This window comes from Arachis hypogaea, chromosome 16 (genome assembly GCF_003086295.3).
Source record: "Arachis hypogaea cultivar Tifrunner chromosome 16, arahy.Tifrunner.gnm2.J5K5, whole genome shotgun sequence".
Taxonomy (NCBI): domain Eukaryota; kingdom Viridiplantae; phylum Streptophyta; class Magnoliopsida; order Fabales; family Fabaceae; genus Arachis; species Arachis hypogaea.
Window position 1 is genome coordinate 130,561,877 of NC_092051.1, and position 119,542 is coordinate 130,681,418.

A 119,542-nucleotide genomic window follows, 5' to 3' on the forward strand; every position below is an offset into this window, starting at 1 on the left:
ACAAGGACGCCTAGTCGCAGCAGAGCCTCACGAGTGCCAGAGCACTGTGGGTGTGGAAAACGCCCTGTGCTCCGATGGTCTGGAACGGACACCCACCCAAACAAACCGTTCTTCGGATGTCCGAATTACAACATGAATTTGTGTGTAAGAGATGTTGTTTCTGTTTTTTAATGTCAACCCCTAAATCCCTAAATTTACTACTGCTCACAGTGTAGTGAAAAACGGTGATGTGGATTTTTCCGATGGGCAGACGTTGTAGAAGATGACAATGGCAATTTTGAAGAAGCTGTAGCATATAAGAATGAAGAAATGAGCGTGAGTCTTGCATTGAGAATTGGCAATTTGGAGGCTGAATTAAGGAGTCAGAAATATGTAATACAAATATTAGGATTGTTGGTTTTTTTTTTTTTTTTTGTTAGTTGTTGTACTAGTTGTGGTTGTAAAAATGTAACAACTGTGTTATGTTTATGAATGAATTGGAACTCTTTGGATTATTGGTGTGGTCTATGTTGTGTATATAGTTTACAAAGAGGTTAACCAAATTGAATAAATAGAACATAACAAGTAAGTTGATAAAATCATATTTTGATTATAATTAACATATTGTCAAACACTGTCAATGGAGTAGCTCCTGATAAACACCATAATATAGCACCAACAAGGAATACAATAAGAGCTCCAATTATAAAGGTTTATAACTACCAAAAGTAAAAGTTAACCATATAGTCTGGTTATGTGCTACTCCTGAATGAAATTAACAAAAACAAAGAAACAAATGGTGCCCAAATTCCATATGTAATCAATCAGACTTCAGTAGCCAGAACATCCAATTACTTAGTGTTTTTCTTCCTTGGTGGTTTGAACCCTGGAGTTGGAACAAACTTCAAAAAGTTGGCCAATCTAAAAGATGTTGCTGCACTTGCTCCTTGCATTGGATCAACAGAAGCAGTTACTGGTAGTGGTGAGTTCCTCCTTTTAGTTGGTAACTTATCTGGCCTTTTTGTTGGTGGTGGTGGTGGTGGGGCCAGAGGAAAGTTAGGAAACTAGTGTGAAAAAGGAGAAACTAAAACAATGTCAAAAAACATTATATACCAAATATTTACCTCATCTTGTGTTCCACCATAATTTGGTTGGGATAAGTCAATCTCGGTAGCAATTGCTAGTGGTGGAAGGTTGTCTGTAACCTCCACTTGAGCATGATTCTAGACAGCTACACCAGGAGGAGCTTCAACTACTTGTGGTGCCACATTGGTGGTGTTGCTTGCTTTGGCTGCAGGTGTACTCCCAGTTGGAGTAGATTTGGACCTGGCCGCTGCCACAGCAGCTGCTGCAGCTGCAAGCGCAGCAGCAAGCTCATCAGCTCTTTTCTTTTTACATCCTCTCTTGGTGTGGCCCTTTACTCCACAGTAGTTGTATGTGAACGGCTTCAGCTGTTTCTTTAGTGTAACGGTTTGCTTAGGTTTCTTGTTTCCACTAGTACCCTCATCAAAATCCTTTCGTCTTTTGGTTGCCAGTTTTTCAGGTTTACGTTTAATGTTAGGAGCTTGGGACTGATTGTAGACTGACTTTTCCCATAGGGATTGGCCTGGGAGAGGATTGATGTGATGTTCATATGTCTTCTTGTATGAGTCCATGGTGACCAAGGGATGACAGAAATCCTCGGGTCTCTTGTTCACCCGTGCAAGAGCAGCACAAGCATGAACACAAGGAATGCCTATGACAAATAAACCAGGAAATATTCAACTCCACAGCAGCCAATATAATTAATGAAGTAAAGCCATTTACAATGAAGAAGAGAATACATTTGATGTAAAGGCTAATAATATCACCTGTTAACATCCAGAACTGGCAGGTGCAAAGTCTCTTGCCTAAGTCAACAACCATGTTAGTTGGGTGTCCATGGACCTCAAATTTTTCATATTCTTCATCTCCAGTTCATATAGGAACCCAATTCTTTGATTCTTTACGAACCTTTTCCAATCGGCTCTGAATAACAGGAGGTAGTTTCCCCACATAGTTGTTCAACTTTACTTTATTCTTTGCAATCGATCGCATAACAAACATCCTTACCTCTTCAAGCAATGTGATGATTGGCTTGCTCCTAGCCTCTTTGATGCGTGCATTGAAGACCTCACATGCATTGTTGCAGATATTATCCAGCTTTGGCTGATGGCTAAATTGAGACTTTGTCCATGAATGCCTTGGCCACTTGTTCAGGTATGTCCATGCCTCCTCACTGACCTTCTTTATTTTGTCCATGTTATCAATAAAGTCTTGAAATGTGGTTGACCTAGCAGCATCCCAGAGAAGTCTCCTCAGCTCAAGATCCTTCCACTGTTTGTTGAAATTTTGCCACAGGTGCCATACACAGAAACGATGATGGACCTGTGGCATGACCTCTTCTATAGCGGAAATCAATCCCTGCTTATGACAAACACATGTAGCAGAAACCAAATAGGATCAACCAGCATGAATTACTGGAGCATATTTAACCAAATTTCAAGCAATCTATGTTAAATAGAGAATCATATAGTTTATAAAGTCCAAATAGGATAATATCATATAGTCCAGAAATTTCAGCCAACTACTTATAGTTTATAGAGAATCATATAGTTTATAAATTTCAACCAACTACTTATAACAGAATGAACCAAGCTCAAACAATATCATATAGTCCAGAAAATGAACCAACTTTAACAAATGTGTAACTACTTGAATAACACAATAATGTTATAGGTAGGAGTTGGTTACCTTCTGCATGTCAGAAATGAAACACCATCCGTTAGCCTTATAGTCTCCTAAATCATCATGGAGTAGCTCAAGAAACCACTTCCAATTCTCCTTATTTTCAACATTAACTATAGCCCAAGCAATCACATATATGTGATGGTTTGTATCTTGGGCTATAGCTGATAATATCTGGCCTGCAATCTGTGTCTTCAGAAATGCACCATCGAGTCCAATTAATGGCCGGCAACCTGATCTGAACCCATTCTTGCAATCACTTAAGCAAACATACATTTTCTCGAACATGACTTGTCCATCAGGCAATGGAATCACCCCAATCTTCACAGTGAATCCGGGATTTATTTTCAGAAGCGTTTCAGCATAATCCCTTGTTAAGGCATACTGTGCCTTCTCATCGCTCTAAACAACATTCCTTGCATCAGCCAAGGCTCTAGCTATTGAGTTTCTATGCAGAATCAGATCACATTTTGACCTAAAATACACTGCAGCTTCACATTGCTTGAAAGGATACTTTCTAACCTTTTTAACCAACTTACCAGCCAACCATGTTCTGTTTGTAGCCCTATTAGAATTTTCTCTTGGACATGTATAATCATCATAAAATGTCTTGATTTGCCAGCAACAGTCCTCATGATCTCTTGAAGCATACACAATCCATGAGCACTCTTCCACTTGGCAAACTGCCCTACACCTGGTATTGTCATTCTTTACAAACTTAATCCCCCTACCCACCTGTATGGTAAACTCTCGCACAGCATCCTTGAATTCTTGTTTGGTGTTGAACTTCATGCCCACTTGAAGTCTCAACTCACCAAACCTTTGACCCCCTTGGAAAATAGGAAATTCATCTGAATCTCCATCAGATTCTAGCTCATCCTCAGAATTAGGAGGAGTTTTCATCTCCTCCGAGTGCCACGAGTTGGCTCCATCAGATTCTGCACCAGGGTCCAGAGCTTCATACAAAATTCCTTCCCCTGGAGTTCCTACAAAACCTAGGTCCACCTCTACATCTGATAGATCCTCAACAATTGCATCATCAGCTTGCATAATATTATCTTTTCCTATCTTTTCCTTCCCTTTAGCCATGCCTGAATTCTTTTGAACCTTTTTTGCCTCTTTTCTATTTGGTTTCAAATTTCTTACAACCAATTCTTCATCAATACTAGAGCTGCCCTCTTGCACTGGGACATAAGATGTATCCTCTGAGCTGCCATCATCACTTGTTGATTCATTTATAGTTAAATCCACATGAAGAGGTTGCTTGCCTTTTGCTAGTACTCCATCCATTCCCCTGAGATCTTGTAATTCTTTTAGGTGGGTTAAATTTGGGTTTGGGTTTGGAAGTGAATTTGGACTTGGGCTTTGATTGACTTTTGTTGGGCTTCAGATGGTGCTTGGGCTTTGCAGTTGGCTTCTGATTATGTTTCACAATGGGAGCTGGGTTGGGTTTCTACTGAATTTTGGATTAGGTTTTCTACTGGATTTTGGGTTGAGGTTATAAGGTTCATCCATGGAGTTGAGCTCTTCATTGGTAGGATTTGTAGTGAGGGAGTCAGCAGCAGGATGGTTTGGGATGGGAGTTGCAGTAGAAGAAATTGGGTTTGCAGTTAATTGGTTTGGAATTGGGTAGGTAGTTGATTTGTCATCTAGGGTTTGATTTGAACTATCTACAGGTGTTTTCTTGTTAGTCTGTAAGTCACCATGGCAAACCTCTTATTCTTCATAATCAAGTAACATCACAGCCCATTTCCCTTCCATCAGTTCAGGTGTGAAAACTCCATGTTCAAAGTAAACATCAACTACTCCATCATTCCTCTCTGCATGGAAGCACATCTCCCTTAGTTCATCATCACTGGTCAGAGCTCTCAATCCCACCTCCAAGCTCCTGCTGGGAACCAGCCACCAGCACTCTACTACCTTGTCATACCCCAACTCTTTGAAATAGTTTCTCACAAAAAAATATCAAGGGTATCTTCATCTAAATCTCCTAAGCAACTTCGGTTGTCAGGTGAGTAAACCAATTTTCTATCATCATTCTTCTTAAACGTCCCACCATGGTGGAACATGATATCCAGCAATTTTTCCATCTACAGTGAAAAACAGGTAGAAGAATTTATCTAATGTATGCTATTGATAACATAATCAACAAATCACAGTAGAAAATAATCCAATATTGTTTAAAAACAGATACTTCATCACATTACCATTATAGAAACACCCTCATTCCCTGTGTAAAAATAGAGCATTCACAAAATCCAAACCCACACGATCCAGTGCAAGAAACCCTACCTAATAGTATAGCATTCAATGATTTTTGATCAACCAACACAAAATTTCCAACTCAAACTCACAACAATGGATACCTTAACACTATAAAAAATATATAAAAATATTTTGTTCACTGCATGCCTACCTCTGTGTCAGGAGGCTCCACAAGAAAACTTTGCTCCTTCCTTCCCCGATTTTGAACGACCGATGAGCAGCTTTTGACCCTCTCCAATTTTCGTTACCACAAAAAACCTCAGCAGGACAAGCGAACCCCAGGGTATGGAGTTTTCAGTTTGAACAGGATAAAGAAGATGAAGTGATGAGGTGAACTCTTTGAATATGGGGGTTTTGTCTTTTCTTAACTCCTTCCTTATTCAAGCGGCATCGTTTTCATTTTTTAGCGCCAAATCTTAATACAACGCCGTTTTCCATACTCCAGCATGGAAAAAAAATTGCCACATCACTGCCGCTGAGAAGGAATTTCGACGGAAAAGAGGGAAGAAACTAACTAGGTACATTTTTTCCAAAGTCGAGGACCTAAATAGTTCAATTGGAAAGTCAAGGACCAAATCGATGCATTTTGTGAATCTCAAAGATTACTTTGGTGTTTAACTCAATAAACATATAATTATAGATATTAGATACATAAAATTATCAATGTTAAATAAGATAATTTTATATTATTTTCTCCCTAAATTACTCGTTACTACATATACTTTAAACTTATCTCACGCTAAAAACTAGATAATCATTCACTACAACTTAGCTTGTTCGGTAGTTATGTGCGCGATAGAGATTCTAATTCGAAAATGTACAAGCAATTTTGGCTTAAATATGTTTTAGTTCTTAAAACTATTGTGGCTTATTTATGTTTTTTTGGATACCAAAAGTTTAAGTCCCATTCACTGTGTATCCTTTTATAAAGACTTGGGTTTAGATTTATCTTGTAACAACATATCAGGATGCAAGCTAGGGCTGAAAGTCTGGAAGTGAGTCAAGTCAGTTCATGAGTCAGTTCGAATTCGACTCGTTAATAGTTTGATAAGTTAAACTCGTGAGCTGGTGAGCCAAGTTTGAGCCTAGAATTGAGCTCATAATTTAAATGAGTCGAACTTGAGTTTGGATAAGTTTAGCTCATTAACTCGTGAGCTGACTCAATTATATATATATATATATATATATATATATATATATATATATATATATGATCTTAATTATTTAAAATTTTATATTTATTTTTTACATATAATTTTAATGTAGGACATAAATAAAAAATTATAATTTATTAATAGATAAATAATATATAAAATTGATCTTTTTAAATATTTTTTAAAATATATAAGTTATAATTTATTGATATAGAATTATAGGTTATGTTTTTATTATTCGAGCCAGCTCGTGAGCTTTCGGTGAGTCGAGTTTGAGCTTAAGAAATAGGCTCAATTGTTAATGAGTCGAGTCGTGAGCCAAGCTTAATTTTTGTGAGTCGAACTTGAGTTTGGTCTAACTCGGTTCAACTCGACTCACTTCCAACCCTAATGCAATCCCCTAGTAGAGTTAAAAATATAGGAAGAGTTTCAGGTATAGAATGGCATTCCAAAATGTCAAGTAGAGACCGGTAACAGGTGAAGCTGAAATTAGGTGTAAAAAGTCTAAGGGCTTGGATGTCATTCTCATAAAATATCTTTTTTCTAATGATTTTTTTAAAAAGATCTTTTGTAAAAGTAAAAGTGATTTTATGTTTGGATATTTCATGTAAAAAGATTTTTTTTTATTTATCAATTATGTTGGAATAAAGATAAAAGTACTTTTTTTATTCATTTATTATATAAAAAACTTCTTTTTTTTTAAGAAAAAATATCTTTTAAAAAAAGATGTAAATTGTAACTTCTCAAAAAAGATATTTTTTTATTTTTATAGTACTTTTATTTTTATTATTAAAAATTTGCTAAACTTACTAAAAATAAAAAAATATTTTTTATTAATTTTTTTTTTATTAATTTAATAGCGTCCAAACAAATTCTAAGAAAATAAGTTCTTTGTGTAACCGTGAGCAGTTGGTGTAAGTTTCAGCTATTTTTTTTTTGGACGTGAAGTTTCAGCTGGTTAGTTGAATTAAGGGATAAGTACTTTTTTCGTCCCCAAAGTCTGTGGTCAAAATCAAAATCGTCCCCAACCTTTTTGTTATTAAAATCATCCACAACGTTACAGAACGTTATAAAATCGTCATTTTCTACTTCATTTTTATTTTTTTTATCAAATTATACTCTTCATTATTAAAAAATTATAAAATAAAATAAATAAAAAAAAAAAGAAAAGGGGGTGGGGACTGGGAAGAGAAAGAAAGGGGGGGAGGCCGCGAGGAAAAAGGGGGAAGGGGGAGAGAAGGGGGGCCGCCGCCCTGTCCTGCTGCTTTGCTGTCCTGCCGCACCGCACCACCGCACGACCATCTTCTTCTTCTTCTTCTTCTTCTTCTCCATACCGCCGCACCACCACATCGCCGCCCTGCCGTCTTGTCGCACCGCACCGCACCACCCCACCACCGCTTCTTCTTCTTTTTCTTCTTCTTTTTTTGTAAACTGAATTTTTTGTGAAATTTTTAGATTTTTGGTGAAATTTGTTATAGAATATTGTTGTTGCTGAAATTTGAATTTGGAATATTGTTGTTACTTAATTTGTTGATTATTGTTCAAAGTGCATGTTGCTTGAATTTTCTGTTGATGATAATGATGATGATGACCATGAAGAGAGGGGCATGAGAAAGGCATGAGAAAGGGGGGTGGAGGGTTACGGTGAGGGGGTGAGGGGGTGAGGGGTGAGGGGGTGAGGGAGTGGGGTGAGGGGTGGGGGGTTACGGTGAGAGACTTGATGGTGGTGGTGGTGATGGTATTGGTGTTGATAGTGGTTGTGGTGGTATGGTGTTGTTGCTGTTGTTTGGTGTTTTTGGTGTTGGTGTTGGTTGGTGTTGGTGGTGGTGTTTGTGTTGGTGTTAGTGGTGATGGTGGTGATGGTGGTGGTGGTGGTGTTGATGGTGATTGTGGTGGTAATGTTGGTGGCAGTGGAGGTGGTGGGTGAGGAAGGTGAAGAGGAGAATGATGATGATGAGGGTATTTCAGTCCAAAAATTTGGGAAAGGATGATTTTAAAGCGTTTTTGAACGTTGAGGATGATATTAATAAAAAAAAAAGGTCGAGGACGATTTTAATTTTAACCTCAGACCTTGGGGAAGAAAAAAGTACTTGTCCTTTGAATTAAGCATTGGCTTTGGCAGCTTATTTGGCAGGCTTTTATTGAATAGTTAATGGACTGGGTTGTGCGTGAAGTGTGTTTTGTTAGTGATTCTTTTGTTTGTTTGAATTTTAAAACCAGGTAATGGTAGCCCAAAATAATTGTTTCATAGTAATGCAGTTAATGGTTAGAGGAAGATTCACACCAATGTGACTATAGTCATTGTATTATATTTTTAAACCAATGCAACTAGGTATCTATTATCAATTCATCATTCATCTTTTTAATTAATCATTAGTCGTTACAATTTAATAAAATAATTATAATAATTATTTTTAAATATTATGTCTCAAAACTTCTTTTTCATATATTTGAAATTCAAAATCATATCTCCTTAAAATTAAAATTAAAATATTTAAATTTAAATTTAAATTTAAACCTAACAAAATAAAAATAACAAACCAAAATTAAACTCTAAAAAAATTAAAATTGAAATAATACTATCAAAATCAATTTCTTTAGTTCTAAATCTAGTATATATAGCTTTTTTTCGTTTTAATTTTCTTTGTTGATGTGATTGTTAGGTAATTTTTATACGTAGATGAGTTTTTATGAGTTTTGAATGTGTTTAAAAATATTTTATGCACTATCTTATTATTTTAGATGTGTAAAAATAAAGATTTGATGATAGAAACTATAACTATGAGTTTGTATGAGTTTTTGTTGTGTTTAAAAAGTATTTTATATATTATGATGCTATTTTAGATGAGATATTAAGGTTTGATGTATTATAATTATATCGAATCTTAATTGTTAGGTAATGATAAATTTTGGATAAATTGAGACGAGTTTTAAATGTGTTCAAAAATATTTGATGTGCTATTATATTATTTTGAATGTGTTATAATAGTTAGTATAGTATTTTTAAATATTTTTTTATAACTATTGATTTGTTGGCTATAATTCGGCTCAGGTAGTGGCGGAACTTGAAACAAAATTTTGGGGGGGCCAAATAGAAAATAATTGTCAAAATATTTTTTTATATGAATTTCATTTAAGATAAGCTCGTTTAATCTCATCTCTCTGGTTTGGGTAATACTGCCAAATTTAAATCCCTTTTTCAAGATCTCGTTCCAAAAAATTAAAGTTAAAGTCATCAGATATAACTTTTTGAACTTTTGAAGGTTATATCTCAATTTCTTCGTGATTCATTAAAGTAAAAGAATTATCTACATGTGTTGATATTGTAAAAGTTATATGTTCTCCTTCTTGAATATTAGCCTTCCTCTTAAAAAATGTATCAATTCTTTGATTTTTTATTATTTTATATAAAAATTTGAATATATATCCTTTAAAATATATAAAGAAGAAGTTAAAAGGACAAATATTAAAATTTATAATATTTATTGAATTTTTTTTATCAATTTATATAAATACAATAATATTAATACTTATTGAATATTCTATTATTTTTTATCATATAAAAAATTAAATTAAATAAATAGTAAAATATAAAATAATATTAAATTAAATAAATAAAAGATATCTAATTTTTTATATTTGAACCTAAAGATAGAGAGAGTGTTGTTTATTGAACTTATTAGACACTTTAAGTCATAGTAAAGTATTTAAGTCAATTGAACTATTTTTTATCTTTTGAAAAAGTACTACTAAGTTTTTTATAAAAAGTTTGGGGGGGCCATGGCCACCCCTTGTCTGAACTAAGCTCCACCACTGGGCTCAGGTAAACCTATAAATCGGAATCTGTTTAAAACTAAATAAACATATTCTACATCAAGAGTATATAGAGTATTGAGGAGGACGAACTATATCTTAGAGTCGGCTACCCACACAAGAACAACTATCATTTACATAATTAAAAGAAAAAACTTTGTATGGTCTAAGTAATATATAGTGTGCTAAATTTCTCACATTATTTTTGTTGATTTATTACGGTAACTCCCAGCGATCAAGGATTAATCTATCACGGATCTGAGTTTCATTTAAGGAATTATCGTTGATCAATGAGTTACTGTATGTACAAAAAGAAATTCGAACCCTGATACTTACTTAAGCGAATTAAGGAACTAACCACTAGACAACCCAATTTGATTGAATTTCTCACATTATATTAAAAAAAATTAATACAAACAACAGTTTAAACGAATGTTAAATATGTCAAGAATTTATAATGTATGTTTTTAGCATAAATATTAAATAAAATTAAATTATTAACATATCTAATCTACCTTAAATAATCAAAAGTAAAAAAAATATTAAAACAATAAATGAATAATTGTTTATCTTGTTAAAAGAATAAAAAATTACAATTACAAACCATATAATAATGAAAAAACTAACACACAGTGAAAAACACTAGTAGTCACACATGCATATAAAGTAACGTAATTGAGTAAAGTGAAATGTAGAGAGCTAGTTACACATCTCAACGGTATTAAGTATTTGTATATATGAAAAATTTAAATTAATAAAAGTGTTAGTGGTTTCTAAAACATAGAAAAAATGATTAATTAAAAAATTAATATAATAGAATAACTAATTTTAAAGGTTGATTTAAAAATAAATAACATTTTTTACTTTAAATATACTATAATATTATATTTATATTGATAATGCTATTATTTCTATAAATATTTGGACTTTGTTCAGCCTTTAAATTTAATTAATTAATTTAATTATTTTTAAAAATTTAAACTCTTATTTTAATGGAAGGTAGCTCTTATTCAAATTTAGTTTTAGTTTATTCTTAAAATCTATTGATTTAAAATTGTTTTGTCGATTTTTTGTAAATCAAAAGTGGTTGATATTTAGTGGTCTGGGAGCGAAACCTTTTCTTCTTTGCAGGTATCAGTTTTTTAAAAGTGCATCAAAGTGTCTTCGATTAGACGAAAAATGAGATAAAAGATAAATTAAAATTTAAAAATGAATAAAAGAAACGAATGAATAAAGTTTTCGAAAAGAACTAGAATTGAAAAGTTGCGTTTAAAGTTTAAAGAAAGCAATAAAATGCCTTTGACTGGGTCAAAGGGCTTTGACAAAGAATTCAAAAGTGCTGAAATGTAAATTAGACAAGGAAAATTAAAGGAATGCTTGAAAGATGAAATTACTTGAAAAAGTAAAGTTTACAGAAATATAAATTGAAAAGATAAAACATGGAAGGAACCCTACAGAAAAGTAACTCGATCGCAGACTCAGAAATTCGCAGGGGATATGAGTGTGCTTGAGTATTTTCTGAATTGAAGTTCCAACCCTTATTTCCTAAAATTTTATAGTATTTATAATCTACTTTCGTAATTGACAATTAATTACAAAAACACAACTTTAAATGTGCACTCCTCGGTAACCGTTTCCACCCTTTGGGAATACCTTGTCTATCGGGGAATACCTTGTCTCGATAGCAATTAAAACTCGACTTAGGTAATAAACTGTCCGTTCATGCCCATTCTCATCATCTTGGGCCAACATACACCCAATTGTATTTATAGATACTGCAATGTACAACATCAAAGGCTCATGTGGACGAACATTCGGCATAACTGGAGCCTTAGATAAATAAGCCTTGAACGAATCGAATGCTAAATGATGCTCATTCGTCCATTCAAACTGTGAGTCATTCTTTAGTTTCACTAAAGGAGCAAATACTCGAGTACGATCAGAGAGATTCGAAATGAACCTCCTGAGGTAATTCACCTTTTCTAGGAAGGATTGCATTTCTTTTTTCGATTTAGGTGCAAATAATGCCAATATTGCATCTGTCTTATTTTTATTGATTACAATTCCCTTTTTATGAACAACAAAACCTAAGAAGTTTCCAACCGATACTCCAAAAGCACATTTTAAAGGATTCATTTTCAATCCCTTTTTCCTCATGGTGACAAATGCTTTTCTTAGGTGATCAATATGTTGATTTACCGAAATCGACTTAACCAAAACGTCATCAATGTATACTTCCATAAAGTTTCCAATATACTCATGGAATATAGCATTCATTGCTCGCTGATAAGTAGCACCAGCATTTTTCAAACCAAAAGGCATAACTACCCATTTATAAGTCCCTAACGCCCCAGGACAACGAAAAGCAGTTTTGGACACATCATCTTCCGCAATGAAGATTTGGTTATATCCTGAATAACCGTCCATAAAACTTAAAATTTTGTTTCCTGCTGCAGAATCGATCAACATATCTGCAATTGGCATAAAGTATTCATCCTTCGGAGTAGCATTATTTAAATCTTGAAAATCAATGCATACTCTTAACTTCCCATTCTTCTTCATCACAAGAACAATATTCGAAACCCATTCCACATATCGCGCGATTCGAATAAATTTTGCTTTAATCAAGCGTTCTATCTCTTCTTTAATCTTTTGATTAATTTCTGTAGCAAAACGACGAGGGGTTTGCTTCACAGGTCGAGCATTTGGTTTCAATGCTAATCAATGTTCTACCAAAGAACGACCGAGACCAGGCATCTCATGATAATCCCAAGCAAAACAATCTTTAAACTCATGTAAAAGATGGAACAGTTCAGTTCGAAATGGATCGACAAGATCTTTACAAATATATGTAATTCGAACATCATCAAGAGTCCATACTTTGATTTCTTATAAGGGATCTTGAGATTCAAACCCTTTGAAACGGTCATCATCTTTTACTGAATATCTCTCGAAACCCAAAGGTTCTAGATCATAGATGCAATCAAAAGAAAAATCAATAGATTCATTGGGAGTAGGATGAACTTGATCATTTATTAAACTGAAATTACTTCGATTTTCAATACAATGCGCCTTTGCCACTAAATCAGCAGTTCGGCCAGCAACAACATTTCCATTACATAAAGAAGGAACAAGTAAACTATGACTAAACTCGACTGAAGATATCGAGTTAATACAATTATCATTAAAAGAACTTCGAACCCTATGTGATTCTACTTCATCAGATGAATCATCTTTATTTCCTACAGAAAGATAATTATTTAAATAATTATGCAAAGTTACCAGGTAATCGGAAACTTCCTCAACCTGGTCCATAGAGCAACCCTCATAAAAATCTTCAAGGGAGACAATCCCAACCAGTTGGAGCAAAACCCAACTCTGGATAACGCAGCTTCACATATAACCCTTCCGAAGACAAATAGCAACCTTCACAGTTATAAGAGTTTAGTGACCTATCAACATTCAATGACTTCAACTTAAGATTATACATCCTGAAATCAATATGCAGCTGTTCGACATAGAGGTTCGAATCTGCCTTAATGATTTCAGGCTTGCCACCCTTCGTCCAAAGAAGAACACTTTGGTGTACAGTAGAAGGTACGGCTTCCACACCATGGATCTAGTCTCGCCCCAGCAAAGCATTATAACTTGCCTTTGATGGAACCACCACAAACAATGTGTTTTGCTCAGATGAGCCAACTTTTACATTTAAAGTGACCAGCCCTTTTGCTGAAGACGAAGCCCCACTAAAGTCCATCACAACAATATTTGTGGGGACCAAATCATCAGGATGTTTTCCTACCTTCATTAACATCCTTTCAGGTAAAAGACTGATTGCTACCCCACTATCGATCAAGACTTTGTTTACCTTGATTCCACCAAAGATGGTGGTTATATGAAGCGGGCGAAGATGAGACATTTGTTTTTTAGTGGGCCGAAGAAAATACCCCAGCTCGTCTTCAATTCGGATGAAAGAAAAAGCTTCTTCATCCTCCATATCATAATCTTCATCTGGGTCACCTTTATATTCCCACAGATATTCAGTTGGAATGATCGAAATCGTTCCAATCATGTCATCATCACCTTCATCAAAATATTCTTCATCGACATCAACTTCTTTGTTTTTGTCGACCCTTGAGGATTGAACCACTAATTTTCCTTTTTCCATCTTTGCAGGAGATGGAATTCCCTTTGGACAAGTCTCTCCATCAGAAGGAAAGATAATTCAGGAATGCACAGAAGGGGTTGCCCCCTTGCTTACTTCCGCCTGAGGTTTTTTATTTTGATTGAAGTTTCTCCTACCTCCTCTGCCTCTTGGATACCCTCTGGCTCGACCACGATAGTAGGGATATCGATTTCGAGGAGGTCCCTGATGACCCCACTGAGGGTTGCGACGATATAGAGCATCTCGCTTCTGAAACTCTTGACAGTTCCGAATCCACTTGACACCTATAGCCTGAGATCGGCTCAAGGGTGTAGTCACACTTTGTTGAGGAGTTTTAGAACTCTGACCCTCTATGCATCGAATTGGCTGTCTCTGACGCGTCAACTCTTCTCTATGAGATAATTCTTTCTTCATTCTCTCCTTTTCGAAAATTTTCGTTGCTTCAGCATCAAAAACGACGTTGCACCGTGGACACAGAGATACGTCCCGGTCTTTATTCTTTTGCGGAACTAAAAAGTCCAATAAACCGTCTCTCGCTCGGGGATACACCGATCTAACATGAATCAAAATCATCAAGAGCCATGTGAAAATCATAGGACATGCCAACCATGTTTATTCCAAAAGACGGCTCAACAAAGTTGGCATCAACATCGAAGGGATCGACATCAACCTTCATTTCCTTCTTCCCATCGTCGAATTTCAACCGTGCCTCCATTATTGCTTCCTGAATTAAGTCCCTGAAACGAACACAACTGTTAGTCTAATGACTTGTTGCTTGGTGAATTTACAATAAGGTTTTCCTTTCAAATCTTTCACCAAAAGTAAAGTTCTACCCTCAGGCAGAATTAACTATTTATCTTTAAGCAATACATTGAAAATCTGATCAGATTTCGAAATATCAAAATTGTATTTCTTTCCACTTTTTAGTTTTGAATCATTCGAATTTTCATTACTAGGAAGCTTTTTAAGTAAGGAACAGACATATGGAGGTCCCTTCTTAAGTTCAGCCAAATCGACCTCTGTTTCAAAATCAAGTTCCTCTTCTGAGGACTCCATTGTCACATAAGCAACTTTTTCTTTTCGAGTAAAAGGTTTACTCTTTGATCATTGCTCACTCTTATATTTCTCCTTCTCCTTTCTCATGAGTTCGGTCTGACGAACCTTTTCAACCAAATGGGCTAAATTAGGGATATGCACATTAAGCAGCTTCCTGCGAATATAAAATCCTAGTCCCATAGTGGCTATTTTCACTACTTCGCTCTCAGGTAATGAAACATAACATCTACTTCTAGCATTCTTGAAACGTATCATATAATCATCAATGGTCTCACCATCTTCACGTTTCAAGGCCAATAGATTAGTAACTGCCACATTCATTTTCCCTCGATAAAACTGAGCATGAAAAGTAGTTTCTAACTGATTCTATGTCGTTATCGAATTTGGTCTAAGATTCGAAAACTAAGTAAATGTATTCTTCGTTAACGAAAAAGGAAAAAACTTCATTTTCAAATTTTCATCATTGGCTAAATTTCCAATCTCGACCAAATATCGAGCGACATGTTCAGTGGTTGATTCTCCAACTTCCCTAGCAAACTTTGTGATTATCTTTGGATTCTTCACCCCTCTTGGCACTTCAGCCATTTGAACAACTTGGGGGAAGACAGACACAAAGTGAGGTTGATTCATAAAACCGACGTTCAAACCAACTTGATTAAGTACTTCTTCCACAATCCTGGTGACCTGATAACGTTTACCGCCATGATTAGCACGTAATCTGGCTAGAAAGTCATCAGCATTTTGACCTCGAGAAACTACATGAGGATTTTCTTGATCAAAAACATTATTTTCATTTTGAAATATATTTTCGAATCCTTCATTATTTCCCCTGGTATTATGCCTCTCACCTTCCTTATAATCTACGATTCGAGCAATTCGTTCGACTTGTCTAGCAAGATGTTCGAATTTTGATTCGTGATCAGTCATCATAGGATTTAGAATTTTGGTCATCTGCTGAGTCAGCAAGTTGACCAAGTCATGATGATTTTCCTCTACTTGTTGTCGATATACTGCCATTGAATTAGCAGCATTTGAAGTAGAGCCCACATGATAATCACGAGAATACTCGAAATGATGTTGTGGATTTTGGGAATTATTTCCTCCATTTACACTCCCAAATCGAACGGAAGGAACAAAATTGCCCACTGGTGGAACATAACCAGGAGGAAGACCATAAGGAGGCCAACCAGTGGTTAATGGAGGTTGGGTCAGTGCTAGAGTACCACGTGGACAAATATTACGTCCAACATTCCCAGTTTGTGCGGTAGTAACCGCTATACTTTCACTTCCAATTACACCTTCCGAACGTGAAGTTACGTCCACTTGTTGCACAATTACTGGTATGCTATCATTGGTGGAGGAACCACCATTTACATTTGACACTTCATCAGCCATGTGAATGATTTTTTCACTCCTCAATTGCATGCACCAAATGATATAGAAACTCTTTTGACACACTTCAAATTTTAAAATTGTCCCACCGGGCGTGCCAATTTGTTTTGTCGATTTTTTGCAAATCGAAGGTGGTTCGATATCTAGTGGTCTGGGAGCGAAACCTACTCCTCTTTATAGGTACCAGTTTTCTAAAAGTGCATCAAAGTGTCTTCGATTAGACGGGAAATGAGATAAAAGATAAATTAAAATTTAAAAATGAATAAAAGAAATGAATGAATAAAGTTTTCGAAAAGAAAATGTACTGGAATTGAAAAGTTGCATTTAAAGTTTAAAGAAAGCAATAAAATGCCTTCGACTGGGTCAAAGGGCTTTGACAAAGAATTCAAAAGTGCTGAAATGTAAATTAGACAAGGAAAATTAAAGGAATGCTTGAAAGATGAAATTACTTGAAAAGTAAAGTTTACAGAAATATAAATTGAAAAGATAAAACATGGAAGGAACCTTACAAAAAAGTAACTCGATTGCAGACTCAGAAATTCGCAGGGGATGTGAGTGTGCTTGAGTGTTTTCTGAATTGAAGTTCCAACCCTTATTTCCTAAAATTTTCTAGTATTTATAATCTACTTTCGTAACTGACAATTAATTAGAAAAACACAACTTTGAATGCGCACTCCTCGGTAGGGGTGGCAAGCGGGGAAGCCCACCCCGCCCCGCCCCGCCAGAAGCCCGCCTCGCCCCACCTAACTGCGGGCTGGCGGGCTAGGCCCGCCAAAGCTCCCTTTTTTTACTATTAACTACTAAATAATATATACAATCATATTAATAAATTTATAATTTCTAAAGACATAAAAATTATATTTTTTATATTCATAAACATTAAAATCTTTTTAATTATAAATATCTAATAAACATAATTATAAACCAAGTTTTCATCCAAAACATTAGTATAAATATTCTCTCCAAAGCAAAATAAACATAATTTAAAACATAATTATAAATATTATCTCCAAAGTAATATAAACATAATCTAAACCACTCAATTTTTATCTTCATACTCTTGTAAGTTAGGTTAGGAGAAGTTAGGTTTTGACCAAAAAATTGTAAAAATACCCCATCACTAAAAAAACACTAAGTCCAGCGGGAAAGCCCACCCCGCCCCGCCAAAGCCCGCAGTTTAAGCGGTGCGGGTTAGGCGGGCTTTTGCTATTTGGCAGTCCAAATTTTTCAACCCGGTCCGCCTTTTTAGGCGGGTTACACGGGCCGACCCGGCAGGTTTAGGCCTGTTTGCCACCCCTACTCCTCGGTAACCGTTCCCGCCATTTGGCTGATAAACGCTTACTCATAAATTCTCCACGTGGTAAATGTCTTCAACTTCTTCACTCATATAACTGCTCGATCTTATTTTCGAAATAACTCATTTGATTACTTCTTTCGAATACTTGACCGATTTGACCTATTCGATTCGATAAAATATTTCGAAATCGAATCCGTATCAAGTACCTCCAGCCAATACATATACAAGCATCTTTTCAAGAACCGCTTAAGTCTTCAACTTTTTCACTACTTCGAACTACCTCATCTTAGTCAAAGATATTTTTCGATCAACAAAAATTATTTTAAATTTCTTATAATTTAAATAGGCTAAAATCCACCTTTAAACTTAGTGTAACTATTTGGTTTGGAATTTTCAATAGTCAATTCATTATCCATTATTTGTGCACAACTATGAAACACGAATACTTTTTTAAGTTGCTATATCCTCGTGTCGGATATCTTTTGAATACGATACTTATTCGATACTCGTCCAACACACACGTATTTTTTGTGTTCAATCGTATTTTAATAAAAAATAAAGAATACTATTTTAGATATATTTGAGCACACCTAAATATCATCATGTGTCAGTCGTATTCAACCTTATTCTTAAAATGAATTTAAAAATAATATATATATTAATATGAAAAATTATTTTAAATATTTTATATAATTAAAAATAACTAAAATATATAATTTATATTTTAATTTGAATAAAATATTAAAATATTATATCCATATCTTATAAAAAAATTAAATAATATATCTGCATATTTTGTGTTGCATCGTATCCCATATTTATGGCTGCGTGTCCGTGTCTATGATTCATTGGTGCACAAACTTGGTGCACATTGTTATCTAGGAAGCACCGATACGACACGCGATACGGACACGACACGACACGGATACGCCGACACGTTCTTTTTATAAAAAATTGGATACGACACGTTTAGGATACGTTGTGAATTAAAATTTAAATAATATATTAAATTAATAAATTAAATATCATATTGTAAATATAAGAGGAAACATAGTTGCATAAAAAAGTCTAAAAATTATGCAATTATTAAAAAAATAAAAAAAAAATTAATATACTCTTGCCATCTCGCTAACAGAAAATGTATCAATTTCTTCTCCTCCAAGTCCATCATCCGCAAATACCACAGCTTCTATGTTTGGTTCATCTAAAGATAAATACGAAACCTCACTCAGATCTGGACTGTTGTTATCAACTTTGACGTCCCACATGCTGGTATCTCCTTTTTTCACCAAAATTCTGCACCGCAAGAAGACACGCCACCGATACGCTCGTTTGAAGTATCCGTCGAGTGTCGGTGTCGGATTCGTGTCCGACACGAATACGCCGGCACCATAGGAGAATCCGTGCTTCATAGATTGTTATACACTACTTTTGTGTTGCCTTGCTTCTTGGTGCGCACTAAATAATGCTTCTTTGATAATTTTTACATTGTTATTTTATTATTTTATTTCAATATGTATTTAAATTATTGGACGCATTTCTTTTATAATTCTTTCTTATGATGTAAAAGTATTATAGACCATTGATATTTAGTTGGATCTGAATAATATCACCTTCTTTTTTCAATATGCAATTATATTTTAGTTCCATGTACTTATATTTAAATATTATTTTTTTTTCTCTTTCTCATGTAATTATTTTTGTTGTAGTTTTTTATTATTTTATATATGATCATAACACATCTAAAACCATAAAAAAATATTTTTGCCACATATTCAAAATTTTTTTAAATTTGTGTTTATACTTTTTTAACATAAATAATTTTTTAATGTATTTAAAATAATAAAATAATACACAATATTTTTAGTACACATCTAAATTTTGTTTAAATCCATATTTATATTTTTTTAACATAAATGATTTTTTAACAGATTTAATTTTATAAAATTACATACTAAATAATTTCTTATCATATACAAAACTCATCTAAAAATAATTATATTTATTACTCTTGTTAAATAATTATTGATTGATAAACAAGTCCACTTTTAATATTTAATTTTATAAGCTCTTTCGTAAAGAATTAATTTGAGCGTTGGAATATTTTTTATAAGTCTGACGTACGGATTGAAATTCTGAGAAACTTGAAGCTGCTACCAGAACCCTGGAATTGAAGGTTTTCTCGGTGGTGCCGAGCTAAATTTTGGAAAAGGGTTCCGGATAAGAACACTACTCATTATTCTTGATGACACTTCCACCTATTCAAGCACAGCCACAACAACGTCAAACAAACACAACGAAATCACTTTTCAAATTTTTTTACATCTTATGCGGGACAATTGAATTGCATCTATTTATTAGATGAAAATTAAAAAATATTATAAAAGAGGAGTACTCATCGACTTTATAAATATAGAATATATTAGTATATACATATGTAAATACATTTTAATATAGAATATTTTAAAAATAGTGAGTATAATCTTTTACATTAAAATAAATATAAAATATATAAATACGTACAAAAATATTTTTTATTTATTAAATTTAATTATTATACAGTATTATTTTTTAATTACATAATATAAAAAATTAAATTATTTTATGTTACTTGAAAATAATTAAATTATTTTATATTATTTAAAGATAATTAGATCATTCATTAAAAAATATTTATTAATAGTTAATTTTATTAAAAATATATTATTATATGACATAATTTTTTAATCAAATATTTGTAAACATACATTTTATTTAAAATAGTATATATAATATTATTTTAACAAAATTAATTATTATATATTATTTAAAAAAACGTGTAATATTTATATGTATTATATATAATTTAAAAAAATTGAAAAAAATTAATTTTAAAAATTTTTAACGTATAATATTTTCATGTATTATATATCACAATAAACATAGAAATAATAAACGTGTAATATCACAATAAAAATTTAAAAAACAAAAAAAAATTAATATTTTTATGTATAATATATAATATTTTAAATAAATTTTATTTTTATAAATATTTTGAAAAAAATTATATTATATAATAATATATTTATATTTCTGTTACGTTAAAATTTACGTTAAACTATATCAATTTATATTACATTAAAAACTATTTCTTTTCTAATTTATATTAAAATTATATTATATAATAATTTAATTATTTATCAAGTAATATAAAATAACTTTTAATTATTTTATAAATTATATTATAGTTTAACATATCATTTTAATATTAGAAAAAAATTTGCATAATAATTAATCCTAATAAATATAAAAGAAGAGCATTGATGAACTCTAATAAATACAAAATATCCTAGTACATAGCTAAATGCTTTAAATGACAATATTTTAATACGCAATATTTTAAATGGCAACCGAATTTTTTATTTTTAAATAATTAGATATAAAATGTATAAATACAAAATATATGAGTATTTTTTATTCATTAAGATTAATTATTATAAAAAAATTTATAATATTAAAAAATTATATTAAAATAATATTTTAAACTGTAATATAAAAATATAAAATAATTAAAATTTATTTTATATTACTTGACAAATAATTAGATTATTATATTCAAAATTTATTATTTTATATTTTTATAATATAAAAATTATTTTATATTACTTGATAAATAATTAAATTATTATATAATAAAATTTTAATATAAATTGGAAAAGATAGAAATAGTTTTTTAACGTAATATAAATTGAAATAGTTTAACGTAATTTTTTAACGAAACAAAAATATAAATATATTATTATATAATATAATTCTTTCCCAAAATATTTATAAAAGTAAAATTCATTTAAAATATTTTATATTCTACATAAAAATATTAACTTTTTTATTTTTTCAAAATTTTATTGTGATATTATACGTTTATTATTTCCACGTTTATTGTGATATATAATACATGAAAATATTATGCGTTTAAAATTTTTAAAATTAATATTTTTAAATTTTTTTTAGAATATATATAATACATATAAATATTACACGTTTTTCAAATATTATATAATAATTAATTTTATTAAAATAATATTATATATACTATTTTGAATAAAATATAGGTTTACAAATATTTGATTAAAAAATTATGTCATATAATAATATATTTTTAATAAAATTAACTATTAATAAATAATTTTTATTGAATAATCTAATTATTTTTAAATAATATAAAATAATTTAATTATTTTCAAGTAATATAAAATAATTTAACTTTTTAAATTATGTAATTAAAAATAGTACTGTATAATAATTAATCTTAATAAAAAAATATTTTTTACATATTTATATGTTTTATATTTATTTTAAAGTAAAAGATTATACTTACCATATTTAAAATATTCTGTATTAAAATATATATATTGTTATAAAATAACTAAATAAATAAATAAGGAAGAGGTAATATAAAATAAAATGTAAATAGAAGACTCTAATATTAATATAAGTAACTTGATAAAATACTTTATATATTTATATGCAGTAACATAAAGATAGATAAAGAGAAATTATTAATAGTATATAAAGAGAGAAGATAATTTTATTGTTGTAAAGAGAAAGAGAAAGAGAAGTATTTGTAACTGTGTAAAATTCATTTGCCTCGTTCATGCTTTTATAGGCAAATAAATTCAACTATTCAAACTTTATTAATTGTACTTTTCCATGAGAATTTGCTCCTTACATAGGAAATTAGATCCACCCTTAAATGAGCATTTATCCTTATCTATCCATGCTGTAACACTCCCCCTTGGATGCTCATTTAGGATTATTGCCTCATTAAAACCTTACTAAAGGAAAACCCTGTGGGAAAAACCTTAGTGAAGGAAAAAGAGTACAATATCCTTTGTGATGGGACTGCCTCATTAAAAACCTTGTCAAGAAAAACCCAATGGGAAAAAAAAAACTTGACCAAGGAAAAAAGAGTACAGTCTCCCCCTCTTGCTGACATTATTTAATGTCTCGAAATCGGCGCATCCCAATCTCATGTACCAGTCTTTCAAAGGAGGATTTCGGGAGTGACTTTGTGAATAAATCTGCCAGATTGTCACTTGAACGGATCTGTTGGACATCAATTGTCCCTTGATTTTGAAGGTTATGAGTGAAGAAGAATTTGGGAGAAATATGCTTTGTTCTATCGCATTTGATGTATCCGCCTTTAAGTTGAGCAATACATGCTGCATTATCTTCAAACAGGATAGTTGGAGCTATCTTATGATCAATCAGTCCACATGATGACAGAATGTATTGGATCAGACTCCTCAGCCAAAAACACTCGCGACTAGCTTCATGAATTGCCAGTATTTCAGCATGATTAGAGGATGTTGCAGCAATTGTCTGTTTCGTGGACCTCCATGATATAGCTGTTCCACCATATGTAAACAGGTATCCTGTTTGAGATCTCCCTTTATGTGGATCAGATAAGTATCCGGCATCTGCATAGCCAACTAGTTGTGACTTGGATCCATAGGGATAAAACAATCCCATATCAACCGTCCCATGAAGATATCGAAAGATTTGTTTGATTCCACTCCAATGTCTTCTGGTTGGAGAGGAACTATATCTTGCTAGTAAATTCACAGCAAATGATATATCGGGTCGTGTATTATTAGCAAGATACATTAGTGCTCCAATGGCACTAAGATATGGTACTTCAGGACCAAGGATATCTTCATTCTCTTCTTTGGGACGGAATTGATCCTTTTCCACATCCAAAGATCTTACGATCATTGGTGTACTTAATGGATGTGACTTATCCATATAAAATCTCTTCAAGATCTTTTCTGTGTATGTTGTTTGATGAATAAAGATCCCACTTTTTATATGTTCGATCTGCAGGCCGAGACAAAATTTAGTTCTTCCAAGATCTTTCATCTCAAACTCTTCTTTTAAAGTTTTTATAATTGTTGGAATCTCTTCAGGAGTCCCAATGATATTTAAATCATCAACGTACACAGCAATTATAATGAACCCAGATGTAGTTTTCTTTATGAAAATACTTGGGCAGATATCATCATTCTTGAATCCGTTTTTGGCCAGATACTCAGTAAGACGATTATACCACATTCGTCCAGATTGCTTTAGACCATATAAAGATCTTTGCAATTTGACTGAGTATAACCCTTGCGAATATTCACTAGATGGTTTAGATATCTTTAGTCCTTCAGGGACTTTCATATAGATATCCCGATCTAATGAGCCGTATAAATAGGCTGTTACCACATCCATGCATATGCAGTTTATGATATGCAGATAAACTGACCAAATAACGCAATGTTATCGCATCCACTACAGGGGAATACGTTTCTTCATAATCTATACCGGGCCTTTGTGAAAAACCTTGTGCCACAAGTCGGGCTTTATAGCGCACAACTTCATTTTTCTCATTTCGTTTTTCACAAATACCCACTTATATCCAACAGGTTTTACATCTTCAGGTATACGGACTACAGGTCCAAAGACTTCACGTTTTGCAAGTGAGTCTAATTCAGCCTTCATGGCTGCTTCCCATTTTGGCCAATCATTTCTTTGTCGACATTCTTCAACTGATCTTGGCTCAAGATCCTTACTTTCATGCATGATATCTAATGCCACATTATATGCAAATATTTCATTGACAATTGTCTTATTTCGGTCCCATTTCTCTCCTGTAAAGACATAATTTATCGAGATCTCGTCATTTTCACAATTTTCAGGTACCTGAATGTTTTCTAGCGTTATATCAGAATTTTGGACAACTGCCGGTGTCTTTACTATGTCTTTTTCAACAGGAATCGTATTTACCTCTTTTCTCTTTCGACGATTTTTATCTTTGGAACCGACAGGCCTGCCACGCTTCTGGCGTGTATTTGCTTCCGTGGCTATTTGTCCTACTGGGACATCAATTCGAATTGGGGCATTTTCTGCCCTGCCACGCTTCTGGCGTGAATTTGCTTCAGTGGCTACTTGTCCTACTGGGACGTCAATTCGAATTGAGGCATTTTCCGCTGGTATGTAAGATTTGGTTATCCTCTTTGTATCGGAAAATGCATCAGGCAATTCATTTGCTATTCTTTGCAAATGTATAATTTTTTGAACTTCTAGTTCACATTGCCCTGATCGAGGATCTAAATGCATCAACGATGATGCATTCCAATTAAGTTCCTTTTCAGGAAGCTTATTCTCTCCCCCTAATGTTGGAAATTTTGATTCATCAAAATGACAATCCGCAAACCGGGCTTTAAACACATCACCAGTTTGTATCTCAAGATACCTCACTATAGAGGGAGAATCATATCCAACATATATCCCCAATTTTCTTTGGGGTCCCATTTTGATGCGATTAGGTGGTGCAATGGGAACATATATTGCACACCCAAATATTCTTAAATGGGAAACATTTGGCTGCTGGCCAAAAGCTAATTGCATAGGAGAGAATTGATGATAACTCGTTGGCTTCAAACGAATAAGTGCTGCGGCATGTAAAACTGCATGCCCCCAAACCGAGGTTGGGAGATTTGTTCTCATAAGCAAGGGTCTAGCAATTAATTGGAGGCGCTTAATAAGTGATTCTGCTAACCCATTTTGTGTGTGAACATAAACTACTGGATGTTCAACACTTATTCCATTAGCCATACAATAAGCATCAAAAGCTTGGGAAGTAAATTCACCAGCATTATCAAGACGAATTGCTTTGATTGGATTTTCTGGAAATTGTACTTTTAATCGAATAATTTGAGCCAATAATCTCGCAAACGCCAGGTTGCAAGAAGATAATAAGCACACATGTGACCATCTCGAAGATGCGTCTATTAGGACCATAAAATATCTAAAAGATCCACATGGTGGATGAATAGGTCCACATATATCACCTTGAATCCTTTCTAGGAATTCAGGAGACTCAAATCCAACCTTTACTGGTGATGGCCTTAAAATTAACTTTCCCTGAGAACACGCAGCACAACAAAATTCACTAGTTTTAAGAATCTTCTGGTTCTTTAGTGAATGTCCATGAGAGTTTTCAATAATTCTCCTCATCATGGTTGTTCCCGGATGACCCAATCTATCATGCCAAGTTATGAATTCATTTGGGCTAGTAAACTTCTGGTTTACAATAGCATGTGATTCAATTGCACTAATCTTGGTATAATACAACCCAGATGAAAGTGAGGGTAATTTTTCTAATATAACTTTCTTATTTGAATCATGAGTTGTGATACATAAATACTCATGATTTTCCTCATTCATTATTTCAATATGATATCCATTTCGGCGAATATCTTTGAAGCTCAACAAGTTCCTCAGAGACTTGGTAGATAATAGTGCATTATTTATTACAAATTTTGTTCCTTCAGGAAACAAAATTATAGCTCTTCCAGAGCTTTCTATCACATTACCCGAGCCAATAATAGTATTAACATACTCTTCTTTTGGCATAAGATTGGTAAAATATATATATATCACTTTTAAGAATAGTGTGCGAATTTGCACTATCCGCAAGGCAAATATCTTCGGAATATATCCTTGCCATTTCTCTTCAAAGACAAATAATAATAATAATAAAATAAGCAAAAGTACATGCACAGTAAAAAATATTCACATGAATACTTAACAAACACATTAAATTATTCCATCATTAATTAAATAGCCAATATTTTCTTCAAGATCCTTAAAGAAATCAGATACATCATAATGAGTGGTGGAGTTCTCAGCATCATTTGAAACAAAATTTGTTTCCTTTCCTTTGTCGTTCTTTTTCAAAGATGCCTGGTAAAGATCAACTAGGTGCCTTGGGGTACGACAGGTACGTGACCAATGGCCCTTTCCACCACAACGGGAGCATTTATCCTCAATTGATTTACTTTGCCCAATATTTCTTTCTTCATCCCACTTCTGGTGAGATCCTTTGAGAACATAATTCCTTTTCCTTCCATAATTTTTCTTACTACCAAAATCTTGCTATTTACCTCTTCTGGGGTTATGATTTGCCGCATTTGTTTCAAGAAATGGGGCGGCGCCAACTGGGCGCGCTTCATGATTTCTCAAAATTAACTCATTGTTGCGTTCAGCAACAAGAAGGCAAGAAATTAACTCAGAACATTTTTAATTTCTTTTTCTCGATACTGCTGCTGCAGGAGCACATTCGAGACATGGAAGGTCGAGAAAATTTTCTCTAACATATTGGGTTTGAGGAAGTATCACATGATTGTACCTTTCTTCAAGGTCTTTCCACATATCTGCAGGATCTTTTAATGTGGAATATTCATTTTTCAATCATACTTCAAGATGACGATGAAGGAAAAATATGACTTTGGCTTTATCCTTATGGGATGTATTATTTTCAGCTTTAATGGTATCTTCAAGATCCATTGAATCAAGATGGATTTTAGCATCTAGTATCCATGGTAAATAATTGTTTCCAAATATATCAAAAGCATTATATTCAAGATGAAAGAGTTTCGACATAATAAAAATTTGTTACCTGAAGTCTTCCTAAAACTTCGTTAGAGCTTTGTGCTGATAACGTGTTATAAAATAACTAAATAAATAAATAAGGAAGAGGTAATATAAAATAAAATGTAAATAGAAGACTCTAATATTAATATAAGTAACTTGATAAAATACTTTATATATTTATATGCAGTAACATAAAGATAGATAAAGAGAAATTATTAATAGTGTATAAAGAGAGAAGATAATTTTATTGTTGTAAAGAGAAAGAGAAAGAGAAGTATTTGTAACTGTGTAAAATTCATTTGCCTCGTTCATGCTTTTATAGGCAAATAAATTCAACTATTCAAACTTTATTAATTGTACTTTTCCATGAGAATTTGCTCCTTATATAGGAAATTAGATCCACCCTTAAATGAGCATTCATCCTTATCTATCCATGCTGTAACATATATATATATATATATTCTATATTTATAAAGTCTATTATTATTCTCCTTTCATAACATTCTTTGATTTTCATTTAATAAAATTTAATGACTCATAAAAAGTGGCACATCTAATATGCACAAAATAATTGGGCTGATTTTAGACATATCCTATCGACTTTAACTTTCTTTCTTTTTTTTTTTTTTTTTCTATCAATGAAACACCATTGCAAGAAACACGTTTTTTAAGTTACACAATTATTTCTTTCAAAATTAGTTGCTCAAATGATCCACTGTATTCAAAAATAATTTTTGGGAAAAAATTTTGACCGAGCCTAAAGAAACCAAACAACTTCTTCCACATTCATTATGCTTGGGCCAAAACCAAAACCTCTCTTAGCCTGCTACACAACTACGGCTAACACCAAAGCTCAGCTAAAACACAATAGCCGACTTGACCAAAAAAAAAAAAAAAACAATAGCCGGGTCTCCTACGCGTGTGCTTAAGAAGCTGCACGCCAACAAGCTTTAACTCACACGGTATTTCACTCTCTCTCCATCTCAAAGGTCTCGAGCTCAACTCCTATCAACGGCAATTGAAGAAGAAAAAATGGTAAGAATGTGAGGAGCGTGTGGATGTGTGTTGTACGTAAGATTGAGAGTTGTTCAATCCACTGACAAAAAATAAAAAGAAACTGCACCTTTCATGTAAAATAATAATCCTCCTTTATTGATACTCGTATAACCGGTCCGCAACCACGCAAGACCAAAATATTCTATAGTGCACTAATGCTTCCACCCAAAATATTCTATAGTGCACTAATGATAAATAGGTCCTTGATCTTTTGGTTTACGAATATTTAAATTTTTGAGAATTTGAAAATATATTTAAGTCTTTGATTTTCTCCAAATCTAGACACATCGATGTCTTTGTTCACCTGAATTTGTTATATCCAACAAAAAAATCAAATGTGACTTCCATTATACTGACCTGACCAAGTCTTTCAGTGGCATGTTTCGGTCCTTTTTCTCTTTCCCATTACTTAGAAAAAGTGAGCCACCACCGGTTCAGGTATAAGAAACTATCATTACCGCCTAGACAATTAGACATTCAATCCGTAATCGCAACGACCCAATTGCAAGAACGGAGCTCTACCAACTAAGCTATATCCCCCGAGCCAAGTAGAGCATGCATGAAGGAGTCAGTCTTCTATTCTTTTCCTTGGTGTCTTTTCCTTGGTGTAACTGGGCTATCTTGGACTTGAACCAGAGACTTCGCCTGTGAAGTAAATTTGTACTGCGCTCTCCAAGTGTGCTTGTTCCTCCTTTTTTACCATCACAAATCTTTGTGAAAAAATTCTGATGGCTTCCATTATACTTACTTGGCCAATATACGGATGCACACATGAGAGAATTTTTAAAATGGAATAAATTAGGCCTAGAGATCGATATATCCAGATTTTGAGAAGATCAGATATTTAAATGTATATTTAAATTTTTAAAAATTTAAATATCTATAGATTAAAAAGTCAAAAACCTATTTATTATTTTCTTTAAGATGTAACCTTTGAATGGTAAATACGCTTGGCATTTAAGTGACTTCCATACCTAAAATTTTTCCAAAAATATATATGTACTACATGTAGTGCACATTTAATATAGGTAGTTTGGAGGCTATATCTTCTCAAATTTATAATGCACTGCATTCAATGCTTGAAGCTTGCGTCTCATTTGAAGACGGTGAAAAGAAAAAGTTTAGATAAACAACAATATTATTGAACAATATGAACAATAAAATTAAAAAAGTAAATTAATTTTGGGAGCAGAATTAGAGTGTAATATGTTTTAGTTGAATTAAGCCAATTTTAAGACCTGTTATTCATGTTGCTTAAAAATATTTTTAAAATTTTTAACAAGCTTCAAAGACAAAAAATACACTTTATCTTAAAAATTTTAGAAATTTAAAATGTGTTAAATGTAAATCTTTTAAATTTTCGACACATTAAATAATTAAATACATTGAAAAAACCAAAACTTTCTACTTTCCACTCTGCTAATAATAATTTAAGTTTTCTTTTCTAACTGGATTAAATAAGCAATTATTTAGAAAGAAATGAAATTAGAAAATTAGATATCTGCTATTTCGAACTAGGGGTAGTAACTCCAAACAAGAACTAGATCGAGGTTTAGGTCAACTTTATGATAGTCTAATCCATCATCAACCCCCTTGAATTCTGCATTTTTGGGGTTAAAACGATTTCAATCCCGAAAATTTAATGTTTAACAACTTTTCCGAGTGGGATGGATAAGCAAATGTATAAATTTTTCCGAGTACCATAATCGCAAACCAGAAAACATTAAAATTAAAACAAGTTGCTAATGATCAATCCCGGTACTGTCCTTACAATTTACTAGACACTCTTTAGACTTCTTATTGCTCCATTTATATATAAATAATAATAATAACAAAGAATGGAATAGGATAGTAGTGTACAAAATCTTCACTTCCTGTCTGGCATTGGCATTATTTCTGTCCAACGGAATCCTTAGGGGGACTCTACAAATGGACTGGTTGGTTTCTGAAAGCACTCAAACAAGATTGATTGTGAAGGACACGTAGGGGTGGGCATCCTCACCCGCTAGGGCCGCCATCCCTACATCATCCTCAGACTTCCAGTATGAACTGCAATCAAAATATTCAAGGTTGAAGATGAGAAATTATGGCATTAACAAGAGAAAGTAATAGATTAAGAGACAGAATTCAGTATCATCTTCAGCTACTGACACCTCAAGATAATAAAACATAAGACTTCCATGAACATTGCATGCTTATATCTATAAAGAGAAGCTAATTGCACCTTACCCCTAAACCCCTAAACTACCCCCAAATGTGCATTTTATCCAAAATGCATTAATTATACCCCTTGAACTTTGGTTATGTGCAAATTATCCACCTGAATTTTGATAAATGTGTTTTTTTTTCTTTTTGTTAACAATTGATGGGAAAATTAGTCAAGGGTTAATCTGCAGATTTATGAGTGTTTACGGGGGTTTAGGAATAGGATTAAGGAAGACTGATTTTAAACCAAATACAATAATATAGAAATTATAAGCCACTTGCCTGTTTGTGCTATCACTCAAACCTTCAAGGATAGAACGTACTTTCTTTTCAGCTTTTACAGATGGAGCTAAAACACATGCCTGGAGTCGAACATAATATTTCTCAATGATAAACAAAAACTGAAAAATTGGAGCACTGAGCTTTGGTTTTTGAAGAACATAGTTACCAAGAAAGATGGTGGTAGACCATATCTCAGAATGCTCTCAGCAAATAAACGTACAGCACAGAAATGCATCCACGAGCTGAAAACCTTCCGAAAATAAAAAGTAAAAGTAGTTGGTGACAAACCACAGCATGTTTAGAATAATACAGCAAGCAAAATTTATATCAGAAAGCGACTCCATTATAAATGTATGGTCAATCACTAAACATTTTAAATAGAGAAACCATAGACTGATGAACCCCTCCATAATGTTGTTGAGGGGCTAGAATAAAGATAGACAGACATCAAGATATTAAGCATGAAGATAGTCATTTAACCGACCATACTTGCCTACCACCTGTAAATTCATTGATGTAGTACTCAAAGCTGTTCCTGAAAATTAGCGTCAGTGAAAAGTAAAAGAAATTACCTCTCCATAGCTGGTATAGCACCACTGCAACAAAGAACCTCTCAAACTTTCCTGATCCCGCATCAATTTATCTAACTCCTGCTTTCGCCCCTCGTGTGTTTCTGGACTGTATTCAAAATCACGAATCTGAACAAGACAGCAGAAAATTACATTAAACACCTCGAAAAACAATGAATTGAACTAGAACAATGCATATTAGGTGCCTCATGCATTCCTCTATCCACATCTTAATAGAGTTTCCAGGATCAAATCTTAAATGAGAAAATGAATTTCACCAGACTAACAGATTGTATGCAGTTTTTTTTCCCCTTTTTTCTTTTAATGTTTAAACAGGAAAAAAATAAATACTTACTTGAAACCCTTTTTCACGTGCACTAGTTCTGAAGTTGTCCGCAACACGATTGAAGAGTGTTACAGTGTAAAGAGCATATTCATTATCCTCATACAACTTCTTGGAAGATCTGGGGACCTACAATTAATCTAATCAGAATAAGGAATAAAGCCAGGAAAAACAAACATGTTCTCAAATATTAAACAGCTTGAATGTTACTGGACTGTATACATGATATACAGAGATTCAGTTATGACCAGTTTATGTAACCTCAAAGAAGGTAGCAACTGAGATTCATATTTAGCAGCACATATGGTTTATCTTACCACATAGTTTGTCAGTGTTTCGTAGCTTGCGAGCCAATCCTTTTGTGAATACTTGGAAACAATGGCAAGGAGAGTAGTTAAATGTTCTGAAGTTATAATATCCTCAGGTTTTACCAAGTTGGAAAGGTCACGGACAGCTAGGCTGGAATGGCAAAGTAGGTCAGCTAGGGAACAGTATAAATAATTTGAAAATCAATGTTGCAAAACAACATCCAGACCTTCCAGTTTGCTTTCGGTTGATAGCATTAAGCTGACTGCGGATATTGTTGTACTCAGAAACACGAACCTGAAATGAATGATAGTTTTAAGGTCCAAGCTGAATATTGAAAATCCAGTCTACTAAATGCAAAATAAGTAGAGATGTTTCTTTGCTATACTCCTCAAAAAAGGGGAGATAATCACAATTAAAAGCTCAAGAAAAACAATTTCAAGTTCCAAGACCTTTCTCAAATGCCTTGGTCAAATATTCCTTTTGCATACATAAAACATTTCATTTGCAGAAACAAAGAGAGGGCCTTTTGAGCTGTTAGTGAAGAAAGGAGACACAAAATCGAGAGAGCAGCAGGGAAGAACCCTGAGAAAAAAAGAATTAAGATATTCATGGTTTCATAAAACAACAAATACTACAACTCAGATAAGCAATTATGCTTTCCCAATGGAAACTGTTAACTGTCAACCGACATGTATCTTATCAAGTATTGAGAAATTTCAAGAGCATAAAGATCTTAGAAATAGACTTATATACACTATAGGAGAACTCATGGAACCCAATAATTCCATGTTTCATCTTTTAATTAGCATCATAAAGGAAATGGTGAATTGGTGATATCAAATCATTAATCAAGCAAATGTCATGACATACAAGAAAAATAACATGTTTCAATGCTAGAATGGATTACATCTTCAACATTGCAACAGCAGAAAAATGACCTGGTTTAGGGCACTTATCATTCAACTACCTTACTATAGTCAACCTCACACAAGCACTAAAAGTTGTAAGATTTGACCTTGTTTAGTACAAATATGTTTTGATTTTATTTCAAGGAGTAAGAGAACACTTTGACAGTGGAATAGCATAAACTTTTTCTGGATCAGATGTTAACTTGTGAGTTTAAATCAATTTGAATGAGCCTTACGAAGCTAGATCTACAGGATCAAATTGTAGCATACTTTTACTGTATTTATCTCAACAGGACATTACAACAACTAAATGAAAAATGAAAAAATAGAGTCCATTGATTCAATATTATGTACCCTTCTCATCAATATAAAAGTTAAGCACACAGCACCTTCTTTCCCCAAAACAAGACCAAGGCTGCACAAAACTGATTATCAACTTAACATAACTTCTTTCTTACATCAGTTACAAGCTTGGAAAAAACATTATGGTAGCAATCATGGAAAATAACTAACAAAAAAAAAATCATAAGAAAACAAGGACTAAGCATTCTGCCACAGCAGTTAGGCTAGTAAGGTAAGCAGGACAGTTCCTTAAGTTACTATCTCACTATAAGGGAATGTTCAGTGTTATGGATACCATGAATGGTAAAAGATAATTCATCATATGCTACTGCTACCTATATCTTAAACCCAATCACTACAGAAGAGCAAGAAAATAGGAAAACCTTGAGATCATCCTCTATCTTTGCTACTTGACCATGAATTCCATCAACGATCTCTTTCAATGGCGACATAGTGGGGTACTTTGCTTCATCCCAAACAAATCTGAATTCATCAAAACACTAACTTTCAACACAGATGCAAATCAAACAAGATCACACAGAGGTCACAAATTTCCAACTACGGAATTCAAATGAAACCTGGTTAAATAGGAATCAACAGGGACACCATCGACAGTGAGACCGCTGCTCTCGACGCCGGAGATCCTCTCAAGTTCCTCAATCTGGCGCCGGATCTTGTGCGACACTCCTTCCATGAAAGTGTTGGACTGCATCAAACATTTCGTTGTCTCTTCATTTTCGCATTTTTTCAACAGCGAAACAAGACAAAACAGAAACTCGGAGAATCGTGAATTTGCGGATCCACGATCAACAGAACAAACTAATCGAATCGGAAGAATGGGGAATTGAGTAGATTCACCTTAGCGAGATCATCGCTGAGAGAGAGGAGAGAGTCTAGGGTTCCGACGCGGAGATTAGGGATGTTGAACTGCGAAGTATCGAGAAGAAAGTGAGGGTTAAATCGGAAAAAAGAAGAAAATGAAAGAAGTAAGAAGATTAATTATATATACCCTGTAGAGAGGGGTGTCGAAAGAGTGCTTGGAGATTTGATCCTGGAGCTGGTTCCAGAGAGTGGAAGCGGAGTTGTGAACGGGAAGAGACACCACCCAGTACCTGCTCGCCATTATTGATCGCTGTGTGACTCTGTGCTGTGCTCTGATGGGTTCTTCTTTAACTCTCAGGTTCCTTCGTTGTTTTTACGATGCTCAACACAATTCAGTAATTCATAACTTGAGAGAAGACCTTTTTGCCTGTGGCAACGTTAAAATGTGGCTATGGTTCGCTACTATTACTATATGTCTATATCTATTATCAATTCAGTTATCAATTATCAATCATTACCCCTAGGCAGAAAAATGATTTACATCATTTAAAGTTTGAATTTCACTTTATAAAGTTTGGTTTTTTATCATTTATTTTATAGATGAAATAAAAAAATATAAAAAAAAAATTATTTAAAAATAAGAGATTAAATTTTATTCTCTAAAATAAAATTCAAACTTTAGAAAATCCAAATCTCAAAAAAATAATATTAATAGAGAACAATATGAACAATAAATCAAAAAATAAAAATAAAATTAAAATTAAAAATTAGATCATTAATTAATTATTTAATTTTAAATTTTAAAATTTAAAAAATTAAAATTAACATTTAAATCTATTCACTTATTATTTAATTATTAATGAAGGTGAAAGTGGCTGATTGAAAAAGAAAAAAATATTAAAATAAAATACTTTGATAAATTAAAATTTAAAATGATTATTTTGTTGGAATAAATAAGTATATTATTTAATTTAAGTAATTTGTAAAATATTTTTTAATTTTTATATATATTGAATTAAATCTGTAGTCTATTATTCACATTTTTTAAATTTTTTTATTATTTTTTTAGTAAAATTTTTTTATTTTTTATTATTTATCTTACGTTCAATTTGTTTTATGTCAGACTAAGACATAAACACAATAAAATTGTTTTTTATTTAATTTCTAAAAGAAAAAATAAAAAAAACAAGCTTACACACATACATTCACAATATACATGTATTTTATATCTTAACAAAATAACGAGACACGGATTTACATAGTGTTTTTTGGACTATTTTATTCTCATCAATTTTTTAAAATTTCATATATCTACTTTTTTTTTACAAACCCTAACCCGTTACAATCTCTTCTCTGTTTCTGCAATTTTTTTAGCTACTTTATTTGTGTGTAGGCTGTTTTTGTGAAGTTTTTTGTTGTTTTATGACAATCTTTCTCATTCCTCTATGCTAGAAAACTCAGCTTAAAATTTAAAATAATTTTAATCCTCTCATCTATTTATACGATGTGTTAGAATTTAGCTACGCACAAACAATAATTTTGTTAAAGAGTCCAGCGATATTGATTTATTATGCTTCGTATGAATTGAGTTCAAAGTTGAAAATTGCTTCAACAAAAACAGCTTGTTTATTTCAAATTCTCATGTGCTCCTTATTTTTGGTTTATATGCCATTCTTCCGTTACTAATACAAGTAGAAGTTGTTTAAGGGTTTCACTTTGATTATCCGTTAAAAGCTCATGGCAACAATGTCAGAATTTGAATAAGTTGAATGATAATTATTTGTACAAGTTGACATATTAATGTACAACTCTGAAATTTGCTTTACTGAGATGGAAGTCAGCATTAATTCCTCTTACAAAGTTATCAATCATCTGCCATGAAGAATTATTCCCCCTTTCTTTACTTAATAATATTACATATTAAAATTAAAATTTTAATTATTTTTCAAGTGACATTTTTATTAATATGTTTCAATTAGATTTTAATAATTCTTTTTGTTGTTTTGTCCATGGCATCTGAACTAGTTAGTTAGTTAATTTTAGAATCTCTTAATATGCTTTCACTTTTAATGTATCAAAAACTATTGGATTGATTATGTGACTATATGATTATGTATTGAATGTTCTTATTCTTATAAACAGTGACCCAAAAAAATTGATTGGTGGGAGCAAAAATATATAAAGATAAAATCTAGATAAAAATATATTTATAATTTGAAATGAAAACTATATATATATATATATATATATATATATATATATATATATATATATATTAAAAAATTAAAAATATACATCAATACATACATATATACATACATAAATTAATTAACTCGTAAACAATATATTAATTTAAATTATGATGAAAAGATAATTTATAATTATTCTCTCTTTATTTTTAACAAAACTAAATGTTATTTTTATATATATATTCTTAAATAATTATTTAATTATTTATTATTTTTTATTTAATTATGATGTTTATTTTTTATAATATTTACAGTACAAATAAAATTTTTAATTAAAATAATTATTATAAAAAAGATCATTTTAATAAAAAAATATTAATATATAAATAGTATGTTTTTAGTGTTAACTAATATTTAAAAAATATTACTAATAACTAAAGTTATATTTAATTTTAAAATTAAGTTTCAACATGATTAGTAACTAATTTTTCAGTGTAGTGAAGTTAATTATAATTATTTGTTGATTAATTTATTTATTTTTTATTTTTAAAAAAACATAATCTAATAAAAAGATAAATATATACATCTATATATATTTATTAATTACTTTATAAAATATTTGTCGGAGGAGGGGGGAAGTGCCCCTCTCTCTACCACCTCGTTCCGTCCCTGCTTACAAACTATTAGAGATTTTCATTTATATTTTTCCTTTGAATGTTGTCGTACTGAATTATTATTTCTTTTATTTGTATGCATTCATTTTTTATTGTTTCTTAGAAAATAATAATAAAACTTTCTATGTGTGGAATATTATTGAATAATGAGAATGCAATTTGACAGATTGATGTTGCTTTTAAAATTTTATTCTTTACCTAATAATAGTATGAACTAAAAGTAGTTTGTATTATTGATTAATATTAATGGAAATATTATATCATCAATATTTCTATAATTAAGTATAAATATAGTACTCAATGAGTCTTGTATATTTATTACAAGGATAGGAAATTATGTATTTTAATTTATTAGGATAGTAAATTATACCTTTTAAGATAGGAAAGATTTAATATAATTTCATATCAAAAGATGTATATATACATGTTCATAACTAATGGAAAAGCAGGTTGAAATAACTTATTTTTTACATGGTATCAGAGACAAACACAAAAAGAACTTGGGCTACATAACCATGGTAGCAGAACCAGGAAAGAACTCTGTAAATATAACAAAGGCTTCAGAAAAAGGAATTAAAAAAATTTACTCGCCATATAACCTCAATGTGAGTGACAACCCAGGAAATATAATCACGCAAGTGCAGCTGCCTGTAGAAAATTATGAGGAATGGGCCAGAGCGGTGAAAATATCACTTCGGGATCGGAGAAATGGAGATTCATCGATGGAACTCTCACAGAACCAGAACAAGGTGCATCTGATCTTGAGGATTGGTGGACAGTCCAATCCATGATTGTGTCATGAATCTTGAACACGATCGAACCAAGGTTACGGTCAACCGTTGCGTATGTTGAGAACGTGCGGACACTGTGGGAAGATATCAAAGAGCAATTTTCCGCTGTGAACGGACCACGAATACAACAACTGAGGTTAAATTTGACGAGATACAAGCAGGAAGGGATGGCCATGACGGCGTATTATGGGAAATTGAAAGTACTGTGGGATGAATTAGCACAGTGCGAGCAAATTCCCAAATGCCCGTGTGGTGGATGTAAGTGCGGGATTGGATCTCAACTTGAAGAGCGAAGGGAAGAAGAGAGGGACCACCAATTTTTGATGGGCCTAGATAATGCGAGTTACGGAATAGTGCGGTCAAATATCTGGCAACAGATCTTTTGCCATCGCTGAATCGTGTGTACGCAATGCTAGTCCAAGAGGAGAGAGTGAAACGATGGCTAAGGCACCAAAGAGAGAGGGTTGGTTGTGGGACTCGCGATGCAGGCAGGGAATAGGACGAAAGAACGAGGAGATCCTAGCCAAAAATCAACAATATGCTCTAACTATAGCAAAAGTGGGCATGTTGTTAAATGATGCTTTCAAATTGTAGGGTATCCAGAATGGTGGGGTGATCGGCCAAGGAATGAAAGAAGAGACGGTGACAAAAGCTACGGACAACAAGGCACGCATACTCGAGGAATTCCATCACGTGCACATGTGGCACACATTGATGAAAGTGGTAGCCATGCTATTAATACAGAAGACATGACATGTGAGATGTCAGGATTGACCAATGAGCACTAGAAAGTATTGGTAGATATGATTAACAAGCAAAAATCAAATGACTCTGAAAAAATGGATAGTAAGAGAATTTTTTATTTATGGATCATTGATAGTGGAGCTTTCAACCACATGACGGGAAACCTGAAAAATTTGTGTGAAAAGAAAACTATACGCGGGTGTCCAGTAGGTTTACCAGATGGAGAGCAAGTGATAGCGTGCAAGCAAGGAACAGTGATACTTGAAGGAGGACTTGAATTGAAAAATGTTCTCTATGTACCTCAATTAAAATATAACTTACTCTCAGTTTCTCAATTAACAGATGAAGAACACTGTCTAGTACAATTCACTGATAAATTTTGTGTTATATAGGACCGCACTTCGAGGATGCTGATTGGAGTGGGTGAGCAGAAGGATGAGCTTTATTGGTATCGTGAGGCACACAAGATTCAAGCTTGTCATGCCAGAACAGAGAATCAACTAGTACTTTGGCATAAGAGACTAGGGCATCCATCATTTAAAATTGTGCAAATGCCCCGTAATGTAAGTGAGAAATATACAGGCAATGAGATTTGTGAAATTTGTGAAAAATCCAAACAAACAAGAGATAAGTTTCCTTTAAGTGATTATCAAGCTTTCAATATTTTTTATTTAATTTATCATGACTTGTGGGGGCCCTATAGAACTCCCTCCTCGTGTGGTGCTTCATATTTCTTAACTATTGTGGATGATTGTTCACGAGCAGTTTGGATATATTTGTTGAAAGAAAAGGCTAAGGTATCAATCACATTGAAAAAATTTTTCACTTTGGTTGAACACCAATATAACAAGTATGTTAAAATGGTTCGATCTGATAATGGAACGGAATTCATGTGTTTAAAACAATACTTCCTACAATAAGGTATTGTTCACCAATCGTCATATACTCATATGTCAATACATCACAACAAAATGGACGAGTGGAGTGTAAACATCAACATATTCTCAATGTTGCTAGATCATTACGTTTTTAAGGCAATCATCCTATTCAGTTTTGGGGAGAATGTGTCTTAACTGCTGGCTATTTAATTAATCGTACGCCATCCTCAATACTGAAGGGCAGGACTCCGTATGAGGTTTTTCATGGAACAATTCTAAGTTATGAGCACTTGCGGATTTTTAGCTCTTTGTATTATGCTCAAAATCAGAATAGGCAACGGGACAAATTTGCCAGCCATAACTGAAAATGTGTGTTTATCGGGTATCCTTTTGGGGAAAAAGGATGGAAACTATTTGACTTGGAAAAAGAAATTTTCTTTGTTTCTCGTTACGTCCATTTTGTTGAAGATATGTTCCCTTTTAAAGTGGATCAAGCTTTGGAACAAAGGATTTGAAGATTGTTAAAGAAGACACACACAATGGGCCAAGTTCAATATCCACACTTGGGCCCAATACTCCACACTTAAATAACTGTGCTGGGGATTCCCTCATTGAAGCATCTATTGACAAACAAGGGGGACATGAGCTTAATGAAGAGATTAAAGAGTACATTGTTGACAATACATCGGAACCAAGTGCAGCAGAAACAACGCCGACTTCTGATCTGCCATTGGTCACGATGGACGTTCCACTTAGTCGGGGTCACCGCATGAAGACACCCTCAGTCAGGTTAATCGATTTTATCTCTATTGTCACGATACCAATCAGCCCTACCGACCAACCTCCCTCTCCATCAAAATGCTCAGGTGTGTCCTATCTTATACAAAATTTTGTGAATTATAATTCATTTTTCAAACAACTCCATAGTTTTCTTGCCTCTCTCTAATCAGAATAGGAGCCTCTATTTTTCTCTCAAGCAGTTAGAGATGAGCGTTGGCGTGAAACAATGCCCAAGAAATTCGTTCACTTCAACTCAATGACACTTGGAAGCTCACAACCCTTACCCCAGGAAAGAAAGCACATGGGTGTAAGTGGGTTTATAAAATTAAATACAATTCTGGTGGAACAATAGAAAAGTTCAAAGCAAGACTGGCAATTTTGGGAAATAATCAAGTGAAAGGCTTGGATTACAATGAAATATTTTTTCCAGTTGTAAAGATGGTAACAATTCACATAATACTCGCAGTGGCAGCAGCCCAGGATTGGGAACTCCACCAGATAGATGTCCACAATGCATTTCTTTATGGAGAACTTGATGAGGATGTTTACATGAAGCTTCTCCTTGGTTTTCAAGTGCCTCAACAAGGACTGGTCTGTAAACTTCAAAAATTTCTTTACGGACTGCGGCAGGCTCCATGCTGCTGGTTTGTAAAATTTTCATCTGCCCTCCTTCGATATGGTTTTAAGAAATCTCCAAAGAACCATTCATTGTTTAGCCTTCGTCACAATAGCATGCAATTGTTAGTTTTGGTATATCTTGATGACCTTATAATTACAGGAAATAATGGTGCTGCAATTCAACGTTTCAAAGAGTATTTACACACATATTTTCACATGAAAGATTTAGGCCGATTGAAATACTTCTTGGGAGTTGAGGTTGCCAAATCTCCGACTGAAATCTTTCTTTCCCAAAGAAAATATGCTTTGGACATAATCACAGAAACATGACTTCTAGGTGCTAAGCCTATAGCAACATCATGCGAAGAGAATCATCGATTGGGGTCAGCCACAGGTTCTCTTTATCCAATCCTAGCATATATCGTCAGCTTGTTGGAACTTAGAAGACTGATTTATTTGTGTTTTACTCGGCCTAATCTAGCCTACAGTGTTCACATGTTATCCCAGTTCATGCAAACTGGCAAGCCGCTTTACATGTTGTACGCTATTTAAAGGGACACCCTTGCCAAGGAATTCTTCTTCCACAAGAGAACAATTTACAGCTCTGTGGATGGTGTGACTCCGATTGGGCTAGTTGTCCACTCACTCGCAAGTTGGGTGGTTCATCCAACTTGGTCACTCACCAATATCTTGGAAAACTCAGAAACAACAGACAGTGTCTTACTGAAGCTGAATATCGTTCAATGGCTCAGACAACAAAAGAATTGAAGTGGATTAAAGATATACTCTTCTCTCTATACGTGCCTCATCATGTCCCCATTCGTCTCTATTGCGACAGTCAAGCAGCTCTTCACATTGCTAAAAATCCAGTTTTTCATGAACGCCACGAAACACATTGAAGTAAACTGTCATCTTGTTCGGGATGAGATCGTGCACCAACGCCTCCTTCCATCTTATGTTCCCGGCTTCTCGCTCACACTTAGTTGGCCGACCTTTTTACTAAAACTCTTGGTGTCAAAAAATTTGAGGCAATATTGGTCAAGTTGGGCATTGAAGATTTGCATGCTCCAACTTGAGGGGGTATTAATGAAAATATTATATCAACAATATTTCTATAATTAAGTATAGATACAATACTCAAGGAGTACTCCTGTGTATATTTATTACTAGGATAGAAAATTTGATATAATTTTATATTAAAAGATGTATATATACGTGTTCATAACTAATGAAAAAGCAGGTTGAAACAACTTATTTTCTGTAAATGATCTAATTAAAAAGGACGTAAAAAATTTAAAAAGATGAAAAGAACGGTGAAAATGTTAACACAAGATGTAAGCTAAATAAAAATTGAACTAAAAAGAAAACTCGAATTTTGTGGAAAAATTGGATAAATCAAAAGAAATATAGAAAAAGTCTTAACCCTGACCTTAAGACTATATTTTGTTATGAAAATAAAATAACACAACACAAGACATTGAAAATAAAACATATAAATTAGAAACATAAAAATTATTATTCTTATATTTTATTTAGTGATAATAATTTAAATATAAAAAAGAATAAATTATTAAACTTCAATTTACTCTTTTTTTTTCATACAAAAAATAAAAAAATATATAATAAAAAAAATATTATTATAAAAATTAATAAAAAAATAAATTATATATTTTATTAATATCTTTATATCCTATTTAAAAAAATTAAAAATACACTAATTTAATACAAATATAATTTCATATTTCTATATTCTATAATAATATTACGTGCTTGTATATAAACGCAACTTATATACTTTTACTAGTTTGCTGGCCTTGGATGATCCATATGACTAACCTCACCGAATATAGTAATAATTATTCATGGTATTTAGGCGAATACTCGCATCAAGTTGTTTTAAAACACTTTTTTAAGGATGTCTAGGTGTCAAACTGTGTTTGGATGTATTTAATAAATCAGTTTAATAGCTTGAAGATTAAAAACCAAAAAAATTGATTTTTTATAATAACAGTAATAAACTCAATTGTCTAGACCATAATTATTAGATCTGATTCGATCTAGTCATTTATATAATCGGACCGGGTCATGTTTTTGTTTTCTTTTTTTTTTTACTTCTAAAAACGATATCGTTCAGCAATCCTAGTCTCTTCCCTCAACCTCACTCTTTCATTGAAACTCGAGCTCTATCATATCTCTCACTGTGGCTCATCACTGCTCTCGCGCCCAAGCTCTCTCCCTCTCTCAGCTCCGGTCTCTCTCACTGTCTTCGGTGTAGCACTTAAGCTCGTCGTCACTCTCTCAGCTTTAGTATCTCTCATCGTCTCCGGTCTAGCACTTAGTCGCGTTCGCACGCCTTTCCTACCCTCGTTGTAGCCGGCGGCAAAAGCAGCAGGTCCCATGATCAGTCGTCTTTGTCGCTCCCAGTCACGTCATCGTCTCACACTTAGTCTCGCGCTTTGGTTGCACTCCGTCGTTGCTGGCAGTAGAAGCAGCCGGTCCCCGGGCTGGTCGTCGTTATGGTCTTCTTGCTTTGACTCTGTTGTCAGCTTCCTCTTTGCCGTCATCTTCCTCTCCACCATCATCTTCCTTCGCACAACTAGAAGCTGGTCCTCGACTTGGTGAATTCCAACAAATTTTTCTATTCTTCCTTTTCTGTTTTGTTGTTGTCTTTGATTTTGTTGCTAAGAATATTGTTGAACTAGTCTTTTTTGTTGTTGAAAATCATTACTTACATAAATTTGTTATTGATTATCGTCGTCAAACTTTGAATTTCTTGCTGATTTACTCAAATAATTACTTAGCTAAATCTTTTTTATGCTGAAAATCATTATTGAGTTGAATTTGTTAGTGATTGAACTTGGAATTTGTGATTGTCTTAATTAACTATAAATCTTTCTTTAGGAATCCAAAGAAGAATTAATTAAGTGGGGTTAGCATTAGAATTGTCTATTATCTTTAACTTCTGAATTTGTATAACATATAAAACTGTTTTGATAGCTCTAATTTTGCATCGAAATTCTAATAGATTGTAATTGTTTTTTATTATTTATTGTCTTTTGTTTATTTCATCTCATTAAGATATAATGGATATTAATTCGAAACTACTTAATTCACAAGACAATGTTAAAGATTGTATAATAATTGGTGTGGAAGAGAATGTGAGTTGCATTTGTGATTGCAATAACAACAATAGTTTACTATAGATTGTAGCCTTTTATTTTAGGATAATTTACACTAATAAATTGAATAAAGTTTAAAATTACACAGATGTCCTAAATAGCTAAATCAATTTTCGTACACACATGTCCTAGAATATTTCTATATAAATCGAATAAACTAGATTCAATTTAGCTATAATAGTAGTAAATCGAATCAACTATATTCAATTTACTATATATATATATATATCTCAACTGCAGTGGTGGCGGAGAGGTTGGTATCGTGGATAGGGTGCCGACTTCTTTACAGTGTGGGGCACTGGCTGGTATGGGTGATGCATTGCTGGATGATGATGACGACGATGATGTGGAGCCGGACCACATTGCTGATGACAGTGGCGATGACATTGCAGCGAGTAATCCAGCTGGGGTTGGCAGTGGTTCTAGCTCTGGGACACAGCAATACCCTCCGCATTTTTCATCTTTGGACTTGGATGCCATGAGACAGGAGGGGGTTCCTGGGGAACCCACTGGATTTGGTGCTAGAGATACCTAGGGTACTGGAGGTCTTACAGGGTTTTAGGTTGGTCAGCAGTTTCAGGATAAAGAGGAGGCTATGTTAAGCGTGAAGACGTATAGCATCCGACGCGGGGTACGGTACAAAGTGGTGGAGTCCGATTATCGCAGGTACATTGGGAAGTGTACCGAATTTGGGAACGGGTGCACATGGTTGATTAGGCTAAGTCTCCGGCAGCGCAAGGGTATTTGGGAGGTAAAACGGTACAACAGACCTCATACCTGTCTCGCGACCACAGGAGTCTTGATTATCATGTGATCTTGGCCTACATCATGCCAATGGTTAGAACCGATGCATCCGTCTGCATTAAGGTACTGCTGAATGCAATGGAGGCACACTTTAGGTTCAGGCCGACTTAGAGGAGGGTTTGGTTGGCGAAGCAGAAGGCCGTCGCCCATATTTACGGTGATTTGGATGAGTCATACAATGAGCTTCCGCGGTGGGCCTTAGGAGTTCAGCTAACTATGCCTAGCAGTGTTGCAGTGCTGAGGACGAGTCCTGTTTGTGTGGGGGGGGGGGGCAGGTAGACGGCTCTCAAGCCTATTTTCACTGCCAACAAAACCACTAACAAAACCGTTAACAAAACCACTAACAAAACCACTTACAAAATCACTTATAAAACCGCTAATATCATTCACTAACAAAACCAATAACATCATTCACCCCCTAAACCACTAACAAAACCCTAACAAAATCACTAACATCATTCACTATCAAAACCACTAATAAAACCCCTAAAATCATTCACTAACAATGCCACTAACATCATTCACTATCAAAACCACTAACAAAAAATATATAAAAAAAAATAAGTTATTCGCTCCCATTTTAAAAGAACAAGTTCGCACTAACCTCTTTGTTGATGACACCAGCTATATGGGCTACTCCATCCAAACGATAAAGTATGTCCGGATTATCCCCCATCGGCTAAATATTCTGCTCAAGCCTTTGTTGGAGTCATTTTGGGTCATTTTCTCTAGGATTTGGTGGGGTTTGGATTTGGAATAGTGGTTCGAATGAGGTTAGTTCGAACTCCTTATATAGGCAAAAGAGGGAGTAATTCGAAACAGCTTGTTTCAAATTACTATGAGCACTAAAACTTGAGTAGTTCGAACCTAGCCAATTCAAATTAGTGTGTGTAATTCGAATGAGGGTGATTCGAATTAGTTCTTGAGTCCGCGTGTGTGTAATTTGAATTACACTAATTCGAACTATATAGAAAAGTGCTCTTGGTAGAACCTTGTAACGTTTTTTTATTTTGGTGGAATCATGTAAATATACCCGATGCTTGGTTTATATGGGTCATTTGCCCTAGTTTTGAGTTATAATTAACGAAATAGGTTAAGAGAAAAAGATTTGTGCTTTAAATGCCAAAGAATTTCCTTTCATTAAGTTTTATAGATTGTGACAACGTGTTAGGTCATAGGTGATTGTTATGTTAGTCAAATCCATATCAATTTCATCTGGCCTGGTTAATGTTTGAAATTAGTGTAAGTATGATTGGTTTGATTTTATGTTTTTAACCAAATACAGGGATGTGGTTTTGCTTCCCTCTAGGTTTAAATTCAGCATGTGTGCTCCTAATATAATTTGTAAGAACTTGCTTGGGGAGTGCTTACATGGAGGTCTTTCCTTGCATCTAAGTAGAATAGAGAAATTTCCTATTAACATATCTTTGATATTTTGGTCGTTGATAGCAATCTATTAATCAAATTATTCTCTATGTTAGTAAACTAAGTACTAATTCAGTTGCCAGCATACAATTTTAGGAAATGATTTGAGTTACGAGAAGACAATGTTAGGGACTACCTTAACTATTCTTTTGGAAAAAAGAACATAACTAAAATGAGATAAGTGATACTAATACCAATTTATGTGTCAGTGACAATTTTAATTGATTTATCTTGAATTTCATGGTTCAACGTAAGCATAGATTCCATTCTGCATCAGGAGTTGTAGTTATATGTAGCATAGTGATGTCAATATATAGGGCCTCGGTCCTATTTTATAGGGCTAAAAGAATAAAAGATCCTACAACTAACAAGGTCAAATTTTCAAAAATTCTACAAAACCAAAAGTTCTTACGGGCCAAAAATCCTAGAGCCAACCCGCAGGCTACCTAATCTTTTTTTTTTTAAACATTGCCAATTTGCCATGCAAGCAAACAAGGCTTTGATGTGAAAAATTATGCATTCACTTTCACTTTCCACTTTGGAAGCTTTGATCCGATCCAAAGAAATTACACTATCTTCCATAAATAAGTTAGTGACGGTCAAACGGGCACTAGTTAGCTTCTTGACTTTGTGGTTTGTGCACTATTAACAATTCTGCAGAAAAGCTTATCTCAACTTTGATACTAAATCACAATCAATCTATCTATTTTGTATTTATGAGTGGACCCTATTTTTCTAATCACACTTTGTTATTTATGGATAATACATTGAAATGAATAATGAACAGGAACCTGCACCATATACATATATGGTTAATTAATTAATTAATACCATTCTTCAACTATCATCTACCACCTCAAACAACCAACTTGGGTTGGTCGAGTGGTCAGCTCACTCGTCCGCTTAAGCAAGTGTCGGGAGTTCGAACCCCGCCTTGTGCATGCAGCAACCCATTGGCCAGCGGCAGACCCTTAAATGGAGCTCAGATCCGCGACGGATTAGTCCTTAACCTGTCGGGTTGGGGGATACCGTTTGGGTAAACCAAAAAAAAAAAAAAAATCTACCACCTCAAACTCTCACCTCTCCAGTTTATCTCTCAAGTTGAATGTCTAAAATTATAATTAATCAGATGAACTCCATTGTTTTATACTTTTTATAAGTATAATATAAGAGTTTAATTTCAACATACGTAAAGAACTTTACATTACAAGCTCGCTTTAAATGCTTTCACTTAAAATATGGTCTTTGATGGAGTTCATGGTGTAAGGGATATAAGTAAGTATAGTTAGTTGTGGAGTTAGTTAGGCTGTTACGTAGGGAATATAAAGTTAGTTATTCTGTTAAAGCCTACCAACTATATGTATATACACTCATGTAATGTGGCAGTGTTGATTGGCCAATTCATTCTCTTCCCTCATCAAAATAAATGTAGAGCCTAACCAAAGATCCCTGTATTTTCATGCTACATCAGTTTGGTATTGCACGAAAACCAATAATAGAATGATCAATGATGTACATACAATTTATATAGTGTTGTAATATAGATAAGGAATGAAGCACAAGAATCTAGAATGAAATATCATGGAACTCATGTACATCTGTGTGTATATGATGTAGTATAATGGAAATTGAGTGTGGAAACTGTGTTTATGGTTGAGTATGGAAATATGAGTGTGATGAAGGAAGAATGGAAAATAGTTAATCAAATTAGGAGAAGTAGAAAAGGGAGACAATCAATTTTCCTACTCAGTCATATTTATACTATTCCCTGCTTATAAGTAACTCCACTTTAGTAACGGAGCTTAGGTTGAGTCCATTTATAATTGTTATATATGGCTTGAAATATAAGAATGGAACAGTTCCGTTTTAAACTCTCTTTCCATTCCTTTTTGAGACATCAATTAGAATTCCAGATGAAGAGACAAGAGAGAGTGATTTGGGAATAAAATGCTTGCCCTTCCTACCTCTATTATTACCATTTTCAACACTAAAAAATCGAACACCACTCCTAAACAATCAAAATATATTGTTCACAACTATTAAAGAATTAAACAAGAAGATCCAAAACTAGAAGAGTTGAAAAAGAAACAGAAAATGGAAATATGAAATGATATGTAAAAACTAAAAAACAAGTAACATGTACTTTGTTGGAATCAGGATAACATGACTCCAGCAAATTAAGAAGAGCCAAAATAACTAAGGCAGTTATCCAAATGAACACCAGATGCAGCAATGCGAGGAACAAACTTTTCTTGATTGAGCATAGCTTAAGCAATAGCCCATACTGAACTGAAATAGCGTACATTTCTAAGCTATCAACTGTTGGACTGTGATTTCAGACAAAGGCAAAATCAGTGATGATTGTTTGAAATTAGAAAGTTCATGAGCCACTTGCTGCATTGATAGTCTTGACTTTGAATTAGAGTGCAAGCATGCCAATGCCAATGTTACCACCTGAACTATAACTTGAATGTCTTTTTGACATGATGGTAAATGGATGCGTGAGTCCAAGAGATCTTTTACTATTATGTTTTTGCTAGAAGATTCGAACAAAGACGAGATTAGATCTCCCATGTGTCTTCCCATTAATGTTTCCAATGCCACCACTCCAAAACTGTATACATCACATTTTTCTGTCAAAGTCAACATGTAGGCCAATTCTGTGCAATAGACCATGAAAATTGTCAACAAATCTAATTTCTCAGATTGAATTTTGCTTTAATTAAAGTATCAAAACATTTTACAATTTTTTTGTAAAGCAATAACTTCACCTGGTGCAAGATATTCGTATGTTCCAACTTGCAAGGTTTGGTTTGAAGAATCAGGATCAATAAGTCTAGCTGTGCCAAAGTCTGAGACAACAACATGCAACTGAGTTCAACAAAATGTTGTTGCTTGTTACATCTTTGTGAACTATTGCTGGGGAACAATCATGATGCATGTAAGACAAAGCATTAGTTGTTCCACTAACGATATTCACTCTTTGGCTCCAACTTAGCTCCTCAGCTTCATCATCAATTCTCAAGGCATAAAATAAGTTTCCTCTTTCCATGTATTCATAAATTAGAAACATACACCGATTATGAAGACAAAATCCATGAAACTTGACAATGTTTCTATGGATGATTTGTGTTAACATCTTGACCTCATTGCGGAAACTCTTGTCAAAAGAAGGATTTTGAGACTCCAATTGATGAAGTTTCTTCAATGCAACAACTTTGCCACTTGGAAGTTGTGCTCTATACACACTGCCATATGCACCAGTTCCTATGCAGTATCTGATATCAAAGTCCTGTGTTGCATCAATGATATCTTCAAAAACAATTTTTCCATCGTCTAATAATAACAATTTCTTACCTTATTTATCGTCTAATCAGTAGTTGTTTTCACTATTGCTATCTCTCCAGAGATTAGAGTGAAAACAGAGGAATTTGTGGAAGTTATTATATTTGCCTATTCAAGCATTATAATTAAACAACTTTTCACAAAAATGAACAATGTGATCAAGAAAAAAAAAACAATATTTACTATACACGAAAGTCATATTGAGATGTTAAAACTGAAAAAAAAAATTACTTAACTAGTAAAATGATCAATTTTAATCGAGTATCTTTATGCTTGGGTACAGTATTTGACATACAACAAGGGCCAAGAGAAACGTCAAAGCTGAAAAATTCACTTTAACCAATATAAATTAACCTTCAATATGCTTGGTTGTCACGTGTTTCACAAAAAACAAATATGGAAGTAAAAAAATCGGCACCAAGAAAAAAGGTAAAAAATGGGTTAGACGAGAATCCAATTACTATTATAAGAGACTAATAGCACTTCATTTGGCTGCATGCAAAGATTAAATTCAATATAAAAAAACCTACAGTTATTCTTAAAACAAACAGCATTTTTTTCATGTTTAAACAACATAAGATGCAATAATAAAAGGAGGAACAAGATTTACATTATTATTAAGCTTAGCTTAAACAACTCAAGCACAATTGAAATAAAATATATCTTTTAAGCTATCAACTGATAAACTGAAATTTTTCAGAAAAGGATAAAGACAATGATAATTGTTCAAAATTAGAAAGTTCATATGCCACTTGCTGCATTGATGATCTTGACATTGGATCAGAGCGCAAGCATGCCAATGCCAATGTTAGTACTTGAACTATTGTTTGAGTGTCTCTTTGACATAATGATAAGCGAATGCGTGAATCCAATAGATCTTTTATCATTATGTTTTTGTTAGACGAGTTGAACAATGAAAATATTAGATCTCCTGGATGTCTTCCCGTTAATGTTTCCAATGCCACTACTCCAAAGCTGTAAACATCACACTTTTTTGTCACAGTCATTGTATAGGCCAATTTTGCAGCACAGACTAAGAATGGTGTCAATGAACTCAATTTCTATCTCATATTCAAGAACTAAATCTATTTAATAAAATATCAAAAGATTTTACAAGAAAACATCACCTGGTGCAAGTATCCATATGTTCCAACTTATAATGTTTGATTTGAAGATCAAGATCAAGAAGTCTAGCAGTTCCGAAGTCCGAGACAACAATATGCAACTCTGAGTTCAACAAAATATTATTGTTTGTTACATCTTTATGAAACTATCAGTGAGAAACAGTCATGATGCATGGAAGCCAAAACATTAGCTGTTCCACTAACGATATTCACCCTTTTGTTCCAACTTAGATCCTTAGCTTCATCATCATCTGTCATGACCTGAACCAAGCTATGACTGACATTTAAGGGACAAGTCTCTCAGCAAGCCAAACGACCAAAATTTTAGAAAAACGGACAGAATCTCCTCTATTCCTATAATCTTACCAACATGAATATTATCTTTTTTTATCAATAGTAAACATCCATTTCCAAGGACAACAACAACAACATATTCCAATCATATCTACAACCCAACATGTCAAAAGTCGCATCATATATATTAAGTTGATAACTAAAGTATATAGTTAAATCTATACATTTTACATAACCAAGTCATACTTACTATCTAAACAGTTCGAGATTTAAAATAACATAACCCACACGAAGACCCTGCCTGTGACATATGGAGCATTGACAAACTCTAGGTTTTTGCATGAAGGTTCCATTACATATCACATGGCCCTTGGAAAGAAGAAGGGCTCAACGAAATGAATAAGATCTACTGTGGGGCATGTGGAATGGAACCTGAAATGACACTTGTATCTGAAAAATATGGGAATATAATAGGATGGGTTTTGTAACTCAATGAGCAAACATTATATCTATAACCCACACGAAACAATACAAATTTTACCTTAAAAGTTATATTTATTTTCAGAGATGAGAAATTTATATTAATTAATTATGCAAACAAATAGATAAATAGTTAAGTGAATGAACTGAAATGAGAGTTCTCATTCCAAAAGTCAAATCAAATCAAATATTACACACTTAGGGCGGCTCCATCTCTAAGGGTAGTCCTTCCCTCTAGTGTGCCCGTACGATATAACAGATCCAACATGTGGTCTACACGTTGGGCTAGCAACGCCCCAACTAGCTGAGGTCTGAGTTAGATGCATCTCAATTAATGTTATAACCGCTATTAACTACGGTTTTTTAGTCAGAGTCTCCCAAACCAATACAAACTAAATCACTTATAACAATTTCTAATACTTATAACATATTACTAAATTTCATAATAAATCAAATATATATAAGAATGCATACTAAAATTTAATAAAATCAAGTAAAAAAACATGTATGCTTACAAAATATATAAATATCGTCTCGTATGTATTTTTATAAAATTTTAAGTTTTTCACAAATCAATATTTATTTCAAAAATTCAAAAGTCACAATAATCAAATATTTTCAAACTCTAAAAATAATGCTTCAATTTAAATATTGATAATAATAATACACTTAAAAATAATTATAGACATAATATCCACTCACAACTTGGTTCTAAAGAATCGAAAGCAACTCTGAACGCGCCACCGAACTACCAATTGATGTCCAATAACTTTACAACTCTAAAAATATGACAATAATAATATTTGTTAACAATGTTGTCAATTAACAAAATTTTACTCAATTTGACAGAAGTCCCAAATTTTCTAACCCTAATAACCCTAATTCGGATTTATGATACCCAATAATATAGGGATGACAAAAATTGGAGATATAGCTAATTATTAAGTCAAAGAGTTACCTTGAAACCTCAGTAATAACTAAAACTCAAAAGTTGAATGCTTCCTTCACTCATTAAGTTGAAATTCCAAGATTTGGAGTTTTGAGAAAATGAGATTTTGAATAAATAGAGATAATGTAGAAAAGAAAAAGGAAGCAAAATGATGAAGGTGAGTTTGATGATATTGGGTGATTGGTTGCAAAAAGAAGAGATAAGGAAGAGATGAGAAAATGTAATTGGAAAGGAAAAGGAAGAGAGGATTTTAAAAGTTTTTTTGGAAAGAAATGAAAAAAAAAAAATAAAAGACAGAAGGGGGGACAAGGAATATTTAAGTGGGGGCATATGCCCCCCACGTGCTCGGCCTTTCTTCTTTTTTTTTCCCTCTCTCTTTTGGTTACTACATCATCCATGTTTAAGGCATAAAATAAACTTCCTTGTTCGATGCATTTGTATACCAAAAATATGCATCGATTGTGGAGACAAAATCCATGAAGCTTGATAATGTTTCTATGACAAATTTGTGATAACATCTTAACTTCGTTGTGGAAGCTCTTGTCAAAAGATGGATTTTGTGACTCTCTTAGGTGAACTTTCTTCAATGCAACGATTTTGCCACTTGGAAGTTGGGCTTTGTACACACTGCCATAAGCGCCAGTTCCTATGCAGTATCTGATATCAAAATCCTGTGTTGCTTCGATGATGTCTTCAAATGCAATTTTTCCATCATAGTTCTATACTTCTATGTGAAAAAAAAGTCTCCATTCTGTTTTTAACTTTGTTCAAATTTAACTTTGTTGGTGCATCGAATATAACATAATATGCCCACAAAAATGATAAGTAAGAAGCAACAAGTGATGGGAAGAGCAATTACAATTAGGTTGCTTAGTTTTTTTATTTTTTGAACTTGAACGGAAGAGTTAACAGACTTTGGAGTATTACCAATTAATCATTTTGCATGAAAACCTTGGCAACCTTCTAGATGCTCAAAAAAGTTAAATAACAAATTTATATGAGGTATAATTGTAAGTTTTATAAGTAAGGTACCTCTGAGATTATTGTAGCTAAAATCCAAATTTGATAAAGAAAATTCTCTCCAAGGAATATAAGGATTATCATTAATGGACAAAAAGGGTACATTACTACTGAAAAAATTGTAGCTCATGTCAAGTTCATCGTATAACCGATTTTTGAAGGAATATTTTCACTTAACACATTATTACTCAAGTCTACTTTTCCAAAACTCATGAAACAATTTAGTATCGGAGATGGGATCAATGCTTCTAACTTGTTATTTGATAGGTTTACGTGACAAAAAGAATCAAAATTTCTTATCTCTGATGGTATGTTTCCACCCAATTGATTGTTAGAAAGATGAACAGAGACTAAGTTCGTGAGCTGAAACAGCTTAGGTGGTATAACACCAGATATCATATTATGAGAAAGATACAAAGTGTGTAGGTTGATCAAATTCTAAAACTCTGAAGAAATGGAACCATTTATTTGATTGAATTATATGTATAATGAAAGGTTTAATATTTGTAATTGTTTCAAATTTTCTATTTCTATTGATATATGTCCTTCAATTTGATTTGAATTTAAGTAGAGATATGTCAAATTCTTTGATTGTCCCAAAGTAAAAGGAATTGAACCATTGAGTAAATTATGTGAAAAAATTAATGATATAAGATTACTCAAATTCCGTATTTGTAGTGGTATGAGACCTTAAATTTAATTTGAATCTAACTTAAGATATATCAAATTTTTCAATAGACCAAAAGTAGAAGGAATAATGCTACTAAGAGAATTGAAAGAAACATGAAAGAACTCAAGCTGGGTGAGATTTGAAAGTGTTGGATGCAGCTTACCATAAAGACTATTATTCGACAAAACAACATAAGAAAACTTTGTGAGAGTACCAATTTCTTTGAGAATACTTCCCGTAAGCCCCATTCCATCAAGACTCAGAGAAACCAAATTGGGGAAGGCCGTGAAGTTCAAGGTCTGAAGCCGCAATAATTTGGATTCATAATTCAATTCCCATCCGTAAATCCCTAAAACACTTCCAGCATCATTGCAATTGATGCCCCTCCAATCGCAATGGTTTGAGTCATTGGCGTGATGACTTCCCCACCAACCACTCTGACTGTCTTTCCGAATTATTGAAGGAAGACGAAGGCGGCTCCATGATAATGAGGTTGGGTGCATTTGGTGGAAATATCCTATAAGAGCCTACGGTAGAAAACAAAAGCACCACTGCTATAATAAGTAAAGCACAGTTACTACATTTTGCCACCATTTTATATATTGTTTTGTTCTCAAATTGAAAGAAGAGGCTTTTGTACATACAATGAGTTAGTGTGTATGTTTATATACCAATACCATGTATGCACAAACACGGCTTCATTGTGAAAAACAGTAGTCTTAGAAGATCAACCTATTTTGTGATTTGTAGTTATTAATTAGTTATCATTAATATTTTTAATAGTATAAAATTATATTTAATAGTATAAAATTACACACTCTTTTTTTAATGGTTAAATATTAGTTAGATTTTAATAAAAGTGCTGGCGGTAAGGCTTTCTCTTTAGAAAATTATGCATTCACTTTCACTTTCAACTTTGGAAGCTTCCGGTCCAAAGAGATTGCACTGTTCTTGTGGAATCATAATGAACGTGTCAAATGGTCACTAAATAGCTATACTTGTGTAATAATGCACGTATATGCTACTGGTTCCTCTTAAAAACATGTTATAAAAATAGGGTCCACTCAACAATTTAGAATAAATACATTGACTGAAATTTTGTATCAAACTTGAGATCAGAGTTGTTATTAATTACAATATAGAAATGTCACAAAAAAATTCTCATTCTCTTAATAAGCAAGTGACATACACCTCTTTATCACTTATCCTCTTTATTATCTATTATTTTGCTGCATGTTTGAAGTCATTAATATTTTTTTTAAATCAATTTCAGTTTTTCCCAAATCAAATCCCTAACATCTCTCAATCACATTATTATCCATTAAAATGCAATAATTCTCTGCAAAAATTATAAAAATTAAATTAAAAATTTTTAACAATTTCTACTATACAACTTATATTTTACATATAGACTATTAAAAAATAAAACATAAAATATAAACAAAAATTAAAAAATAAATTTTTAAAAATAATTATTAACTCGTTATATTAAAATCAATAAATAAGCATACATATGAATATTAAATAAAAATATTAAAATAATTAAAATCATGACCTATTAGTGCACATATGAGATAATTTGAAAAATACAATAAGATAGTTTAAAATTTGATAATATTAATTATAAAAATTTATTAATTATAGACATCATATAGGTATGAAATTATGAATATTATGAGTACAAATTATGGATGTTATTAACATGAAATAATGGATGTTATGTGTATGAATCTATAGATGTTATGAGTAAATTTATCAATTGAATAAATTAATTTAAGAATTTGATATTTTTTTAAATTCAATTATGATAAAATTTAAAAACATATGTGTTAACTTTATAGTTACTTATGCAATAACTAAAAAATGATATGTATATGGATGTAATATCTAATGAACATGAATTTAATTTTAGATGTTAGTTGTATGTAATTATGGATGTTATGTATATGAACGTATGAATGTTATGCGTATGAATTTAGTTAGTACAATATAATGATAAATGCACATAAAAGCACAAAAAAAAAAATTAAATCAGTTTATTATCATACCTCATCAAAACTAGTGTATTTTTCATATTTTTGAAAATTGGTTGACTGACAACAACCTCGTCGGGTGAGTCCATCTGTTGTGCAAATTCTTCATCAGCACCTTTTACCATAGGTACCGTATTAAGGTCGAATTCAAATGCCATACTATTTGTAATGATAAACGCGATTTCTTGTAAAATTCATTGGCTTATACACTATTGTGCTTGCAATTGTATTAGAGTCGTGATTTTTGAATGATCATAATTGAATTAATGGAAGGTATACATTACAAAGAATCAAGTGCAATTAAAATGCCTTAATGGAAATAAAGAATTAATGATTTTTTCGTATCTCCATTGATTGATATTAAATGCCTTAAGGAAAACAAAGAATCAAGTGCAATTAACTCTATTAATATATATTATCATTACCGTCCATTCTTATTATTATTATTATTAATATTTAATGTATTATTAAATATAAAAATTAAATTATAAAAAAGAATATTAAGTATTAATTACAAGAATAATAATAAGAAATATGATATTATAATTATTATGATTAATAAGTGGAGTTGATGAAAATATGATAAGTGGAATGATAAGAGAGTGGAATAAAAAATAAAATTGTTATTAAGTGATGTAAATAAAGTAAATTATGAAAATTTTTGGCTAATTATGACTAAAAATTTTTTGTTACCAAACTTTTTCTATTAATTAATTAGTTACACGACTTAAGTTAATTCTAATATTCTTCGACTATCATCTGCCACCTCAAACTCCTTACCATGCATTAGTTTAGCTCTCAAGTTGAAAATCTAAAATGGTAACTAATTTGTTGAGCTATGAAGCTTATGATTTATACTTTTTATAAATATGGTTTAAAACATAAAAAATAAAATAATTACTCACATAAAGACATCAGCATACAAAAATAATAAAAATATTGATGGGTATTATGTTAAAGAGTTTGGTCAATTATATTAAATTATCTAATAGTTTTTAATTATTATTTTTATATAAAAATATTTTCATATGAATAATCACTCAATAATAATAATAGGGTCCTATGACCTATCCCGTGTCTTGCAAAGTCTTCTATACTCATCTTGCAAGTCTTCGGGCAACTTAACCGTAACAATTACTTGGTTGCATGTATGAACATGATATGACCACATATGCATAAGAGTCCCGCTAGGGAGACAATGAAATATGTATACAATGGCTATAATGGGCTGTTTATTAGGCCCAATTAAAATTAAAACAGAAAATTAACCCATCAATAACCCTAATTTCCTTTGGCTATTTAATTTTCCACACCACCCAATTTCTGATATTTTCACTTTTTCCCCAAAATCCCAATCCTTTTGGTTGTCGCCGTTTACCTTCCCCACCAAAACCCTCCCAATCGCTGCACAGACCTGCGACCACCCAAACCCGTGTGCGCCGCAAGCTTCAACCGCGGAGGTGACCCGTGAACGCAAGTGACCTCATCGTTGCCCTCAAGCACGGCGCCCAGTTGCTGCTGAACATCCCGCCGTCACTGCAACCGAGCCCTTGTGCGTTACGCCTCCGACCAGAACTGCAGCCAAGGGAGTCCTCACCGCCGAACCGAGCAGCTGCACAACTCTCCCTGCACTGGCGCCGTCATCCCCGTAGCAGCGGAGCATCCGACCCTGGGAAAACAGCCGCCTGCTCATCAACGGTTCACCGGAAACACAACGAATATCATGACCAGAATAATCCTAACCATCCAAGGTAAGTGGGTCGAGTTGTTCATTATTCGAATGGTAATCGCTGTTGCATGTTGTACTATAGATAGATTTTGTTGATGATATGAATGATTAACCATGGTGAGAAAGCAGTAGGTACGATTTTAGTATCACAGAGCCTGTGGAGTATGTAGTTAGTTTAAGTTGTTGCAATTCATGATGATTTAACTTTAGCGGGGGAAAGGTCGAAAAAGTTTGGTGATCTTGTTTATATAGCAGTTAAATTTAAAATTTTTTTTCTCTTTCCGCATGGACCATGTGCATGCAATGTGACGTAAACTGGCTGACCATTGTTGAATTTTGGTTGATATTTGTTGGATGGTTACTTCAGTAGGATATTGGATGGTTAGTCTTGCAATTTTTCTATAGTTTGGACAATTTCCGAATCATACTATTTTGCTCGTCACTGTAGCCAAAGAATTACCTGAACTTTTGTTATTGGTTTGTAATAAAAGTAAAATAATTTTCTTATCAGGCCTAGACCGTTAGATTTTTAACCCCGGATGACAAAATTGCATTTAAGAGACTTTAATAAGGTGATATCTGTTATATGGATATAAGGAAAGGGTTGATGGCCTTGCGGTGCATCTTTGTGTTATGTTGTTTTGTGCAAACCAAATATGATTATGCTTTTATTTATTGTCTTTAACTCATGCTCCCAGCTACATGAGCTGGATAACTACAAAATATTATCTATTTTTTGTGTGTGTGCCTCAGGAAGCATTAAAACAACCTCACTATCCTAGCTTCAAGGTTTCTACAAGACAGGCATCCTTAATTGCTAGGAGGTGAATTGATTTGGTTTAGTGTTCCTTAGATATTAATTTTCACAATATTTATATTGGTTTATACGACTTTACATCACGATGTCCACTTTCTATTTTTCTGTACATATTAAGTTGTTTGAAGTCTTTTTAGAATTAGCGTGAATCATGTATCTTTCATCTTTGATCCAACCTATTGGTAAACAGTTTAGGGCATCAACTGAAACGCGTGCTAGGAAGAGGAATGAAACCTTAAATGTGTCTTTTGTGCATTTTATACTGTGTAAACACTCTTCTTTATTATGTGATTGAATTGTTGGTCCTTATCATAGGTGCGGGGGATATTTAATTGGATGGGTACATCAGTATGTAAAGTGGCCATCGGTATTGATAGATGATGTTAACGCAGAAAAATTGGGAGAATTTGATTTCAATGACCGTGAATGATATGTTGATGTTATTATGTTGAAGGCCACTTTGAAAACACTTAATGTAAATGCTATTTTGATGTTAATATGTTATGTTCCAGCTTATTTTTTCTTTTGATTTTTGCATGATTTTTGCTTGTTAAGTAAACATTTCCTTTCTATATGCTCAATTCGGAGGACATCTGAACTCGGTACCTAAGTTGTGAATCATTTATTCGCATGCCCTTTTGTGAAGGGTAAAATTTATTTCTGTAGCTGCCAAGTTGATGGATTGTGTGAAAGTAGTTTACATTGATTATTGGTGTGGTTGTAATTGACGGCTGTGCTCCTCCTCTTGGTTTGTTAGTAATATTCGTAAGCAATTTGGATGGTCGCTTTAATAGGGTATTGGATGGTTGGTGTATCTGATAGAAATTGACCATAGTTATTTGGATAATTACTTAAGTTTGTGGTTGGACAGTTGGATTTCGTATTTGCTGCCATGTCTTCATGAATTAATTTTTTTATCTTAATTATAGATGGTTACAAAAGAGAAATTTTGAGGTTTGATATTTATATATCTTCCATAACATAGCAGATATAAGAAAAAGGCTATAATCTTTGAGGCCCATATTTTCTTATCTGCCTCGATACATCAGTGTTATATTCTCGTGCCATATAGCTCCAATAATTAAGGTTACATCAATTGGAATGTAATATTATGCTATTATTTACGTTATTTGGTTGCAAGTCACCTACCTCTTTTGTAAGAGTTAACGAGTTAGATTTCAGGGGAACTATTGTGTGAGTAAATTATCACGGTGCTCAAACAAACCAATCTCTATACCGGTCGAACACAAACTCAGATGAGTAAAAAGGTATCACATTGATTACATGAATAAATGAACATATTTGGTTATCTTTTTGGCCGTTATTTTGATCCTTTCTTGTTTTGCTCAACAGAAACTAGTCGCGACGCGATGCTCACTTGCTACATTAACTTGTTTACCCACTTGGAACGACATAATGAGCAGGCTAAGTTGGCCAAGATTGACGCCATTGGATTTGATTTCCTGCGTCGGGTACCACAATGGCATGTGAAGCAGAGCATCATGCTCCAACTAGCTAGGGCCTATGACGTGGAGACAAACACTCTCAAGGTCGACGCAGGGGACATTCGCATTATCGCCGAACTTATCGGCAATGTATTCGGCATACCTTCGCGAGGTTAGTGGAAGTTATGTAAGATGTAAAAATTCCCCTATGTGGTTATGCTTTTTCCATTGTTGACACGTACTGATTGTGGTAAACTGTTTCGTTTCGCGTAGGGGATCCAATCCCGGAAGAGAGTTTCAGAAGAAAACTACTACCCAACTGCGGGACTTTGTCTTTGCCTGTCCAATGGAGACCGAGCAATAGAGGATAACCTTTAGAAGATACTTTATCATGGTTGTTTTGAAGATGTTTCTTAACCCCACAAGCCAGCAGACTATTTCTCCGTGGCACCTCCCTCCGATATTGGAGGTCTCGAACCCAAGAAGATTTCATTGGCCGTATCAGATATTAAAGTGGCTACGAGACGCAATAAGAAAATTCCAAGACGAGAACCGGAAAACATGCGGCGGGTGCATGTTCGTGTTGCTTGTATTGCAAATAAATTAAGTAAATTTAAAAACCATGTACGGCTTTAGGTGTAAGTCCTAATATTTAAGTTACTTGTGTATAGGTTTTGTACTTTCAGCGCTTAAAGCATGGTCCATTGCGTGCATGTCAAGTACCCGAGCCTTGGATTGTTGAATGGACCACTAATGAACTTGATAAGAAGGCCGACCATGTTATTTCACAAGTTCAATCTCTACGAATCTCTTTTTTATAATCTAGTTGAACACAAATGCAATTGGAGGTTCACGTTTTTTTTCATCTCTTTGTTGTCCCATGTTGAACACACAGGGTTGCATAGTCAACAATGCAAAGAAAGAGATAAAAAAAAAGAAGAAACAGTCTTCTAGTAAAGCAATTAACGAGAAAGAAAGGTGTAAAAAGCCCCTCAAGGACCCTGACCAATCTCCATCTACCCAAGGCAAGACTACATCTCAGCCAAGCTATAAGGAGGCGAATAAAGTGATCTACTTTCTTTATGATAGATCGTGCGCTCATTTAATTGGATCTTTACTTATGTGATAGGATGGTTGATCCTTATCATAGAATTTGCGGTTACAAAATTGGAAAGTTACTTCAGTACCTGGCTGCATGATTGCTTTTGATATATGATGTGTATAAATGAAAACTTGGGAGACCTGACTTCAATGACCGTGAATGCTATTTACATGTTTTTATATTGAAGGCTTGTTTGAATACATTTGTCGTGTCTTAATTTTCTTAAGTTTTTATTTGGGTTGAGTTTGTTAGGTAAACAGATTCATTTAAGATGCTCAAATTAGGTTTTGATCTGAACTGGATAGATAACTTATGATTTATTTATTTGGATGGCTTTTTATGCATGAAAGAATTGCTTTTTGGGGCTGCCAAGTTGTTGGATTGTGTGAAAATAGTTTTCATTGATGATTGGTGTGGTTGTAATTGAGGGTGTACTGCTCCACGTAGTACGTTTATATTTTTCGTAAGCTATTTGGATGTTCACTTTAGTAGGGCTTTGGATGGTTAGTTTTTATGATAGATAGTGAGTTTTTTCTGTTGGGTTTGTATAATTGAAAGGTAATTTTAGTATGTGATCGAATGGTCGGTTTTCATAGATGATGTTTAAACAGGAAAATTGAGAGAGTTGTTTGGAGTGGTCGGTTTTGTTTTTTTATTTGGATTGTGTTTGTTATGTAAACAAATGCATTTAAGATGTTCAAAGGGGTTATGTTCTGAACTGGATTGCTAATTTGTGATTCATTTTTGTTAGTATTTTCATGCATCCGTCTTTATCTTTGTACATTCCTTCATTGTCTGCTGTGCAACATGCTGTGATGTGCATGTAGTTGTTAATTCTTTTGTAATTCCAACAGTGTGGCAAGGTCGAGATCGGAAGAAAACAGCAGCGCAAGGACTTTGACTAGTCGCCACCTACTAGGAGCCAGGCAAAACCTCATCATAGGGATATCGAAACGCAGAAGATGTGCTTGGTTAATTACCATTAGTTGTGTTATTATTATGTGTGTTTATTTCTTCATGCAAATGATGATATCTATGATGAAGAGTTTCAGTATTTTTGAATATACACCACAGGAATCCAGGCCTGGTACGAGGAGAAAATTGCCTATCCGCAGAAGCCGATCTAGAAGCGACACCAAAAAAGCAATTACAAGAGAAATTGTCCAGGAAGCAAGGCTGCACCGTTGGTAGTCCCGAACTCTCTGATGATGAGGACAACGTGCCGCTTGCTAGAAGGATACGATTATTTGAACAGCAGCGTCCGCCACATGATGTAAAACAAGCAGAGCCCGCATTCAAGAGCAAGAACAAAGGTCCTCAAGAAGAAAACACTGACCACAAGGATGCATCTCCACACACGCCGCCAGCAGCACATGTCCAACTCAGTGACTATGATTTTGACCGGTAATTGGTTTCTGGCTTACCTTGTTGTATGTTTCTCTTTTTTATTTTTCATATCCAGCCTTGTGATTTGCCGTCTAGCTAGTCATAACCTGTCGTTTTAGCTAACTTCATGTCGCATTCATTTGCAACGAATTCGACATCTCGATCGTGAATTTGAGCAAGTACTCAATAATGTTAAACAGGGGCGCGAAACAAAGACCATAATCATGCAGCCCCTACAAACGGTGTTGCCAAACAAATTAAGCTACCATACACCGAGTCCAGGGAGACCTAGCTTTTCACTCGGTTTAACTCAGCTTAAAAAAGACTCCAACCCTTCCCGATACATTCAATTCATCCAAGCCTAAGAAATATAAAGTTGGGGGAGACTAAGGAGAAACAAATCAGAACATGGATAGTTAACTCGTCCTTGAACTCCGATCAAGATTTAGCTTCCTATGAAGGGCGGGACTACATGGTATTACAAAGGAAGGACTTCTGGACCTTGAAGCCCCGTAGTTGGGTCAACAGCTGCATAATTATATGAACTTAATCATGCTTTTTAATTCCCGAACTTAATCATGATTAAAAAGCATGATTAAGTTCATATATATACTTACACAGCTGTTGACCCAACTCCGGAGCTTCAAGGTCCAAAAGTCCTTCCTTTGTAATACCACGTAGTCCCGCCCTTCATAGGAAGTAAAATCTTGTTCGGAGTTCAAGGACGAGTTAACTATCCATGTTATGATTTGTTTCTCCTTAGTCTCTCCCAACTTTATATTTCTTAGACTTTGATGAATTGAATGTATCGGGGAAGGAGTTAGAGTCTTTTTCAAGCTGAGTTAAACCGAGTGAAAAGCTAAGTCTCATGGACTCGGTGTATGATAGCTTAATTTGTTTGGCAACACCGTTTGTAGGTACTGAATGATTATGGCCTTTGTTTCGCGCCCCTGTTCAACATTATTGAGTACTTGCTCAAATTCAGGACACTGAACAATCGAGATGTCGAATTCACTGCAAATGAATGCGATATGAAATTAGCTAAAACGACATGTTATGACTAGCTAGACGACTAATCACAAGGCTGGGTATGAAAAATAAAGAAAAGAAACATATAGCAGGGTAAGCCAGAAACCAATTACCGCTCAAAATCATAGTCACTGAGCTAGACATGTGCTGCTGGCGGCGTGTGTGGAGATGCATCCTTGTGGTCAGTGTTTTCTTCTTGAGGACCTTTGTGCTTGCCCTTGAATGCGGGCTCTGCTTGTTTTACATCATGTGGCGGATGCTGCTGTTCGAATAATTGTATCCTTCTAGCAAGCGGCACGTTGTCCTCATCATCAGAGTCCGGGACTACCAACGGTGCAGCATTGCTTCTTGGAACAATTTCTCTTGTAATTACTTTTTTGGTGCCGCTTCTAGATCGGCTTCTGCGGACAGGCAATTTTCTCCTCATACCAGGCCGGGATTACTGTGGTGTATATTCAAAAATACTGAAACTCTTCGTCATAGATATCGTCATTTGCATGAAGAAATAAACACCATGATAATAACACAAGTAATCGTAATTAACCAAGCACACCTGCGTTTCGATATCCCTATGCTGAGGTTTTGCCTGGCTCCTAGTAGGTGGCGACTGGTCGGAGTCCTTGCGCTGCTGTTTTCTTCCGATTTCGACCTTGCCACTGTTGGAATTACAAAAGAATTAACAACTACATGCACATCAGAGCATGTTGCACAGCAGACAATGAAGGAATGTACAAAGATAAAGACGGATGCATGAAAATACTAACAAAAATGAATCACAAATTAGCAATCCAGTTCAGAACATAACCCCTTTAAACATCTTAAATGCATCTGTTTACATAACAAACACAATCCAAATAAAAAAACAAAACCGACCATTCCAAACAACTCCTAATTTTCCTGTTTAAACATCATCTATGAAAACCGATCATTCGATTACATACTAAAGTTACCTTCCAATTATACAAACTCAACAGAAAAAACTCACTATCTATCATAAAAACCAACCATCCAAAGCCCTAATAAAGTGAACATCCAAAACCTTACTAAAGTGAACATCCAAATGGCTTACGAAAAATATAAACGTACTACGTGGAGCAGCACAACCCTCAATTACAATCACACCAATCATCAATGAAAACTATTTTCACACAATCCAACAACTTGGCAGCCCCATAAAACAATTCTTTCATACATAAAAAGCCATCCAAATAAATAAATCATAAGTTATCTATTCAGTTCAGATCAAAACCTAATTTGAGCATCTTAAATGCATCTGTTTACCTAACAAACTCAACCCAAATAAAAACTTAAGAAAATTAAAACACGACAAATGTATTCAAACAAGCCTTCAACATAAAAACATGTAAATAGCATTCACAGTCATTGAAGTCAGGTCTCCCAAGTTTTCATTTATACACATCATATATCAAAAGCAACCATGCAGCCAGGTACTGAAGTAACTTTCCAATTTTGTAACCGCAAATTCTATGATAAGGATCAACCATCCTATCACATAAGTAAGGATCAAATTAAATGAATGCACGATCTATCATAAAGAAAGTATATCACCTTATCCGCCTCCTTATAGCTTGACTGAGATATAGTCTTGCCTTGGGTAGACGGAGATTGGTCAAAGTCCTTGCGGGGCCTTTTACACCTTCCTTTCTCGTTAACTGGTTTACTAGAAGACTGTTTCTTCTTTTTTTTTCTCTTTATTTGCGTTGTTGACTATTCAACCCTGTGTGTTCAACATGGGACAACAAAGAGATGAAAAAAAACGTGAACCTCCAATTGCATTTGTGTTCAACTAGATTATAAAAAAGAGATTCGTAGAGATTGAACCTGTGAAATAACATGGCTGGCCTTCTTATCAAGTTCATTAGTGGTCCATTCAACAATCTAAGGTTCGGATACTTGACATGCATGCAATGGACCATGCTTTAAGCGCTGAAAGTACAAAACATATATACAAGTAACTTAAATATTAGGACTTACACCTAAAGCCGTACATGGTTTTTAAATTTACGTAATTTATTTGCAATACCAGCAACACGAACATGCACCCGCCGCATGTTTCTCGGTTCTCGTCTTGGAATTTCCTTATCGCATCTCGCAGCCATTTTAATATCTGATACGGCCAATGAAATCTTCTTGGGTTCGAGACATCCAATATCGGAGGGAGGTGCCATGGAGAAATAGTCTACTGGCTTGTGGGGTTAAGAAACATCTTCAAAACAACCATGCTAAAGTATCTTCTAAAGGTCATCCTCTGTTGCTCGGTCTCCATTGGACAGGCAAAGACAGTCTCGTAGTTGGGTAGTAGTTTTCTTCTGAAACTCTCTCTTAATTGCCAAATGCGATGCATTTTTTTCTGCAGTTCCGAGATTGGGTCCCCTACGCGAAACGAAACAGTTTACCACAATTAGTACGTGTCAACAACGGAAAAAGCATAACCACGCAGGAGAATTTTCACATCTTACATAACTTCCACTAACCTCGCGAAGGTATGCCGAATACATTGCCGATAAGTTCGGCGGTAATGCGAATGTCCCCTGCGTCGACTCTGAGAGTGTTTGTCTTCACGTCATAGGCCTTAGCTAGTTGGAGCATGATGCTCTGCTTCACATGCCATTGTGGTACCCGGTGCAGAAAATCAAATCCAATGGCCTCAATCTCGGCCAACTTAGCCTGCTCATTATGTCGTTCCAAGTGGGTAAACAAGTTGTTAATGTAGCAAGGTGAGCATCGTGTCTCGACTAGTTTCTGTTGAGCAAAATAAGAAAGGATCAGAATAACGACAAAAAAGATAACCAAATATGTTCATTTATTCATGTAATCAATGTGATACCTTTTTACCCATCTGTGTTTTTGTTCGATTGGTTTGTTTGAGAACCATGATAATTTACTCACGCAATAATTCCCTTGAAATCTAACTCGTTAACTCTTACAAAAGAGGCAGGTGACCTGCAACCAAATAACGTAAATAATAGCATAATATTACATTCCAATTAATGTAACATTAATTATTGGACCTATATGGCACGAGAATATAACACTGATGTATCGAGGCAGATAAGAAAATATGGGCCTCAAAGATTATAGCCTTTTTCTTATATTTGCTATGTTATGGAAGATATATAAAGATCAAACCTCAAAATTTTCCTTTTGTAACCATCTATAATTAAGATAAAAAACTAATTCATGAAGACATGGCAGCAAATACGAAATCCAACTGTCCGACCACAAACTTAAGTAATTATCCAAATAACTATGGGCAATTTATATCAGATGCACCAACCATCCAATACCCTATTAAAACGACCATCCAAATTGCTTACGAATATTACTAACAAAACAAGAGGAGGAGCACAGCCGTCAATTACAACCACATCAATAATCAATGTAAACTACTTTCACACAATCCATCAACTTGGCAGCTACAGAAATCAATTTTACCCTTCACAAAAGGGCATGCGAATAAATGATTCACAACTTAGGTACCGAGTTCAAATGTCCTCCGAATTGAGCATATAGAAAGGAAATATTTACTTAACAAGCAAAAATCATGCAAAAATCAAAAGAAAAAATAAGCTGGAACATAACATATTAACATCAAAATAGCATTTACATTAAGTGTTTTCAAAGTGGCCTTCAACATAATAACATCAACATATCATTCACGGTCATTGAAATCAAATTCTCCCAATTTTCCTGCGTTAACATCATCTATCAATACCGATGGCCACTATACATACTGATGTACCCATCCAATTAAATATCCCCAGCACCTATGATAAGGACCAACAATTCAATCACATAATAAAAAAGTGTTTACACAGTATAAAATGCACAAAAGACACATTTAAGGTTTCATTCCTCTTCCTAGCACGAGTTTCAGTTGATGCCCTAAACTGTTTACCAATAGATTGGATCAAAGATGAAAAATACATGATTCACGCTGAATCTAAAAAGGCTTCAAACAACTTAATTTGTACAAAAAAATAGAAAGTGGACATCATGATGTAAAGTCATATAAACCAATATAAATGTTGTGAAATTTAATATCTAAGGAAAACTAAACCAAATTGATTCACCTCCTAGCAATTAAGGATGCCTGTCTTGTAGAAACCTTGAAGCTGGGATAGTGAAGTTGTTTTAATGCTTCCTGAGGCACACACAAAAAAAAATAGATAATATTTTGTAGTTATCCAGCTCATGTAGCTGGGAGCATGAGTTAAAGACAATAAATAAAAACATAATCATATTTGGTTTGCACAAAACAGCATAACACAAAGATGCACCGCAAGGCCATCAATCCTTTCCTTATATCCATATAACAGATATTAACTTGTTAGAGACTCCTAAATGCAATTTTGTCGTCCGGGGTTAAAAATCTAACGGTCTAGGCCTAATAAGAAAATTATTTTACTTTTATTACAAACCAATAACAAATAGTTCAGGTAATTCTTTGGCTACAGTGACAAGAGCAAAATAGTCAGATTTGGAAATTGTCCAAACTATAGAAAAATTGCAAGACTAACAATCCAATATCCTACTGAAGTAACCATCCAACAAATATCAACCAAATTTTAACAATGGTCAGCCAGTTTACGTCACATTGCATGCACATGGTCCACGCGGAAAGAGAAAAAAAATTTTAATTTAACTGCTATATAAACAAGATCACCAAACTTTTTCGACATTTCCCGCGCTAAAGTTAAATCATCATGAATTGCAACAACCTAAACTAACTACATACTCCACAGGCTCTGTGATACTAAAATCGCACCTACTGCTTTCTCACCATGGTTAATCACTCATATCATCAACAAAATCTATCTACAGTACAACATGCAACAGCGATTACCATTCGAATAATGAACAACTCGACCCACTTACCTTGGATGGTTAGGATTATTCCGGTCATGATGTTCGTTGTTTCCGGTGAACCGTTGATGAGCAGGCAGCTGTTTTCCCAGGGTTGGATGCTCCGCTGCTACGCGGACGACGGCGCCAGCGCGGGGAGAGTTGTGCAGCTGCTCGGTTCGGCAGTGAGGACTCCCTTGGCTGCAGTTCTGGTCGGAGGCGTAGCGCGGAAGGGCTCGGTTGCAACTTGCAAGGGCTCGGTTGCAGTGACGGTGGGATGTTCAGCAACAACCAGGCGTCGTACTTGAGGGCAACAATGAGGACGCTTGCGTTCACAGGTCGCCTTCCGCGGTTGAAGCTTGCGGCGCACACGGGTCTGGGTGATCGCAGGTCTGTGCAGCGATTGGGAGGGTTTTGGTGGGGGAGGCAAACGGCGACAACCAAAAGGATTGGGATTTTGAGGAAAAAGAGAAAATATCAGAAATTGGGTGGTGTGGGAAATTAAACAGCCAAAGGAGATTAAGGTTATTGATGGGTTAGTTTTCTATTTTAATTTTAATTGGCCCTAATAAACAGCCCATTGTAGCCATTATATACATATTTCATTGTCTCCCTAGCGGGACTCATGCATAAATAGTGGAGAGGTTACTTTCTATGATGTAGCATTTATGTTTGTGGAAATTCAAGATAGAAAGAAATGAACATGTAAAGTGGGCCCGTTAGAATTGAAGCACTTTGATTATTATAAATTAATGCCATTAATTTAAAAACTACTTAATACTCACTCTTCTAGTTAAATAAGTGTAAAAAATTTCAATTTCACTTTATATATACAACAATCTAAAGACAGAATCTTAATTGAAGCTCAAATCCATGTGGAATTAGTTCTTGATGTATGCTTGGAGATACTTCAAAAAACCAAAAAGAAAAAAGGAAAAAAATAAGAAAAGGTTGCCATTTGCCAAAGAGGAATAACTTATTTTAACTATCTTAAACTCTTAATACCATTTCCTACAAAATCTGACTCTTACTTTGTCCATTCCTCACATTACGCATCAAATTTATTTCCAGTTCATGGATAAAGTTAGTCATAAAGCTAATAAAGTTGAGTTACCAAAAAGGGCTTCATATTGATTTGATTAACAAAATTGAAAAGAAAATATGAAGAACGTGTGAGATGGGGATATAGAATCTCTACATGAGAAAATGTTTAGCTTGACTCTGATTTTTATTCTATCTTTTCCTGCAATTTCTTGTTAAGTCACTTTAACAACATTATGCATCAGTTGAAATTTGAAAAAAAAAAGTTATATAAAACTATGTAATAATACGTTAATTGGAAGTTAAAATGTGATTCTACCAAAATATTTATAATTACTTATTAGAACTGGATCTTGAGCAAATTCATCCATCTATAACTGATAATTATGTTGTGTTCTCCTTAATGAATTTGCAACCTCTCTCCTTCATCCTGTAGTATACTCCAATTTTAGGACAATATGCTAAAATTTTAACTCATCCCTGTAGGGAAAAAAGAAAAAAGCCACAAATGGATAAAATGAAACAAACAAGGACACATAATGTCCACTTATTAGATTAAGACTTGGTTTGGAAAAGCTCTTTAAAAAGGAAATTGTCCTTTTCAAAAGTACGGGCATCTAATTTTGTGTTTGATAAATAAAAAAGATGATAAACCTGTACTTGCAGCTTTTAAAAATTAGGAGTATTTTTGAAACTATTTAAAGGATCGCTTTTCAAAATTAGCTTGTAAAAAGTAAAAACAGGAAGTCATGTATTTAAAAGTGCGTATTTTTGCATTTTACTAACAGAAAAGAAATCACTTTTCCGATTGAAAAAAAAAAAAAATTTGCATGCAATAGCAAATGCAAATATAAATACAAATCATAAGTGAAGTCAAAAGAAAAATTCAGTCTAAGCTTATAAGATCAGCAGTGTTTTATGGTAGTAAATTTTGGGAAATGAAGTCCAAAGGAGCAAAAGATATGAGCAGAACCAATTGGTGATCCGTGAATTAAGAAGAAAAGAAATGATAACATCAGAAATGAATGAACTCGAAAATAATTGCAACTAGTTAAGTGACAACGATAGAAACTGGCCTGTGATAAATTGCTCAATTGAGAAAAAAATATTGAGGCTCTTGTGAGAAAATTGGATCAAGCAGAACACACTACAATTGAAAGGGAAAGAACAAAGGAAGAACCCTGGCAAGCCTATAAAAAACCTTGCTTTAAATGCTTTCTCTTAAAATTTGGTCTTTGACAGAGGTCACTAGCCTCAGTTGATTCATATGTCTAATCCCACCTAGCGAAGTAATGATTATTTACTGGATTTATTATAGGATTTTGAATAGACAAGGTATAGCAAGACATTCATGTTTAAAATAGCAAAAAGATATCCCATAAATAATAACAATTAATTACCTTCTAATCAGCAGTTATCGTTACTATTGCTGCCTCTCCAGAGAGAAAATAGAGGAATTTGTGAAAGCAAGGAGCCAAGAAACCCGATAAGGGATTGGTCTGTTACCTCATCTACTGTAGTATCGGAATCGCGCCAGAACTTGATTATATGTAGACTTTCTTCCTCTGTCGATCTTTGAATGATAATCTTAGAAGCATACCCTTTTTTCTTCATTTGCAGGCATATTTCAGACGGATTGTTTGCCGTCAAGGTGACCATGTACAACCATCCCTTTTCGGACAAAAGATGGTCTGCAACAGGCAGAACCCGATCAATTACTCTCCTTCCATTTTCCCCTCCAGCCCAAGAAGAGATAATACCTTCAGCGCCGACTTCATCTTCGGGAGTAGGTACGTAAGGAGGGTTTACAACCATGACATCAACCAAACCAGCTAGTCGGTTCTCTAGCCCAGATGCAATATCTGTTAATATCAACTCTGCGTCAACCCCGTGTGCGTCCAATGTCTCACGGGTCACCTTAACTGCATTTGGGTTTATGTCAGTTGCGATATAGTTGACGCCACCTCTTTCACGTCCAAGAATAAGAGCAAGGGAAGTAATGACATATCCGCTGCCACAGCCAATCTCCATACACATTGTAGGACAATGTTCCAACAAGTTAGAGCGATTGGCAAGAAGAGCGTCAACCAGCGCAAAAGAATCATCACATGGTTCATAAACCTCGTTATGTGAACTCACAAGCCGAATTTGGGCAGTTCTATTCTCCTTGTATGAAGCCTATTTATAGCAGAAAATTGTTGTTAGTGTAAACATCAATGGTTCAATGTAATTCAAAGGTGAAGGGAGATGTGGGGAAGTAGTCGCAATAAAACACTTCTGCTGCCTTACCATTTCAGCAGTGTCCACTTCAGCAATGATATACAAATATCTTGAATCGAATCCAGCTCTCAATTGCTCTCCTCAATGTCAGGCAAAATTACAATGTCAGCTTCTTCTGGACTCCTAAGCCCTGAACCCGAAATTGCGGAACTATTAGAAACAAGTAGCATAAAGAAGTAGGAGAAACAAGCAAATAAGTGTCAAGTGTCAACAATATAATTTCTGCAAATGTCTTAAACCAATATTATTTAGGTATTGTTGATTCTGTATACTAATAATACAAAACATAATAGCTATATATATATAAGAGCAAGTGTTTTATATATCACATAAGCACTTAAATTTCTTTAACTTGATCTTGTCTTCCCACAGAATATAGGAGCAACTAGGAAAAAGTCATTAGTAGAGTCCAACACTTCAAACTTTGACAGTGTGCCATAATGCACCTTATGTTAAATTCATCTAGCGTTGAGGTCCAGATACATGATTTTATGAGATGTTGGCAGAGGTACACCAAGTAAGTAGGCTAGTTTAGAAGGAAAGATTATCTCCAGAAGCTGGAACTGCGGATGTAACTTCAAGAAGCTCCAGTTGCTTTGTCAAAGAAATCAGGCTTTCATAAATCATTTCAGACTGTGGATGTAATGCATCCTTTACCACAAACTCATGAACAATGCCATTGATCTCAATGGAGCTGCAACCAGGAAGCTTATCTACCCCTCTTTCCTTCATTAGTTTCCTTGCACTCCTTGCCTCCTTCCACATTTTCGCTTCACTGTACATGCTAGCAAGGAGAACATAATTCCCACTATCTTGAGGATCCATCTCAAGGAGCTTCATAGCTGCCCTCTCCCCAATCTGAACATTGCCATGAACACGACAAGCAAAGAATAAAGCACCCCACACCACAGCATCCGCTTCTATAGGCATATTTCGGATAAGCTCTTCAGCATCCTCCAGATGACCAGCCCTTCCTAGAAGATCCACCATGCAAGAGTAGTGTTTAAGCTTAGGGAATATATTGAATTTGGAGCTCATTTGAGAAAAATATTTGCGGCCTTCTTCAACTAAACCTCCATGGCAACAAGCTGATAAGACACCAAGAAAGGTGATCTCATCAGGCATCAATCCAATACGAATCATTTCTAAGAAATAGTATATAGCATCACGAGAATTCCCATTAAATGCTAAACCGCAAATAATAGTTGTCCAGGTCAAACAATTTCTTTGAGGAAGCTCTTGAAAAACCTGGAGAGCCCTGTCAATATTTCCACACTTGGCATACATGTCAACTAGAGCAGTTCCCAAGGTGACGTCTACAGAAAGATTTTTTCTTTCAATATAATGGTGAATTCATATTCCAACATCAAGTGTTCCTAGTTGTGAACATGCACACAAGCAGTTGATCATGGTCACTTTATCAGGCTCTATATTATTAATTTGCATTTCATGGAATAAAGTCAATGCCTCCTTACTATGCTTGGTTTGAACACAGCCACTGATGATTGCATTCCAAGGAACAACACTCTTCTCTGGAACTTTATATAAAATTTTCCTAGCAATATTAAGATAACCGAATCTGGCATATCCAAGAACCATTGTAGCCCATGAAACAGTGGTCTTCTGTGCCATGTTATCAAATAAAACTTGTGCAGCCAATAGGTCTCCACACTTCACATACATGTCCATAAGTGTATTAATAAGTGGAACTGTCAACTCAAGCTTATGTTCTTTGATGTAACGATGAAATTCTCTACCAAGATTCAAATCATGTAACTGAGAACAAGAAGAAACCAATCCAATCATTGTAATCTCATTTGGTTTCACCTTCTCAACCTCCATTTCCCGATAGAGTTTTATAGCCTCAATCTCCAGTACTCTTCTAACACATCCCGTAATCATCGCATTCCAAGTTACTAGGTCCCTCACACATCCTCTATTGAACACATCATATGCTGCCTCTAAGTTCCCATAGGACAGTAGCATAGAGATTAATGCATTGTGCACAAATAAGTTAAATTCGAACCCAAACTTTAATACATGTCCAAGTATAGTATGACCTACACAATTTAGAGAAGGAGAAGAACATGCTTTAAGCAATAACGGATAAGTATGATTATCTGGCTTCAACCCATCATACTGCAACATTTTCTTGTACAAAACAAGAGCTCCATCTAAGTCTCCACTTTCTATATATCCCCTAATTGTCGTATTCCAAGAAAAGGCATTTGGTTCGTTTGTATGATACAAAATTTTTGTGCAATATCCAAGTGTTTGAGATTCTGAGAGAGCGCAGAAAGCAACAAGGCGACTTGCAGCAAAGCTATTGTCTATTAAGCCTGTTAAGGTCATTTGAGCTTGAATTTGCTTTAACTGAACCAAGGATTTACATCTTTCTAAGAGAGAAAGAACTGGGTTTCTTTGAACAAAACTGTGGGTTGTGTTCCAATTGATGTGTTTGGCATAGGGCAACAATGAGCGAGTATGTAAACAAGAACAAAAGCCTAAAAGTTCGGCTGGGATCAAAGAAGACAATGATCTGAGTTTGCTGACATAAAGAAAGATCATGGCTGAAATTTCCCCTGCTTCTTAAGAATGTAGCCAAAAACTATTGTCACTTACATGAACATGGTAGATGACAAACTTCAGTACACAACACTTTTGACATAAATCATAGGAACAATCAACAACAAATATGAATCACAAGGAAAGCTAAAATTAAGATGTCAAAAACATATGCAGGCATTATCAACAACAACAACAACATCAACAATGGTTTAAGATCGAAGGGAAACCAAAACAAAACATAACAACATAGTCCAATAAAAAAGCTAAAGTGAATAATCCAATGAATTACTATACATGTACTATGCATTAGAACCCCTTTTGATAAGAAAAACAGAAAAAGAACACAACTTTCTTATAACTGAGACATGGGTTATCGGCAGAACAAAAAAAAAAACATTACATTGATATAATGAAATGTGTTCGCTGACTGAATAGAAAGAAAAGGGGTCTTACAGGGAAGGAGAGAAGGAATCAGGGTTGTGCGGCATCACAAAGAGAAAGGAAGAAAGTGGTTGAAGAAGCTTCAGAAAACAAGAGCTTTAGGTTTGAGTTAGGCATTGAAGGAATCAGATTTTGATAGAAGCAGTCGCCACCATAGTTGTTAGAACCGAAGCGGTGATAGAACCGGGCAAACTACTGGGTCACTGAGTCATTGGTTCAACCGGTGGAATACTGGTTGAACTGGTTGACTCGGTCTCACGTAAATAAAAATTATAAAATAATCAAAAACTTAAAATTAAAATTTGAAATACATACTGTCACTAATATTTTAATAACAATTGTCTCAATTTCTAAAATAACTAATTTGAGATTTGTTTTTATCGCTTCCCATAAAAGACAATTGTGACTAGAATTTTCAAAAGTATATAATCATAAACCCTTCATGCACAGAATATGAACAAATTCCGCCAAATCATTATTTGTCAAAGTCGTATGTTGCAGATAAAAGAAATAAAAGAATGCAATAAAGTTTCAAATGTTTGAACTTTTAAACATAAAGCTTAGAATTGAGAAGTGCCAAATACTCATGGTTTAAACCCCTGCAAACAAAACCAAGCCATCAAAGATTATGCAACAAAATAAACATGAGCATAACAATATACATTTCCAGAACTATCCACTATCCAAAACAATATAAACAAAGCAGTAACTCAAATTCACAGAACCTATCCACTATCCAACAACACAGAACAATATAAAAAACAACACCAACAATATAAAAACAGCATCTCAATTCACCATACTAATATAAAAACAGCAACAAATCAACCCTAAACACCAATTATCAGCAAAAAAAAAAAAAAATCAAACAGCCACTAAACCTACATATATTACACTACATATATTCCAATGTATCAACAAAACTTGAATAATCTGCCAAGAATCAACAAATTATAATCAACAACAATCAAGAATCAACTGATCAGTTAATCAATTAATCCGTTAAACAGATTATAATCCAGTAACCGAAAAACTAAAAAAAATTAAAAAGCTTACCTGATGATGTGATGTGAAGGCAGAACGCAGGCAGCGAAGAGGGAGACCAAGCACGGCGAAGCAGAGACTGGATAGGGGAGGCAGCAGCAGCAACAAGACGAGAGACGGCGTGCGGAGACTGACGACGACGAGAGACGCACACGAGACAACGAGCAGAGAAGAGGGAGACCAAGCACGACGGCGACGCAGACGGAGAGGCAGAGGCAAAGACGCAGTGAAGGTGATGCACAGGAGCCGGAGAGCCGAGGCAAAGGAGCCGGCGAGGTGGCAGCAGCCGTGCGGCGGCGGTCAGCGGATGGTTTTTTTGAGTGTGAGAGGAAGAGCACTAAGTGAGATTGAGATTTGAGAGAGAGAGAGAGAGAGAGAGAGAAAGAGGTGGAAAAGGGGGGGGGGGGGGATGGGGGCTTCGAGAAGGGTTACTGGGTTTGGGTGTTGGGTAGGGTTTCTTTCCTTTTTTTTTTTTGAAAAAACGGTCCGGGTTTCAAATCCGCCGGTTCTCTGGTTTTTTGTCAAAACCGGACGGTCTAACTAAGCCATACCGGTTCTTTTTTTATACGATCAGATTACTCAACCAGACCAACCTTGTGACTGCCACTGGTTCGCCGATTTTTGATCCGACCGGATGAGTCGGTCCGGTTCTAACAACACTAGTTGCCCCTTCTGAGTTTCGGAATAACCAATGCTCTTCTCTTTTGTTTGTATTTCATTCTGACTTATGCGAATCACTTCAGGGGAATAATCTCAGTAATTTTATGGTAATATATTTTTTTTAGCAAAATATAGAATTTTTATAACGAAATTCTGCAGACCCTTGCATGGATTTAGTTATAGAACCATTGATACGTGAACGAATAAAAAGTATTTATTTATGTATTATACTAAAAGAAGGAAAAATATTTTTGTATCTCAAAACCAAGGTTCTGAAAATCGAACCGGTCATCGAACCGTTTTAGTTACTAGTTTACTGGTTTATAGGTTCAACCGGTTTGACTGTAGTTGAACCGAAAAAACCGTTTTATAATAAAATAATAAATAAAATATAAATAAACACACTAAAACATAATTATAGTCTAATATAAATTTTAAAATATCATCCAAATTAAAAGTACTACATAAACCAAAATGTTATAATCTCATTCAAATACATACTCAAAAATCAAATAACAAAAACAACCAACCAAACATAAAATGACAACATCTAAGTTTATCATCAATCATCAAAATCCGCTATAACTTGCTGCAGTTTTGCTACATTAATCCCTCACTTATGTAAACCCTTGTGGCTTGCGAGACTTGTTTGTGGATATGCCTAACAGAACAACCAGAGGAGATGAGAGGCCTTGTTATGAATGCCAATAATGAAATGAATTGAGTAGGTTTAACATGACAGGTTTAACATGGCAAGAGTAAGTTTATCATGGCAAATTTTCATCTTCCACTCAATGAACAATTTATTAAATCAACAACAGCAAAACACAATATAAAAGTCAAAAGGTCAAGAACAACACCAAAACAATAATTTATCAAATTAACAAGTTAATAAGATCAATCAAAACTGAAAATTAAAATAGCAAGAACAATATTCAATTATTTATTTAATCACTATATCACTATATCAGTTCACACTTCACAGTTCACAAAAAAACTATATCACTATATCACCATTTCAGTTCACGGTTGAATTACTTGAATCAGAGTTCGCATAGCTTCACTACATACATGTTCTCACTACAATTACTCTTGTTAAAAGTTAAAACCCCTTCTTTGTCATAGATTTTATTAGGGCTGTTTAGTTCGATTAAGCATATACTGTAAGTTTCTCTAGATCTATGTAACAAGCATGTAGGTTATATAAGTATCCTCGGATATTATTTCTCTAAGTATATGTAACAAGCATGTAGGTTATATAAGGGGATAAGTATCCCCGTTTATTATTTCTTTTTCAAATCTGTCGATTGTAATTCCATGTCTGATTATAAATTTCAATTTCAGTTTCAATTCTATGTCTTTATATTTATGTAACTGTTCTATTGAAATCCAATTTGGTTGATCGAGTTCTCATCAGATTAGGGGAAAGATTAATTGAATTTTAGTAACCATGATATTAAAGAGAAGCAATTTGACCACATATCAGATATCACTATAAAAGAGACAATGGTTGCAGAAGGAGAGACAGACAAAGACAGCGAGAGAAGCAAGTATGTATACCTCAAAATTCAACAAAGTAGCAAGACCTCTTCTGCAATTAAGCTCATCGTAATCACTGAGCTAAACTTTCTCAAAACATAACAATTATCAAAATTTATCACAATCTAAACTCATCTAACAAATAGCTCAAAACTCCAGGCCATCAACACATACCAACACAGGCAACAAAGATCAAACAAATCATCAAATTGCTGTGTGTAATAGTAACAATGCATGTTGCAATTGCTCAGATACATTCTTTTAACTTTGACAAAAACTTCATTCAACTCAAGAGAGGGATAATAAATCTTGAATCTTCCTCAGCAAATCCAAATCAGCCATAACAGTAATACTAAATTGTACCTTCTGATTTGGCAACTAATAAAAAAACCAGAACAAAAAGTTCAAAGTAAAAAAAATAAAATTAACAACCCAACCAAAGAACAAATCAGAATCAACAATAGGGAGGATGACGGAAGAATAAAAATAAATCAGAATCAAACCAACAATCAGAATAAAAAAAGTTCAGAATAAAAACAGATCAGAATCAAAATCAAACAGAGGCTCAATTACAGATTCAAATGCAAGGAAGGATGACGGCGCTGGAAACGGAGAGCTGGCGACGGTGGAACAAAGCTTCGCGACGGAGGCAGGAGACGAACCCGGCGACTATGCTTCCACTGCTGAGAGTCTGAAACGTTAGCTGAGTGAGGGACTGAGTGAGCTTCGAAGCTCCAACCAGCGACGGCGTCAGGAGTAGTCCGGCGGCTGAACGAAAAGGAGGGACTGAGCTCGCCGACGTTGAGAGGAACGGTTAGCTCGAGGGTGATGGGAAGGACGAGGGAGGGTCTGTTGCTGCGCCGTTGGAGAGAGTGTTGGAGTGAGTTAGGGTTGGTAACGGGTAAGGTTGGGGTTACTGAGTGCTAAACGACGCGTTTTGAGAGTTTTTGGGCAAAGTGAAAAAAACCGGCCGGGTCCCGGTTCGGTTCGACTGACCGGTTACCGGCCGGTTTAGCGGTTCAACAACGGTTTTCATTTTTTTCGGTTTTAGCATATAACCGAATCGTATTTCTCATCGGTTCGCGGTTCAACCGGTTCGACCGGCCGGTTCGAACCGGTTTTCAGAACATTGCTCAAAACTATAACATCATATTCATAGGTACAATATTAATTTTTAAAGATAATTTTTTTTATTTTGATACACATATTGTGGACGATTAGAATTGTAATGTAGTACTATTTTAGTATTTTTTTTTTATAATATTACAGAACTACCAAGAACTAATTTATTATGAATTTAAATTCTGGTTGACTAACAAATTGGTACATATATAAATTCGAACTCTGAATACTCTGAGTAAGCTGATAATTTGATCGACTAAAATTTATTGATTTATAATATATTTATATAGTTCTATTGATCAAACTAACCCATAAAAGCCAACGAACTATAGCAAAGATGAGATTAGCTCTCTTGGGTGTCTCTCATTAAAGTTTCCAATGCCACCACTCCAAAACTATAGACGTCACACTTTTCTGTCACAGTCATTGTATGAGCCAACTCTGCATAACAAATAAAGAATAATCTCAATGAAATTAATTTCATATATTCAAGAATTGATAATTCTATTTACTAAAAGCATTCAAAGATTTTTTAAAAAAACTTTACCTGGTGCAAAGTATCCATATGTTCCAACTTGTAATATCTGATTTGAAGAACAGGATTAAGAAGTCTAGCAGTTCCAAAGTCTGAGACAACAACATCCAACTTTGAGTTCAACAAAATGTTGTTGCTTGTAACATCTTTGTGAACTATTGGCGGGAAACAATCATGATGCATGTAAGACAATCCATTAGCTATTCCACCAATGATATCTACCCTCTTGCTCCAACTTAACTCCTTAGCTTCTTCATCATCCATGTTCAAGGCATAAAATAAGCTTTCTCTTTCCATGTATTCATATACCAAAAATATGCACTGATGGTGGAGACAAAATCCATGGAGCTTGACAATGATTCTGTGACGGATTTGTGACAACATCTTTACCTCGTTTCGGAAGCTCTTGTCAAAAGATGGATTTTGTGACTCCCTTTAATGAAGTTTCTTCTAGGGCTGCACACGGATCGGATTGGATCGGATATGGCCAAAATTTCGATCCGATCCGCATATTTGCGGATCGGATATCGGATATATTCGCAAAACACAAAAATATTTTTAAAAGTTTATTTTTATTAAAAAAATATCAATGAAATTCATTTTTTCTATTCTTTTAAATATGTTTACTCTTAAAATAATATTAAACATACTTTTCTTAAATAATAAATTAAAATAATACAACATATATGATAATTATTAGTTGAAATAAAACATAAAAAAATATTTATTTATTTATTTTTTTATTTTTGCGGATACGCGGATATGCGGATACCAACACAAAATCCGCAATCCGATCCGATTAGTGTAAGGATCCGATCCGATCCGATCCGAAAGCCTTGCGAATCGGATCCATATCCGCAATTTTCGGATCGGATTCGGATAAATACCGCACATATGCGGATCGAATCCGATCCATGAACACCCCTAGTTTCTTCAATGCAAAAATTTTGCCATTTGAAAGTTGCACTCTGCACACATAGTCATAAGCACCAGTTGCTATGCAGTATTTGATGTCAAAATCCTGTGTTGCTTCGATGATGTCTTCAAATGCAATTTTACCATCATAGTTCCATATGAAAAACAAGTTGCTATTCTTTTCTGAACTTGGTTAAACTTTAACCCTCTTGGTGCGCCGAATAAAACAAAATATACCCACCTAGATGCCTTGATTTTTTAGTGTTTTGATCTTGAACGGAAAAGTTTACAGACATTGGAGTATTACCAATCATTGATTTTGCATAAAAATCCTTGCAGCCTTGTGAACACTCAAAAAAGTTGAATGACAAATTTATATGAGGTATGCTTGCAAGTGCTATAGGTAAATTCCCTGGGAGATCATTGTAGCTAAGATCCAAACTTGATAAAAAAAGATTTTGTCCCAAGAATATAAGGACTATCCTTAATGGACAAAAAGGGTACACTACCACTAAGAAGATTGTGGCTCATATCAAATTTCTTAACATAACCAATTTTTGAGGGAATGTTTCCACTTAACAGATGTCAACTTCACCAAAACTGATACAGTTTAGCACGGGAGATGGGATCAATCTCTCTAACTTGTTATTGGATAGGTCTACATCACAAAGAGAATCAAGAATTCCTATCATCATCATCAAAGCTAGCCACATGTAATAGTCAGCAGTGACACCATCAAATTATATGTTTGTTATGAGTATGAATGGATTAAAAATATTTTGTATTATTGATTATTCTAATTATAAAAGACATAAAAGCATATCAAAAATTAAAAAAAAAAAACAAAAAAGGATGGGAAGAATAACCAAGATGTTAACATTGGATGTAAGCTAAATAAAAATTGAACTAAAAAGAAAATTAAAGAACTTTGTGAGAAAAATGGATAGAACAAAGGAAATACATGGTAAGCCTTAACCATGTCCTTAACCTCACGCATATAGTAATTAATTAATGTTTATATGTTCATTGTATTTAGCAAAGCATTAAAGTTCTAAATAGAAAAAAATATTGCTTTAATAATAACAATTTCTTACCTTATTCATCTTCTAATTAGCAGTTATTTCACTATTGCTATCTCCCCGAAGATTATGCTATCAATTGATGAATTGTAATCCCAGCGAGAAGCAACGACAGTGACTGTTTAAAAGTAGAAAGCTCGTGCGCCACTTGCTGCATTGATGGTCTTGACTTTAGATTAGAACGCAAGCATGTTAATGCAAGTGTTACAACATGAGCTATAGCTTGAGTTTCTTTTTGACTTAATGATAAAGGGATGCGTGGATCCAAGAGATCTTTTACCATTATATTTTTGTTAGAATAAACCAAGGCATCACAAATATTGACTCCCATTCGAGCAGTGTGCTCATGAAAGATTTTAGGGATCAATCCCTTAGTTAATGGGTCTGCTAGCATATATTCTGTTCCTATATGTTCTATGGAAATCTGTTTTTCTTGAATTTTCTCCTTGACAACTAAGAACTTGATGTCTATATGCTTCGATTTTGTCAAGCTCATATTGTTGTTGGAATATAAAACTACTGACTTGTTGTCACAGAATATCTTTAATGGCTTTTCAATGTCATCTACTATATGAAGCTCATTGACAAAGTTTCGCAACCATATGCCATGTTTGGATGCCTCAAAGTAAGCAACATATTCTGCCTCCATTGTTGAGGAAGCTATAAGAGTCTGTTTGTTAGACTTCCATGCAATAGCTCCTCCAGCCAAAATGAAGATACAGCCTGAAGTAGAGCGTCTACTGTCTTGGCATCCCACAAAATTGGAATCAGAATACCCAATGATCTCCAAATTTTCTGATCTCCGATAAGTAAGCATGTAATCCTTTGTTCTCTTCAGATAACGCATTACGCGTTTAACAGCTATCCAATGATCCATGCCCGGATTGCTCAAGTATCTACCCAATACTCCCACTATAAATGATATATCGGGACGTGTGCAGACTTGAGCATACATTAAGCTCCCTAGTGCTGATGCATAAGGTTTATCATGCATTGCTGTCCTCTCAAGATCATTTTTAGGGCATTGCTTAAGACTGAACTTGTCTCCTTTAGCTATGGGTGTGTCCATCGGTCTACAACCTTTCATGCCATATCTACTTAAAATCTTTTCGATATAGTTCTTTTGTGATAATCCAAGAATACCTTGAGAACGATCTCTTAGTATCTCAATTCCTAATACAAAAGAGGCATCACCAAGATCTTTCATTTCGAATTTGTTCGATAGAAATTTCTTAGTTTCATGCAACAAGCCTATATCGTTACTGGCAAGTAGAATGTCATCAACATATAAGACGAAAAAGATGTATTTACTCCCATTGAACTTGCGGTATACACACTCATCTATGATATTCACCTCAAAACCGTATGAGGTAATGACTTGATGAAACTTGTGATACCATTGACGGGAAGCTTGTTTGAGACCATAGATGGATTTCTTTAACTTACAAACCATAGATTTTGAATCATATGATACAATTTTTTCTGGTTGTACCATATACATCATTTTATCAATGTCACCATTGAGAAACGCTGTCTTTACATCCATCTGATGTAGCTCCAAGTCAAAATGAGCTACTAGTGCCATTATGGTTCTAAAAGAGTCTTTCGATGATACTGGAGAGAAAGTCTCTTTATAGTCTATGCCCTCTTTTTGAGTAAAGCCTTTAGCGACTAGACGAGCATTATATCTCTCGATATTACCCTTAGAATCCCTTTTGGTTTTAAATATCCATTTACAACCAATTGGTTTCACACCTTCAGGTAATTCTACGAGATCCCAAATATCATTGTCTTTCATAGACTTCATCTCTTCTTTCATGGCATCGATTCACTTTTCAGAGTTAGAACTTTGCATAGCTTGAAGAAAATTGATTGGGTCATTTTCTGTCAAACCAATGCCATCCTCATGTTCTTGGAGATAGACTACATATTCATCCGAAATTGCACTTCTCCTTTCTCTTATGGATCTCCTTAATGGCACTTCTTGAGGTTGTTAAGCTTGCTGCATGGGTTGGGGTTGAGGAGGATTCTCATTATTTTCCGGTACTGTAGTAGTATCTTGAGCAACAACAATATTCTCATTGTTCTCTTGTACTGTAACTGGATCTACAGTAAGATTTTCATTGTGCTCTTGTACTATAACTGTATCTTGAACAATAATAGGCACAAGGTCCTGATCATTGTCAGTTATAGAATCCTCATCAAAAGCAACATTCCTAATATTTCCTTCCCCCCCAAACTCAACATCCTCAAGAAATCTCGCATTTCTCGTTTCAAAAATAGACCTTGATGCAGGATTGTAAAACTTGTACCCCCGTGAACGCTCAGCGTAACTAACAAAGTAGCAACTAATTGTCCTTGAGTCCAATTTTCTTTCATGCGGCCTATAAGGTCGCGCCTCAGCTGGATATCCCCAAATATGCAAATGCTTTATACTGGACCTTTTCCCAGTCCAAATTTCATATGGGGTTTTGTTAACTGCTTTGCTTGGCACCCTATTAAGGATGTACACTGCGGTCTTTAAAGCTTCTCCCTAGAGTGATTCAGGCAAGGAAGAATGACTAATCATACTTCTCACCATGTCCTTAAGAGTTCGGTTCCTTCACTCTGCAACACCATTCATGCTAGGTTTGCCTGGCATGGTGTATTGCAGAACAATACCACACTCCTCTAGGAAAAGAGCAAAAGGCCTGGGACGTTGCTCACCTGAACTATCATATCTTCCGTAGTATTCTCCACCACGATCAAATTTGACAGCTTTAATTTTCTTTCCAAGTTGAAGTTCAACTTCAGCTTTGAAAGACTTGAAAACATCCAAGGCTTGGGACTTTTCATGAATTAAATATAGATACCCATAACGAGAGTAATCATCTATGAACGTAATAAAGTACCATTGTCCATTCCAAGAGACAGTAGGGAATGGGCCACATATATCGGTATGTATCAGTTCTAAGACATCTTTAGCTCTATCGGCACCTAATTTCCTTTCGTTTGTCCTTTTCCCCTTTATGCACTCAATGCAGACTTCAAAGTCTGCCAAATTTAGGGGTCCAAGAATTCCATCCGACACGAGCCTCTGAATTCTCTGTTTAGAGATGCGACCTAGGCGTTTGTGCCATAATGATGCCGAATTCTCATTTAGTTTTCGTTTTATACCTGTTTGCAGTATTTTATTATTATAGGAATTTAATTCAAGCCTATATAGATTATCCACCAAATGACCAGAGTAAATATTATTTGAATTATAGAAGAGACTGACTTTATTGTCTCCGAACGAACAAAAATAACCTGATTTGTCCAAACGAGAAACAGAAATCAAATTCCGTCTAAATGACGGTACATAAAATGTCTCTAATAAATCCAAGTAAAATTCACTCGTGGAACATAATCTAAAGGTTCCTATAGCTTCGACTGCAACTATATTGCCGTCTGCCACATAGATGTATCTTTCAGCATCACTTGGCGGTCGGCTCCACAGGCAACCCTGCATAGTAACACTTACATGAGTAGTAGCAGCAGAATCTACCCACCAAGTATCAACAGGTGCATAACTTAAACTAGCCTCAGAACAAACAAAAGTAAGAATTATACCCTTCTTTACACGCCAGGTGGCATATTTGGTACAATCTTTCTTCATGGTCCCACCTTCTTACAGAAGAAACAGGTTGAAACTTGATCCTGTTTCTTAGCCTTTTTCTGCTGAGAAGGCACATCCGCAGTAGTATCACGCTTCCTTTTATAATGAGAAGATAAAGCCATGTGAGCACTTTCAGTCTTATCTTGCTGTAGCCTCTCTTCTTCTTGCACACAGTGAGATATAAGCTCATTTAAGGACCAAGTGTCCTTCAGAGTGTTATAACTCACTTTGAATTGCCCAAAGTGTGCAGGAAGGGATATCAAAATGAAATGCACGAGTAAGTCTTCAGACAACTCTAAGTTTAGTGCTTTCAATTTTGAAGCAAGATGAGACATTTCCATAATGTACTCCCTTATGTTCCCTCTACCTTTATACCTCATGGAGACAAGTTTGCTCAAAAGACTACTTGCCTCCGCCTTTTCATTCTTAGTAAAGAATTTTTCAGCATCCTTTAGGAACTGTTTGGCATCTTTACCCTCAGTAATTGAGCCCCGAAACGTCTCAAGAATTGAGCGTTTCATGATCATAATGCTCATTTGATTGGATCTCTCCCACTTCTCTATTTTAACCTCATTGAGATTTTCCGGAGTGGAAGTGAGTTTCTCCTCTCGAAGAGCTATATCTAGATCCATACAACCGAGGACAATATCGATGGTATCCTTCCAAACTTTAAAGTTTGAACCATTCAGCATATGAATACTACTAATTTGTGTAGAAACAATGGTAGCTAAAGCCATAGTTTCTGGATTAGAACAAATAAACATGTAGTAAATATTAGTTAAATAATGGGAAAAAAAATCCATATTGAGATATCTAGAACAACATTAATTTTCAATCTTTGGATAGAAAAATTAACTGTAAGTGAAACTCTCATTGCAATAATCAAATATTGTCAAAATTTCTATCACACATTAAGCCTTTCTTTGGACCGACTAAATGCACACATGGAAACTTAAACTTCGCAACCTATTTATTACCGTATATATTTTCTATTAATTGGCCAAACAATAACCTTCCTTTGGGCCGATTATTTATCGCATAATTAATAGAAAATAAACGAATGTTTATTATTTGGCCAAACAATAAACTTTCTTTGGGCCGATTATTGTCCGCATAAATAATAAGCATTACTTTATTCATAATTAGTTACCCAAACATGTATTTACTATCAATATGTATATGTAATTCAGCCAAATATAGACCTTCCTTTGGGCTGACCAATATTCGCATGAATTACAAATCACCATATTCCTAATGTTTTGAATAAATCAATTTTCACAAAAGAGGCTACTTTGATAGCATAATGTTCAATCAATTTATTCTAAAACCAAATCTTCAGAAAATAGGTGGGTATAATAATCCAAATTATTACTAGTTTCCTTATGTAATAATTAAATAAAAAAAATTTCTTAAACCGCACAAAAAATTAAATCTTAATAAAAAAAATTTAAAACGCCGATTAGTTTCGTATATATTATCGGCAACTTATTACCACTATTTTCTCCAAAAAGAACGAATCCATGAAACAGATAGCGAAGAGGTGCATGATCATTATCCACACACATATGTTGCTTTACTCATAAATCAAAGGCGCAGTACATTCACATGTACAAAATACATTAACAAATAAATCAATACATATAAAGAAGGCACTGCAATTCATAAGGTCAATGTATACACATTAAAATAAATAATGAATTCACCGGATCCACAAAATTGAATTCGATCCAAACAAAGCAAACATGTTTTGATCCGGTGAAATTAAAAAACTTAATATTTTCAATGGCTCAATTATAGATGGCTCTGATACCACTTGTTGGAATAAATTAATTTCAATAATCCAGATCATCCATATTGAATCACCAAAAGTATATCATAATGCGGAAGCGTAACTTTACTCATAAGAGTCAGAAATTGATGGAAGGATTTGGATCTTGTGGTTCTTTCGATCTTCCTCAACCGAAGCCTTCTGTATCCCTGGCGGCTGAATTGTGACTCTTTTGATGGAAAAAGAGCAACAAAGGCGGCTTTGGTGTATTGGGGACCGAAACCCTGAAGGCCTATTTATATTTGAGCATGGCACCCATTAAACCCTTAAGCCCAAATAAAATAGTATCTAAAGTCCAAAAGATAATATATCTAAAATTCAAAAGATAATTATCTAAGGAACAAAAGATAATATCTGGTTTTATTCTCATTTAATTCCAAATCAAAAGTAATAATGACTTATTCAATTTAGCATTTAAAACAATAAATGAGATCACCATTATATAAGTCATTTAATTTGAAATAGTATAATTTGTGATTATAATTAATATATCTATTGCCCACAAATAAATTAGGAAATTAAATAATTTCCTAACAATGTCATCTAGCAAATATGAGATTAGCTCTCTTGGGTGCCTCCCATTAAAGTTTCCAATGCCACCACTCCAAAATTATAGACATCACACTTTTCTGTCACAGTCATTGTATGAGCCAACTCTGCATAACGAATAAAGAATAATCTCAATAAAATTAATTTCATATATTCAAGAATTGATAAATCTATTTCCTAAAAGCATTCAAAGATTTTTTAAGAAAACTTTACCTGGTGCAAAGTACCCATATGTTCCAACTTGTAATGTCTAATTTGAAGAATCAGGATCAAGAAGTCTAGCAGTTCCAAAGTTTGAGACAAAACATGCAACTCTGAGTTCAACAAAATGTTGTTTCTTGATACATCTTTGTGAACTATTGGCGGAAAACAATCATGATGCATGTAAAACAATCCATTAGCTGTTCCGCTAATGATATCCACCCTCTTGCTCCAACTTAACTCCTAAGCTCTTCATCATCCATGTTCAAGGCATAAAATAAGCTTCCTCTTCCCATGTATTCGTATGCCAAAAACATGCACAGATGGTAGAGACAAAATCCATAGAGCTTGACAATGTTTCTGTAACGGATTTGTGACAACATCTTTACCTCGTTTCGGAAGCTCTTGTAAAAAGATGGATTTTGTGACTCCCTTTAGTGAAGTTTCTTCAATCCAAAAATTTTGCCACTTGAAAGTTGCGCTCTGTACACATTGTCATAAGTAACAGTTGGTATGCAGTATCTGATGTCAAAATTCTGTGTTGCTTCGATGATGTCTTCAAATGAAATTTTACCATCATAGTTCCATATGAAAAACAAGCCTCTATTCTGTTCTGAACTTGTTTAAACTTTAACCTTCTTGGTGCGCCGAATAAAAAAAAATATACCCACAAAAATGACAAGGAGGAAGAAACAACTGATAGAAAGAGCAATTACACCTACGTGCCTTGATTTTTTCGTGTTTTGATCTTGAACGGAAGAGTTTACAGACATTGGAGTATTACAAATCATCGATTTTGCATAAAAATCCTTGCAGTCTTATGGACACTTAAAAAAGTTGAATGACAAATTTATATGAGGTATGCTTGCAAGTTCTATAGGTAAATTCCCTGTGAGATTATTGTAGCTAAGATCCAAACTTGATAGAAAAAGATTTTGTCCCAAGAATATAAGGACCATCCTTAACGGACAAAAAGGGTACACTACCACCAAGAAGATTGTGGCTCGTATCAAATTTCTTAACATAACCAATTTTTGAGGGATTGTTTCCACTTAACAGATGTCAACTTCACCAAAACGGATATAAATTAGCATGGGAGATGGGATCAATCCCTCTAACTTGTTATTGGATAGGTTTACATCACAAAGAGTATTAAGAATTCCAATCATCATCATCAAAGCTAGCCACATGTAATAGTCAACAGTGACACCATCAAATTATATGTTTGTTATGAGTATGAATGGCTTAAAAATGTTTTGTAATATTGATTATTCTAATTATAAAAGACATAAAAACATATCAAAAATTAAAAATAAAAACAAAAAAAGGATGGAAAGAAAAACCAAGATGTTAACATTGGATGTATGCTAAACAAAAATTGAACTAAAAAGAAAATTAAAGAACTTTGTGAGAAAAATGGATAGATCAAAGGAAATACATGGTAAGCCTTAACCATGTCCTTAACCTCACGCATATAGTAATGAATTAATGATTATACGTTCATTGTATTTAGCAAAGCATTAAAGTTCTAAATAGAAAAAAATATTACTTCAATAAAAGCAATTTCTTACCTTATCCATCTTCTAATTAGCAGTTATTTCACTATTGCTATCTCCCCGAAGACTATGCTATCAACTGATGAATTGTAATCTCAGCGAAAAGTAACGATAGTGACTGTTTAGAAGTAGAAAGCTCATGTGCTACTTGCTGCATTGATGGTCTTGACTTTGGATTAGAATGTAAGCATGTTAATGCCAGTGTTACTACATGAGCTATAGCTTGAGTTTCTTTTTGACTTAATGATAAACGGATGCGTGGATCCAAGAGATCTTTTGTCTTTATGTTTTTGTTAGAAGTGTCATCTAGCAAAGATGAGATTAGCTCTCTTGGGTGCCTCCCATTAAAGTTTTCAATGCCACCACTCCAAAACTATAGATGTCACACTTTTCTGTCACAGCCATTGTATGAGCCAACTCTGCACAACGAATAAAGAATAATCTCAATGAAATTAATTTCATATATTCAAGAATTGATAAATCTATTTACTAAAAGCATTCAAAGATTTTTTTAAGAAAACTTTACCTGGTGCAAAGTACCCATATGTTCCAACTTGTAACGTCTGATTTGAAGAATCAGGATCAAGAAGTCTAGCAATTCCAAAGTTTGAGACAACAACATGCAACTCTGAGTTCAACAAAGTGTTGTTGCTTGTTACATCTTTGTGAACTATTGGCGGGAAACAATCATGATGCATGTAAGACAATCCATTAGCTGTTCCGCTAATGATATCCACGCTCTTGCTCCAACTTAACTCCTTAGCTTCATCATCATCAACATTCAAGGCATAAAATAAGCTTCCTCTTCCCATGTATTCGTATACAAAAAACATGCACCGATGGTGGAGACAAAATCCATGGAGCTTGACAATGTTTCTGTGACGGATTTGTGACAACATCTTTACCTCGTTTCGGAAGCTCATGTCAAAAGATGGATTTTGTGACTCCCTTTAGTGAAGTTTCTTCAATGCAAAAATTTTTCCATTTGAAATTTGCGCTTTGTACACATAATCATTAGTCCCAGTTGCTATGCAGTATCTGATGTCAAAATCCTGTGTTCCTTCGATAATGTCTTCAAATGCAATTATACCTTCATAATTCCATATGAAAAATAAGTCTCTATTCTTTTCTGAACTTGGTAAATTTTTAACCTTCTTGGTGCACCGAATAAAACAAAATATACCCATAAAAATGACAAAGAGGAAGAAACAACTAATAGGAAGAGCAATTATACCTAGGTGCCTTGATTTTTTGGTGTTTTGACCTTGAACGGAAGAGTTGACAGACATTGGAGTATTACCAATAATTGATTCTGCATAAAAATCCTTGTAGCCTTGTGGACACTAAAAAAAGTTGTATGACAAATTTATATGAGGTATGCTTGCAAGTTCTATAGGTAAATTCCTTGTGAAATTATTGTAGCTAAGATCCAAAATTGATAAAAAAAAAAAAAGTGGTAGGAATATAAGGACCATCCTTAATGGACAAAAAGGGTACACTACCACTAAGAAGATTGTGGCTCATATCAAATTTCTTAACATAACAAATTATTGAGGGAAAGTTTCCACTTAACAGATGTCAACTTCACCAAAACCTATACAATTTAGCATGGGAGATGGGATCAAACCCTGAAGCTTGTTATTCGATAGGTTTACAAAACAAAGTGAATCAAGAATTCCTATCATCATCATCAAAGCTAGCGGCATGTAATAGTCAGCAGTGACACCATCAAATTATATGTTTGTTATGAGTTTGAATGACTTAAAAATATTTTGTATTATTGATTATTCTAATTATAAAAGACATAAAAACAAATCAAAAATTAAAAAAAAAAAACAAAAAAGGATGGAAAGAATAACCAAGATGTTAACATTGGATGTAAGATAAATAAAAATTGAACTAAAAAGAAAATTAAAGAACTTTGTGAGAAAATTGGATAGATCAAAGGAAATACATGGTAAGCCTTAACCATGTCCTTAACCTCACACATATAGCAAAGAATTAATGATTATATGTTCATTGTATTTAGCAAAGCATTAAAGTTCTAAATAGAAAAAAAATATTGCTTCAATAATAACAATTTCTCACCTTATTCATCTTCTAATCAGCAGTTATCACACTATTGCTATCTCCCCAAAAATTATGCTATCAATTGATGAATTGTAATCTCAGCGAAAAGCAACGACAGTGACTGTTTAGAAGTAGAAAGCTCGTGCGACACTTACTGCATTGATGGTCTTGACTTTGGATTAGAACGCAAGAATGTTAATGCCAGTGTTACTACATGAGCTATAGCATGAGTTTATTTTTGACTTAATGATAAACGGATGCGTGGATCCAAGAGATCTTTTACCATTATGTTTTCATTAGAAGTGTCATCTAGCAAAGATGAGATTAGCTCTCTTGGGTGCCTCCCATTAAAGTTTCCAATGCCACCACTCCAAAATTATAGACGTCACACTTTTTTGTCACAGTCATTGTATGAGCCAACTCTGCACAACGAATAAAGAATAATCTCAATGAAATAAATTTCATATATTCAAGAATCGATAAATCTATTTACTAAAAGCATTCAAAGATTTTTAAAGAAAAGTTTACCTGGTGCAAAGTACCCATATGTTCCAACTTGTAATGTCTGATTTGAAGAATCAGGATCAAGAAGTCTAGCATTTCCAAGTCTGAGACAACAACATGCAACTCTGAGTTCAACAAAATGTTGTTGCTTGTTACATCTTTGTGAACTATTGGCGAGAAACAATCATGATGCCTGTGAGACAGTCCATTAGCTGTTCCGCTAATGATATCCACCCTCTTGCTCCAACTTAACTCCTTAGCTTTTTCATCATTCATGTTCAAGGCATAAAATAAGCTTCCTCTTTCCATGTATTCGTATACCAAAAACATGCACCGATGGTGGAGACAAAATCCATGGAGCTTGACAATGTTTGTGTGACGGATTTGGAACAACATCTTTACCTTGTTTCAGAAGCTCTTGTTAAAAGATGGATTTTGTGACTCCCTTCAGTGAAGTTTCTTCAATGCAAAAATTTTTCCTTTTGAAAGTTGCACTTTGTACACATAGTCATAAGTACCAGTTGCTATGCAGTATCTGATGTCAAAATCCTGTGTTGCTTCGATGATGTCTTCAAATGCAATTTTTCCATCATAGTTCCATAGGAAAAATAAGTCTCTATTCTTTTCTGAACTTGGTTAAACTTTAACCTTCTTGGTGCGCCGAGTAAAACAAAATATACCCACAAAAATGACATGGAGGAAGAAACAACTAATAGGAAGAGCAATTATACCTAGGTGCCCTGATTTTTCTGTGTTTTGATCTTTAATAGAAGAGTTGACAGACAATGGAGTATTTTCAATCATTGATTTTGCATAAAAATTCTTGCAGCCTTGTGGACACTCAAAAAACTTGAATGACAAATTTATATGAGGTATGCTTGCAAGTTCTATAGGTAAATTCCCTGTGAAATTATTGTAGCTAAGATCCAAACTTGATAAAAAAAAGATTTTGTCCCAAGAATATAAGGACCATCCTTAATGGACAAAAAGGGTACACTACGACTAAGAAGATTGTGGCTCATATCAAATTTCTTAACATAACCAATTATTGAGGGAATGTTTCCACTTAACAAATGTCAACTTCACCAAAACGGATACAGTTTAGCATGGAAGATGGGATCAATCCCGTCTAACATGTTAATGGTTAGGGTTACATCACAAAGAGAATCAAGAATTCCTATCATCATCATCAAAGCTAGCCACATGTAATAGACCGCAGTGACACCATCAAATTATATGTTTGTTATGAGTATGAATAGCTTAAAAATATTTTATAATATTGATTATTCTAATTATAAAAGACATAAAAACATATCAAAAATTTAAATAAAAAAAAAACAAAAAAAGGATGAAAGGAATAACCAAGATGTTAACATTGGATGTAAGTTTAATAAAAATTGAACTAAAAAGAAAATTAAAGAACTTTGTGAGAAAATTGAATAGATCAAAGGAAATACATGGTAAGTCTTAACCATGTCCTTAACCTCACGCATATAGTAAAGAATTAATGTTTATATGTTCATTGTATTTAGCAAAGCATTAAAGTTCTAAATAGAAAAAAAATTGCTTCAATAATAACAATTTCTTACCTTATTCATCTTTTAATCAGCAGTTATCACACTATTGCTGTCTCCCCGAAGATTATGCTATCAATTGATGAATTGTAATCTCAGCAAAAAGTAACGACAGTGACTGTTTAGAAGTAGAAAGCTCGTGTGTCACTTGATGCATTGATGATCTTGACTTTGGATTAGAACGCAAGCATGTTAATGCCAGTGTTACTACATGAGCTATATCTTGAGTTTGTTTTTGACTTAATGATAAACGGATGCATGGATCCAAGAGATCTTTTACCATTATGTTTTTGTTAGAAGTGTCATCTAGCAAAGATGAGATTAGCTCTCTTGGGTGCCTCCCATTAAATTTTCCAATGCCACCACTCCAAAACTATAGACGTCACACTTTTCTGTCACAGTCATTGTATGAGCCAACTCTGCACAACGAATAAAGAATAATCTCAATGAAATTCATTTCATTCATCCAAGAATTGATAAATCTATTTACTAAAAGCATTCAAAGATTTTTTAAGAAAAGTTTACCTGGTGCAAAGTACCCATATGTTCCAACTTGTAATGTCTGATTTGAAGAATCAGGATCAGGAAGTCTAGCATTTCCAAAGTCTGAGACAACAACACTCAACTCTGAGTTCAAAAAAATTTTGTTGCTTGTTACATCTTTGTGAACTATTTGCGAAAAACAATCATGATGCATGTAAGACAATCCATTAACTGTTCCGCTAATGATATCCACCCTCTTGCTCCAACTTAACTCCTTAGCTTCTTCATCATCCATGTTCAAGGCATAAAATAAGCTTCCTCTTCCCATGTATTCGTATACCAAAAACATGCACCGATGGTGGAGACAAAATCCATGGAGCTTGACAATGTTTCTGTGACGGATTTGTGACAACATCTTTACCTCATTTCGTAAGCTTTTGTCAAAAGATGGATTTTGTGACTCCCTTTAGTGAAGTTTCTTCTATGCAAAAATTTTGCCATTTGAAAGTTGCACTCTGTACACATTGTCATAAGTACCAGTTGCTATGCAGTATATGATGTCAAAATCCTGTGTTGCTTCGATGATGTCTTCAAATGCAATTTTTCCATCATAGTTCCATAGGAAAAATAAGTCTCTATTCTTTTCTGAACTTGGTTAAACTTTAACCTTCTTGGTGCGTCGAGTAAAACAAAATATACCCACAAAAATGACATGGAGGAAGAAACAACTAATAGGAAGAGCAATTATACCTAGGTGCCCTGATTTTTCTGTGTTTTGATCTTTAATAGAAGAGTTGACAGACAATGGAGTATTTCCAATCATTGATTTTGCATAAAAATTCTTGCAGCCTTGTGGACACTCAAAAAAATTGAATGACAAATTTATATGAGGTATGCTTGCAAGTTCTATAGGTAAATTCCCTGTGAGATTATTGTAGCTAAGATCCAAACTTGATAAAAAAAAGATTTTGTCCCAAGAATATAAGGACCATCCTTAATGGACAAAAAGCGTACACTACCACTAAGAAGGTTGTGGCTCATATCAAATTTCTTAACATAACCAATTTTTGAGGGAATGTTTCCACTTAACAGATGTCAACTTAACCAAAACGGATACAGTTTAGCATGGAAGATAGGATCAATCCCGTCTAACATGTTAATGGTTAGGGTTACATCACAAAGAGAATCAAGAATTCCTATCATCATCATCAAAGCCAGCCACATGTAATAGACCGCAGTGACACCATCAAATTATATGTTTGTTATGAGTATTAATAGCTTAAAAATATTTTATAATATTGATTATTCTAATTATAAAAGACATAAAAACATATCAAAAATTAAAAAAAAAACAAAAAAAGATGGAAAGAATAACCAAGATGTTAACATTGGATGTAAGCTAAATAAAAATTGAACTAAAAAGAAAATTAAAGAACTTTGTGCGAAAAATGGATAGATCAAAGGAAATACATGGTAAGCCTTAACCATGTACTTAACCTCACGCATATAGTAATGAATTAATGATTATATGATCATTGTATTTAGCAAACCATTAAAGTTCTAAATAGAAAAAAATATTGCTTCAATAATAACAATTTCTTACCTTATTCATCTTCTAATCAGCAGTTATTTCACTATTGCTATCTCCCCGAAGATTATGCTATCAATTGATGAATTGTAATCTCAGCGAAAAGCAACGACAGTGACTGTTTAGAAGTAGAAAGCTCGTGCGCCACTTGCTGCATTGATGGTCTTGACTTTGGATTAGAACGCAAGAATGTTAATGCCAGTGTTACTACATGAGCTATAGCATGAGTTTATTTTTGAGTTAATGATAAACGGATGCGTGGATCCAAGAGATATTTTACCATTATGTTTTCGTTAGAAGTGTCATCTAGCAAAGATGAGATTAGCTCTCTTGGGTGCCTCCCATTAAAGTTTCCAATGCCACCACTCCAAAACTATAGACGTCACACTTTTTTGTCACAGTCATTGTATGAGCTAACTCTGCACAACGAATAAAGAATAATCTCAATGAAATAAATTTCATATACTCAAGAATTGATAAATCTATTTACTAAAAGCATTCAAAGATTTTTAAAGAAAAGTTTACCTGGTGCAAAGTACTCATATGTTCCAACTTGTAATGTCTGATTTGAAGAATCAGGATCAAGAAGTCTAGCATTTCCAAAGTCTGAGACAACAACATCCAACTCTGAGTTCAACAAAATGTTATTGCTTGTTACATCTTTGTGAACTATTGGCGAGAAACAATCATGATGCCTGTGAGACAGTCCATTAGCTGTTCCGCTAATGATATCCACCCTCTTGCTCCAACTTAACTCCTTAGCTTTTTCATCATCCATGTTCAAGGCATAAAATAAGCTTCCTCTTTCCATGTATTCGTATACCAATAACATGCACCGATGGTGAGACAAAATCCATGGAGCTTGACAATGTTTGTGTGACGGATTTGGAACAACATCTTTACCTTGTTTCGGAAGCTCTTGTTAAAAGATGGATTTTGTGACTCCCTTTAGTGAAGTTTCTTTAATGCAAAAATTTTTCCTTTTGAAAGTTGCACTCTGTACACATAGTCATAAGTACCAGTTGCTATGCAGTATCTGATGTCAAAATCCTGTGTTGCTTCGATGATGTCTTCAAATGCAATTTTTCCATCATAGTTCCATAGGAAAAATAAGTCTCTATTCTTTTCTGAACTTGGTTAAACTTTAACCTTCTTGGTGCGTCGAGTAAAACAAAATATACCCACAAAAATGACATGGAGGAAGAAACAACTAATAGGAAGAGCAATTATACCTAGGTGCCCTGATTTTTCTGTGTTTTGATCTTTAATAGAAGAGTTGACAGACAATGGAGTATTTCCAATCATTGATTTTGCATAAAAATTCTTGCAGCCTTGTGGACACTCAAAAAAATTGAATGACAAGTTTATATGAGGTATGCTTGCAAGTTCTATAGGTAAATTCCCTGTGAGATTATTGTAGCTAAGATCCAAACTTGATAAAAAAAAGATTTTGTCCCAAGAATATAAGGACCATCCTTAATGGACAAAAAGGGTACACTACCACTAAGAAGATTGTGGCTCATATCAAATTTCTTAACATAACCAATTTTTGAGGAAATGTTTCCACTTTACAGATGTCAACTTCACGAAAACGGATACAGTTTAGCATGGAAGATAGGATCAATCCCGTCTAACATGTTAATGGTTAGGGTTACATCACAAAGAGAATCAAGAATTCCTATCATCATCATCAAAGCTAGCCACATGTAATAGACAGCAGTGACACCATCAAATTATATGTTTGTTATGAGTATGAATAGCTTAAAAATATTTTATAATATTGATTATTCTAATTATAAAAGACATAAAAACATATCAAAAATTAAAAAAAAAAAAAACAAAAAAGGATGGAAAGAATAACCAAGATGTTAACATTGGATGTAAGCTAAATAAAAATTGAACTAAAAAGAAAATTAAAGAACTTTGTGCGAAAAATGGATAGATCAAAGGAAATACATGGTAAGCCTTAACCATGTACTTAACCTCACGCATATAGTAATGAATTAATGATTATATGATCATTGTATTTAGCAAACCATTAAAGTTTTAAATAGAAAAAAATATTGCTTCAATAATAACAATTTCTTACCTTATTCATCTTCTAATCAGCAGTTATTTCACTATTGCTATCTCCCCGAAGATTATGCTATCAATTGATGAATTGTAATCTCAGCGAAAAGCAACGACAGTGACTGTTTAGAAGTAGAAAGCTCGTGCGCCACTTGCTACATTGATGGTCTTGACTTTGGATTAGAACGCAAGAATGTTAATGCTAGTGTTTCTACATGAGCTATAGCATGAGTTTATTTTTGAGTTAATGATAAACGGATGCGTGGATCCAAGAGATCTTTTACCATTATGTTTTCGTTAGAAGTGTCATCTAGCAAAGATGAGATTAGCTCTCTTGGGTACCTCCCATTAAAGTTTCCAATGCCACCACTCCAAAACTATAGACGTCACACTTTTTTGTCACAGTCATTGTATAAGCCAACTCTGCACAACGAATAAAGAATAATCTCAATGAAATAAATTTCATATATTCAAGAATCGATAAATCTATTTACTAAAAGCATTCAAAGATTTTTAAAGAAAAGTTTACCTGGTGCAAAGTACCCATATGTTCCAACTTGTAATGTCTGATTTGAAGAATCAGGATCAAGAAGTCTAGCATTTCCAAAGTCTGAGACAACAACATGCAACTCTGAGTTCAACAAAATGTTGTTGCTTGTTACATCTTTGTGAACTATTGGCGAGAAACAATCATGATGCCTGTGAGACAGTCCATTAGTTGTTCCGCTAATGATATCCACCCTCTTGCTCCAACTTAACTCCTTAGCTTTTTCATCATTCATGTTCAAGGCATAAAATAAGCTTCCTCTTTCCATGTATTCGTATACCAAAAACATGCACCGATGGTGGAGACAAAATCCATGGAGCTTGACAATGTTTGTGTGACGGATTTGGAACATCTTTACCATGTTTCGGAAGCTCTTGTTAAAAGATGGATTTTGTGACTCCCTTCAGTGAAGTTTCTTCAATGCAAAAATTTTTCCTTTTGAAAGTTGCACTTTGTACACATAGTCATAAGTACCAGTTGCTATGCAGTATCTGATGTCAAAATCCTGTGTTGCTTCGATGATGTCTTCAAATTCAATTTTACCATCAAAGTTCCATATGAAAAACAAGTCTCTATTCTTTTCTGAACTTGGTTAAACTTTAACCTTCTTGGTGCAGCAAATAAAACAAAATATACCCACAAAAAAGACATGGAGGAAGAAACAACTAATAGAAAGAGCAATTATACCTAGGTGCCCTGATTTTTCTGTGTTTTGATCTTTAATAGAAGAGTTGACAGACAATGGAGTATTACCAATCATTGATTTTGCATAAAAATTCTTGCAGCCTTGTGGACACTCAAAAAAATTGAATGACAAATTTATATGAGGTATGCTTGCAAGTTCTATAGGTAAATTCCCTGTGAGATTATTGTAGCTAAGATCCAAACTTGATAAAAAAAGATTTTGCCCCAAGAATATGATGACCATCCTTAATGGACAAAAAGGGTACATTACCACTAAGAACATTGTGGCTCATATCAAATTTCTTAACATAACCAATTTTTGAGGGAATGTTTCCACTGAACAAATGTTAACTTCACCAAAATGGATACAGTTTAGCATGGGAGATGGGATCAATCCCTCTAACTTGTTATTGGTTAGGTTTACATCACAAAGAGAATCAAGAATTCCTATCATCATGATCAAAGCTAGCCACATGTAATAGTCAGCTGTGACACCATCAAATTATATGTTTGTTATGAATATGAATGGCTTAAAAATATTTTGTAATATTGATTATTCTAATTATAAAAGACATAAAAATATATCAAAAATTAAAAAAAAAAACAAAAACAAAAAAGGTTGGAAAGTATAACCAAGATGTTAACATTGGATGTAAGCTAAATAAAAATTGGACTAAAAAGAAAATTAAAGAACTTTGTGAGAAAAATGGATAGATCAAAAGAAATACATGGTAAGCCTTAACCATGTCCTTAACCTCACACATATAGTAATGAATTAATGATTATGTGTTCATTGTATTTAGCAAAGCATTAAAGTTCTAAATAGAAAAAAATATTGCTTCAATAATAACAATTTCTTACCGTATTCATCTTCTAATAAGCAGTTATTTCACTATTGCTATCTCCCCGAAGATTATGCTATCAATTGATGAATTGTAATCTCAGCGAAAGCAACGACAGTGACTGTTTAGAAGCAGAAAGCTCGTGCGCCACTTGCTGCATTGATGGGCTTGACTTTTGATTAGAACGCAAGCATGTTAATGCCAGTGTTACTACATGAGCTATAGCTTTAGTTTCTTTTTGACTTAATGATAAACGGATGCGTGGATCTAAGAGATCTTTTACCATTATGTTTTTGTTAGAAGTGTCATCTAGAAAAGATGAGATTAGCTCTCTTGGGTGCCTCCCATTAAAGTTTCCAATGCCACCACTCCAAAACTATAGACGTCACACTTTTCTGTCACAGTCATTGTATGAGCCAACTCTGCCCAACGAATAAAGAATAATCTCAATGAAATTAATTTCATATATCCAAGAATTGATAAATCTATTTACTAAAAGCATTCAAAGATTTTTTAAGAAAACTTTACCTGGTGCAAAGTACCCATATGTTCCAACTTGTAATGTCTGATTTGAAGAATCAGGATCAAGAAGTCTAGCAGTTCCAAAGTCTGAGACAACAACATGCAACTCTGAGTTCAACAAAATGTTGTTGCTTGTTACATCTTTGTGAACTATTTGCGGAAAACAATCATGATGCATGTAAGACAATCCATTAACTGTTCCGCTAATGATATCCACCCTCTTGCTCCAACTTAACTCCTTAGCTTTTTCATTATCCATGTTCAAGGCATAAAATAAGCTTCCTCTTTCCATGTATTCGTATACCAAAAACATGCACCGATGGTGGAGACAAAATCGATGGAGCTTGACAATGTTTATGCGACGGATTTGTGACAACATATTTACCTCGTTTCGAAAGCTTTTGTCAAAAGATGCATTTTGTGACTCCCTTTAGTGAAGTTTCTTCAAAGCAAAAATTTTGCCATTTGAAAGTTGCACAATGTACACACAGTCATAAGTACCAGTTGCTATGCAGTATCTGATGTCAAAATCCTGTGTTGCTTCAATGATGTCTTCAAATGCAATTTTACCATCGTAGTTCCATATGAAAAACAAGTCTTTATTCTTTTTCTGAACTTGGTTAAACTTTAACCTTCTTGGTACGCCGAATAAAACAAAATATACCCACAAAAATGATATGGAGGAAGAAACAACTAATAGGAAGAGCAATTATACCTAGGTGCCTGATTTTTTAGTGTTTTATCTTTAACGGAAGAGTTGACAGACAATGGAGTATTACCAATCGTTGATTTTGCATAAAAATTCTTGCAGTCTTGTGAACACTCAAAAAAATTGAATGACAAATTTATATGAGGTATGCTTGCAAGTTCTATAGGTAAATTCCCTTTGAGATTATTGTAGCTAAGATCCAAACTTGATAAAAAAAAGATTTTGCCCCAAGAATATAATGACCATCCTTAATGGACCAAAATGGTAGATTACCACTAAGAACATTGTGGCTCATATCAAATTTCTTAACATAACCAATTTTTGAGAGAATGTTTCCACTTAACAAATGTTAACTTCACCAAAACGGATACAGTTTAGCATGGGAGATGGGATCAATCCCTCTAACTTGTTATTGGTTAGGTTTACATCACAAAGAGAATCAAGAATTCCTATCATCATGATCAAATCTTGCCACATGTAATAGTCAGCTGTGACACCATCAAATTATATGTTTGTTATGAATATGAATGGCTTAAAAATCTTTTGTAATATTGATTATTCTAATTACAAAAGACATAAAAATATATAAAAAAAAAACAAAAACAAAAAAGGTTGGAAAGTATAACCAAGATGTTAACATTGGATGTAAGCTAAATAAAAATTGGACTAAAAAGAAAATTAAAGAACTTTGTGAGAAAAATGGATAGATCAAAAGAAATACATGGTAAGCCTTAACCATGTCCTTAACCTCACGCATATAGTAATGAATTAATGATTATGTGTTCATTGTATTTAGCAAAGCATTAAAGTTCTAAATAGAAAAAAATATTGCTTCAATAATAGAAATTTCTTACCTTATTCATCTTCTAATCAGTAGTTATTTCACTATTGCTATCTCCCCGAAGATTATGCTATCAATTGATGAATTGTAATCTCAGCGAAAAGCAACGACAGTGACTGTTTAGAAGCAGAAAGCTCGTGCGCCACTTGCTGCATTGATGGGCTTGACTTTGGATTAGAACGCAAGCATGTTAATGCCAGTGTTACTACATGAGCTATAGCTTGAGTTTCTTTTTGCCTAAATGATAAACGGATGCGTGGATCTAAGAGATCTTTTACCATTATGTTTTTGTTAGAAGTGTCATCTAGCAAAGATGAGATTAGCTCTCTTGGGTGCCTCCCATTAAAGTTTCCAATGCCACCACTGCAAAATTATAGACGTCACACTTTTCTGTCACAGTCATTGTATGAGCCAACTCTGCCCAACGAATAAAGAATAATCTCAATGAAATTAATTTCATATATCCAAGAATTGATAAATCTATTTACTAAAAGCGTTCAAAGATTTTTTAAGAAAACTTTACCTGGTGCAAAGTACCCATATGTTCCAACTTGTAATGTCTGATTTGAAGAATCAGGATCAAGAAGTCTAGCAGTTCCAATGTCTGAGACAACAACATGCACCTCTGAGTTCAACAAAATGTTGTTGCTTGTTACATCTTTGTGAACTATTTGCGGAAAACAATCATGATGCATTTAAGACAATCCATTAACTGTTCTGCTAATGATATCCACCCTCTTGCTCCAACTTAACTCCTTAGCTTTTTCATCATCCATGTTCAAGGCATATAATAAGCTTCCTCTTTCCATGTATTCGTATACCAAAAACATGCACCGATGGTGGAGACAAAATCCATGGAGCTTGACAATGTTTATGCGACAGATTTGTGACAACATATTTACCTCGTTTCGAAAGCTTTTGTCAAAAGATGCATTTTGTGACTCCCTTTAGTGAAGTTTCTTCAATGCAAAAATTTTGCCATTTGAAAGTTGCACTCTGTACACATAGTCATAAGTACCAGTTGCTATGCAGTATCTGATGTCAAAATCCTGTGTTGCTTCAATGATGTCTTCAAATGCAATTTTACCATCGTAGTTCCATATGAAAAACAAGTCTCTATTCTTTTTTTGAACTTGGTTAAACTTTAACCTTCTTGGTACGCCGAATAAAACAAAATATACCCACAAAAATGATATGGAGGAAGAAACAACTAATAGGAAGAGCAATTATACCTAGGTGCCCTGATTTTTTAGTGTTTTGATCTTTAACGGAAGAGTTGACAGACAATGGAGTATTACCAATCGTTGATTTTGCATAAAAATTCTTGCAGCCTTGTGGACACTCAAAAAAATTGAATGACAAATTTATATGAGGTATGCTTGCAAGTTCTATAGGTAAATTATCTGTGAGATTATTGTAGCTAAGATCCAAACTTGATAAAAAAAAAAAAGATTTTGCCCCAAGAATATAATGACCATCCTTAATGGACAAAAATGGTACATTACCACTAAGAACATTGTGGCTCATATCAAATTTCTTAACATAACCAATTTTTGAGGGAATGTTTCCACTGAACAAATGTTAACTTCACCAAAACGAATACAGTTTAGCATGGGAGATGGGATCAATCCCTCTAACTTGTTATTGGTTAGGTTTACATCACAAAGAGAATCAAGAATTCCTATCATCATGATCAAAGCTAGCCACATGTAATAGTCAGCTGTGACACCATCAAATTATATGTTTGTTATGAATATGAATGGCTTAAAAATATTTTGTAATATTCATTATTCTAATTATAAAAGACATAAAAATATATCAAAAAAAAAACAAAAAAGGTTGGAAAGTATAACCAAGATGTTAACATTGGATGTAAGCTAAATAAAAATTGGACTAAAAAGAAAATTAAAGAACTTTGTGAGAAAAATGGATAGATCAAAAGAAATACATGGTAAGCCTTAACCATGTCCTTAACCTCACGCATATAGTAATGAATTAATGATTATGTGTTCATTGTATTTAGCAAAGCATTAAAGTTCTAAATAGAAAAAAATATTGCTTCAATAATAACAATTTCTTACCTTATTCATCTTCTAATCAGTAGTTATTTCACTATTGCTATCTCCCCGAAGATTATGCTATCAATTGATGAATTGTAATCTCAGCGAAAAGCAACAACAGTGACTGTTTAGAAGCAGAAAGCTTGTGCGCCACTTGCTGCATTGATGGGCTTGACTTTGAATTAGAACGCAAGCATGTTAATGCCAGTGTTACTACATGAGCTATAGCTTGAGTTTCTTTTTGACTTAATGATAAACGGATGCGTGGATCTAAGAGATCTTTTACCATTATGTTTTTGTTAGAAGTGTCATCTAGCAAAGATGAGATTAGCTCTCTTGGGTGCCCCCCATTAAAGTTTCCAATGCCACCACTCCAAAACTATAGACGTCACACTTTTCTGTCACAGTCATTGTATGAGCCAACTCTGCACAAGGAATAAAGAATAATCTCAATGAAATTAATTTCATATATTCAAGAATTGATAAATATATTTACTAAAAGCATTCAAAGATTTTTTAAGAAAACTTTACCTTGTGCAAGGTACCTATATGTTCCAACTTGTAATGTCTGATTTGAAGAATCAGGATCAAGAAGTCTAGCAGTTCCAAAGTCTGAGACAACAACATGCAACTCTGAGTTCAACAAAATGTTGTTGTTTGTTACATCTTTGTGAACTATTGGCAGGAAACAATCATGATGCATGTAAGACAATCCATTAGTTGTTCCGCTAATGATAACCACCCTCTTGCTCCAACTTAACTCCTTAGCTTCTTCGTCATCCATGTTCAAGGCATAAAATAAGCTTCCTCTTTCCATGTATTCGTATACAAAACACATGCACCGATGGTGGAAACAAAATCGATGGAGCTTGACAATGTTTCTGTGACGGATTTGTGACAACATCTTTACCTCGTTTCGAAAGCTCTTGTCAAAAGATGGATTTTGTGACTCGCTTTAGTGAAGTTTCTTCAATGTAAAAATTTTGTCATTTGAAAGTTACGCTCTGTACACATAGTCATAAGTACCAATTGCTATGCAGTATCTGATGTCAAAATCTTGTGTTGCTTCGATGATGTCTTCAAATGCAATTTTACCATCATAGTTCCATATGAAAAATAAGTCTCTTTTCTTTTCTGAACTTGGTTAAACTTAAACCTTCTTGGTGCGCTGAATAAAACAAAATATACCCACAAAAATGACAAGGAGGAAGAAACATCTGATAGGAAGAGCAATTATACCTAGGTGCCCTAATTTTTTGGTGTTTTGATCTTGAACGGAAGAGTTGACAGACATTGGAGTATTACCAATCATTGATTTTGCATAAAAATCCTTGCAGCCTTGTGGACACTCAAAAAAGTTAAATGACAAATTTATATAAGGTATGCTTGCAAGTTCTATAGGTAAATTCCCTATGAGATTATTGTAGCTAAGATCCAAACTTGATAAAAAAAAAGATTTTGTCCCAAGAATATAAGGACCATCCTTAATGGACAAAAAGGGTACACTACCACTAAGAAGATTGTGGCTCATATCAAATTTCTTAACATAACCAATTTTTTAGGAAATGTTTCCACTTAACGGATTATTACTCAAGTCAACTTAACCAAAATTGATACAGTTTAGCTTGGGAGATGGGATCAATCCCTCTAACTTGTTATTAGATAGGTTTATATCACAAAGAGAATCAAGAATCCCTATCTCTAATGGTATGTTTCCACCCAATTAATTGTTAGAAAGATGGAACAAGGTCAAACTCATGAACTAAAACATTTTATGTGGTATAACACCAGATATCATATTATGAGAAAGATGTAAAATGTGCAAGTTGATCAAATCCTAAAATTCTGAAGGAATGGAACCATTTCTTTGATTGAATTCTATGTATAACTCTTGTAAAGACACCAATGCTCCTATTTCAAGAGGGATTTGACCAGAGAAAGAGTCAGCTAAAAGATTTAAAACTTGTAATTGTTTTAAATTTTGCAACTCTCCTGTTATTTGATGCAAGCTTGAGATATGTCAAATTCTCTAATTATCCCAAGGTAAATGGAATTGAACCGTTTAGTGAATTGTATGAAAGTGACAATAATGCAAGTTGACTCAAATTCCCTATTATTAGTAGCGGTATAGGACCCTCAATTTGATTTGAATCTAAGAAGAGATATGTCAAGTTCGTCAATTGACCCAGAACAGAAGGAATAGTATATGTGAGTTAGTTGTTTGCCAGGGACAATACTTTAAACATGTTGAAAAGTTAAAAGGGTATGGAACCTCTAATTTGGTTGGAATCAATGATGAGAGAAGTCAAATTCTTTAATTGATCAAAAAGTAGAAGGAATTGTGCCTATCAATAAATTATCACTAAGCTGTAGTCGCCTTAAGCTTTTCAAATTTTCTAATTCTAGTTGTATAGGACCTTCTATTTGGTTTGAATCAAGCATAAAATATGTTAAACTCTCCAACTATTCCAAATCAGAAGGAATTGAACCATTGAGTAAATTAAACAAAAGGGACAATAATTCAAGATATGTCAGATTTCGTAGCCCACTGGTATGGAACCTTCAATTTGGTTTGAATCAAGAGAGATAGCAGTCAACATCTCCAATCGACCCAAAGTAGAAGGAATGATGCCGCTAAGAGAATTTGAAGAAACATATAACTCTACAAGTTAAGTGAGGTTTGAAAGTCTTGGACGCGGCTTAGCATGAAGATTATTATTGGTCAAATCAGAGGTAAGCCTCAAAGTGGTCCCTGAAGTTACACTTGAGTCTCACAGTAGTCCCTAAACTTAATAGTTACTCAATTTCATCCCTGAAGTTGTACTCCGGGACCCACAGTCATCCTTCTAGAAATTCTCATCCACCTGGCTCCACCGAAAAGCTGATCTGGACTCCTCTGTGACACGCTGGCAGAGAAACGGCTAGCTAACATGGATGAGTAAACTTTTTTTATTCAATTTGGTCCCTAAAATGAAGTTAAAAACCATAATCCCCTAATTTTGAAGATCACTCTTTTCATTGTCCACTCTCTTCTCGTCTCTTCGCTCTTTTCTATTTTCAAAGCCACACGATTATGGCGAGCGCGAGCAATGCTGCTGGGAGCTCGAACAACCGACGATCTTTTGGAAGCATTATGAGGAGAATGACTAGAAATAGAGATTCGCGTTTGCCAGAATTGTGTGGGTGCGGGTCGAGACCAGTGTTGCAATAGTCAAGGACGGATTCTAACCCAGAGAGACCGTTCATTGGTTGCCCAAACTACAATGTAAGTGGTTGTTATTGTTTGCTGTATTTCTGGATATGAACTTGGCAGATTCAGTTTCTTGGGTGCAGACTGTAGGTAAGAGGTGGTGTAGGTTGTTTATGTGGGTTGATAAAATTCTGGATGAAGAAGTGATAACATGTGATGGTAGAACAAGCTCTTCAATTGACAATGAAAAATGGAAGATGAAGATTGCTTGGAAACTTAGGAGGTTAGAGTCTGAAGTTAGGATTCTACGAATGGGTGAGATTTTAGTGTTTGTATTTATTATGCTGATTATAGGAGTTATTCTTCTGTTAAAGTTAGATAGACAATTTGGCCAATTGTATATGACAAAAAATAAATGACATGTTATATGCATATGTTGTTCCTGTACTTGTACCTGTCTTTTTGTTTGAAAGAAATGCAAATTAAAGTAAACGACATCACTGTACTTGCATATTTTGGAAATTGGAGAAACAATATGAAATAGTAAACCATTCATCCATATTATAATACTTGTCCATAATATAATGAAACGCAGCTAAAATATTGTTCACCCATAAACATTGTTCATCCATGATGTCAAAGTTTTCATAATTAAGGCCTTACAAAGCCATAAAGCCATAGGATCCTAATTAAGACAATATTGAAAGTATATAATCCAAACAAAATAGATGGACAAAAACACTAATTGTTCCATATACATAATAATCTAAGTCTTCATTTTTTGTATTCTTGGTGGTCTGAATCCTGGGTTGGGCACAAACTTCATGAAGTTTGCAAGCCTTGTAGCAATCCCCTGTATTACACCTTGCATAGGATTAGGTGTATGATTCCTTGATGGTTGGTGCTAGCTAGTGGAGTGGCAGCAGGTGGGATGCTTGCTGATGGATTGTTGCTTCCTGAAGTGAATTTTGTGCCTTTGGACAACTTCCTTTTAGGAAGGAGTTTTGGTGGCCTAACAAGAGTGTGTAAAACCTATCAGCAAAAATATGTAAAATAGTTAGTAAAATTGATAAGAATATGTATTTAATAAAATCAATGTCATTTAATATTGTGAACCTGTTGAGAGTCATCAGTTTCTGACAAGGGTGGTTGACTAAGTTCAAGCTGGATTTCAATATGAGGTTGTGGAATAGGGGTGGCTTCACCACCATTTACCGATCCAACTGGAGCAAAATTGTTGGGCAGCCTCCATTAGCAGCAGCAGTAGCCTCTACAGCAGCCTCTGTAGCAGCAACCTCCTCTTCATCAGCATCCTTCTTTGCACAATTTCTTTTGGTGTGTCCTGTTTCACCACAATAACGACAGCGACCTTTTTTTTATAAATTCTTTTCAACTTGGTCCTCTGCTTCTTATTCCCACTTGGCTCCTCATGTGCATCCTTTCTTCTTTTTTTCTTAAGTGGCCCTGGCTTTTTTCTAAACTTTGGTGCTTGTGGTATGTTATATGGTGACTTTTTTCATAGTGCTTGACCTGGAATTGGATTGATATAGAAGGCATATATGTCATTATATGCTTCTATAGTCAACCACTTGTGACAAAATTCGTACGGTCTTTTACTAGCCCTTGCCAATGCAGCACAAACATGCACACATGGCATTCCTAAATAGAATTAACATAACAACAAAGATAATAATAACAAGCTAACTATAATCTCAATTGCCACTCATGCATAACAATAAACATGTGCAAAGCCTCTTTCCCAAGTCCACAACCATGTAGGTTGGCCAGCCATGAACTTTAAATTTCTTGTAGTTTGTGTCACCAGACCACATAGGAACCCAATTTTTTTTATTCCTTCCTTATCTTTTCTAATCTGATGCACTGTATTGGAGGTAGAATTCCAATGTTCTAATTAAGCTCGACTTTGTTCCTAGCTATAGACCTCATTGCAAATATCCTGACTTCTTCCAAGAGTGTGATAATAGGTTTGGTTCTAGCTTCTTTGATCCTAGAGTTGAAGACTTCACAAGCATTATTGCAGATGTTGTCTATTTTAAGTGCATTACTGAAGAAAGTTTGACTCTAAGAGTCTATAGGCCACTTGTTCAAATAATCCCAAGCATCCTTATTAACCCTCTCAATTTTTTTGACAATTTCAAGGAATCCATCCTAGCTAGTACACCTTGCACAATCCTATAGTAGCTCTCTAAGCTGGAGATCCTTCCATTGCTTATTGAAGTTCTTCCATAAATGCCAAACACAGAATTTGTGATAGACATCTAGAAATACTTCCTTAACTGCATGGATCAGGTCCTGATTCAATATAAACAGTAGTTGTAAGACTTGTTATCAAGCATCAGAATAGTCCCTAAGCTTTCATAAGTGACATCTAAGAGGTTCCTAAACTTACTTTCATAAGTGACATCTAAGTGGTCCCTAAACTTTCATAAGTGACATCTAATTGGTCCTTTTTCAACCATTTAAACTTATCAAATTAGTCCTCGTCCATATCATCAGCACATTGTTCAACATTTATAAACAGCAGTCTAATATATATACAGAAGTCCAACAACTATGGAAATGAATAGTTAACACTTATCAATAGTCAAATAACAGTAAAAATATAGCAGCCAAATAATGGACTAATTACAGCAGCCAAATAATAGACTAATTACACTTATAAAGATACTTTGATGGTACAAAATAACTCAAAATTACACAGCAAAAATATTACAAGTTAGTTGCTACTTTCTCCCAACAGCCAAACAACAGACTAACAAATTATCCTTTCCACGGAGGTAAATCTTTGCCCGCTAGGCAAGAGGATAGCAAGTTACAAATTCTGTCTTTTTCTTGGTAGGGCATGTATTTTGCTATAAAATTGAAGTAGTTAACGGCAGGGTTACCCCTATTGTGGTGACGAATCTTGTATGTGTTCCTAAGAAAAAGGAATTTGTCCAATTTTCGGGGTCTCGAAAGGGGGCGTGGAATAAAACACCAGTTATATAACAATTAATAAAGTCAATCAATGAATCAAGTACTAGCTATACACAATAAACTTAACTTAATTACATACCCTTTTGCATATCTGATATAAAACAGCTTGTTTTGCTTGTATCCCTCAAGTCTTGATGAAGTCATTTCAAGAACCACCTCCAGTTGTCAGTGTTTTCAACAAGGACAATTGCATAGGCAATCACATATATGTGGTTGTTTGCATCTTGGCCAATAGCAAACAGGATTTGACCACCACGCTAGGTCTTTAGAAAAGCTTCATTCAAGCCTATAAGAGGTCTGCAACCAGCCAAAAACCCTCTTTTACACGCATCCAAACAAATGTACATCTTCTCAAAGATTGGATCATCATCAGGGTTGGATTGAGGTATAACACCAACTGTCACAGTAGAGTCTGGATTACTCTTCAGCAGTGTTAGCCCATAACCCTTCACAATCCCATATTGGGCAGCAGCATCACCATACACAATGGCTCTAGCATCTCCTAAAGCCCTAGTCAATGAAGACTTGTTGAGATCCAAATGATACTTTGTCTTAAAATATTGTGCATCCTCAGAGTGTTTTAGATTACGACACTTCCTTAGCTTTTTCACCAATTTGCAAGCTAGCTACTTCCTATTAGCTAGTCTATTTTTGGTCTTTCTTGCACAGGTGTGGTCATCCATGAAGGTCTTGATCTACCAGCAAATTACTCTCATTGTTACTAGCAGCATATACAAGCCAACCACAACTCTCATCCTTACACACAGGTCTTATCCTTACACTATCATTCTTCTTAAACCAGATCCTCCTACCCTCCTAAATACAATAATCATGCATAGCCTCTTTGAACTCCATCTTTGTAGAGAATGTCATTCCAACTTCAAGTGTAAGCTCTCCAAACATTTCTCCTTCACTGAACATAGGAATGACCTCATCTGAATCAACCTCCTCCAACTCATCCTCAAAGTTCGGAGGAGTCTTCATTTCTTCCGAGTGCCATGAGTCTCCACCATCAGATTCATGATAAGCTTCATCTTAGGCATTATAATATGGTGCCATATCACCAAACTCAGGAATTGGTCCAAAAAATAGTTCATCATCCTCAGACCCTAAATTTATATGCACAGGACCATTATCCTTAACTATAACAGCTCTCTTTTATTTAGTAAGTTTCTTATATGCCCTAGTTTTTAATTTAACATTAGTCTTTTTTCCTGCTGATCTCTTCACAGCCACTTCTTCTTCCTCACTAGACACTTCATCACCACCAGACCGATATGGTTCATCCTCTACATTATCATCACTGTCAATGCTATCTGAGGATTCATCTGAGCTAGACAAAGCCACAAAGACTATTTGGGACTGTTTTCCTTGATCTTCCAATAGTGTCAGTAGCAGCTGCTCTTGTTAAAGGCCTCCTTCCATGTGGTGCTGCACTTTATAGATTCTTAGAGCCTCTCTTTGGTACATCAGACTTCTTGGTTTCTTTTAATTTGGACCATGGTTTAGGAATTACAGTGAGTTGGGCCATTATTCTTGGTGGTGGGTTGGGCTTAGATCTAAGAATTGCAGTGGATTGGACAAATATTTTTCTGGTGAGTTTGGTTTACCAACAGAAATTGCAGTAGGTGGAATCTTTTATTTTGGTCCTAGAGATAATTTATTAGTAGGCTTTGTTGTGGAGACTATATTTTGAGTAGGGATAGTAGTGTGACTTGGTTCAGAAGTTGGAGTTGATGGTGTTGTGGTGGAAATTAGTTCAATTGTGATATTGGTTGTGGGAATAAAGTTTTGTATCACCATCAACTCCTTGCCTTTAGATGATACCGATTCTACTTTCTCATTATACAAAGGTTCAGAGACTCCATGTTTGTAGTACACATGGATAACTCCTTTGTTCTTCTGAGCAAGGTAACACATCTCCATGAGCTCCTTATCATCTGTGATATCTCTTAGACTAGTTTGCAAAGGCCTATTAGGCACCAGCCACCAAGATTGAGTCACTTTGTCATACCTAATGTTCTTGTGGTAGTCTCAGATGAAAAAGACATTCAGTGTGTCTATATCAACTCCCGGCAACTTAGCAACCTTTCCACCATTGTAAGACATACTTCCATCATGCTCTGTGATAAATGACCTTCCATGGTGAAATATGATGGTAATCAAAAGATCATCCATCTACAATTTAAAAAAAATTGAATGATTAGACTCATTATCTTCAACCACATTACCGAATTGGAAACTCTACAACTAAAACATAAAATCATGTTCTCAATTGTAAATGCAGTAAACCCTAACAAAAAAAAAACAAGTTTCCACCTTAACAAACAATCGCTACTCAGTCTATAATTTTATTGGCCTAACCACTAAGAAACCTAGTTCTGATCAAACACTAGCAAACAGCACAAAACACAAGCATGTATATAGGGGCGGAGCTAGATGAAATATTAGAGGGGGACAAAAATATTTACACAATAAAATAAGACTAAAATAAAATTTTAAGGGGGACTAAACTGAAATTTACCTATAATTTACATGTAAAAAATTAAAATTAGGGGGGCCATTGCCCCCTTTTTTTTTATATGTAGCTCCGCCCCTGCATGCATACCCACACATTACACTCAAAGAAAATCTATTCAACTACTGACAATACTAAATTAACAACAATAACAAAAAATAGAGCTCTTTTATTGTCACATATTTTTTCTTTTTTTTTCCTTACCTATTTCAGATAAACCAGCCTTTAGAATTCTCTGTCTAATGAAGATGATGAAACCGATCCTTCAGAGCCTGGGTTTTCGACAAAAATTGCTGCAGTTACAGCAATCGCATGATGAGTGTAGGGGAGAAGAAAAGAGCTCTATTTGTGTTGTGTTTTGAGAGGGGTAGACAATACGTTAGTTTAACTTTGAGGGAGTGAGATTTTACGAGTGAAACGATGTCGTTTTACGTCATTTACGCGCCACAGCAATACTACGTCATTTTCTCTCTACCAGCGTGTCACAGAGGAGTCTAGATCAGCTTTTCGGTGGAGCCAGGTGGACGGGAATTGCTAAAAGAATGATTGTGGGTCCCGGAGTACAACTTCAGGAATGAAATTGGGTAACTATTAAGTTCAGGGGCTATTATGAGGCTTGAATGTAATTTTAGGGACCATGTTGAGGCTTACCTCGTCAAATCAAGATAAGAAAGCTTTGTGAGAGTACCAATTTCTTTGTGGATGCTTCCCGTAAGCTCCCTTCCATAAAGATGGAGGTGGACCAAATTGGAAAAGGCAGTGAGATTCAACTTATGTAGCCGCAATAATTTGGACTTATTACAACCCTTCCAGCATCGTCACAGCTGATGCCGGTCCAATGACAATGGTATAAGATACTATGGTTGTGACTCCACCAACCACTTTGTATTCAAGCATGTTTCTCTGAATTATTGAAGGAAGACGAAACATTTGGTGGAAATATGACATAAGAGGCTGTGGTGGAAAACAGAAGCGCCATCGCAATAGTAAGCAAAGTTATAATTGGCGAAAGTGAAGAATGTCATTGTTTGAACGCTCTCAAAGAAAGGTGTGTTATTGTAGAAGAACGAACAGTAAATAAAAAGCTTTGTGTATAATTAAGTGAATGTATATGAGTGTACAAACACGGTTTATATAACCAATAGAATGAGTGTAAAATTTGAAAGTAACAAAATATGAACACTTATACGAAAGAATCCAAAATGAAAAGAAAGCCATTAAAATCCAAGTTGAGTGATCAAAATTCAAAATCAAAGGGACGAAACAGAAAATTAATGGTCTCTATAAGTCATTTTTCATTTTCAAAGGTACATTAAGATACTAGGGAGAAGTTGCGTTAGGTGAAGTGTTGAAACTTGAAACAACTACTAAAAAGAGAAAAAAGAAGACGAATACTTTCACTTTGATTATTTTTCCTTTTTTTTCAGATCCGATCTAAAGCTCCTTTTGTCGGTTTCTGTTCGCGAACTTGTACAATCGATGCCACAAAGATAGTCAACTCTATTATCGAAGAAATAAGTTTCCGGCACTCTTTTTTTTTACTTTTTTTTCATTGACTAGTGAAATTAAAACACAGGCATTACTTTCTTTTATTTTTAATTAATTAATTATTTTATGAATTTATTTGTATTTTATATTAGTTTATTTCTTTAATTATTTTATTTAGTCATTTAGCTAGCTTATGGTGTTAATATATGTTTTCATCACTTTTCTTAGGAAATTGAAGATGATAACAATTATGAACATTAGTCACTATACAAATTTGATTATATTATTATAAAATATAAAAATATTATGTGTATTTCAAAAATTAATTATTATATATTTATATATAAATAAATATATTATTTAATTTCTTTTTCCAATTTATAATATCTGTTCACATTTTTTCCATTATATTATCACTTTTGCTTCAATTTGTAATACGTGAGTGTGTATGCTTATATAGCATTATTGCCATGCATATACAAACATCGTTTCATCTAGAAATTATGCATTTATTTTTGGGGCTACTCCAATAGACGAATGTCTTCTGCTGAATATGGCAACTAGACCATTAGATGCCGTGTGATCTTGACATTTGTAGGGCTATGATTGATTTTTTGTGGATCGATGATTAATGAGTTAAGTCTCAAAGTGGCCCCTGAAGTTACACTCGAGACTCGTAGTAGTCCTTGAAGTTATTAGTTACCCATATTCGTTCCTGAGGTTGCACTCTGGGACTCAGATTTGTTCTTCCGGCACATTCTGTCCATCTGGCGCCACCGAAAACTTAATTTGGACTCCTCTGTGACACGCTAGCCAGGTAACGGCTAGCTGACGTGGATTAGTAAATTTTTATGGTAAATTTGATCCCTAAATCAAAGTTGAAAATCCTAATCTCCAAATTTGATCATCATTCTCTGCTGTAACTCCTCTATTCTCTTCTCCATCTTCAAGTTAAACAAAATGGGATATATAAAAGACTATTCAAGAACAGATACTATAAATAATAAAACATATAGCATTTGAAAGACAAAAGCTCTTCAAGGGGAAAAAATCAAATATAGATCAGTTGAAAAGTTCTAAAGCTTACCTTTTCTTGTAATTGTGTAACTTTATCACCAATTATAGAGTGCTCTGCTCAAGAATTTTTTTTTTTTCAAAACTCAACTCCTTTTGAAGACATCTACAACATCAGCGTAATTAAACAGATTAAGGAATTAGTATAAATGTTAAACAACGATCAAGACTCAAGGCTATCCAACTAAAAGCCAGTGACTTTAACAATTTTAAAGAAAAATATGATAGGATTAAAGTCAATAGAAATAAAATAATAGAGACTCCCTCTCAAGACACCCATGCTCAGGAAAAGTAAACAAAAGTAATCAAAATATTTACGCACCCAAATCAGAAAATAATAGCATAACTTGATTTTGTGAAGCTACAGCTTGATGAAGATTGCTCATGCTTCTTTTGAGCTCTACAAAAGTTTAAAGGATCATCAATCTATTAGTAGACCAACTCATTTCAACATAATTTTGACTAAGCTAGGAGCATAACTAATTGGAGTGCAACCATGTGTAAAAATTTTAATCTTTTACTGACCATGCCTTGCAAATAGAAATCCAGTATCAATACATATTCTACATCAACCATACTCCTAGGCAAGGTTACAGAACAATCTACTTGAAGACATGAAGGGCCTGTATTGTACAGTAGCCTAGCATAGCTTTTGCTTCACACCTAAATGAAGTCCTTTGATTGCATACTAACCACCTATTCTGTCCAAAGTATTTAATACTTTTGAATAGTGAATATTCACCAGTCTCTTGATAACAGAATATGCCCAAAGTAATATATGTATATGAATAAGCTTGAAATTAACCTTATAAGCCTAAATTAATCTTTTGCAAACCTATAATCTTTAAGATTTTAATAGATGTTCAAAGCAGGGTACAAAACGTTGGTAGTCAACAAGTCCAGTAAAAAACACTAGTATATGTTGTAAGGAAATAATGTATCACATAATGAGTTGATGAATTTGCAAAGGGGCAGTATCTTCATGAACCGACTCTTTAAATGTAATTTGCTGTCTTAGTTCAGCCACTTATTTAACCTGGTCCAAAACGTTTAGTAGTTAATACCCATTCAGCATTGTTGCCCAGTGATAAGAATCACTTGGGGATAAAAATCATATATGAATTCAAGCAAAGCACACTATTTAGTTGATTAAATTCCAATACAACATTTTGATTCTAATTCTAAAATCAGTTACACTTGCAGCCACATCATCTTCAGGAATTGGACTAATCAACTTCATTTAGTTTTATATTTTCAGTCCAACTAACAACTTGGAAAATTTTCTAAACCCTGTAAGAGGGTATAAGATCCTAGGATATTTGGCTCTTATCAGCTTTCATACACTATTAGTACTCACATCAAAATATTAGTACTCAAATAAAAATTCTTGTGATAATTAGCAGCAGGTCTAATTTTAATGCACAAATTTACACATTTTATCAATACTAGCTACGAAACTTATAATTCTGCGGATAAATTTGGTGTTGGAGAGTGATCTAAATTTAAACACACCTCTACTTCAAGGTTCCACTGCACTGCTGCAAGGGATTTCGCAAGATCAGCATTAGCAGTCTGCAACAATGCAACCAGTCCAAACTTTATCAACAATAAGCATATCTAGATATCTGTGGAGTTTAAACATCATTATAAATTATTTACCAAAGGTGTAGCCAGTTATACATCATATGAACATTACCATTTCCAATTGATATGAATAAAATGGCTTAATCCTTAAACTAATTAAATTAACATGCCTCCAGTTTAGCTAATCGTGCAAGAACTTCCATTCTGGTATTATTATGTTTCTGCTTTTCTAACTCAGCAGCTTCCATTGTTTCTACATGCTGCTCTGAAGCTGTGAAGCCTGAACGAAGGAAAAATGAGTTTTAGACAAAGAGCTTATTTGGGTGAGCTTCTAAGAAAAGATCTTTTTCGAGTTATCTTTTTTTAAAAGATCTTGTGGAAAAGTAAAAGTAATTTTGTTTGGATATCTCATGCAAAAAGATCTTTTTATCTATCAATTATGTTTAGATATAACAATATAAAAGTACTTTTTTGTTTATTTATTACATGAAAAATATTTTTTTTCTAAGGAAAAAAGATCTTTTAAAAAAAGATGTAAATTACATCTTCTCAAAAAAGATGCTTTTTTTTTTTTAATTTTCTAGTGCTTTTACTTTTACTACTAGAAATTTGCTAAACACGCTAAAAAATAAAAAAAAAAGATATTTTTTATTGAAAAAAGATCTTTTTTTAACAAAATAATGGCGCCCAAACAAGCACAAATAAGCAATACAAATAAAAACACTACCAACAATCGGTCATCTAGTTATCTTTAAATCAAATTTAGGGATTAGGGTTTTCATCTTTGATTTAGGGACCAAATTGCACTATAAAAATTTATTAATCCACGTCAGCTAGTGGTTACTTGGCCAGCGTGTCACGGAGGAGTCCAGATCATCTTTCTCGTGGCGTCAGATGGACAGAATGTGCTGAAAGAACGAATCTGAATCTCGAATTGCAACTTCGACGACGAATATGGGTAATTATTAACTTCAGTGACTATTATAAGGCTGGAATGTAATTTAGCACTTTGAGACTTAACTCTTAACGAAGTATACAAGTGTACAAACACGGGTATTGAATCTTTAAAGACTAATTGGCAATTGCTTTGAAAAAGTGACCTTTCATGCAATTTTTTATTCATTCACTTTAATTTTTGGCCATACCATTAGTTATTGGTAACATGAAAACTAAAATTAATCAATAAAAAAATATAATCTATTAGATTAATTAAGATTTAACATGAAGTTTACATAAAATACTAAAATCTTTTGTGATATGGCATTAATTAAAAAGAGATACAAACACACATTCTTTAGTTATAAATTATTTTTAGGTTTAATTATTCTGTTATTGCTTATAGTTTCATGAAATTTTCAATTAGGTTTCTATATCTTTTTTTTCTTTTAATTTGGTCCATATATCAATTTTTTTTTAATTAAATTCCTCTTAACAGTAATTGATTTAATTATATATTGACCCAATTAAAAAAAAAATTTGGTGCAAGAACCTAAATAAAAAAAATATAGAGACTCAATTAAAAAAATTAGTATAAAAATTCAAGTAAAAAAATATAAAAATCAAAAGAGTAATTAAACCTTATTTTTATTATCAACAGTTCTCTCTCTTTGTAAATATAACTCAATAGAGAATTTGACACATGACTCACATTGAAGTCTCTCACGCACCTGCAATATAATCAAGTATTTGAAATATTTTAACTCTTCTAAGTGAACAAAGAAAGAAACCACAAATAAAAAAAAATATAATGAAACAAACAAACAAGGATACATAATGTTACACATACTAGATTTGGAGGCAGTAAGCACTAAGCAGTAAACTATATATATAAATCAGGAATTAAGAAGTGAGAACATGAAGTAGCTCGCAAGATAATCAAACTCTTTTGGCAATCTCTTTTTAATTTACTATTGAGTTTTGCAATTCAAATTTATTTAAACTCGTATAAGCTCCACAAAATTTAAGTGAACTATTGAGTTTGAATGTTTGATTATCTTAACAATGTGAATAACAGCACTTAAAAAAAAACTTAAATTCATTTGACACTTTTATTTTATGAAGTATATAGACTTTAATAAAAAGTTGTATCAATGTATCAAATACATAAGACATGAACATTCATTCATATTTGTTCAACACACGTGTCTGACATGACCAATTATGCATTAACAAAAATCAGAAAAGTATTCAAATAAAAGATATTAAAAATATATAATGTAGTCATTTGTCCTGGCAACTCATGACTATAATGTAGTCACAATACAAATTTATTACTAAAATAAAAGATATACAAAATTTAGATAAAAGTATTCAAAATTTTATTCTTTGCTTATATTATTAGTATGAACTGCTAAAAATAGTTTGTATTACTGATTAATCTAATTAAAAAGGATGTAAAAAATATTAAAAATAAAAAAAATAAAAAAAACGATGAAAATGTTAATACAAGATGTAAGCTAAATAAAAATTAAACTAAAAAAAATTCAATCTTTGTGGAAAAATTGGATAGATCAAAGAAAATACATAGAAAGCTTTAACGATGTCTTTAAGACTACATTTTATTATGAGAACAAAATAACACAACACAAGATAGAATAAAATACATAAAATAAAAATACAAAAATTATTATTTTTGTATTTTATTTGGTG

General features: G+C 34.0%; 3 protein-coding genes, 1 long non-coding RNA gene and 12 pseudogenes across 5 annotated transcripts; all 16 read right to left on the reverse strand.

Moving 5' to 3' along the window:
* Window positions 1–30,105: 30,105 nt before the first annotated feature.
* LOC112755024 (V-type proton ATPase subunit C) lies at window positions 30,106–34,662 on the reverse strand. The gene is made up of 11 exons (XM_025802889.3): window positions 34,370–34,662; window positions 34,219–34,287; window positions 33,939–34,066; window positions 33,744–33,843; window positions 32,337–32,404; window positions 32,119–32,260; window positions 31,814–31,930; window positions 31,462–31,587; window positions 31,056–31,139; window positions 30,890–30,969; window positions 30,106–30,451 (listed from the first exon to the last, which is right to left on the reverse strand). Exons 1-11 carry the CDS (start codon window positions 34,481–34,483, stop codon window positions 30,358–30,360), a joined length of 1,122 nt encoding a protein of 373 aa, XP_025658674.1. The 5' UTR covers window positions 34,484–34,662; the 3' UTR covers window positions 30,106–30,357.
* Window positions 34,663–48,571: 13,909 nt separating this feature from the next.
* On the reverse strand, window positions 48,572–50,163 carry LOC140173052 (MDIS1-interacting receptor like kinase 2-like; annotated as a pseudogene).
* Window positions 50,164–50,283: 120 nt separating this feature from the next.
* LOC112757545 (MDIS1-interacting receptor like kinase 2-like) lies at window positions 50,284–53,875 on the reverse strand (annotated as a pseudogene).
* Window positions 53,876–64,045: 10,170 nt separating this feature from the next.
* LOC112755025 (uncharacterized) lies at window positions 64,046–68,798 on the reverse strand. Its single transcript, XM_072221219.1, has 9 exons — window positions 68,587–68,798; window positions 67,782–67,852; window positions 66,536–66,651; window positions 66,183–66,450; window positions 65,732–66,081; window positions 65,530–65,634; window positions 65,257–65,425; window positions 64,241–64,343; window positions 64,046–64,129 (listed from the first exon to the last, which is right to left on the reverse strand). The coding sequence occupies exons 3-5, from the start codon at window positions 66,581–66,583 to the stop codon at window positions 65,888–65,890; spliced, it is 510 nt and encodes a 169-aa protein (XP_072077320.1). The 5' UTR covers window positions 66,584–66,651; window positions 67,782–67,852; window positions 68,587–68,798; the 3' UTR covers window positions 64,046–64,129; window positions 64,241–64,343; window positions 65,257–65,425; window positions 65,530–65,634; window positions 65,732–65,887.
* Window positions 68,799–69,752: 954 nt separating this feature from the next.
* Window positions 69,753–72,008, reverse strand: LOC140172873 (uncharacterized). 2 transcript variants are annotated; one of them, XM_025802897.3, is made up of 3 exons: window positions 71,884–72,008; window positions 70,995–71,772; window positions 69,753–70,074 (listed from the first exon to the last, which is right to left on the reverse strand). In XM_025802897.3, the coding sequence occupies exons 1-2, from the start codon at window positions 71,884–71,886 to the stop codon at window positions 71,002–71,004; spliced, it is 774 nt and encodes a 257-aa protein (XP_025658682.1). In that variant the 5' UTR covers window positions 71,887–72,008; the 3' UTR covers window positions 69,753–70,074; window positions 70,995–71,001. The 2 variants fall into 2 exon arrangements, with proteins under 2 accessions (XP_025658682.1, XP_025658683.1); XM_025802898.3 differs by having other exon boundaries at window positions 69,763–70,024.
* Window positions 71,885–76,067, reverse strand: LOC112757547 (pentatricopeptide repeat-containing protein At2g22410, mitochondrial-like; annotated as a pseudogene).
* A 925-nt stretch (window positions 76,068–76,992) lies between these two features.
* LOC112755026 (uncharacterized) lies at window positions 76,993–79,044 on the reverse strand. The gene is made up of 2 exons (XR_003178880.2): window positions 78,700–79,044; window positions 76,993–77,248 (listed from the first exon to the last, which is right to left on the reverse strand). It is a non-coding gene; the product is annotated as an uncharacterized lncRNA (long non-coding RNA).
* A 2,800-nt stretch (window positions 79,045–81,844) lies between these two features.
* Window positions 81,845–89,458, reverse strand: LOC112757549 (MDIS1-interacting receptor like kinase 2-like; annotated as a pseudogene).
* Window positions 89,459–89,615: 157 nt separating this feature from the next.
* On the reverse strand, window positions 89,616–91,676 carry LOC112757550 (MDIS1-interacting receptor like kinase 2-like; annotated as a pseudogene).
* A 12-nt stretch (window positions 91,677–91,688) lies between these two features.
* Window positions 91,689–93,327, reverse strand: LOC112757551 (MDIS1-interacting receptor like kinase 2-like; annotated as a pseudogene).
* A 436-nt stretch (window positions 93,328–93,763) lies between these two features.
* On the reverse strand, window positions 93,764–95,334 carry LOC112757552 (MDIS1-interacting receptor like kinase 2-like; annotated as a pseudogene).
* Window positions 95,335–95,834: 500 nt separating this feature from the next.
* LOC112757553 (MDIS1-interacting receptor like kinase 2-like) lies at window positions 95,835–97,338 on the reverse strand (annotated as a pseudogene).
* A 570-nt stretch (window positions 97,339–97,908) lies between these two features.
* Window positions 97,909–99,719, reverse strand: LOC112757554 (MDIS1-interacting receptor like kinase 2-like; annotated as a pseudogene).
* A 270-nt stretch (window positions 99,720–99,989) lies between these two features.
* Window positions 99,990–101,906, reverse strand: LOC112757555 (MDIS1-interacting receptor like kinase 2-like; annotated as a pseudogene).
* A 141-nt stretch (window positions 101,907–102,047) lies between these two features.
* Window positions 102,048–103,691, reverse strand: LOC112757556 (MDIS1-interacting receptor like kinase 2-like; annotated as a pseudogene).
* Window positions 103,692–104,115: 424 nt separating this feature from the next.
* Window positions 104,116–105,801, reverse strand: LOC112757557 (MDIS1-interacting receptor like kinase 2-like; annotated as a pseudogene).
* Between the last annotated feature and the right edge of the window lie 13,741 nt (window positions 105,802–119,542).

Excerpts from the sequence above, each read along its gene's own strand:
- LOC112755024 (XM_025802889.3), bottom strand. The coding sequence starts at position 34,483 with ATGGCGAGCAGGTACTGGGTGGTGTCTCTTCCCGTTCACAACTCCGCT. Across the intron at positions 33,844-33,938 it reads GTTGATTCCTATTTAACCAG|ATTTGTTTGGGATGAAGCAA; the intron begins GTTTCATTTGAA and ends TGATGAATTCAG. Across the intron at positions 31,931-32,118 it reads AAACACTGACAAACTATGTG|GTCCCCAGATCTTCCAAGAA; the intron begins GTAAGATAAACC and ends GATTAATTGTAG.
- LOC112755025 (XM_072221219.1), bottom strand. The coding sequence starts at position 66,583 with ATGGTTCTCAAACAAACCAATCGAACAAAAACACAGATGGGTAAAAAG. Across the intron at positions 66,451-66,535 it reads AAACACAGATGGGTAAAAAG|AAACTAGTCGAGACACGATG; the intron begins GTATCACATTGA and ends TTTGCTCAACAG. Across the intron at positions 66,082-66,182 it reads ATTCGGCATACCTTCGCGAG|GGGACCCAATCTCGGAACTG; the intron begins GTTAGTGGAAGT and ends CGTTTCGCGTAG.